Raw genomic sequence first — 128,484 nt, 5'->3', positions numbered from 1 at the left:
CTTCTTATGGTGTTTACATATCACAATTGATACGTTATTCACGTGCTTGTTCACACTATACGGACTTCATATACAGGAGTGTGCTCCTTACGCAGAAACTGCTCCAACAAAGTTATGAGGAGGACAGATTAAAATTGACACTCCGTAAATTTTATGGACACCATCACGAATTGGTTGATCCATATAATGTCTCTTTAACCAAACTAGCTAAGGACATTTTTACCACATGGTAGATTGTGGTTTGTCATTATGTCGTCTAATCTTTTAATTACCAAACGTGACTTATTCCCGATTGTGACCGTTTTGCTGAATGTGAATTCGCATTACTATAAGACGTGTTTCTGTACTTGTTTATCCCAAATTCATGTATTTAGTTTACATGTTTAATGTTATATTTGTAATTCTCATCAGATTTTGTCAAATGTGTTGACGTCTTCTTATTATATATTTAGGTATGACGTATAGAAAAATTAACCACCTCCTCTTTATTAATTATATTAAATTTTGTACGATTATTTACGTTTGAAGTTGGATTCATAACAAACTGGACATATATATATTACAGTTAATTGCTATTAATAAGTATTGCAATATGCATTTTGTTTAAATGAATTATCAGTATTTAGTTCTAAATCAATCCTAATTCTATCTCATTTTTGAATGATAGTTTTTCATATGTGACGTCATGCTGTTTCTAAATTTCATAAATTCAAATGTGGCATAACGTTTCTGCCTTTTCGCCATCGTATGTGACGTCACAATTTTTTTAATTACGTTGACGCTTGGACTGATTCGGATGTGTGTCTATTTTGTGATAAACTTGGGTTTAGTTTTCTGTAATTAGTTAATATTTCAGTTTCATTATGTATATCTCTTTCATATTCATGTGTTAACATTTACTGTTTGCAATAGCATTAAGTATTCTATATAATAAGGATGTTCTTATCCCGTGCATAAAAACAATGCCGTATTTGTCAAAACCTTTTCAACTTTTAATCTTCAGTGCTGTACAACTTTGTACCTTTTTCACGTTCGATCTTTTATATCTAGGCGTTATGTATTCAGGTTTAGTTTTCTGTAATTAGTTAATACTTTAGTTTCTTTGTGTATATCTCTTTCATATTCATTTGATAAAATTTACTGTTTGCAATAGCATGAATTGTTCTATATAATAAGAATGTTCTTATCCCGGGCATAAAAACAATGCCGTATTTTGCGAAACCTTTTCAACTTTTGATCTTCAGTGCTGTACAACTTTGTACTTTTTTCACTTTCGATCTTTTATATCTGGGCGTCACTGGTGAGTCTTGTGTGGGCAAGGCGCGTTTTTGGCGTATTGAATTTTAAACCTGATGCTTTTTGTTATCTATTAATCATGTTTTTCTGTGTCTAATATGTTCTCCTATTTATTTGTATTGTAGTCCTGTAATATTATGTTGTCATTTCAATGTTATATTTAACTTTGCCATTAAAGTGCGAGGTTTGGCATGCCTTAAAACCAGGTTCAACCCACCACTTTTATTCCCCTTTAAAAGTGTCCTGTACCAAGTCAGGAAGATGGTCATTGTTATATATTGTTCGTTTCTCTTTGTGTTGCATTTTAACGTTGAGTCGTTTGTGTTTTCTCTTATTTTTGAGATATTGAGATAAGACGTGGCACGGTACTTGTCTATCCCAAATTCATGTATTTGGTTTTCATGTTACATTTGTTATTCTCGTGGTGTTTTGTCTGATGATTGGTCTGTTTCTGTGTGTGTTGCGTTTCGATGTTGTGTCGTTGTTCTCCTCTTATATTTAATGCGTTTCGCTCGGTTTTGGTTTGTTACCCCGATTTTGTTTTTTGTCCATGGATTTATGAGTTTTGAACAGCGGTATACTACTGTTGCCTTTATTTATGGTAAACTGGATGTAAGCCAATCAAACTGTAACCCTTTTTTCTTCCTGTGAACAATATTTAGTGACCTCAAATTTCCAAAATATTCTATAGAGACACCAAATAAAAAAAATAATGGTGCTTTGAAACAACCAAGATATATGTCTATGACACGGATATTTTTAACTGCAATGAAATGTAGGAGAAATTTTCCTACAACTGTCAAATTCAAGGAAAATTTTTTTTCGACTCTTTTTTTGTTTGCAACCGGATGTGACGTACTATAATTTGGTGGTATAACACCATCACGCAAGCACAAAAAAAGCACCAATCCCGTTATATACATATATTGCAAGTCTCTCTTCTTGTAATCGATTTTGACATCGGAAAACTATCGTCGCCTTAATGGGTCAAATTTATTATTCCATTTATTCCAACAAAACATATTTTTTTTTAAGAAATCCAGAGCTACAAATATATTTATTTGTAAATTTCGACCTAGACTAAGTCTGCACTGTTCTGTAAATTATTTCAAAGGTGAATTAGGATACAGTTATCAGATGTGATTCATAAGAAAAAAGATAGAATAGGTTAATGCTGTAAATCAAATAAAATAAAAAGGGTCTATTTTACCAAAAAATAAATCAGTTCTATATTGATCTGTAATTTATCAACAATTGGGTAGTATAAACAGTGATTCACTTTAGACAATAAGCAAATTTATATGATTTTAGTTTTTTAACTACTTGGTTTAAACACACCAAAACGCAGTACAATGTATGTGTTTAATCCCCATTGTATTGTCATTTAAACATGCATACTGTATTCAGTTTGTATATTTATCCAATGCATGTTTTTTGTCTAAAGCATGAGCCCCATTTCAGTAAAAAAAAACACAACTTATAGGATTATCCTGATTATATGTGCTTTTCTTGGAGAAGGCGATTGGCATATTTAAAACCATTATTTCGTTCTTAAATTGAATCTTGAAGACTGTATTTTTTCTTAACCTTTGAAACTATATTCACACTAAGGAAAAGTATATCAACCAATATAACATGTATCTTCATCTTTTACATTATATTGAAAGACAATATATCGTAAAAAGACAGAAATGAAACGGAACTGTCGCAAGTTTCTTTTAAAAAGAATTAATATGGATTAGCAACTTTTAAATCAGTATTGAAATACACATTATACATGTACCAAGTCAGGAATATGATAGTTGTTATCCATTCGTTTGAAGTGTTTGAGTTTTTGATTTTGCCCTATGATTAGGGACTTTCCTTTTTGGATTTTCCTCGGAAATCAGTATTTTGGTGATTTTTTTTAACAAGTATGTATTTGTTTTTTTATTCTAATAAGTTATCAAGATAAATTCAAACTTCGATTGTTTGCTCAATAAAGCCTTTCATTTCCGTATACTGACCAAGTCATTTAGCCCTTGTTGAATGTCTCTGGCATGGTTAAAGGAATATACAAGTCCAGTAACAGATTCTTAAGGAACGCCACAGCTATCTTATATAGAACTTTGATATAACGTTATGTTGGTTTATTATTACTTGATGATAGTTTGTCTTTACATAATATGCTTTGACATTACGTAATGATGTTTTGATATAACTCAATACGGAATAGTCATTACTTAATGATATTTCGATATTACATGATATAGTTTCGTATTGACGTGATATAGTTTTGTCATTAATAATTATGATTTTGTCATTACTCAATGTAGTTTCACCATTATTTAATGTGGTTGTGTCAGTAGGCAATGTGGTTTTAACATTGCTTGATGTATATGTGACTAAACGTAATGCAGTTGTTTCATAACATGATGTGGTTTTGTTATTTCGTAATAATGATTTGCCAATTCTTTATATGGCTTTAACATTTCGTTATGATGTTTCAAAATTTGACGACTTTACACTACACGATGTGTTTGTTTCAGTATTTCATGTGATCCTGTCATTCTCTAATGTGGTTATCCCATTACTTGATGAGGTAAAACTACGTGACCATTTCGGAAAAAAATATGTTGTATTTTTAGACCGATTTCCATATGTCGTTTGTGCAATGCGCTTTGAGTACCGCTATCCATTACGTTAAAGTTCAAATTAAAGTTCAAGTTGATGTTCAGAGTAATTTGAAATGAAAAAGGGGACCGCCAGACAAAATGAAGAAAATTGTTAAAAACATTTACAGTAATTCATACATTTCAAAGGCAGATTTCTCCAAACAACTTGGTCCTGCCGTTTTTTCCTTACTTCTCAAATAGAAGCAGTATTATAATAAATTCGTTAAAGATTCTTAAGAAACATGTGTCTCGCCTGATAATCCTGCTGTCAGTGTAAAAGCGTATTATTGACTGTAAAATTGAGAAAGGAAATGGGGAATGTGTCAAAGCGACAATAACCCGACCAAAGAGCAGACAACAGCCGAAGGCCACCAATGGGTCTTCAATGTAGCGAGAAACTCCGCACCCGTAGGCGTCCTTCAGCTGGCCCCTAAAAAAATATGTATACTAGTACAGTGATAATGGACGTCATACTAAACTCCGAATTATACACAAGAAACTAAAATTAAAAATCATACAAGACTAACAAAGGAAAGAGTCTCCTGACTTGGGACAGGCGCACAATTGCGGCGGTGTTAAACATGTTTATGAGGTCTCAACCCCCCCCCCCCCCCCCAAATACCTCTAGCCAATGTAGAAAAGTAAACGCATAACAATACGCACATTAAAATTCAGTTCAAGAGAAGTCCGAGTCTGATGTCAGAAGATGTAACAAAAGAAAATAAATAAAATGACAATAATACAAAAACAACAACGGACTACTAGCAGTTAACTGACATGCCAGCTCCAGACCTCAATTAAACTGATTGAAAGATTATGTCTTCATCATATGAATATCAGGCACAATCCCTCCCGTTAGGGGTTTAGTATCATACTTTCATAAAATATAAGAGAAAAACATAACCCGTGTCATGCCAATAACTGATTTAGTAAATGTGTTTAGTTCCGATGCAATGACCCTATAAGTAAATCAATATTAAAACCAAAAAATGCAATCTTTAATGACCTGACAACAGTATCGTAACTATATCCCTTTTTAATAAGTCTGTTTAAAGGTTTTGTAAGCTTTTGAGGTGAATACTGACATTTTGTGCTTTGTAAAGAATATTACCATTAAGATTGGATGTGAAATACCTGAACGTATAAGATGTCTGCATGTTGAGTTATATTTACGAATTATTTACATATTTGTTACATAGACGAGCGAATCGTACAAGTTGAGATATATAAACACCATAAGATGGTGACAAGGGAACGTCACCATCTAAAAATGGATAATTAACTATAGGAAATGAAAAATCATCTCTTTTATCATAAATTTTTGTATTAAGCTTCCCGTTAATGATATAGATATCAAGATCGAGGAAAGGGCAGTGGTTATTGTTAGTATTAGGTTTATTTAAAGTAAGTTCAACAGGATAAATTTCTTTAGTATACATACTGAAGTCCTCATTATTGAGAGCCAATATATCATCCAAATATCTAAAAGTATTGTTAAATTTTTGTATCAAATGTCGTTTAGAAGGGTCTTTGCTAATTTTAGTCATAAATTGTAACTCATAACAATACAAAACAGGTCCGCAGTAAGTGGTGCACAGTTATTCCCCATTGGAATTCAAATAACATGACGATAAACGGAATGTCCAAAGCGAAGAAAGATGTTATCAAGTAAAAATTCAAGCGCTTATATAGTATCAAAACATGTCCAATTGACATAGTTCTTTTGTTTATTGCTACTAAAAAATGACCTAAAAGAGTTTGAACATATGTACTCGCATTCAGACTTTTTAAATGCCCACTTAATTAGGGATGTGAATTTTTTCTTATTAAGAATATGAGGCAAAGTGGTATATGGGATAGAAAAATCAAAACTTTGAACAGATTCAAAATCACCAATATATGCATGTGATTTATCAAGTACTTCCAACGAGTTTTTGACACTCCAAAAGTAATTAATTCCACTATTTTCAAAGGCCTTATTTGAACAATTTATTATCAGGTTTTTTTATTGTATCAAGTGTACTAGTAAGTAGAATAGACAATTTAGTAATGGAACAATGGCTTGAAGATGAAATAAATCTATATTTGTAAGGTTTTTTGTGTAGCTTCGGAATCCAGTTCATAGTTGGGACTTTCATTGTATTTGGTTCTGCTTGTAAAGAAGTAGCTAAAAGTTTGTGTTTGTTACAAATGTCGTTATCTGAAAATGAAGTCAGCTGGAATGATGGTGAATTCGGGATTTCCTTTTGCAGAACCTCAATATGAAATTTACGTCAAACAATAATGATATTATTAGCAGCTTTATCAGCCGGGACAAAAACAAATTCCTTGGCTAGTTCTTTTAGTTTATGTTTGATACGCGAAATAGGGTTTTTATGGATGTTGTTAAGAGTAAAATGTTCTTTAAAATGTTGTATTCGAATATCAACTATTTTCATTACTAAATTAAAAAAAGGGTCCAAACATTTTTTTTGTCAGCTTTTTCCCGTTTTACCCATTTCAAACAGTAGTACGGAGTGAGTCGTGGATGATATTACGACACTCATTCCAATTAATAATCGACGGGGACGATATTTAGGTTCTTTACTGAGGAATGATTTTAACTCTCGGTCGCAAACGATGTTAAGGTCTCCTATTATGGCATGGGAAATGTACATTAATCGGTAAATTTATTTGTAATTATTTCTTTAAAAAAATGGTTTTCTGTATATGCTTTTATCTTGATCTTGAAGAAGAACTCCTATACAATTATATGAAAATTATATTATAGGATACCAAACGCCGACTAGGAGAAAGGTCTGGTATACATTCAAAGTCCCTACGATAGTTATCAAAGGTACCAGGATTATAATTTAGTACGCCAGACGCGCGTTTCGTCTACATAAGACTCATCAGTGACGCTCATATCAAAATATTTATAAAGCCAAACAAGTACAAAGTTGAGGAGCATTGAGGGTCCTAAATTCCAAAAAGAACGTGTGTCACGTTTAGACTTATATGATACAAGTAGAAAATTGATGTAAAGACAAGAAAAGACAATTTTATTCGTTTACGACTAAAAGAAGAGCATTGGGGGGTCCAAAATTCAAAAAAGTTGCGCCAAATACGGCTAAGGTAATTTATGCATGGAGTAATTAAATCCTTAGTTTTTCGAAAAATTCAGTTTTGTTGAATAAAATAAAAACATTGATATTTATGTCAAAACTGAAGTGTTGACTTCTGGGCTGTTCTACGATGGCTGTGTCACGGTATTTTTCTATCCCAAATTCATGTATTTGGTTTTGATGTTATAATGGTTCTTCTCATCATCTCATGTCTAATGCTTATTCCGTTGCTGTGTGTGTTACATTTTAATGTTGTGTCGTTGTTCTCCTCTGATATTTAATGCGTTTCCCTCAGTTTTAGTTTGTATCCCCGATTTTGTTTTTGTCCATAGATTTATGAGTTTTGAACAGCGGTATACTACTGTTGCCTTTATTTACACAGTAGGAGATACAATTGGCCATTCAAGTTAATTTCTGACAGGTGGCGATGGATGGGGAGATTTTTTTTATACGTATCAGAAAAAAAATCATGAAAATCTACCTATCAGATCTTTTATTTAAGACCTATCAGATGTTTAGTTTCCTTAGATGTAATTACTTTTACCTTGAAAACTTTACTGCTGCAAGATCATTTGAAGTTTTTTGCGTATAATTGTACGTGTCAGATGAAACAAAAATTACACCCCTAAGATGTATAAATTTTACACCCTCAGAAAGGACCATCTATCCCCCTTTAGCAGACATTAACTGGAATGGTCCAATGTATGTGTTGTCTTGCAAGTAAATGTAAAATTTTGGTGAACTTCGTTCCAGTGAATATAAATAAGAAGATGTGATATGATTGCCAAACAGACAACTGTCCACAAGAGATCAAATTGACACAGACATTAACAACTATAGGTCGCCGTACTACCATAAACAATGAACAAAGCCCATACCTGTTAATAGTTTTTGTACTCAGTATTTGCTCGCAAGACATTGTTTGTTCTTACAACCCTTATGTGTTAAAGGCTTTTGAGAAGTCGAAAAGCCAGTAAAGTTGGCTCTTAGTAGATACTATATTGTTTAGAATATTGTTCTATATCTTTCAATATTTCGTGAACTTGAATAAGGTGTAATTTTGTATTATTAAAAACGGAAAGCAAGCACAAACAAGGCATTATTGTTGACCTTTATCTCTTATACTATATACAGCTTTTCTTTTAACTATGGTATGTGTCTATTGTTGACAACTGATAAAAAAATGAGTTTACGATATCTTTCTATCTCACCTGGCCTAAAAGGACTAGTGAACTTTTCTCATTACTTGGCGTCCGTCGTCCGTCGTCGTCTTCGTCGTCCATCGTCGTTAACAAAAATGTTCTCCTCTGAAACTACTGGGCCAAATTTGACCAAACTTGACCACAATCATCAATAGGGTATCTAGTTTTAAAAAAGTGTCCGATGACCCGGTCGCCATGGCTAAAAATAGAACATAGGGTGCAATGTAGATTTTGGCTTATATCTCTGAAACCAAAGCATTTAGAGCAAATCTGACATGGGGTAAAATGTTTATCAGGTTGAGATCTATCTGCCTTGAAATTTGCAGACAAATCAGGCAACCCGTTGTTTGGTTGCTGTCCGTAAATTGGTAATTGTAAGAAAATTTTGCAGTTTTTGGTCTTTATCTTCAATATCATTTCATCCAAAGATGAAGAACTGGATCTTCCATCACTGTAATGAATACCTAAACTACATAATTGTTCTTACAAACAACGGTATATTGCTGGGTCTTCCAAGGGCTCCACAAAACCTCTTTCTAAATGATTAACATCTATTTTATCAGCAATCAAAGCCAATCAAAGTTATTGTGAAATGTCCTATTCTAGAGTAGAGGTGGTGTGAATCAGATGTGGATACTAAAAAAATCCAAAGATCTTTAAGAGTACAATTTAACTCTCTTTCATCTTGCAATAGTATTACAACATTTGACTTTTCTACACTCTACACAAGTATTCCACATTCCAAACTAAATTGTATTGCTTTGTTTCATAAAAAAGAATGGCCAACGTATCTTGTCTTAGGGAAGGATAAATCCTACTTTGTAAAGGATCACTCGATTCAAACAAAAAATTCTCTGAATCTGACATTATCAAGATGCTTGATTTCTTGATTGACAATATATTTGTTACGTTCGGAGGACGTGTTTTTCAATAGACTGTCGGCATTCCAATTGGAACCAATTGTGCCCATCTTGTTGCCGACTCGTTTCTTTATTATTATCAGGCTGACTTCATACAGGAACTTCTTAGAAAGAAAGATAAGAAGTTATCAATATCCTTTAACTTTACTTTCCGCTATATAGATTATGTTCTCTCACTAAATAATTCCAAATTTGGTGACTACGTTGAACTCATCTATCCAATCGAATTAGAGATAAAGGATACAACATATACAGTTTAGTCGGTCTCATATCTTGACTTACATCTAGAAATTGACAATGAGGGTCGGTTGAAAACAAAACTTTACGACAAAAGAGATTATTTCAGCTTTCCAATTGTGAACTTTCCATTTCTAAGTAGCAACATTCCAGCAGCACCTGTTTACGGGGTATATATCTCCCAAATGATACGATATTCCCGTGCTTGTATTTCCTATTATGATTTTCTTGAAAGGGTTGATGCTCACAAGGAAGCTATTTAACTAAGAGTTCCAAATGGTGAAGTTTAAATCATCCCTTCGTAAATTTTATGGATGCCATCACGAATTGGTTGACCTTTATGCATTTACCGTTTCACATATTATTATATCGGATATGTTCCTCACGTCGTAACCACAATCACCTTTCCTTTCATGAATGTAACCTACCGAATTAGACTATTTACCGGATTTGTTGTAACATGAGCAACACGAAGGGAACCACATGTGGGGCAGAATCTGCTTACCTTTCCACAGCACCTGAGATCACCCCCAGTTTTTGGCGCGGTTCGTGTTGCTTATTCTTTAGTTATATATGTTGTGTCATGTGTACTATTGTTTGTCTGTTTGTCCTTTTCATTTTTAGCCATGGCGTTGTGAGTTTATTTTCGATTTATGAGCTTGACTGCCCCTATGGTATCTTTCGTCCCTCTTTTAGATCTACAAACACATCACCATCACAAAAACACAATTTTGTCATGAATTCTATTCTTGTCTATAATGTGTGTCCAGCGACACAGGCTCTTTAGGTTTTTTTAGTTAGTTGTAATCTAGCTCATCAATGTTTAGCCGTTAAATCTCCATTATCTGTATGCATCATACATTCGTTATTCTATTGAGACAAGTTTTCTTTTAAAGATTAGAAAAATGTAACGTACAGCCTAATAAGCTTATAATCTTGTTTATAATAAAGTTAATGCAAATTTACTGAAAAGATATTCTAACTTCAGCTTTCAACATAACACTACTTTGTGTGACATTATATTCCTGTTGATGCCAAGCAGGAACATATATATTAACTGCCAAGCTAGTCTTGTCGGTTTGTTCTTTTCCCTGTAAAACGATTTAAATTACTTCCTTTTAATAAAATAAATTATGCTAGTTTTAATTCACAAGATGGGTATTTCGACAACTAACGTCTATTCAGTGATACAAAGGGTAAACACATTTATATATCACAAATATAAAACAAATTTGTTAAGTGATTCAAACGAAAAAGATCCAAAGTGAAACCAAACCAGAGATTTGAATGGGTGAGATATATTTTTTTAATTGAAGATAATTTCAAAAACAGTTCAAATAACAGCAAATTCTAATAAAACAACATCCGTGTTTTCATGTCTGTATTGAAGTACTTGCTACTACGCTGGAAATACCCTCGGAATCTAACAGCTTACTAGTAGAGGTATCAAACCAGTAGTTGTAATATCACAAGAAGAAAAAGCCTGTTGAGTACAGACAACAGCAATTTAAGGGAGTTCGCTTCTCAGTTTCAAAATAATTAACTTTTCAAAGCACTAGTTTATATTGATAGGTATTGATAAAGGAATCCAAAGAGCAAAAAAAAAAAAAAAAAAATATTTAGGTCACCGTGCATGTTTTCGAGATATGAGCCATTGAAATTTTGGCGGGAAAAAAATCTCTCTTGACTTTTCATAGTTTTATCATTGACAAGTTGAAGTTCTCAAAAACTGTTAAAAAGTAATTAAAATTTTATAAGACTTTTACAGATGGCTTATCATTATACATGTAAAAGATTTTCAAATAGAAAAATGGGGGTCACCAGGCAATTTTTTTCAAGGCATTCAAATGGATAAAACCAGAGGATTCTGAAAATCTGACAAAAAATTCAAAACATGACAAGCCAGCTTCCTTAAAGATTAGTTTGCCGCTCATAAATACTATAAGAATATACAATGAGCATGCGTGACCGTCTCCTTTTTACGTGTAAGGCAGAAAAACACACAGTTCAAAAATACAATCAGTAAGTTTTAAGATCAGACGATTTGCCTTGTATATAAAGATATAATACAATAAACCCAAATCCTTTTAAACTAAAAAACATCGTTATGAGTAACCTATTCTTGATGGTGACGGTGAATCTTGTTAATAGAAATAATTGAAGTATGAGTACAAATGACACAACTCTCCATCCAAGTGAGAATTTGTAAAAGAAAACCCATTATAGGTCACAATACGGTCTTCAACACGGAGCAATGTTTGATTTCATTCATTCTTTCTTATTATGCTGCTCAAACGTTTTTTGTATTGTCAAGAACCCAGTCAATTGATATTGTCTATGTAAACATTTACGTTACCTATGTAGAGATCATTTGATGGCATAAAATATATTAATGCTAAAAATGGAATCAAACTGTTAACGGTAATGTTGTTTATAGAGTCCACAATTCATGTAAACTTATTGATTCTTTAATAGACTTAGTCTTGAAGGTTATCAGTTCAACACTGAAGAAGGAACTTTGAAAAGTGTCTTTATCGGTACTAACATTCATATGGACATTCATAAATTCATTTTTATAAATGCTCTACAATTATATGCCAATACCATAGTTATTTTCGGGCATCAGACAATGTCAAGTTATTACAGGCTATTATTGACGTCCTTTGACTAATCTGTTGAAAGGGTATTGATTGACATTTTATTGTAAGAAAACAGGACCAGGTACTTTCTATACTGGTAGGACTATCTATGTCTTCGAATTGGCTTTGAACTAATTTTTTCAGTAAATGTGAGTACTCTTAGAACGGTAATTTGTGTCCTTTGTCTTTTTGTGAGTTGATTTTTCTGTCAAGTCTAGCTTTTTACAAATGTTACACAATTGTTGCAGATGAGGGGCACTTACAAAGAAGTTAAAACCCACTTCATTCCTGTCCAAAGTCAGAAGCCTGCAATTAGGTTGATGTAGTTGGCTACCGTCAGTCGTATTTAAATTTTAGCTTACCGCTATTGTTGGAAGTTACAGGCCGCACATGCTATATATTGTTGCTAATATCAGGGACTTTATATACTAAGTACTACTAGTTAGTATATAAAGATTTGAGGATAACCGCCTCATTGGCAAACAACGAAATCTCCATATTTGTATAACGAACATGGTAATGGGAAAGCTAAAATTGACCAATCTAGGATAGATCCTAGTTTAAGGAAGTTCATTTGCGACAATATACAGAAAACGAATCTAAATATGAAGCAGACATTATTGTTTTAGTAATATCGATTACCTTAGTCAATCTTTCTGGCTAATATGAGACACAAGCTCAGAAATATTGGCTTGTGCGTGACATTACATCTTCAATATTTCTGAAAGTGAAATTAAAGAACTAGGCAAAATGTATTTAAAAGTATAAACTATCCACTGTCTGAACTGATAGGTAAAAGGAGTGTTTGTTTCGAAGGTGTCAACAACCAGATTGGTGTAATATGAGGTGAGTGTACAGGTGTTATATTTAAATTTTGTCTGGCAAATTACTCAATTTTACTAAAAATTTCAATATAACAGGTTTGAGCATGCATGTCTTCTACCTCATGACATAATACAGCTTTATATAGATTAGACCATTGACTTTCCCATATGAATGGTTTTACAATAGTAATTTCTTGGGACCCTTTATAGCTTGCTGTTTGATGTGAGCCAAGGCTCTGTGTTGAAAGCCGTACCTTGATCTACCTTGACCTATAATGGTTTACTGTTATAAATTGTTACTTGGAAGGAGAGTTGTGTCATTGGCACTCATACCACATCTTCCTATACCTAATTAAAAGGCAATTCATATTAAGGTCTTTGCTGCCAACTGATTGTAGTTACATTTTTGTACTACTACTAATGTACTACTTATCTAAGTAAAATTTGACTACACATCATTTTCAAATAATTCTATCACATCCCACCAACTAAATCTGGTGTGTTATTGCAACAAACCCAACAGTTAAACGTTAAGTTTTTAAAATCTTCACCTTTAAATTTGAAACAAATGTAAAGGTCTCCTGAGGAGAAATATTTGATCACATTCAATGAAGTGGTTAATATTACAAGATGGCTCAAGACTTGCTGAAAGTTAAGTTATATTCTTGTTAAAATACCACCTTTTTGTAACATTTAAGTGAACTTCCAATAAATATGAAGAAAGACTAGTCATATATTTTTAATGAACAAAACTGGTAACATATGTATAAAGTTGGAAATAACATAATTGTAAGAAAGTATAAATCATTGCATACATAACATAAATATTCCAAAAAATTAAATGGTAATTTTGAACCAAAAGTAATCTTTAATGCCTATATACATACTGAGGTAAAAAAAAAACAAACATGCACTGACCTCTAGATGTCATTGTTCATCATTAATTTTGCTTGAACCACAGAATTCTGTATTTCACGACACAATTTACAAATCAACCTATAAACTTCCCCATACAGGTATAAAACAATTTGATGCAATTTAATGTTGGACAGTAAACCTATATAGAAAAAAATATATAAAAGTTAAGACACATTATTGGAAAGAAGGAAAAAAACTGAAATTAAAATGTGTTTTTTTTTATTATCAGATGTTCTTTCATAAAAATTTGTGAATTTTTGAATTTATTTATTTCATTTTTAACTAACATAAATTCTCCTTATAAATTATATGATCAGATTTGTTTACTTTTGATCTTGACAGGTATAATAAAGTAAACATATCATCTAATACAATTAATTGGAAGTGCTAATAACTTATCAGAATTGGTTTGGTCCAATTTCTATTTTAAGTACTATGGGTCCGTTTTTGAAAGTGGTTACATACATCAGTCTTGAAAAGAATCATATAAAAATTTCATTTCACTTAAGTTGCTCTATCATTGCCCTTTCACACAACTTAAGATTTTTTGGCAAAATCTATTTTGCTTACTTTTATGGACACAATTATGACGAATTAAGGAGCATCTTGGTTTCTTAAACAATCTTAAATGTATCATTTTTTTTCAAAATAAGCTGATATATTATATGATTTTATGGTCTTTCATTTCTTTTTTGGGGATTGTATCCATATGATCTAATCTTAGAAATATAAGACAAAAAGTGATAATAGCATTGTTCTTTTTTGTTTACAATTGTAATCAATTAAAATCAAAATTGCCATTTCATTTCACAATTTATCAAGTAAATTTATGCACAATACATATAAGTAAATTGATTTTAGAACATACATTTTAGTTTACCTGAGATTATTTTATTTCCTGTTTGTCATACTAGTATTACTACTATTGATGAAAGACAAAAAGCACTAGTCTAAAGAGTATTTCATGGTTTTATTATGGCATATTGAACAATGATTGAATAATAAAATATAGGAAAATGTTGCAATCGAAATTTTCATTTATGAAATAGCAAATAAATTTAATTCAACAACATAAATTAACACATTTCTTTCTTTCTGAAAAAAAAACCCCAATAGTCTGGTAATTTCATGATCATTTTAATCATAATGTTTAGAAGACAAGACAAATTAGATGCATCCTGACTCAATGTATAACATGAGAACAATTTCTGTGCATTTTATTCATTTGATTAACAATACAAGATAAAGAAACATAATTCTACTAAACAACAATTCAAATATCATTCACTAACGTCTTATTCAATTCAGAATCATCTGATTGAATCCATGTTTCATTTAATTCTTGATTTACATTTGTAACTCAGGCACACTGTACAACAAATGTCTAAAAAAATATTTCTAAACTCTACATGGACTTCAACCATGATTGTAACTTTTGTCTTTGAAATATAATGTACTTTTAAGAGCATTTATAATTTTTGTATTATATAAGGACAGTGAAATTTGAAAATCAATGAAACAGACCCATAGCATCATCTTGATAACACTCACATTTCATTGATCTAACAAATTTGAAACTAGTATAAGAGCACAATTGGTCTGTTTATCATTCATATTGTATATGATACCTATTTCTTAAAAGTAAAGAATGACCACTCTTCAACACAACAGTCTGGTAAGCCCATATAGCAGTCAATCATTTTCATTAAAATAAAATTTTCTATTCTAAGTAAAGTCAGCATCTACATGTGATAATTTGGATTAAAGAGAATTTAGATACATAGTTACAGTGTCAATTTTCAATGCTGTTTAATGCTGCTGCATCTTTCCACAAGTAACTGTTTGACAGTGTAGAACGATAAGGTTGAATTTTCATGACAAGAACTCTTCTTTGATGTGGTTTGGCTACATCTATCATCCTCTGTACAATAGAACTGGCATATCTATCAGTCAATATTGTTCTGAATGCACTGAAAAAGAAGAAAATATTATATATAGCACACATATTTCATGCCAGTTATTATGTTTCTGTTCAATTTTTTCATTTTTTCACTGGTAAAGGCCTTGTTGAGGTTAACAGCTGAAAAGAATGTTGAAAGGGGATCACAAATGCATCAATTTATCAAAATTTTGTTGTAAATTTTAAAGTCACACAATTTGTTGAAAAGCTGGTTTAAATGTCTGAGTGGATTGGACCATCACCAAAAAATTATCTCCTAACTTTGGAAGCAATAAGTCCTTCAAATAGATTTTCCCACATTTTACTGTATTTTTGGTCCAATTTTCTTATTCTAAACTTACATATCATTCATAAGGCAGACTTCTTTGATGAGTACAGCCTTCTGATCTGGCTGTAAACAGGTCAAACACGTCTCGACTAAATAACTGTAATAAAAACAAGTATAGTATTTTTAGATGTTATACGTTTTGATGTCAACGTATCATACAGTAGGTTATTTTCATGGGTGTAAAATTTCACGATTTTTATTGAATAAGGTATACTAGATATTTTGGCGGTTATTATTTTGGCGGATTCAAAACTTTTATCAATACCTTTGCGTGTGCCGTTTTAAAGTTGCGTAATTTATTTTTGCAATTTACTTCTATTCACGAAAATAGCGAAAATTTGCACCCCACGAAAATAACCTGCTATAAGTTAATATTTCAAAGTGATGTTATTGTTTTAAAGATTATATATGAGTTCAATATTTATTCAAACCGATATTCTAATTATAAGACATGGTGATTTCTCATCTAGTTTTATAGCTTCATAAAAGTTCATCAAATACTCTGATAGAGGTTGACACTGAAATCCAGCATCCTATACAACACACAATATTTTATAGCTTGATGATGGTAAAATTTCACCACAATGAACTATAATCATATTCTAGAACAATAAAGGCTATTCCAGAAAGTGCCTTGGGTATGCTGATATAACGTATAAGGAGGGTTCTGGCCCAACCATTGAGCTCATTAATGAACACATGTGGATGAAAAACAATTTAGTTCTTTCTAAATAATACATTTAAACAAGAATGTTTCCATAGTAAACGGATGCCTCTCTCCCATGTTCAGTGGACCGTGAAATTGGGCCCAAACTCTAATTTGACATTACAATTAGAACAATCATATCATAGGAAACATGTGTACTAAGTTTCAAGTTTATTGAGCTTCAACTTCATCAAAATTTACCTTGACCAAAAATTATAAATGTATTATGTAGAAAGAACTAAATTGTTTTTCATCCACATGTGTTCATTAATGAGCTGAATGGTTGGGCATGAACCCTCCTTATACATTATATCAGCATACCCAAGGCACTCACAGTCTATTTCTGGAATAGCCTTTATTGTTCTAGAATATGATTATAGTGCATCGTGGTGAAATTTTACTAACTAAACTTGAAGCCAGCTAGACAGACAGACAAAACCAATGGATGGAAAAACACAGACAGAACAACATAATGGCCCTAGGTAAGGTATAAAAAGGATAACATAAATTGCTAAAATTTGGACAGTACACCATACTACAATAACCATCTATACCAAAAAATGAAATAAGTACTTACAAAGAAATAAAATGGGGAATGTGACAATGGGAAACAGAGGATGACTCTGGTTGCATATTAACATTATTAAGGGACATAACTTCAGAACAGTAAAAGTGATGTTACCCACATTTGTACTTACATGTATTCAGAGTTTTGTAGTCATAAGCGTTGTGTATATGTTTCATAAAATTTGGTTTAACAACATTGAGTTATTGAGTTAGCGATGGTGAACGATAATTCAGCAATTTTTCCATTTATAACTCGGGAATGGTAAAGCTGAAGCCACAAAAATTACACTTGATCTGTGTTTTGAGGTAATAAGCATTGTGCATGAGATTCATAACATTTGGTAGAGACAAACTAAAAGTTGAGAAAGTACACCAATGTAAGGAACAACAAGGGTAAAACTTAATGCCCCCTCTGCTACAGCAGGGGCAAAACAAAACAATAAACAATGCATAGTCCAAATAACTTGACTTGGTTTATGCACTTAACCTGATGGGGTTAACTTTAACATACATGTTAACAATAATAGGTCTTCCAAGACTGGATATTACTTTCAAACTTGATATCTAATTTCAATTAACCAAGTGGATTCAGAATTATGTTTGAAAACGTTTGCAGATTTATTACAGTTGTCAATTTCAAGTTATTGCAAAGGTCTACACTGTTTGGCAGTATATCACCAAATAAATAACCGATATTTTCCTTTGGAAATGCATTTAAAAATGATATAATCAAGGGCATATCCGACTAAAGATAAGTGTAAGAAGATTAAAATCATAAAATTAATTCTAATCTATGGACCAAGGGCACCTTCCACTTTTTACAGTAAATTCTTACAATTCTATGCTAACAAAAGTTTACCTATTGAACCGCTGAACACAGTGTGAAAGTAGGTCTCCTTTCAGCCAGTTTAAAATTCTATTTTTATCTTCGGGAGTTCCCTTCTGTAATACACACATGATGACCTCTACACCATTGGGATCTTGTACTAACTCATCTGACTGATCAAGAATAGATTCACGTATAGGTTTGGTCCTCCACAGAACACAATGTGTTATTAGTTTCTGCAACACTTTACAACCATGAATATCAGTACAAAGAGTTGTTAGCTACAAATAAGGAGTCAAATGTATGATTATCATCTGAAAACTTCTCTCCTAATATGATATGGAAAAAAAATGTTGCACAGATTTATGTCTCCAGCTACCTTTATGCTATTTCAAAAGTGTAATGCAACTGTTGAAATTGAAATGGCAATATTTAAACATGTTTACTATGAAAAACATTAAAAGTCAATGAACCATGACTGGAAGTGCAGGGCCAAATATCCTCCATGGAAAAAATGTTAATGGGGGTAAAACTGCATACCAAATACAATTGACCTTTAAACTTGAATTTATAATATATATATGCACAACATCCAATGTGAAAAGACCAATGTTGCCAAAGGAATTGATGTTAAAGATGTCTATTAAAGTACACTAAAATTATGTGATGTGGAAAGTTTCTGAAGACATACCTGATCTTTACAAGTTTCTATAACAGTTCTTAGGCATTGTGGAGAGAATATCTCTATACATTTCTGTATAACATGGTTCCCTATGCTGTCTGTCATACAACGGAGGACACTTCTTTCTAATTCCTTCAGAATTCCCTTTTGTATCTGTACAGTTGATGTACTCAATGCTTGTAGTATGACCTTTGAACCATAAGGATGTAGTGTTAACTGGACAATATTTCCAAATAACTTCATAGCTAGACAATGGGACTGCTCACTTAAAGTCTTTATTAATAATATCTGTAGGACATGGTGACCAGAAGGACTCTTACACAGAGTAATGAACTGACCCGACGTTAATATTTCATTGACAATAATTGAAGTTTCTTCTCTTGCAGCTCTTGGTAACTTAGAGAGAACGAACCTGTAATATCATATAACATTATAATATTATATATAAAAATTAACTTTTGACACAGACAAATGACTCACCTGTTGGCATAAAATTATTATAGGCAGCAACATGGTTAATTGTTTTAAAGATTTAAATCATTCCTTGTTCCTACATAGATATAGGAAGATGTGGTATGAGTGCCAATGAGACAACTCTCCATCCAAGTAACAATTTTTAATTAACAGCTGCGCTCATAGCTGCACCATGAGTGCATGATACGCCTGTTTTCATAACATATTGCGTTTTGCACAAATGAAAAAACAAATCAATAATGACAATATAAAATCATTTTATAATATATATTTCTTACTTATGAGTAAAATTCATTTTATTTCATTAATTATGTAACAATGATTACAATATGTTTTCCACATTTATGGTGTTAATCAACCTGACCATATGAGTATTACGCATATGGTGACGACCATACATGTATGGTCCAAATACTCATATCTTGAGGAACATTTATTTAGTTCAGTTGTTTTTGTGCCTCTAACCTATCTTTTGAGTTCAGCCAATTGCAACTGATTTTCTTAATAAATTAGGTTGTTTTATTTTCAATTGTATTGTTTCACATAAATGATTTTCATGTATATCCCTTTTATAGACACTTTTAAGTATGGGTTTTTCTCATTGTTGAAGGGTTAACACTTGCCTATACATTTGTAATTGCTTACACCCACTTCATTTGTACTTTAATTTAATCAATGAACCATACCCATGAAAATCGGTACAGGATCATAAGAGATAAGCCACAAATACAGTTTAGGTTATAAATATAAAAATGAAGATGTGGTATGATTGCCAATGAGACAACTGTCCACAAGAGACCAAAATGCCACAGACATTAACAACTATAAGTCACGGTACGGCCTTCAACAATTAGCAAAGCCCATACCGCATAGTCAGCTATAAAAAGCCCCGATATGACAATGTAAAACAATTCAAATGAGAAAACTAACTTCCTTATTTATATAAAAAAATGAACGAAAATCAAATATGTAACACATAAACAAACAACAACCACAGAATTGCAGGCTCCTGACTTGGGACAGGCACATACATGAACAATGTGGCGGGGTTAAACATGTATATTTATATAAGTTTTTTTTATAAAAATTTGATGTGAGACTTACTGTGATCCTACACTGTCTAATAGAAACTCCACAACATGACCAATTATATCTTGAAGTTGTAGATTTGGTAATTTATTGTGTTTTAAATGTTCCAACATGTTATCATTTGTTCTCTGTTTTCTTCTGAAAAAAAAATTTGAAAAATAAAAATTCATAATATGACATAAAAGCAGATAAACCATACATTATTCTTAAATTTTTATTTCGACTTGCCACGCCTCCCTCTTCCATTCCAATATTGACATGTCCTTTCTCTTTGATGAACTTGTCACATTATTGTCTCATTTCATTTTTTGAAAAAAATAGAATTAAATTACACATAAAAACCATATATAAACAATCTTTTGTTTTAACTCTTGGTATTTTCTGTTGTATGCAAGTATCAGAAGGGGAATAAAAGTACTAGGGACAGGGGCTTGTTATGAGTTTTGAAAAATGAAAATTACCTTTCACACAGCCCAACATGGTTTCGGTCTTCTGAGAATGCTTTGTCAGCTGAAAAACAAAGAATTAAACATAGCAAGAATATGTTTCCATCTGACACTATGCCCCCCCATTTCAACTTTGAATAGTTAAATATCATAAATTTTTATACTGAACATTTGTACTAGCTAATTATATAAGCTTCTGGTTGATGTGACAACAACCCCATGGTAAACTATATACGTGTTTCTCGTTTCTCGTTTTGTTTATATAGATTAGACCGTTGGTTTTCCCATTTGAATGGTTTTATACTAGTAATTTTGGGGCCCTTTATAGCTTGTTGTTCGGTGTGAGCCAAGGCTCCGTGTTGAAGGCCGTACTTTAACCTATAATGGTTTACTTTTTTAAATCGGAGTGTCTATTCGTCTGGCTAGCCGGACGAATAGTTTAAAATCTCTATTCGTCCGGCCATCCGTCTGCGGATGCGCAAATATTCAATATCAATAAAAGTGTCATGTGACGTGGAAAGTGTCCCGGATGAGGTGTCGGATAACACACGCGGTGTCGGATAACACAAGCGCGTATGCAATGGACGTGTTGAGAATTGGAGATCGTGATTCATATTTAAAGATGTCACAGAGAAAACCAGAGAGAATGTGATTGCTTTAAACAAATGTCTATAGAAGTGATATATGTTAACTGTGAAGAATAAGCCTGAAATTAAAGTGAAATTGATGATTTACCCCCATTTACCTTATGGAGGCAAAACGCATTCGGAAAAAAAATACTATATCAAACTTGATTGGATGCATTATTTTTTAGTTATACTACAACGCAGATCTATAAACATACTGATACGCCTGGACTGGGAATAAGACACCAGGGTTTTGGTATCCCCCCTTTTTCTGTTGTATCTAATATACATTTTTTTCTAAAAAAATCTTATCGAAAACATAATCTTACTTTTGGGTACAGGTTACACGTGCCTGCCCTTCTCAAATTTCATATGAATTAAAAATCGCCGAACAATTTAAATGAAGAATCGTGCATAATCATATGGGGACCTTACTTTAACCAAACTTCACAGAAACTATAAATTCAGGATCTTTTGAAATTATAGATGAAGCCAATAATGATTGGCCCGACTATATACCTTACAGGAAATTCATAGGCAGAACAACAAAAGAGAGAATCATTTTTGCCCCCCCCCCCCACCCAATACCCAAGTTCCTTTAGAATATTAGAATAAAAAAATCTGAATCAAATGTATAGTTTTTTTTGTTTTTTTTTTAAAGAATGATGTTTTTTTTGCATAATCCGAGGTTAGACAATATATTATAAAACAAAAGAACCCGTGCTTCATTCAAAACCTTCAAAACACGATGTTATATCTTCATCATTATATATTTGGCCGGACAAATAGCGAAAAACCGTAAAAATGCTATTTGTCCGGCTTGCCGGATGAATAGACATTTTTGACTATTTGTCCGGCTAGCCGGACGAATAGCCACTGCCTTTTTAAATTGTTATTTGGATGGAGAGTTGTCTCATTGGCACTCACACCACATCTGCCTTTATCTAATTTGATTAAAAAACTTTTATCTAATATCGGATGGATAGGTGAATTAATAGACAAATAGACAGAGGGAGTCACAGACATGAAAATATAGTCCTTCTAGCATATTATCATAGATGGGACATAATAATCTATCATGACTCCATGGTCAAAAGTGCTTCCTTGGGTTGTTAGAACTCTACATGATGTAAAACTATTGATGGATTTCAATGCCCAAATATCAATCTTTAACCACATATCAAGTTGTTTAGTCTTTAAACAAACTATCACAAGCTTTAACAAATTGGAGACACCACTACCACAGTACTTGTGACATCATTGAAAATAGCAGGTGTTATTCTCATATATTAGAATGTGTAATAAGCTGGCTGAACTAGTGTGTATACATGAACAAATGTTAAAGTCAATTTGAAACTGACACTATATATATATGTTAACATCTAAAAGTGTGTTTTTTTTTTAATTTGGTTGATGTCTCATTGATCAATATACATGATATATATATGTCGTGTACAAGTTGCAATTTTGTACAGGTTATAACATGTACAAAAATATTGTACATGTTATAATTTGTACAATACTAAAATACAAGTTATAACATGTACAAAAGTACCTCGTACATGTTATAACATGTACAAAATATTGCTTAAAAACGGGTTTAACCTTTACAAAATTTAAAAATAATAATAAAACAGAATTAATATACATTCACGATTGAACTTAAATAATAAAGAACAATAATCAAATGCAAAAGAAGGTGCATTATTTACTGCATGCATAAAATACTTCATTTTCATACATTTTAGAAACAAGTTTTTTATTACTTTTTGCTACAAGACAGAGACATGTGACACCTTTGAGTTGCATAAAACTTTCACTCTTCTACATTTTCACCTACCAGACTTACAACTGTATTTTTTACACTAACAATGCACAAATTTTTGCCCCCCACTGAAGGATATCTTACGGACCATCTCTCTAACACTCATATCACTCATTGGGACTTCAGACACATTTAAAGTTGCATTTGCAAGAAATTGAACCGGGTCTATACTCATGTATCCCTTTATTTGTCCAACTAATTTTGTAGCCGCCATATGTTCATTCACATTCATCACCAAGCCTGTCATGTTTTTCACATATATGCAGGGCCCATATCAATGGACTGAAATGTGAATGATAACGTTATCGTCTTAGGAGAGAACAGTTTATCTAGTTTTTGAGTTTTTCGTCAAGGCATGGGCTTGTACCTGCCGGCCAGAAAGGGTCACCTTTCGTGCACGCTTGATGTCAGTATTTTCGAGGAAGTATACCAGTAGATGTCATTCTGATACTTCCTCACTAACCATGTTCGCATCACTTCATTACCATGGTTTCTGTTTCTAACTCATTTGTTCATTCATTGGTGTCTGCTGAATCATGACCAGTCAATTAATCATCAGTTTCAAGGTTTGTGTCAGTAATAATGTCCGTCTCTGAAATTGTTTTTCGATTTCAGTGTCTGTATTATTTTCTGTCTCGGTAAAAAAGGGTTTTCACTGTCAGTGTCAGATACAGAAGTTGCTTCAAATATTGCTTCTAAGTCTTCTTCTGTTTGTATACCAGGTAAGAATACCGAATAATCTTAATTAACTACATGTAAATTTAAAAAGTCTTTAAGGTATTATGTAATCATAAAAACTATTTATCTGGTAAATAACTAACTGTATCAAAAAGGTATCACACTAACATGAATGAACAATAACAAAAACATGATTAAAATATCATTGAGGTTAGTGGCATGTGTTGTTATAATAGAAACATATCTTTATTTTCAAATTTTGTATGTAAGTAAAAACCATTTTAAAGCAATATTTTGTACATGTTATAACATGTATGAGGTACTTTTGTACATGTTATAACTTGTATTTTTGCATTGTACGCATTATAACATGTACAACATTTTTGTACATGTTATAACCTGTACAAAATCGGAACTTGTACACGACATATACATACAATCTCCTTTTACAAATCTTATCCATAACCAGTACAAAAATGAATAAAAGACGATGCGGCATGGAGTCAATCAAAATTGTTGTATTCAGATCTAAAAATTTTCAGAACCTCCAAAATTCAATTTCAGAACCTTTTTATGCCTTTTCAGTATCACTATTTGTATACTACTCAATTTCAGAACCTACACAACTCATATTTCTCAAAATTCTAAAGTTAATTAAAGAATATCCTGAAATTGAATCATATAGGTCCTGAAATTTCAGAATCCCTTAAATAAACACAACTCTTTAGACTCAATCTTTGCCTCATAAAAGAAACAATACATTTACCATAAATCTCTACTGATGATGCCTGTTGACTGAGATTTGCATCACAAAATGACTGCTGTTGTTGTCTGGAGAAATTAAAATTAGCTGGATCAACCTGTGTAGAAAATCCTGGCTGCACATAATAACTAACTGTATAATCTGATAGTTGCACATTGTTCGGATAAAGTGGAATGTGTGGATAACATACATGTCGTTGGCTTGTAAGATCAATGACCTCTAATGCAGTGTCATTATCTTTCTGTAGTTGATGACAGTGATTAGACTTGGAAGAAAACCCTGGACCTGGTTCTTTATCTTGTTCCTGGACCAATATAGAAGCAGGCTGGTTATTGGTTTCTTCTGTAAACAAAGTAAATTGTTTAAAATGTATTGCAAGCATGTACAATGATGTGTAAAACAGTTATTTTGACTAGTGAACTGCCCAAGGTCTAGAGCCTGTAATTCAGTGGTTGTCTTTTGTTGCTGTATATCATATTTGTTTTTCGTTCTTTGTTGTGTACATAAATCAGGTTGCTGGTTGTCTCATTTGAATTATTTTAAACATGTCATTTCAGGACCTCTTATAAGTTATATGGTTCGCTACTGACCCCGTACGGATCCATAGAGGCTTAGTAAAATTCATAGGGTGTGAGGCCGGAGGCCGAATCCCCTATGGATTTTATTCACCCTCTATGGTCCGTAGGGGGTCAGTAGTTAACCGTATAACGAATTTATCGCACGCTGGACTTTTTCTGCTGCGTTATGTTGAAAAATAAACAATGAAACACAACAACATCGATAGATGAGGTCACCATTAACGCGTCATGAACCCCCTATGAAATCTACTAACCCCATACGGTCTCATAGGGGGTCACCACGTGACGGCGTTAAACCAATCACAACGTGATATTTTACCCGCGGTGTGATAAAGCTGACTATGCAGCATTGGTTTTCCTCATTGGTCAAGGAAGTTGGGTGACATATAAGTTATTAACCTCTGTGTCATTTGGTCTAAAGTTGAGAGTTGCCTAATTGGCAATCATAACACATCTTCTTATTTGTATATTGCAAAATGGTTAGAAAGCAATAATAAATAATTTGAGTATTACTTTCATAAAATCATAAACTAGAGGCTCTTAAGAGCCTGTGTCGCTCACCTTGGTCTATGTGCATACATGTATTAAACAAAGGACACAGATGGATTCATGACAAAACTGTGTTTTGATGATGGTGATGTGTTTGTAGATCTTACTTTACTGAACATTCTGGCTACTTACAATTTTCTCTATCTATAATAAACTTGGCCCTTTAGTTACACAGAGGAAAATATATTGTAAAAATTTACAAAAATTTATAAAATTAATGAAAATTGTTAAAAATTTACTATAAAGGGCAATAACTCTTTGAGGGGGTCAACTGACCATTTAGGTCATGTTTGACTTGTTTGTAGATCTTACTTTGCTGAACATTATTGCTGTTGACAGTTTATCTATACTAATATTCAAGATAATAACCAAAAACAGCAAAATTTCTTTAAAAATTACCAATTGTGGGGCAGCAACCCAACAACCCATTGTCCAATTCATCTGAAAATGTCAGAGCAGATAAATATTGACTAGATAAACAATTTAACCCCTTTCCAGATTTGCTTTAAATGCTTTGGTTTCAGAGTTATAAGCCAAAATCTACATTTTACGCCTATGTTCTATTTTTAGCCATGGTAGCCATCTTGGTTGGTTGGCTGGGTCACCGGACACATTTTTTAAACTACATACTCCAATGATGATTGTGGCTAAGTTTGGTAAAATTTGGCCTAATAGTTTCAGAGGAGAAGATTTTTGTAAAAACTACAAAATTTATGAAAAATTGGTAAAAAATGACTATAAAGGGCAATAACTCCACCATTTTGATCATGCTGACTTATTTGTAGATCTTACTTTGCTGAACATTATTGCTGTTTACAGTTTATCTCTATCTATAATAGTATTCAAGATAATAACCAAAAACGGCAAAATTTCCTTAAAATTACCAATTCATGGGCAGCAACCCAACAACGGGTTGTCCAATTCATCTGAAAATTTCAGGGCAGATAGATCTTAACCTGATAAACAATTTATCTATGTCAGATTTGTTCTTAATGCTTTGGTTTCAGAGTTATAAGCCAAAATCTACATTTTACCCATATGTTCTATTTTTAGCCATGGCGGCCATCTTGGTTGGTTGGCTGGGTCATCGGACACATTTTTAAAACTAGATACTCCAATGATGATTGTGGCTAAGTTTGGTAAAATTTGGCCTAGTACTTTCAGAGGAGAAGATTTTTGTAAAAGTTAACAGACGACGATTACGACGACGGACAACGGACGCAAAGTGATGAGAAAAGCTCACTTGGCCCTTCGGGCCAGGTGAGCTAAAAACACCAAAAAATATGCAATCAATAATTTTCTAGTTTTGACCCAAATGATCCACTGCCATATTGTTCTTTAAGGTGGTACCTAACACCTTGACTAAAATTGATTTGGCTGGTTTAATTTTCATTAAATTTTTACAAAATATTTACTTTGACCCTTTGATAACAATATTAAAACTTCAAAAAACTTGAACCAATCACTTTCTCGTAAAAAATTTCATAGGATACATAGCAGTTTGGTAAACAGTTATTTTGATCTTTAAGAAGCTTAATATTTTCAACAAGACAACTTGATTAAAACATTTAGATGATGTTACAGAGTTATCTCCCAGTAGTATTAGGTACCACCTTAAGATTTTGTTGGGTAAATTATGAAAAGAAAAAAAGGTTCTTAAAATTAAAAGTATCTTATCTATACATACCATCTGCAGTTTCCCATGATTCCAAATCTTTACCATTTCTGCTGTAATCGTTGTCAACAGTAACTCTTAGGTTAAGGTATTCTTTATTAAAATTTAAATTTTCTTTATTGTTATTTTCATCATTAACTACCACCATTTCTTGATCTTCTATCAACTGCTCTATATTTTCATCATCCATTTTATTCACTTCTTGACCCTGCGAACCCAGATTGAGGTCATTTAGGCCTCCCACATCTTTCATAACTTGGTCAGATGAAAGCATCTCAACCGTTTCATCAACAATTTCATCTAATACGTTCCATTTATCATCTTCATTTAAAACAAATTCATCAGCACAGTTTTTACTACTGGTCTTGTCTGTAATATCATCAACCAAACTTTCAACAAAACTTTCATTTGTCTCATTATCATTAACAGTAGCATCTTTAATCTGTAAACTCTGGTTTTCATTCAAATCATTTGTTTCTTTATTCTCCTTCTCATTATTTTCTTCTGCAGCTTGTATGTCATCTTCAAGTTTATCTGTAATTTATATTAATATTTCATAATTTAAACAACAATAGACATACAGGTCTGTTGAAATGTTTGCTTTGCTTTATTAATTATGACTAAATAATATATTAAGACATGTAAGAGCTAACTTCAAACATCACAATAACTTCATTTTTACCACTGGACCATATAAATAAAGTCCATTCAGTTTGTCCATCAGCGCCTTTTACTTTGATTCTGGCAAGAAAATATCTATAAAGTTTAAATCAAATTTTCTTTTTTACCTAAAAAAAACATCACATGTATGTAGTAGATACTTTCCAAATACTGTATACTTTTAACTGTATAGAAATTCTCCTACAGTCCATTTAGTTTTTCATCATTTTTAAATGTTTCTAATAATAAAAGAGAAAGAATACCTTACTTCATTTTGAACATTGGTTGACTTCTTAAATCACAATTCATAACTACTTACCAAAATAATCATCTGTTGGCTCAACTTTTATTTCTGCAGATCCTACTTGAGTTATTTGTTGTTGTTCATAGCTAGTGTCAATTGGTTCAGTCTTTACAACAGGTGATGTTTCATCACAAGTGACTGTTACTTGACCTGGTTCTGTGTCAATTGGTTCAGCCTTTACAACTGGTGATGTCTTATTACAACTGATTGGTAGTTGACCTGGTTCTGTCTTTATACCAGACGCAGAGCTCTGTACTGATAATTGGTTAGACTGTACTGTTGTTTGGTTAGACTGTGCAGCAATTGTTTTAGTCTGTTCTGCAGACTTGTAAGACTGTACTGTGAATTGATATGACTGTACTATAGATTGGTTAGACTGTACAGTGGATTGCTTTAGCTGTATTTCTTTTGGTTTAGTTTGTACTGCAGATACCTTAGCATGTACTGTTGATTGTTTAGTCTTTACTGTGGATTGGTTTGTTTGTATTGCAGATAGGTTAGCCTGTATTGTGGATTGATTACACTGTACTTCTGATTTGATAGTCTGTATTGTGGATAGGTTAGCCTGTACTTCCGATAGGTTAGACTGTACTGTTGATTGTTTAGACTGTACTGTGGGTTGCTTAGTCTGTACTGCCGATAGGTTTGACTGTACTGTTGATTGCTTAGTCTGTACTGCCGATAGGTTAGACTGTACTGTTGGTTGTTTTGCCTGTTCATTGGATTGTCTAGACTGTACAGTTGATTGTTTAGGCTGTACTGTGGATTGCTTAGGCTGAACTGTTGATTGTTTAGACTGTACTGTGGATTGCTTAGGCTGTTCTGTGAATTGCTTAGTCTGTACTGCTGACTGGTTAGACTGTACTGTGGATTGCTTAGTCTGTACTGCCAATAGGTTAGACTGTACTGTTGGTTGTTTGGCCTGTTCATTGGATTGTCTAGACTGTACAGTTGATTGTTTAGGCTGTACTGTGGATTGCTTAGGCTGAACGGTTGATTGTTTAGACTGTACTGTGGATTGCTTAGTCTGTACTGCTGACTGGTTAGACTGTACTGTGGATTGCTTAGTCTGTACTGCCGATAGGTTTAAATGTACTGTGGATTGCTTAGTCTGTACTGCCGATAGGTTTGACTGTACTGTGGATTGCTTAGTCTGTACTGCCGATAGGTTAGACTGTACTGTTGGTTGATTAGACTGTACTGATGATTGTTTGGCCTGTTCATTGGATTGGCTAGACTGTACAGTTGATTGTTTAGCCTGTACATCGGTATGGTTAGTCTGTATTGTGGATTGGTAAGCCTGTACTGCTGAGGGGTTAGCCTGTACTGCTGAGGGGATAGCCTGTACTGTGGATTGCTTAGGCTGTACTCCTAATTTGATAGTGTGCTCTGCTGATTGGATGTTATAACCAGTTTTGACAGAGCTGCAAGTTTTATTTTCTATATATTTATCAGATGATTTAATTTCAACATCTTGGTTTTTCTCAAGATCACTTTTCTCTACTATCTTAAATTGAGACCCTAGATCTGATTTGTCATTGAGACAAACCTTACTTTTCTGGAGAGACAACTTTGCAGAAACATTGAGCTTTTGTTGATTATCTTTTCTTCTTTCACTCTGATTTGTCTTGTTTATTGTATCTTGACTGAGTTGGTTTCCTTTATTCACTTTTACATTCTTTCTATTATCATTGTTCTTATTCTTAAAGTTTTTATATACCTTAGAGTAAGAAAAGTCCTGTTCTTTTGATATAATATCACTACAAGCAAAACTATCAGCAAACATTTCAATGTCATCATAAAGCACAGTTGGACGCTGGAAAGTATAGTTAACCTGGACAGATCCTTCAGCTTTCCCATCCTTCATTCTATCATGGTCTACATAGCTTGCCTTAGTTTTGGCATTTAACAAATCTTTCTTTCTGTGTAACTGCTTAGAATTGTATAAATCCTTAGATTTAAGCCTCTTTTTATTAGATAATTTATTTTTGAGAGCAGACAACTTCTTATATTGTGAAACAAATTGTTTTTTATCATGAAATGCATCTGGACTGTAATCAGAGCTGTCCTTTTTTGCTGTTTTATTCCTGTTATTTGATTCTTTATCTAAATCTGCTCCTTCAAATTTCCTCTTCCTAAAGGTACAAAGCACAGTACAATGATATTAATTTAGGAATTTATTTTAATTGAAATATATATCAAATCCTGACAATAAATAAATAAAGATCGTGTTAAAATCATGAAAAAAAAACATGCTCAAAAACAAAACAAAATATAACCAGATAAGCAAATAATTATATGACAATACTTTTTCAAGTGGTACAAATTAAAGTCGATTTAAAAAATGAAACCAGAAAAGACAACAAACTATTTTCTTTTTTAAACTAGAGGCTCTCAAGAGCCTGTTTCGCTCACCTTGGTCTATGTGCATATTAAACAATGGACACAGATAAATTCATGACAAAATTGTGTTTTGGTAATGGTGATGTGTTTGTAGATCTTACTTTACTGAACATGCTTGTTGCTACAATTATCTCTACCTATAATGAACTTGGCCCAGTAATAACAGTGGAAAATATTTTCTAAAAATATACAAAAATTTATGAAAATTGTTAAAAATTGACTATAAAGGGCAATTACTCCTTAAGGGGACAGTTGACAATTTTGGTCATGTTGACTTCCTTGTAGATCTTATTTTGCTGAACATAATTGCTGTTTACAGTTTATCTCTTATCTATAAGAGTATTCAAGATAATAACCAAAATCTGCCAAATTTCCTTAAAATTACTAATTCGGGGGCAGCAACCCAACAACGGGTTGTCTGTTTTGTCTGAAAATATCAGGGCAGATAGATCTTGACCTTGTAAACAATTTAACCCCTCTCAGATTTGCTCTTAATGCTTTGGTTTCAAAAAAATAAAAGCCAAAATCTACATTTCACCCCTATGTACTATTTATAGTCATGGCTGCCATCTTTATTATTTGTCCAGGTCATCGTACACATTTCTAAAACTAGATACCCCAATAATGATTGTGGCCTAGTTTGGTTAAATTTGGCCCAGTAGTTTCAGAGGACAAGATTTGTCTGAAAATTTCAGGGCAGATAGATCTCGACATAATAGACAATGTTACCCTATGTCAGATTTGCTCTAAATGCTTTGGTTTCAGATTTATAAGCCAAAATCTACATTTTACCCCCATGTTCTATTTTTAGCCATGGTGGCCATCTTGGTTGGTTGGCAGGGTCACGCCACACATTTTTAAACTAGATTCCCCAATGATGATTGTGGCCAAGTTTGGTTAAATTTTGCCCAGTAGTTTCAGAGGATAAGATTTTTGTAAAGGTTTAAGGACGACGGACGACACAGGACAGACGCCAAGTGATGAGAAAAGCTTACTTGACCTTTCAGGTCAGGTGAGTTAAAAAAGGGATTATTATAAAATCATTTTTAAAATTTTACAAGTGATAAATACATGATTATTGATTGATTGATGTTTATTGCCACTTTTAGCACAATTGTACTATTTTGCAGTCATCAGTTTTTTTAAATGGAGGAAGCTTTAGAGACTTTAGAAAACCATGACATTCTGTAGGATAATAGACAATCTTGGTCGAAAACAGGTGGGTTGGCAGGTGTGTATCAAATAGAATATGACATGTATAGATTGAAGCCTTTATAAATTACAATCTAGTCTTGAGCATACATTTACCTTGAAGTGTTGACTCGACTCTTTTTTCCTGAAAAATATACGGAAGATCAAAAATATAAATCTTGTGATTGCAAAAGTGAAACTTGTGATAAGAAAAAAAAACATATGAATTCAAGAATGCATTATTATAAGTAACAGAGTTTTGGACCATTTGGTATATAAATAGGAAGTGAACTTATTTTATTACTAGTTATATTGTAAAAGTACACATATGGTCAACTACACACAATGGAAACCAATCCAGTATAAGAGCTCTCTGTCAAACAGTGTCATAAAGTATAAAAGTGTTGAGCCATATGTTGACAGAATATTGTTGTGATTCTATTTATGTGTCCTCTGAGGTCATGGAGGTACCTGATTGTATTAATGTGTCTTCTGAGGTCATGGAGGTACCTGATTGTATTAATGTGTCCTCTGAGGTCATGGAGGTACCTGATTGTATTAATGTGTCCTCTGAGGTCATGGAGGTACCTGATTGTATTAATGTGTCCTCTGAGGTCATGGAGGTACCTGATTGTATTAATGTGTCCTCTGTGGTCATGGAGGTACCTGATTGTATTAATGTGTCCTCTGAGGTCATGGAGGTACCTGATTGTATTAATGTGTCCTCTGAGGTCACGGAGGTACCTGATTGTATTAATGTGTCCTCTGAGGTCACGGAGGTACCTGATTGTATTAATGTGTCCTCTGAGGTCACGGAGGTACCTGATTGTATTAATGTGTCCTCTGAGGTCACGGAGGTACCTGATTGTATTAATGTGTCCTCTGAGGTCACGGAGGTACCTGATTGTATTAATGTGTCCTCTGAGGTCACGGAGGTACCTGATTGTATTAATGTGTCCTCTGAGGTCATGAAGGTACATGATTCTATTAATGTGTCCTCTGAGGTCATGGAGGTACCTGATTGTATTAATGTGTCCTCTGAGGTCATGGAGGTACCTAATTGTATTACAAAAAGAGATTTGATTTTCAGATTATATTATTCCCATTTTTGTCAGTAAGGAGAGTATCTTACTTTTCTCCTCTTCAGTTTGTCTGTGTTTATTATCATGCTGACCCTCCTCCTTTCTCTCCCTCAGATTTAGATTATCCACAGCTTTCAGTATCTCTTCAATGTTAACAATTTGATATTCACATAATTGATCTTTCAAGGATGACTTTTTGTTTTGAAGACATTTCAGAATTTCTTCATCAACAGACATTAAATTCATTTTTAAATCCTTGTATCCCTAAAATTAAAACAAATCAATCACTCATCTTATAAAAATAGTGACACCTCATATCTATAAATAATATATTTATAATTGTACGAATAAGATGTTTCACATTCAACGATAAAGATTGTGAAGGAATCAATCTGTAACAGTTTTTGGTTTCTCAATATCTCATAAAGGTTAGTGTAGACTTTTTAATCAATCTCAACATTGAATACTGTATTTTCAGATAATAATCATGTTAAATATGTGCATTTGTTATTGCAAATCATACACAACAAATTAAATGTTGACTGCTCTTTGGTCGGTTGTTGTCTTGGACATTTTCCCCATTTCCATTCTCAAATTTAGTGATGAAGAGTGTAAATATAAAAAGAAGATGTAGTATGATTGCCAATGAGACAACTGTCCACAAGAGACCAAAATGAAACAGACATTAACAACTATAGGTCACTGTATGGCCTTCAACAATGAGCAAAGCCAATACCGCAAAGTCTACTGATAAATTATGATATATGAAAAATAGGTAATGGTACCTTGACCTTTGACATACTACTCTTATTCATCTCATGCATGCTATGGGGGTATTATCAATCAAGCTGTGATGAAAATTTTGTAAAAATGGCAGACAAGATTTTGTCAAGAACTGAAATGGTGATTCTGAGACAATCAAAATTATTACATTTTCTCCCTCCATTATTATACCTTTTGATGCCTGTATAGCACCTCAGTTAAAACAATTTGACTAAAAAAGTCTGCACCAGACTTAATGAAATTTAATCCAATATGAAAAGGATATTCATAAGAATATCTGACTTAAATTTATTTGATGAAATATTTGTTTTTCGGCAATGCATGCAGATTTTTAGCATTTTATTGAAAAATCTTATGCAAATCAAGTATGCAAAAGTAAAAACCAATTAAGGAAAGTTAATTACCAAAACAGATGAAGAAGTTCCTGAGTAAGCAATATTGTATGCATCAAGTTTTAAATCTTCCAAGTTGTTTTTAAGTTTATTGGCATGGCTTATCTCTTTTTCACATTGGCTTATAGCTTTGGATCTTGATTCCTTCATCATAGCCATTAATGTTTTTTCTTTCCTACTCAGAGCTAGAATTATGGAGTTGAACTGCTTGCTCAATCCTTTTTGGAAACTGTCAATGCTTTTCTGAAATTTAACAGAGAATACTTTCCATAAATAAACATCTCAGTGGCTGCTCTGGCTCCATAAAAGTTGAAAACAAAACATTACCAGCTAACTACTATATAAATTTTGTTGCCAGTTTTAAAAACTTGGAGCCAACTTTTGAGCCAGAGCCTTAATTTCCCGGACCCAAATTGAAACCATAATTTCTCTGCACTGAAAATCATTTAACTCAAAGCAAATGTGTAACTATTAATTTATATTTCTTTCTTACTTTCTGTATATTAGAACGAAACAAAATAGAAAGATGAATGAGTACTGTAAGCATTTTGTTTCATTAAGCAGAATTCAGTTCAGCCTATTTGCTATTCATAACAACAATTTATTTCCCCCAACAAAGGGAAATGAAAAGGCAGTGATGGTTCCTAAATTGTATACATTATTTTATTTACTGTGAACAATATTACCTCAACAGAATGTTTAGAAGTTTCCCAGCAACTATGGACATTTTCCAGCTCTCTAGTGTCTCTGTATATTTTTGGTAGTATTTCATTCATAGCTATAGCCTGAAAATAAACAAAAGTGCACATGCTGCAATGTCTTGCCTGATTTACTTATCAATATTCAATTTATACTTACAAGTTTGTATTATGAAGGTTAAACCACAAGTATCACATATGAACTGGTCAGGTTGTTCTCTTCGACACATAACATATTTCCATTCTCCATTTTATTAACATGTTGATGGTCTATGGAAATGTGGTCAAGGCCAGATCAACCTAGCCAGACAGACATATATATATTCACTTTACAAATATACCACAATTACACCAAATATAGTTTAAGCCTATTGTTTTGAAAAAGACCAACCAGGGTAATTTCAAAAACTAAACATTGACCAATGAACCATGAAAATTAGGTTGAAGTCAGATGAACCCTGCAAGGTAACATGCACACATTCTATCAACTACTATGTTGACCCATTGTTCAATATAATATATATGACAAACAGATATCCCCACGAAAATCTAATATTGAACAACATGATCATTCTTTCAAATTCAACTTTCCTGCAGTCAGGATAAAATTCGTGTTTGGCAGTCTGACACTTGAATTTTTACTGAAATCTTTGAACAGCAACTACAGTACAATTGGATCCTTTCTTGACCTGTATTATTAATATAATTTATACCTACCTGATATTTTGGGAAGATGTACTGTAATGCATAAACTTTGTGTCCTTTGTGAAGTTTAAAACATTTCCAGCAAATCCCATCCTTGCAACTCTCACAATAAGATGTGATATGTATCTGGTGTACCTGACAAAACACAGAGTCAAAAGCCATGATTGCAAATAAATTCTTCTGTTACAACTTTGGTACAGCTTCATTTATCACACTCTCTCTTTCATTCCATTTCTGAAAAGAGAATTTAAACAATAAAGTAATGAAGATTTATTCATATACTGGATCATAATTATATATGAAGGCAAAACCAAAGGAAATGCGTTTCTGGACATCAATAAATTTGTCAAACCTTTATGGAATTTTTACGAAACTTAGACAGAATCTTTTAATGACCAAAAGACATAACTCAGAGCTAAAAAAAAGAGTTTTGTTCATTTTCTGTAGGTATCTGAAAGCATAAAGAGAATGAAAATAATTGAAAGACAGTAGTTAAACATGTAAACTGTAAGTCAATGCACAATGATGATGATGACTTGTGCTACAGAGCTATATAACCTGCCTGAAAGTAAGAAATGACAATTCTGATACATCTTTATATCAATTTACCATTGACTTATAATTATCATCAGTGGTTCTGTTACAACTAAGCTAAAGTTTAAAACAAAAACTTAACATATAAACAGATGCAAAATTTCAAAGTCTATGATCCATGAGGAAGAGGCTGGGTCATATTATAGCTTTCGAAAAGAAACAAATTCTGAATAAATTACATTATGATTGACATGTCTAACTAAATTATAAATAAATTATTTTATCATACATGTTGATGTGTGATGTTACACTATTGTTTCTGGTAAGGGTAAAGGTTGGTACCTATTAAAATGTTTAAACCTGCTAAATTTGTTTGCACCTGTCCTTAGTCAGGAACCTGATGTTCAGTTGTTGTTGTTTTTTAATGTGGTTCATTAGAGTTTCTTGTTTCTTGTTTTTACATACATTAGACCATTATTTTTTTCTTGTTTGAATGGTTTTACACTAGTAATTTTTTGGGCCCTTTATAGATTACTGTTCAGTGTTAGCCAAGGTTCCTGGTTGAAGACCGTTGAAGCGTTCTTATGACGAATGATTCTTAGTTTATTTTATGTAGAATGAAGTTTGTGTTTTATTTTCTGTTTCCTCAGAAAACATGGCCACCATGGCTAAAAAAAGAACAAAAAGCAAGATGCAGTTTCCCATTTAAATGTAAAAAAATTAGGCATTTAATTTAGAGCAAATCAGACAAGATGTTAGACGTTTTCAATAGGTCAAGGTCTACCTGTTGTGAAATTTTCAGCCAAATCAGGTATCTGGTTTTTAAGTTATTGCCCCTGAATCGATGATTTAAAAGAAATTTTGCAGTATTCAATTATTTTCTTGAATATTTAAAATTATTATTATAAGATCAAGATATTAACATGATAAACTGTAAACAGTATATATATCATGTATATATTGAGATTAAGCAAAAATAATCATTGATCAGGTCCGAGATTAAGGCTTTTGAGAGCCTCTTGTTATGTATATGGACACTATTTTCTTCCCATTGCCCATATCTTAATACTATTAACAGAGCATCTAGTGCCTGTGGACCCCCTTTTTCAGGCCCAAGCCATGCATGGTAAAATACTAATTTGGTTTCGTTTAGATTTTATCAAGGATTTGTATAGTAAGACTTTTTTCTTACTATACAAATCCTTGATTTTATGAGACTAGTTTTATGACTATAAAACATTGTAGGAAATAGATTGTATGGGGGCCCGAAATAAATACATGTATCTGTGGCTGAGTCTGTGCTACAAAAATTGAAAAAGGATATTTTCATAATTTTTTTCATAAGATTGGCTATGTTGAAATGGTATGCTAGAAGGTGAGCTTACATTACTGCACATGGATTTCACTCACAGCTCGTGATTATGTATCACAGTATATGTAGAATCATGTAGATGTATAATTATAACACATGTGGTCAGTGGTGTAAACTTCTTAAATTACCCGCGGAAATGTCAGTAAGAAATATGTTGCAAAAATTAAGTGTTTCAAAACGTATAAATTTCAAAAAAAAAAATTAAATGATACTTATACATGTTATTGTAATTCAAGTATATAAAAGACTTATATGCTTTAAAAACGAGAAGAAATCAAGAAATTTTTTTACGACATTCATAAACTATAGGGCGGCATTTTCAAGTTAACAGAAGAACATTGCGACATTCACAAGTCTCACCACTTTATAAAAAAAAAGAAAGGTTAGATCACCAGGGTTATAAGCATATATTGTGTTGATTCTGTCAATCACTATAAAAACAAGTTTTCATCCAGCAATACATGAATAGACTCTAAAAGCATGTATCGTGTATATTGTTGAGGGTGGTAAAGGGGGGTGCTTGCACGGAAAAAACGTGGAATAAGACATAATTTCACGTTGAACGTGAAATAATTTCTGTAATGAACGTTGCACGAAAAATAAATACTTTTATGTGAACCTTTTGTGACTGAATCACTGTCTTTTTGTATATATTAACTCTTTGTTTTACTTGATATTCCCGATTTAGTATACTCATTTATGATTTAATTTGTTTACGGCTTTTAAAAAAGTATTTCTTGACGATCCCTGCCAAGTGTTTGAATTTTATTTGAAAATACCGAGCACGCAGAATAAGACTTCGAAAATCACGATGCACGTTAAATTAAATAAGCAGAACACGTTGTACGAGGCACCCGTCTTGCACGACTGAACGTCAAATAAAAAAGTAAAAACACGTTGAACGTGAAATAAAAAACAGCGATCACGTTGCACGAAAATAACCCTTTACCACCCTCATTGTTGTTTTCTAAATGCAAATATCCCTATCTTTGAAGTTTGAACAATATGTCAATAAAAAATCAACCTTGTTGGGAAAATACCAAAAAAATATTATATATTTATTACATTTTAAATCCTAAAATTAATACTTGATTCAGTGATTTTGTAAAATCTGTCTTTTTTTGAAAATTTTTGTATTCTGCTTTTTCAAAGCCTAAAACATGCTAAATCACTAATATGAGGCAGGCTTTACCTGTGAAAGGGGATGAAGTCTGTATGAATTTTTTTTTTTTGTAACTTCAAAATCTGTTCAAACAAGAAACGGAAATACTGTACCCTTTTTTCCCCTTGATTTTTCTTTTTTTTTAAATTATTTTTTCTACAGTAATTGGGGACTTCGTCCCCATAATAATAGTATGGTGACCGTGCAGTCCAGTGTATCCCGCACCTATTAGACTTATGACTTCACTTCATTCAACTGAGAAAACCAATAATTGGACAATATTGTGTGAACACATTTATAACATACTTTTTTTTCATAAAATCTTCTGTTCGTATGGTTTCACCCTGAAGATTTTGTGTAATGTGTGTCCAAAATTAGGGAAACCCCTGCTCTGAGCGTTCCTCGAATGTCCGGTGATTTCGTGCATGCCGTCCAAAAATAGCTTTTTTTGAAAAAAGGAAAGAGTTTCTAACATCATGAACATGTCTAATCCGAAATATAGCCGAATTTGAAACAAGCACATTACCAAGGATTATTTCAATCTGATATAAATTTGACCTAAGTAAAACAAATTTTATCTGATGATGTGATTTTTTAATGGAAATTGGCGAAATATTGTAAATCACAGGATTGCAGTTATTACAAAATGTATTTAACTCTTGAACTTATCAATTTTATTCTTTTTTTATCCCTTCGGAAGGCTAAAACAATAAACAGCAACGATTTCATTTGTGTTACTTTGTTGATGTGACTAATTCAGCTAATGAGCGGACACCAGGGACTCCATTGTAGTTTTAAATTTTAATATCAGCAGATGGCAAAAGAGTTATTTCGTAGTGCATTTCTTTTCGACAACAAATTTAAATTGAAAAAAATTCAACCTGCTATATCTCAAAAAGATTTTTACTGTGGAGTGTACTACTATATATTGGGACAAATACTACATGTATCAAAATTATAGAAACTTCTACCATGTCTACCAGCTTTATTCCGAGATTACTCTGACGTCCAACAGCTGTTTTGCTAGACAAGCTGGGGCTGTGGAACATCAGAGCTTGTCCTGTAACAAAAAGTGGATATTTGCCTGTCCAAAATAGATGTGCTGCTAAGCTCATCACTTCTGGTGCCAACTAATGGCCTTGGAATTATATTAATTGGGTATCAAATTGTTCCATATTTGCAACGTTTGCCGTAGTTCCATGACAAAATCGTAAATAACTGAAAGATGAGAACTGTCAATGTAGTACATTTCTTTTTGACAACAAATTTAAATTGAAAAAAATTCAACCTGCTATATCTCAAAAAGATTTTTACTGTGGAGTGTACTTCTATATATTGGGACGAATACTACATATATAAAAATTATAGAAACTTCTACCATGTCTACCAGCTTTATTCCGAGATTACTCTGACGTCCAACAGCTGTTTTGCTAGACAAGCTGGGTCCGTGGAACATCAGAGCTTGTCCTGTAACAAAAAGTGGATATTTGCCCGTCCAAAATAGATGTGCTGCTAAGCTCATCACTTCTGGTGCCAACTAATGGCCTTGGAATTATATTAATTGGGTATCAAATTGTTCCATATTTGCAATGTTTGCAGTAGTTCCATGACAAAATCGTAAATAACTGAAAGATGAGAACTGTAATGAACTCTAAACATGCTTAAGAAAACATCATTTGTCTTGAAATCTGTTTAATTTTTAATTTGAAATCAGACATGTGTCTGTTGATTTAAAATCAATGCCATTTTGTATTCACTTCATTGATGCTCAATGCATTTAAATGGAGACATATAGTTGAAACCCTGCCAGTGGTCCTTGGACCATATATGATTTTGAAATCACTTGTATTTATAAGTAGCCCCCCTGCATGATTAACGTGTACATACATGACATAAAAGTTTTATTTTTTTCAGACAAAAATGGCAGAAGTTGACAATTCTAAAAACATTACAATGCTACAAGAGGAACTGATATGTCCCATATGTTTGGATTTGTTTGAAAGACCTATCTCGTTGCCGTGCCTACACAGCTTCTGTTTTAAATGTATTGAACAGAAAACAGCTCGGGATGCTACACAGCAGGTCTTTCCAAGAGGCTATGTCATTTGTACCTGTCCAACTTGTCGCAAGAGAAATATGATACCTAATGTTGAAAACTTGCCCAAAAATTTCAGCTTGGCTAATATAGTTGAAAAGTTTAAACAGGTGATGGGATTGAAAAAAGTCATGTGCACCATTCATAATCAAGATGTAGGTTTATTTTGTGAGGACTGTTTGTCACTAATGTGTTTTACTTGTTTTGGAGACCACAAAGGACATAAGATAGATGATGTAAAGAAAGTGTGTGAAAGATACAAGGTTTGTTGTTTTTAGATGAACTTTGAACTCACTGGATCATTTCTGATCATCAGAAGTGAATATTATCCACTTCTGCATGTTCTGTGTTGTTCAACCTGACAAATATTTTGTAGTTAAGTGTGTTACTAGAAAGCATACATTCATTTTGTGTATTTATATCAATGATAAATTTTCACCTATTTCAATGTATTTTAAAAGAACACAAAACATGCAAAACGAAGAAGCATTCTACAACATTTACAATATTAAATACAAATCTACTAGAAAAAAATATGAACATTAGGAGATGTATAGAACAGCAACCTAGGCTGAAAAAAAATGTTCATAATGTTTAGAAGTTGCAGATCACATAAATTTGTATTAATTTGTTTTCTGGTTTCACTAATTATGTAATGTAGAATATAAGTATTAGGAATTGTGCACTGTTATACATCTATTTAGTCATTGTTTAAAGGTTTAAAGTTTATTCTATCTTATTTTTGTGACAGAGTAAAATGGAGTTGACTTTATTACCAGGACTGCATATGAAACAAAGACAGTTAGAAGGTGCTGTTGAACATTGGAATGGAATTATGAATACTGAACAGGTACATGTACAGTCATGACAGTAGAATTATACTGTATAATACAAGTACACTGAACCGGTACAATGTAGTGTACAATCAATCTGATCATGTTGTTATATTAACAATAACTGACACTGTTACAGTCTTCACACTTCAACACTAGTCCTAATGCATTGGCTTGTAAAATTGCTTTAGATTTATATGCAACTTGAACAGTCAAGGACGTCAGTAAAAGAATATATAACGCAAATACATGTACAAAAATCAGAAGATGTGGTATGATGATAATGATATAACTTCACCAGAGACCAAATGACAGAGAAATTAAAACTATAGATGACCCCACAACCTTCAACAATGAGTAAAACCTATAGTCAGCTTTAAAGGCCCAGCAATTGACCAATTTAAAATGATTTATACAATGTATATAAAACAACCCAAGCAAGAAATCTAAGGACCTGATTTATGTAAATAAAATCCATATTTTTAATATTATAAATGATTTTTAGAGTTTAAAAGAAAAGCACAATATATAAAATAAATTTATTGAATACTTGATTTTTGTATACACAGAGATATGGAACCAGTCTATATGTATAGTTGAATCATATTGTTAATAAAAAAAAAAGCACACTAAAAATCTGACAGTTATCTACATGTACACAGGCAAATCTCACTCTCACATATTTTTGAAACCCTAGCTATATGAACAGTGACATTTTTATCATCCTCTCTGAAACTTCTAGGTTCAATTTTATGCAAACATAACATTATGTATGGAAGGTATGTATACCCTACAAAAGTTCCTCATTCGGTTTCAATCAAATGAAAAACATCGTTGCCAAAGCCCCGTTTTTTGGGATACGATTGCTTTCAAGCAATCTGTAGACTTATACCATTGACTCAGGGCAATGCCCTCACATCAACCATTTTATTCTAAACATTAAGGAACATCTCAGATTCTTATGATTGTCTTGCTTTAAAAGGTAAAAACAAACAAAGGGATTGAACTTAAACAATTTTCCTATAATGTTCTTCTCATAATCTTCATGTTTGATATTTCCCTTGACATATATATGCGTGTTTTTAACAACATGAAAAATCTGAATTTTAAAAGCAGTATTTATATTTAGTGTTTTTAAAAATTTAGAAACACATCAGAGGGAATTCCCCAGTTTTGATAAAATGCGAGAGTAAATTGCGAGTCTGAATTCCCATAAATCTATTTCTGTCATATATCATGTATATTAAGAACTAAAGTGGAGTTTTTCTTAATATGTCACCTTTATTAAACTGATATTTGATATTGTACTCTCATAAAGAAACGGAGAACCATCTAGGTTGTTTAATTTATATACGTTCTTGCTCCAAATCACAAGTCTAGGGTTCGTTAATGTTATTATGCGCATGCATATAGTTTCTCGACTTCAAGGGGTATCAGATTGAATGGTTGCTCTGGATTCCCCACTCCATTGATCAATTTGAAACTCATGGGATCCTTTCTATGTCTGTCTGCTATTGAGGCTTATTGTTGTTGCATTTTAAATCATATGCATCATTTAAATTAAAATAAATGTAGTCCACATCGTAAAGATGTAACTACAACACCCCTTCAGCTGAAATGGAGTCTTCCATATTATCGTTTCGAGTTGTCTCCCTACGTCTACGATACGGTTACGGATACGACAAGTTGAGAAAAATTAACTCGTTAGATGTCGTATTATATTAAAAACGATCGCAATTCAAACAGAGGAGTGTGTATGTTTTAAAAGCACACACATATCATGGACTGATGGAGAACACATCCAAATTTAACATTGAACTGTGTGAAAGGACTTTAAAAAAAAAATCCTATAAGGCTGTAATTCATTTATTACATTTGTACATGGGCATAAATTTGTGCATGGCGAAACCAACTGTAAAAAGTTTATAAAATAGGGATTTTAGGCCTTGTCTTTTTTAACAGACAAAGATTTGCGAATGACGTCTGACATGATTGAAAACTAATTTAAAAATAGGACACAGATTTGAGGCAGTATCTTTTTTAAGGGACATAGATAAGCGATTGACGCCACAATGGGGCACAGGTTTGAGGCTGTACACAGATCTGAGGTTATATTGATTCTGTAAAACCATTGTAACCTTTATATCTATATGTTATCATTGTTTTATAGGCAGGGAGACAAATGAGAAATGATCATATTTCTAAAGAGATAAAATTACTGAAAAACATGTTGAATGAGTATATGGTGGACAGAATAAGTGGAATGATTGCCTACAATTGTAAAATGACCAATCAGCTGATCTCACAGTGTGAAAATAAAAAGAAAATAGTAGAGAAAGATCTTATAAATGTGAAAAAGCTGATCTCTGATATTATATCCGACACTGATCCTGCTAGGACATTATTGGTAGGTTATCTTGATGAACAATCAATCAATCTTGATGAATAAATGTATTTATAACTCTTATTGTACAATGCTGTATGATGGTAACCCTGTGTTTCTCATTTTACCTTAAAAATTCTAATTAAATTTAAATGTCACATTCATTTTGTTTGTTGTCCTTTTTGTGTAAACTTTCACAACAAAGCTATTAGTAATTTGTAATGAACATCTATTTACCCTTTACAAGCATTAGGTTGTGACAATTCAGTCTAAGCAGAAGAAATCTGCTTTAGATAAGAATATATATATATATATACAGCATGCAAATACATATATAAAAGTATAAATTGCAGCTTCTGAGAAAGAAATGACTTAAAGATACAAATTTCAGACAAACACAGTAATAGCAATATACACTTATTTTGTATGCACATCAATTAGTATTTAAAAAATGAAAATGCAATTTAAAAGAAAAAAAATTATTTATCTTGAATTTATTTATTAAAACATAATTAACATTATCAATGATTATACTTTTTCATTTCAGACATTTACAGAAATAACCAAAAGGTATTTTAGAATTAATGTACATGCAAGTGAATGATTAAAAATCTTATCTATGTATTTAAGAGCAGATAAAAAAAACCAAGGAAGACAATTTTTGAAATCTTTCTTTACACATCACTACCGGTAATTGTTTTTTTCCAATGTTGTATTTTAACATGTTTAAAGAATTTTATTGCTACCACAAAAACAGTATTGTTTATTCAGTATGTCCAAAGGCTTTATACATACAAAGAGAGGCGAGAAAGATACAAAAATCTCAAAGGGACATTCTGACTCATGACTTGAAAATAAACTGACAAACATCATGGCTAAAAAGGAAAAAAAGACCAACATACAAACAATAGTAAAATAAACACAACAAAGAAAACATGATTCCCAACAAAAACTGGGGGTTACCCATGTGCTCTGGAGGTGTAAGCAGATCCTGTTCCATTTGTGGCACCTGATGTGTTGCTCATGTTAGTACAGACTTGGTATACAGTCTAATTCAGTAGGTCAAATTCAGTGAAAATGGGACGGGATTGTAGTTATGACATTTGGAACCTATTTACTGTCATCTGTGAAATAGATATTCAATAACTGTCACCCAACTGGTGATGGCTTCCGTAAAATTAACGAAGGAATTATTTCAATTTCACCACTTGGAACTTAAAGTTTGATAGCTTCCATGTGAGCAGCAACCCTCCATTATTACAGGAAATACAATATTTATAATTATAATAGTCTACAGTTTTATAACCAGTGCATTAAAACAAGCATCAATATAACATAAGAAGGCCTAGAAAATATTTAGAGTATAAATATTTAGAAAAATATATACATGAGTGACATGACATCCCAAGGAACAAGTTATAAATTTATTTAATAGACCATTATAAAAATTAATAAAAACCAAAGATCTGAAATGCTGTTTTTTTAAGGGGAGACCATAATATAGAAAAACTATCAGATTATGCAATGGACCTTCCAAAGAAGGCAATTCACATGACATTAGATCCTATATGGAGGAAAACATTAGAAGAATTTAGTAACAGTTTTAAAATGACAATATCTGGTGTTGAGGAAGATAATATAGAGCTACCAGTAGAAATTTTAGATGAGAGTAAGTACTTTGGACACGTGTATATTTTTAAATTAATTGTTAGAAATAAACTTAAAACAGTCATAAATTGTCAGGGGTTGATATATAGTAGCAGGAAATGTACCATGGTTCAAGAAATGTTTTGCTTAATATTACTTTTTTTTTATTACAAATTATTTAATTTTTGAGGTACCACATGTTTTCTGATTGGCTGAATATTTTTTATCTATTAGCTCATAGACTTAATTTTGTCATGTGACCATCAATGTTTTTTCATGATTTACTCATTAAAACAGAATCTAGAATTAAATATTAAGGAAAGACTGTAATATTTGTTCTGTCTATTCCAAATCACCTAAAAAAATGTGGTGCACACCTTAAAAATAACCTACTATAGTCGCCGTCAGCTGAAATTCGTAGCGGTTATCGGTAAAAATAATCTAAACTATCAATCGCGTTCACTCGAGATATGGTTTTTCACATTCCATTCATAAATCGCAAAAAGAAAAACCACTACTGACCTACCTTTTAAGTGATCACACTGTAATAATCCTGACCTTCACATTTTCCAGAATATTTTCCATTGTAATTCCGCCATCTTCGTTTCTATGAGGATCATTTGTTTACATATGACATTCGTCACTACGCAGTTTCCTGAAATGTTCCTTTCATTGATGTGATAAGGTTTCCCGCGCTTTATGCAAATTTTATGAAATTGAACTCCACGGAAACACTTCCGGTCAAAACAATGGCTGATTCCACCATTCAAAATAGTCTATGAAAAAGTGAAGGTCAGGATTATTACAGTGCGATCACTTAAAAGGTAGGTCAGTAGTGGTTTTTCTTTTTGCGATTTATGAATGGAATGTGAAAAACCATATCTCGAGTGAACGCGATTGATAGTTTAGATTATTTTTACTGATAACCGCTACGAATTTCAGCTGACGGCGACTATAAGCAGGTTATTCAGTGGGCACCACATTTTTGATGTTATTTCTTCATAGAAATATTACAGTTATTCCTTACCTAGCATGACTAGGTATCAAAGCTGAACTATGTATTTGTCTTCCAATATATGGACCATAATTTGGTATTCGGCCATTGGTTTCTTTTTGTATCCTTTTTTATAAGTTCTAAAACTTTAACTTTTATTCTGTGGGTTGTGTTGGTGTTGGAATAGTATTAATGGAACAATTGAGTTTTTCAAGAAAAAATTAATACATTTTGATTCACTGTTTACGTGACAGGAAACCAAACAGGAAACCAATCTTTATTTTCTTTATTTTGCACAATATATTTCAAAAGACATAAATGAACACCATTACTAGTGTTACTTGCTTCATGTTAATATTTAAAATCTATTTTCAATGTTAAATTAAAGTTTTTTTTAAACGCGACAGGAAACCATAAGAAACCGAAAGCATTTTTATAGTTTTATTTTATTGCAAAATCTGCTTAAAATAATCTGAACAGTATACTTTTTCTTAAAATCCATCTTAAATGTAACAGTATTATAAAACTCCTAAATATGTGCTTGTTTTGAAAACAATTAGTACAATTTATTCAGAAATTTCCATATTTTCTTCATTGATACAGGATACCATAATCGTTGTATCTTGATGTTTTAGCCAAAAAAATGTATTTATATTTGGTTTTGAAATTCCAGTTATATACAATTTATTCCAAATCATTGGCAATGTAAAATTCTTTAAATCCAGTTAAGAAAAAAACTTTTAACTTGTAATTAAAATCTTTAAAATAGGCACCATGTGATATTTGTAACCTGTACACCATCTACATGGTTTCCACATTTTAACCCACTTTAGTGGGCTAAAATCAATAAAGTACTTCCTTTCAAGTCATGCATGGTAAAAGTTTACTTCTCCTTTGACAAGTTTATTGCGTTTCTGAAAAGTGTTTGCAGAACATGAATAAAAAAAAATAATTAAAAATTGTGACAAAGATACCAACTGTGTACATTCCAAGTGTAACGGTATATTAACATGTATTTTTTATTCAATTATCTTTATTCACCTAAAATATCCAGTAATATTTACTGCTGAAGCAAAATCAATCCAACGAGCATCGGCACAATGATAAGAGATGTAATGTCGATTGAATTTTCCAAGGACCCTTTACATCGTTATCCGGAAACGAAGTGTGTTATAACGTCTGTCAAATCTGAAATCGATTTTGTCAAGTCATTGGGCATTTATTTTCACACAAGATCGTATGTAACATTATGCACATAGGAAAAATAATAGACCCCCGGCACAATCTCTTTGAAAATTGTATTTTTCTTTTTTAAACAAGACGAAACAAGTCTACAGATTATGTTTGCTAACATCCCGTTGGAAACAAAAACAATGTTTAGACCTAGTATTTCATATATCCGGCCGTAAGGGCGTGATCACATGTTAGTCACATGTTTCACGTATGACCGGAAATGATTAGAACTTAACGACAAAAACAATTTTAATAAAAAAAAGGAAATAACTGGACTTCTGTTTCTTGTGAAATGTAACACATAACGATAACGTCATTTTCTAACTTAATTATTACGAAGAACAACTCTAGAATGTAAATCATCTCTGATTTACCTGTTTGAACATAACGCTAGAGTTCATATTTGCATATTGTTATAAAGAATTCTATTACAACAAAGCAGATTACATCATCTAAAATTTGCGTTACGAAATAGGAAACCAAAGTAACGCTAGTGTTCTTACACCTGCTACAGAAATACTTATAGTTCTCGGCATTTTCTTCTGACTATTCTTATTGGTCGATGTTCTTTATTATTTGAAAGCAAAAGTTACGAATTTGCCCGTGACGATTATCTATAAATGAGTCAGCGTTATGCACTTCGGAAGCGAAAAGTAACGCGAGAAACGACACAAAAATACGGTCGTATAATCTTTGAAATTTGTTAACTTCAATTTTTTTTCTAGGGAAGAGTACCATACACTTGTATGTTGATAAAAATAAAGGCATCTTTGGATGTAGTTACAACTTTTCTTACAGTAATACACATTTTTATCACTTTTCTATCGTTATAGGAAACGAGCCCAATAGCAAATTATGGTCCATATGCATAATTCTGCTATTGTAACATTGGTATAAGGATGTTATATATATACACAATGAGATATTGTTCTAGAAATTATCATACAGGTAATGAAAGCCACACAATTAGACTTCATTTGTAGGTTAAGGAGGCCTGCGAGCAAATATTTAAACATTTTTTTTTCAATGCAAATTTTATTTATTACACTATAATATGTTGTTACTTAATGATATGGTACAAACATTAACCAAAAAAATCAATTAGTTTTAGCCCAAGATGACTTTTGAAAAAGCTCCAAATTATCTCCCTTTGGTGAAAAAAATCCCAATTTTATATCTTTTATAACTCATCGGTGACCTAAAATTTTTATTATTATTTTCAAATAAGCTGTACTTAAACTAAACTATTATAAAATTTAAACAACTTCTGTAATTTAGTTCTTTTTTTATTTCGATATTACCTTTTTTTCTCCTATTAGTTCAACAGAAAAAAAATACCTAAACAAAAATGCATGTTTCTTTTGAAGGCAGATTGTGAGCTCAAATGAACAGTGACCCCATATTTTAATTTTATTTTTCTATTAGGTATAGGAAAAAGTTTATTTATAGAAAAAAACAGCGAAATCCTGAATTAGAAAAAAAATCGATTTTTATACCGCGAGCCCCCTTAAACACTTTCCTTATTTATTAAGAGATAACAGTGTAATTAGTTTAATAGTTATTATTTATAATTTTTTATTTATTTCAGAAAAGATATTTAGTCTGAATAATTTACCCTACAGCATCAAAATAACTGAAATGGTAAGTTCAAAGCTCAAGAGCAACACAGTGGTTTTAATTTTTATGCAAATAACTTAACTTAGCGATTTTCAAAATATTAAGAAATGGCCATGGTTTTCTAATATCTGATTTGTATATTAATATACAGCTTTTCTAAAATCAAATTAATTAAAATTTATAAATTTGGTAGATCATGTGAAAATCGCAATAATAATTGCTCACAGTAATTTCTGAATAACAGTACATTTCATTGTATGTTAACTGTTATGGTTTGGTGAATCACAAACTTCTTTTAACTTAAATAATTAAATCAAAACAGACTATGGATGCTAGATCTATTCAATAATTTTTTCTCATAGCCGTTATTAACTTTTTTTTGCAGGAGGAGCAGATTAAAGCTGTAATTCCATTGAAGAATGTTATGTCACTAGACTGTATGTTTGATAGACAGAAGGTCATGGTTCACTTTAGCACATTGTAAGATAGTCTTTGGACAATTGAACAATATTTAAGGTCATCACACATTTTAACATATTGTAACATGTATAAGTTATTTTTGGAAAATGACGCAGTCATTGTTCCATTACTGCCGACCTGAACTTCATTACATTTCTCTGCCTACCGCGCTTGGTTTCGTATTTACTATTTTCCATACAAACTGGAATCTGCTTATGTTATCATTATGCATGATCATTGTGTAGTAATCAGCCAGGAACCAGTTTACACTCGGTTTCATATTTACTATTTTACAAACTAACTGGTTTCTGCTTGTATTCCACTACACTCGAACAAAGTGTTGTAGTTTGACGGGAACTAGTTTAGAATTTGTAAACTACAAAACGTAATCGGTTATTGTTCATTCCGTTTTGGTGTTTCGTACCGACTTATATGGTTTGAATAAGGTTAAGACCCTTCAAACATTAATGTGATAGGTATATTAAAGACTGTTTTACAAAAGGATTGAACTGTTTTACTTTCAAAGTCGTACTATAGTGATAACTGTCATGTACGGATTTCCTCTCTCACCGGTTAATTTCTTCTTTTACACGTGCTTTTGAAACTTCCTGTTTAAACATCGCAAGTTTTAAAATTGTTGTTTGAGTGAATTAAACTTATTTTAACAATCATGAAGCGTTCCAGAATCATTTTAAAGCAGTTTCTTCTTCTCTTTGATGATGGAAAATAGGTTTTCTCAAGAAAATACCGCAAACGATCGCAGAGGAATTGAAACGTACAAGTCAAGTCGGCACCTGGTTAAATTGGCATCTAGTCAAATCGGCACCTATTTGACGTCAATTCGGCATCCAATAATATTTGTTATAATATTTTCTATTCAATTAATTAATTACTGTTACCAAGTACATAGTGAATATGTTGTTGTGTATTTAGGTAAACAACGAAACGAAAGTGAATATGTTGTTGTGTATAAAGGTAAACAACGAAGCCCTTACCAAAGCTGTTGTTTTAACAATTAGACAATTATTAAAATAAAATGGAAAACTATGAGTCCCTTTCAATAAATCAAACTTTCATGCCAAATAATTAGCAAATTAAAGGTGTTTTTTTGAGTAAAGTTTAAACAGCATTAAACCAACAATCCTGTAAAATGCTCAACTGGTTAAAATAATGCAGAAAAATATCCAATATCTCATGTATTAGTCCAAATAATTATGACGTCTGGCAAGGCTATTTATTTTTTTTGTCTGGGACGCCTTCCTACGACGTTCGTAGGAAGGCGTCCCAGAAAAAAATTAACATAGCCTTGCGGTCATAGGAAGGTGTTCCAGAATAAAATTAAAAAAGCCTTGCCAGATGTAATAATTATTTGGACTACTCATATATATATATATCATTAAAAATACACCAAAAAAGTCATTTAGTTGAGAAAAATAAATATATACAAAATGTACATGAACACCCAAAAATGTGAAAATTAGTATTTAACACTTTTTGCTTAAATACTGAAAAAAATCTGGCAACCCCTTTCTTATTTTTACTCTTTTTGCTTAAAATACTGTTAAAAATATATATTTAACATGGTGACGAATTGACTATATCAGGTGTGGATTTTAACCAGGTGCTGATTTGTCCAGGTGCCAATTTAACAAGGTGCCGGTTTGACTAGAATTCTTTGACAAATGTTTGAAATTATCTGAGTTTCATTAGACCTTTGATAACAGTAACAAAAAGATTATTTACTTAATATTTTGTGGGAGAAGGGGGTTCAGACTATGTGGTATCAGGTCTGTTTGCGCCCAATACATTTTCGCACCCTACACGTTCGCACATTCGCAACCAAGGTCTGTTCGCACTCTACTCATTCGCGCCCAATTTTAATTCAAATTCAAGTTGAATAATTGGAAAATCATGGTTGTTGTTTTAAATTGCTTTGGTGTAAATACTGAATGTATTTATAGCTTGGTATGAGTAAAACATTGAAGATTTTAAAGGAAAAACACAAAAGATAATTGTTTTTAACAGCTTGGTCCCTTTGATCTGAAACAACGAAACAATAAAACATAGAAACCAAAATATAGCAATCCACTAATATAACCAAAACATGATAAAATTTATTCAACACACAGAAAAAAACATAGTCAGAATCTCACTTCATTTTGAAACAAGTCAATGAAACAAAGTTATAGCAATACACTTACCAAAACATGATTAAGAGTTATTCAACACAAAATAAAACGTTGACAAAATACCACTTTATTTAGAAAGGATTATTATTATTTTTAACAATACGCTATGCAAAACATGATTAAGATTTATTCAACACAAAAAAAAATGCTGTCTCACTTTATTTTGAGACAATGACAACAATTATACTTATAAGAAAACACTTGCTTACAGAGTTATTAAACACAAAACCAATTAAGATTGGATGCGAACATGTAGGGTGTGAAAGTGAAAGGGGGTGAACATGAGTGGGCGCAAACGTGAATGGAAGCGAACGGACCCGGATTCAGACTATGTACCAGTGAGAAATATACAAGCCTTTCTACGGTATTTATTTGTACAATTCAGGTAGTCTTGACCTATTCATTTGTCTTAAAAAACCAGCCAGTTGTCACCTTCACTTCACACACACACACACATATACGAATATCAATTATATGCTTACGATACATGTTGCATTGTTAAACTAATTCCGGTATGTGAAAATCAAGACTTGCATAAAAACTATCCCAATATTAGAGACAGTGGCGTCATTTTTCTTCAGAGCTTTCAGCTCTTTGATTCATCTCAATAATATTATCATGATTATGTAGGAAATGCATTTCAAAAATGAGAAAGCAATCAGTTGCCTTTTCTTAAAGGTGATAGATATGGAGATTTGATTGACAACAAGACAACTATCCCCGAGAAACCAAAGGACAAGGATGTAGAAACTAATGGTTGTCATACATGTGATTAGAACATTTTTATAAAATTATTTTATGGAGAGTAAGTTTAAGTAACACTACATTTTATATTCTGAATGTTGATATAAACATAATGGTAAATCAAAAGTTAGATTTATGCCATGTTTAAAGACTGTATTTTGTGCACAGAAATGCTGAGATGTTAGTTCGAGGTGAAGAAGTGCTATAAAGCTAGATCAATACATGTTTTTGATGTTAATGTATCTATAGGAAAACCTTCAGTATCTTACTTGTTGTCTTTCAGAAATGTAGAGTTCTTAAACCTCCATAAGGATACAACTCCTGAAACAGTGTTTGGCTGGGAGATCAAATTGCAGTAAGTAATAAAAACACATGTTCATGATTGATAATGGCTTTTAATGTCACACTGTAGATGTGTCTGGCATATACATCTTGATTAATATTCTTTTTCTGTATGTATTTTCATTTAGTTTCATGCTGACAGTTTTTCTTTTTAATTAATTCTTGCATTATGGTGTTTTCAATAATTTTCAGATGATTTTTTGGGGTGTGGTTTTTCAATTGCTGTAAAAGAGGGACGATTGATACCAGAGGGACAGTAAAACTCATAAATCGAAAATAAACTGACCACGCCATGGCTAAAAATGAAAAAGACAAACAGAGAAACAATAGTACACATGACACAACATAGAAAACTAAGGAATAAGCAACACGAACCCCACCAAAAACTAGGGGTGATCTCATGTGCTCTGAAAGGGTGAGCAGATTCTGCTCCACATGTGGCACCCTTCGTGTTGTTCATGTTATAACAAATCCTGTAAAATTGTATAATTTGGTAGGTCACACATGTATGAAAGGAAAGGGGATTGTAGTTACGACGTAAGAAACATGTTCGATATAATTTGAGAAACGGTTATTCCAGAACGGTCAACCAGCTGTAATATAGTGCATATTTGTGTTCTGCACACAGATAATAATAGACAACCTTTCTTAGAAGGTCAGTGTGTGGCACTAGATTGCATGTACCTTGTCTGTTTTCCTGTTGAAACAGTTTTTGCCGCATATTATATTCCTCCTCCATTATAGTCCTATAGATCAATCAAGTAAAGTATTATTATTCATGAGAGAAATAAATTTGAAAGAAAATATTCTATTCTATTAAAATTGATGTGGAGGATAGGCTTCCTCAGCATCTAACATACTTACTTGGATCAATTTTTATAGGCCTGTCAAAATTTTGACGGGACGTATTATGGTATACAAATGTCCGGTGTGCTTCCGTCTGTCCGTCTGTCTGTCCGGCGTAAACATGTCGCACCGTAACTTGAGAACGACTTATCTAAATTTCATGAAACTTCATATAGTTTTTTTTATGATGGTCAAATGATTTGTATACTTTTTGGTGAAAATAAGATTTAAACTTTTTGAGTTACGGCATTTTGTAACTAAAACAGGGGTGTGGTTTTTTTCACATGTCGCACCGTATCTCAAAAACGATTCTTGATTATTGCTTAAAACTTTACACACTTCTTACTTATATTAATCTTTATATCTGTATACTTTTTGGTGATGATTCAAAATTTCATTTTTAAGTTATTGAGTATTTTGTAAAAAAGGTGGAAGGGTTTTTTACATGTCGCGCCGTATTTCAAAAATGATTTATGATTATTGCTTAAAACTTTACACACTTCTTTGTTATATTAATCTAAAGATCTGTATACTTTTTGGTGATGATTTAAAATTTCATTTTTGAGTTATTGAGTATTTTGTAAAAAAGGGGGAGGGGGTTTTTACATGTCGTGCCGTATCTCAAAAACGATTTATGATTATTGCTTAAAACTTTACACACTTCTTTGTTATATTAATCTAAAGATCTGTATACTTTTTGGTGATGACTCAAAATTTTATTTTTGAGTTATTGAGTATTTTGTAAAAAAGGGGAGGTTTTTTTTTACATGTCGCGCCGTATCGCAAAAACAATTTATGATTACTGCTTGAAACTGTACACACTTCTTTGTTATATTAATCTAAAGATCTGTATACTTTTTGGTTTGATTCAAAATTTTATTTTAGTGATATTTGTAAAAAAAAAAACAGGGTGGGGGGGTTTCACATGTCCCGCCGTGTCTCAAAAGCAATAAATGGTAATTGCTTAAAACTTTCTCCGTAACTATTTATGATTATTGCATAAAACTTCCACACAAGACGTCGGGCGTATCATGCGCTCATGGCGCAGCTGTTTATTGCACATATCAAATGGAAATCTAACCATAAATTAGGCATGTCCAGAAAATAAAACTTACTTTGCTACCCCTCCAAATCAATTTAAATGCAATAACAATCATCTATGTTGTGCTTGAAATTGAATGAATAATTTTTTTGGGTTATTTTCAGACGTGAAATTCAACCGGTCAAGTCATCATCTAAAGTAACTGAGGAAGGGATAGAAATAAATTTGATTAAAGCCAAAAAAGAACAGTGGGAAATACTTGAAAGGGCAGGTAAGATAAAATATCTTGCTTAAATATATTTTGAAAAAAACATGAAAATAAGGAACATAGCTTATTTTACGTAAAAAGAAGAATCAATTATGTGGTTGTTATTTTCCCTGCAGTCTATATTAGAGAAAAAAGATTGCCTTTAATTTTGAAAATAAAAAAAAAAATCATGACTGTCCTGAAGGAGAAAGGACATTAAGGCAGGTTTATAAGAATGCCTTCAAAACTTTTGCCTGAAATCAAGAAATATATATATATGAATAAGACAAAACTTAAACTTTTATTTTGTCATACATGTGTCATAATATATCTGCACATTTAACAAAAATGAAGAAAAATACTGGTTTTGTGCACTTAGGAAAGTCCATATATTCTTTGCCGAGATATTGTCTCAACAAAAAAAAATTCAAGACTCTTTCTTGCAACTTTTTATATAATTCAACAAAATATTAAGTTGTTGTTTTAATGTGTCCATACCTTTCCCATGCAAAATATACTCCGAATTCGATACAAACTAGAAAAATCAAGAAATTTTACAAAATATTGAATTCATTTCTGCTATTCCTTCCAACGAATTGTTGTTCCATATTTCACTATTTGAAGACGTCATTATGCTATTTGATATGTATTACTTGATTGTCATTCATCAATGCAATACACAAATAAACAGGGAAAATAATTGTGAAGAAATGTGCCTTGTAAACAGCTTATTCCCTCGCATACTTGCTTAAATGAATTTACAACCCTTTTCAACATTTATTATGAACAAAACAAACTGATATTAATTATGAAATGATATTCTTATTTTCAACATAGCAAGCCCAATTATCTCAAAGAGTAGTGAATTGGCACAAAAAGATTCAAGTTCTGTTGAGAATACTACTCAGTCATTACAACCATGTCAGTCTCCAAAACCATCCACTAGTTATGGATCATGTGTCACAGCAACCTCAAAGAAAAGACCTTCAATGGGTGGTTTGTATATGTCACAAATCTTATAAAACAATGTAGATGTATTCTGTCATTTCTTTTTTATGCCCCACCTACGATAGTAGAGGGGCATTATGTTTTCTGGTCTGTGCGTCCGTTCGTCCGTCCGTTCGTTCGTTCGTCCATCCGTTCGTTCGTTCGTCCGTCTGTCCCGCTTCAGGTTAAAGTTTTTGGTCAAGGTAGTTTTTTATGAAGTTGAAGTCCAATCAACTTCAAACTTAGTATACATGTTCCCTATGATATGATCTTTTTAATTTTAATGCCAAATTAGAGGGTTTACCCCAATTTCACGGTCCACTGAACATAGAAAATGATAGTGCGAGTGGGGCATTCGTGTACTGGGGACACATTCTTGTCAGACATGAGTTTACATATATTTCATGGTTATACATATAGTATAAAATAATTAGAACCTTAAATTAACTAAATGAATTAAATCATTTTTACTCCATACATCATGTACATTGTTCTAGATCTTATACTAGGGGCATGGTGGCCGAGTGGTCCAAGTAGTTACTACTGTAATCACTAGCCAGTCAACACTGAGGTTGTAGACTTCGATCCCCACTCTACAGGTGCACTCAACTCCAATTTTAATTGACTAGGATTGTCAGTTTTCCTATCAAAGGTCGGTGGTTTTCCCCGAGCACTCCTGCTTCCTCCACCAATAAAACACACTAAGCCAGGGCTTAAAAATGGTGTTGAAGCATCAAAAATGAAAACAATTAGATCTTATACTAAGTCCAATTAGCAAAAACTGATTATATCATTGTTGTACAGGATGACACCTTGTTTGCTAGCACAGTAAATATGTCTGTCTCTGTCTGGTAGTCTATTTCCATGCAGGGTTTATTAATGTATGCCATTAACTTGATATGCTAAACAATAGACATTAACATATGATTTATACTACTGGAATCTTGAGCACACACCATTAGTCACACAAGCAAGACAATACAAAAATATTTTCCTGTAACAAGTTGAGTTTCAAGAGATCTATGCATTTTTTTGTCATCTTCTATTATTTTCTTTGCAAGTAATCTTATAAAATCACCTGGCCCACAGAGCAAAGTTAGCTTTTCTCATCACTTGATTTCTGTTGTCCATCGTTACGTTGTTGTCTTTTGAAAGATTTAAATCTTCTCTTCTGAAACTACTGAACTAAATTTAACAAAATTTGGCCGCAATCATCATTAGGGTATGTTGTTATAAAACATGTGTCCCAAGATCTGGCCTGTAAAGCAAGATGGAAGACATGGCTAAAAAAGAAAGAAGGGATAAAATGCAAGTTTGTTTATAATTTTGAAAACCTTTATCAGATAATAGAGAAGATCTGACACGGTAAAAATGTTCAGAATGTTGAGCTCTAACATTTTACATCAAAACTGTCAGACCAAATTTTATAGGAGTTCTTGTCCTGAAATGATAATTTTACCTTTTTCTTTCATTTATTATTTTAAGATTTACAATTGAACAAATTGAGGAAATCATCCTACGATACCTTATTAAAGCATGTATAATTATTGCCCTTTAATAAAAATGAATTGTACACAAAATTAGATGATTTACAGTACCATGGATACTCCATTATATTTTAGTACATTCATATGAACTTTTCAAAGGCAGTAAACTTAGTATTATTAAGGTGGCTCGTGGGTACAAAAAATTCAGCAAAAAATTAAACCATTATTTTTTCATTACAAATTGTATTCATTACACTATTAGTTATTACTATATGATATATGTCGTAATTTCTGCTTCTCGCTATGTTTTGGTATAGTTATAAAGCCAGCAAATACGAATATCTGATAAAACTAGTAAATGCATGGGGTAATAAATAAATACGGACGTCAAATCTGTTTTTGTTCTCTCTTGGTAGCGTGAATAAATAATCAATAGTAAAAATGATACGTTTATTAATAAACATCTAGAACTGCCGATATATCTCCATACAAGTACAATATTCCAACAATAATATATAATAAACATATACGGGGCGAAGATACTTAAATAATATTCTTACTTGTATTTTCGTACGGGTCAAACGGGATTAGCTTAAACAGTTAAATATAACAATGACAATATAAATAAAATGCAAGGCATACAGCTATCTGCGCTGCTTCTTACCTCTTAATTATAACCCTTACTTGTAATATAAAATGCGAGGCATACAGCTAATGCGCTGCTTCTTACCTCTAGGAACCCCCGGGATGAGCCTTGCTGCAAGCCAAATCTAAACACAGCAAAGACTGACGAACGTGACGTTGCACTGGTATTTATTTCAAATTACCGGAAGTAAATATTCTAAGCAGGAAGAAAAACAACGTAAAACGCTTACATAAAATATAGGAGTCCTCGACTCAAAATGCTTATAATAATACAACCTTATAAATAAACAAATCTAGACATATCAATTCTTCCAGTTAAGAACTCATAAATGTACACTTTTGGGTTCACGCTTAAAATATTGACCCAACGGTAACGTTCTGAACAATACATGACAAAGTTGCGCCATATACGACGTTATCGATACAGCTAATAACATAAAGTAAAACGTACGTTAATTACTCATTCAATATACTAAATACTAGAAATAACTTCTGACAACTTATATAAACTCTCTTAATACAATAATAACAATATTCCTTTACTTGGAAATAACAAATATACACATTTACAACACTGCCCCTCCCCCAGAATACATTTCGTCCTCGAAATATGGTCTTGTCAACTCTGACAACTGATACATTTTAAAATATTCTGTTCACAATATTCATACGTACATAATCCTCTTATCATACAAATAAAATAAAATGAAACATACATGAACAAACTACTGCGCCTGTTAATGTCATAGAAACTAATGTCTGTGTTAACAAACTAATGCGCCTGTTTATACTTTAAAAGGCAAAATACATTTTTCTAAAATTTTCTTCCAAGTATGGATATCTTCTCTTATACCTATATAACAGTAAAGTGTCACGAAAAAACAAAGTTCTATTTTTATTCATCCAGTTACAGCACTAATATACTTCATTAAAATTTCAATCCAAGATTCTCTATTCTATCAGACGCTGGAATTCATGAAGCTCAACTTCTTTTAAACACCCGGCTAACTATAAGCCAAAAAATGTCCTATAAATTTCTATACCACAAGGGTACCCCGCATATAAATATATACACTATCTTCGATACTGATGCACCATACAAACATAAGCATAAAAATAGGTACAAAGTACAACTAATAAAAAAAAAATAGTCATCAGTATTCCCCGAGAAATATCTAAAATGGTGTAGACTATAGCTCAGCATACCCATGGTGTAACCAAAATGTATATTACAATCTAGACTAATCATTAGCCTTTACTTATTCTCGCACCAAAACAAAAATGGCACCTAAAGTATCCCAACTGTCAATATACACCCACCGAAAGCAGCTTCCCACCAAAATAGTATTAAACAATCTTTATTGCATAAAAACAACAACGCCAATTCAATAGGACCATCAAATTCCAGATTCTGATAAAAAATCACCTGTTTCCAAAAAATCTCAAAACAATTTCAATACCATAATATATTTCAAAAGTGCAAAAATCTATAATACTGTATACTCTAAATATTTGTGCTTAATGTACTTAGTGTATACACTAATATTACAAGTCCTCTCAATAAACAAATAAATCACACAAGTTTCATATGTACATTATAAAAAATCAGAATCTACACAAAAATACTCTGATATTTGGCCAGTGTAGGCTTATCTGATATATAGTCCTAACTATTTCTGATAATCCTGACTTGTAAATCCAAACTGCGGGTTTCCTCCGAAAGTATTCATATTTTCTGGTTTCCCTCTTTTTCCTCTTGAGAAAGGACAATCTCTGCTGTAATGTCCCTCTTGGTGGCACGAGTAACATGTATTTACTCTGTTGCTGTTGTTGGCATTAAATTGGTCTTTCTTCCTAACATTATGTCTATTTAACGGACCAACATTTTCTCTTTCTTGCGTCACTGTTTTAAACAGATCTTTTATCTCATTTAAATCGTGTTTGATGTCTTCAACATCCATTTTGAACTCCTTTTTCAAATTGTCTATGCCCATTTTAAATTCTGCATGAGTGACATATTGGGTTGGATTCTCCATCCGATATACCTCGAAGTCTTCTGTTTTCTCTTGTTCTATACAGTTTGCATCGGTATTTACTTGTCTGACATTAACGTTTTTATTTACATATTTTCGACAACACTCGTGCCATGTGACTATATTTATTGCATCCTGCAATGTTGCTGGCTTCTGTATGAGGACCTCATAAGCTAGTGACTGGTCTGGCAGACCTTTGATAAAGTGTTCTGTTTTGAATCGGTCCAGCAAACGCAAGTCATTTACTTCAGGGTATGCCTTGCTTACTTGTCTCTCCACACGAGATGCATATTCTTGTATGCTTTCTTTGTGGTCCTGTTTGATAAATTGCAAATTGGTCCTATAAGTCTCTGGTAATATATGGTCCCCAAATCTCTGTGACATAGCCTTATGAATACATTTGATATCTTTATGGAATGGCATAGGAAGCTCATTTACATATACTAGGGCTTCATCTCTCAGACAATTTAAAATTAATTCCTCTATTTTTCTGTCATTGGACCATCTAAACCTATTGCTCAGTAAACTAAACTGTGTCCAGAAGGCCTTGAAATCCCCTTTACCATCAAAGAATGGACTTCTAGGTTTTGGTTCTTCCCTTTGTAGTTGCTGAATACGACTATTTTCTCTTACATAATTTGTACTAACTGGACGTGGTGTATAAATGTTGTTAGTACTTGGACCAGCTGCTAATTGTTGGGTCACTGATACCTGGTTATTTTGTTCAGTTGTGGTCCTGCTATTTTGACTGAAATTCCGCGTTTTGGTGTTGTTTTCAGCCACGTGGTTACCCCTTGCTAATTGAGCTATATTTTCCTGATTTAGCTTAACTTGCGTGCTCATCTCTGATACTTGCGTGCTCATCTCAGAAACTTTCGTCTTAAGCTCAGAAAATCTATTATTTTGATTTTTTAATTGTCTCTGAATGTCCGTTAGAATAGCAATAATATTGTTATCATTCAAATTCGTCTTACTTTCCTCAATCGTCCTAGTATTCTGCACAGACGAGTTTATCGGGCTTACTATGGGGCTGTAGGTAGATAAATTAACATCATCTTCTATACCCAAATCTATCAAATTACAGGGCTGAACAGTTCTGCTCTGTGAAATAATCATATTCTCCATACTTTCTCCCCTTCCAAAATTTGGAGCTGGAATTTTTCTATTCCTAAGATCCATGTTTAAAACAAACAGTAATATGCCAATAGAAGCTAACTGCACCTCTATTCCCCTAATAAATAATTATTTGGAAGCTAAATGCACCTCCTTTATATATTTTTTCTCTAGGAAGCTAAATGCACCTCCTTCATATATTTATTTTTTTTTTATTTCTAGGAAGCTAAATGTACCTCCTTAATATTATTTTTCTTGCTAGGAAGCTAAATGTACTTCCCTAATATTTTTTTTTTCTCTAGGAAGCTAAATGCACCTCCTTAAAAAATATTTAAAAAATTTAGGAGCTAAATGCACTCCTGTATTTTCCAAAATAATCCATTTAACACAGAATAATGTATAGAGCTAAATGCACTCCATACACAATATATGTCACTTAGTGTGTTCCATACAAATTAATATTTCTAAAAATAGACGTGCCAAATTCCTTGAAACGTGAGAACTAAACCGCTGCCACCATTGTCGTAATTTCTGCTTCTCGCTATGTTTTGGTATAGTTATAAAGCCAGCAAATACGAATATCTGATAAAACTAGTAAATGCACGGGGTAATAAATAAATACGGACGTCAAATCTGTTTTTGTTCTCTCTTGGTAGCGTGAATAAATAATCAATAGTAAAAATGATACGTTTATTAATAAACATCTAGAACTGCCGATATATCTCCATACAAGTACAATATTCCAACAATAATATATAATAAACATATACGGGGCGAAGATACTTAAATAATATTCTTACTTGTATTTTCGTACGGGTCAAACGGGATTAGCTTAAACAGTTAAATATAACAATGACAATATAAATAAAATGCAAGGCATACAGCTATCTGCGCTGCTTCTTACCTCTTAATTATAACCCTTACTTGTAATATAAAATGCGAGGCATACAGCTAATGCGCTGCTTCTTACCTCTAGGAACCCCCGGGATGAGCCTTGCTGCAAGCCAAATCTAAACACAGCAAAGACTGACGAACGTGACGTTGCACTGGTATTTATTTCAAATTACCGGAAGTAAATATTCTAAGCAGGAAGAAAAACAACGTAAAACGCTTACATAAAATATAGGAGTCCTCGACTCAAAATGCTTATAATAATACAACCTTATAAATAAACAAATCTAGACATATCAATTCTTCCAGTTAAGAACTCGTAAATGTACACTTTTGGGTTCACGCTTAAAATATTGACCCAACGGTAACGTTCTGAACAATACATGACAAAGTTGCGCCATATACGACGTTATCGATACAGCTAATAACATAAAGTAAAACGTACATTAATTACTCATTCAATATACTAAATACTAGAAATAACTTCTGACAACTTATATAAACTCTCTTAATACAATAATAACAATATTCCTTTACTTGGAAATAACAAATATACACATTTACAACACTATATATGGTATAAAAATCAACCCAAAAAATTGATTCGGTTTGGCTCCAGATGACTTTTAAAATGTGTATATCATTAAAAAAGCTCCAAATTATCTCCCTTTGGTGCAAAAATGCCATTGTTTGGCATTAAATTTGAAATATCTTTTCATCGGTGACCTATATTTTTAGCTCACCTGGCCCGAAGGGCCAAGTGAGCTTTTCTCATCACTTGGCGTCCGGCGTCCGTCGTCGTCGTCGTCCGTCGTCGTCCTGCGTCCGGCGTTAACTTTTACAAAAATCTTCTCCTCTGAAACTACTGGGCCAAATTTAACCAAACTTGGCCACAATCATCATTGGGGTATCTAGTTTAAAAATTGTGTCCGGTGACCCCGCCAACTAACCAAGATGGCCGCCATGGCTATAAATAGAACATAGGGGTAAAATGCAGTTTTTGGCTTATAACTCAAAAACCAAAGCATTTAGGGCAAATCTGACATGGGGTAATATTGTTAATCAGGTGAAGATCTATCTGCCCTGAAATTTTCAGATGAATCTGACATTCCGTTGTTAGGTTGCTGCCCCTGAATTGGTAATTTTAAGGAAATTTTGTTGTTTTTGGTTATTATCTTGAATATTATTTCAGATAGAGATAAACTGTAAAAAGCAATAATGTTCAGCAAATAAGATCTACAAATAAGTCAACATGACCAAAATGATCAGTTGACCACTTTAGGAGTTATTGCCCTTTATAGTCAATTTTTAACCATTTTTCGTAAATCTTAGTAATCTTTTAGAAAAATCTTCTCCTCTGAAACTGCTGGGCCAAATTATTTGAAACTTGGCCACAATCATCATTGGGGTATCTAGTTTAAAAATTGTGTCCGGTGACCCCGCCAACTAACCAAGATGACCGCCATGGCTATAAATAGAACATAGGGGTAAAATGCAGTTTTTGGCTTATAACTCAAAAACCAAAGCATTTAGAGCAAATCTGACATGGGTAAAATTGTTAATCAGGTGAAGATCTATCTGCCCTGAAATTTTCAGATGAATTGGACAACCTGTTTTTGGGTTGCGGCCCCTGAATTGGTAATTTTAAGGAAATTTTGCTGTTTTTGGTTATTATATTGAATATTATTATAGATATAGGTAAACTGTAAACAGCAATAATGTTCAGCAAGGTCAGATTTACAAATAAGTCAACATGACCAAAATGGTCAGTTGACCTCTTTAGGAGTTATTGCCCTTTATAGTCAATTTTTAACCATTTTTCGTAAATTTTATATATCTTTTACTAAAATCTTCTTCTCTGAAACTGCTGTGCCAAATTGATCCAAACTTGGCCACAATCATCTTTGGGGTTTCTTGTTTAAAAAATGTGTCCGGTGACCTGGCCATCAAACCAAGATGGCCGCCACGGCTAAAAATAGAACATAGGGGTAAAATGCAGTTTTTGGCTTATAACTCAAAAACCAAATAATTTAGAGAAAATCTGACATGAAGTAAAATTGTTAATCAGGTCAAGATCTATCTGCCCTGAAATTTTCAGATGAATTGGACAACCTGTTTTTGGGTTGCAGCCCCTGAATTGGTAATTTTAAGGAAATTTTGCTGTTTTATATTGAATATTATTATAGATATAGGTAAACTGTAAACAGCAATAATGTTCAGCAAAGTAAGATCTACAAATAAGTCAACATGAACGAAATGGTCAATTGACCCCTGTAGGAGTTATTGACCTTTGTAGTCAATTTTCAATCTGCTTCCTTTGTTTAATATTCACATAGACCAAGGTGAGCGACACAGGCTCTTTAGAGCCTCTAGTTTATTATTGTTTTCAAATAAGCTGTACATAAACTAAATAATTGTAAAATTTAAGTGATTTCTGTAATTAGGTTATTTTTTTATTTCGATATTACCTTTATTTCTCCTATTAGTTCAACAGAAAAAAAGGACATTAAAAAAAATGTATGCTTCTTCTGGAAGCAGATCGTGAGCTTTTAAAATGAACGGTGACCCCATTTTTTTATTTCACTATTTTTCAAGTATATGATAAAGTTCAGTTATAAAAAAATATAGCGAAATCCTATATTAAAAAAAAAAAAAGATTTATACCGGAGCCCCCTTAATAGCACTTGGTTCTTATACCTTCATTGCTCTTAATGCTAACTTGGTCCAAAGAATGCTGCACTTGGTGTCTGTATTTACTATTTTATTTATGATTCCCTGGGACTTTTTTTATTTCCTAGATTGTGTTATTCTCATTTACAACCTCTGTATCTTGGCAATTTGTATGGGAAATCTTTATGACATAAAACAAAGTCAAATATATCTTCTTATAGGAAATGATTGTCCCTCAAACACTAATTCAGGAAGAAAGAAAAGAAAGAGTTTTCATAACTCGGTAAGTGGCAAATTGTACATGTTGTACTGATAAATGGTTCTAAAATTTTGAAGTTACTCAGCACTGCCAGACTATGAATTTATTGATCTTATTTGGCATTTTCTACGGTCAAGTTCTTTGAAATGGACTGACACGGGGATTCAAAATGAGTAAAATTTATATTGTCTAATATACAGAGACTTTGAATTAATAACTAATGCTGCTGTCCATGGGTGGTCTTTTTCTGAATTTTCTGCCTACTGAGAGACATATCTTGGTGTCAAAAGTTTATGATTTTAATCAATTCCATTAGGGTTATGCTATTAAAACACAAGGCACACAAGGAAGGCACTTTGAAATAAGGGTAACCATTTACAGAGGCAATTTCTCTAACAATTTCAATACACAAAAAACACATCTATCTATGAGATTTCTAAGTTCTTTTACAGGGTCCTATATGTGTAGTCTCTTTTGAGAGTTGTCTTGTGACATTGGCAATCATACCACATCTTCTTTTTTTATGCCCCATTTATGGGCATTATGTTTTCTGGTCTGTCCGTTCGTTCGTCCATCTGTCCCGGTTCAGGTTAATGTTTAAGGTTGAGGTAGTTTTTGATGAATTTGAAGTCCAATCAACTTGAAACTTAGTACACATGTTCCCTATGATATGATATTTCTAAATAGAGTTTTTACCCAATATTACGGTTCACTGGACATAGAAAATGATAGTGCGGATGGGGCATCCGTTTTCTATGAGCACATTCTTGTTTTTATATATTATGTAACAGTCCGGTTCAGAAATATTTGTTAGGGCTCTTGTTTCCTTTTTCCTAGTATTTTGTTTTTATTTGTAGGATGAACAAGTTGAAGACCTATTAAAGGAAATAGTAGACAAAAAAGAAATAGAACATTTCATAACCACAAAGGTATGTTGTCGGTTCTATTATAAGGAGGTTTGCAACTCTGTAACAAAATTATAAGCTTTGAAAAAACGACAGTTTAAGACTAACAGTAAAATAAATAAAAGATCTAAAAAGCAGAAAAAATTAACATCTATTTCCTTTATTTTGAGATATAAGACGTTGAAAATTTGACTGGAAATGAATCTCTCTAGATTTTTCAGTCATTCATTTAACAGTGGTACCTATTTGCTTTGACAAAGGTAAAGATGGCGGTATATAGTGATGGATATACTATATATATATATGTTATATGTGTTATATGTTTTTATGCCCAACCTAGGTGCATTATTTTTTTTGTCTGTGACTCTGTGTGTTCTTTGTTCTTTAGTTCCTCCATCTGTACTTAAGGTTAAAAGTTTTTGGTCAAGGTAGTTTTTGATGCAGTCCAATCAACTTGAAACTTAGTACACATGTTACCTATGATATATGATCTTTCTAATTTTAAGGCTACATTTTGATCCCAATTTCATGGTCCACTGAACATAAAAAATGATAGTGCTAGTCAGGCATCCCTGTACTATGGACACATTCTTGTTTATTACCTATTGTCCTACTTATGTATCATCTACTGCTACTGAGTTGCTTGACAGGATCTTGTGAAACTTTCACAGCACCTATCACGAAACGAATATCACTGTAGAATTTTGTACATAATTTTGTATTTATCTTTATAGATTCTGATGGCCTACCCAGAGTATGATGTGGCAAACAATACACAATTGATTAAGGAAACTTTACAAAAGGTAAGACAGCTCAAAAGTGTTACTAAATATCAAATTTTGTGAAAGAAGCATGTTTTATGTGACTTACTCAAACAAGCAAATATAGCAAATAAACTCGTCAGGATTAAATTTTGTATTTTTCATCTCCAAAAGACTCATCAGTGACACTCGAATCCCAAAAAGTTAAGAAGACCAAATAAAGTACGAAGTTGGAGAGCATTGAGGACCAAAACCCATCAGCAAGGAAGGCCCAACATAACAAATGTAAAACAGTATAAATGAGAAAGCTAACAGCCATGGATTTATGTACTGAACATTGAATGAAAAAAAAATATGAAAAACAGCAACAAACTACATTACTGATTAATATTTGTATATAACGTGTGGTTAAACATGTTTGTTGGCACACAACCCTCCCCTAACTCGGGACAGTGAAACAGCCATACTAAAAAACAAAAATCAGTTGAAAATGAATATTTTCTCCCTGTGTTGAAGACCCATTAGTGGCCTTTAGCTGTTTTTTGCCCTTTGGTCAGGTTGTTGTCTCTTTGACAAATTACTGGTTTCCATTCGCAATTTAATACTATTTGAATTTCATAACACATTTTTTGAGAATACATGAACGATGAATTTACATTACAAACCCAATTAAAATTCCTTGAAGCCTCCAGTTATTTGATAATAAAATACAATGTATATTTATTTTTCTTTTCATTTTTTTCAATAGCTATGGACATGATATACAAATTGTTGAAATCTTGAATAACCAAGAACTTGGCCACAATGAAACAAGTAGTGCCAGAATAAGGACCTGTTATACATAAATTAAAGAAGTTGATTGAATGTTATAAAGGACATGAAAGTTTAAGACCAGTTGTTCTAAACAGCAGGCACTGTTTACATTTATTTATTTCATGTTATTAACTGGTATTATCTGTTGTTCAATTCATTTATCATTAAAGATTAATGTTTTAATGTTATCTTTTTATGAAGAAGCCGTAGTACAATAATATTTCTCTTTACTAATGTTCAGGTGTTAGGTGTCCCAATGGTGATTGCAAAACAAGCATTCTTCATGTACATGATGTAAGATACTTCAAGTGAAGTTGAAATTGCACACTTTTAAATCAATATGCGTTTCAAGTTTTGCAAACATATGTTGATTAAAAAGTGTGCAATTTCCAATTTTCATCAGTTTTAGTTGTTGAAAGTGATGATTGTATAACAAAGCTACATAACTGCAACCTAAAAACATGTAGGTAAACACTATATGATTTTACTTCTAGGCTTTGTTGTAATCTTTGTAACAGGCAACCAAAAGAAAAAGTTGAAAAAATGGAAGATATTTGAATTTAACTGGTCCTTTATTTTAACCTTGCATGTTTTTAGTATTGCTCCGTAAAAAAATATTTTCGGAACAATTATATGTCGCTTTTCAGTCGTGTCTGTAATTCTGTCTGATATAAAAGCATGAGTAACAGTGTAGTTTGGTAACTTTTTTAAATTATTTTCTACAAATAGTTGCAAATAGAGTTTTATAAGATATGCACCCATCAGGAGAACATGTCATGAGAACATATAACTGTCAATTTGTGAAACTCATATTTTCCCAAGGAAGTCTTCCTTTCTCTTAATCTTAATTGCGGATATACTATGGGTATACAACTGATTGATTTTTGGGTTCAATTGGTCAAAGGTCAAGGTGACTGTTCAAGTAAAAAGAAGGTTTTTTTTCACAAATGGTTTTCCAATTAGATTTTTTCCACAAATGGTTTTCCAATTAAATTGAGATTCAATTTCTCTACTGGAACAAAACTTGCCTTGGTTGAAGATAAAGAGAAGTTAAAGAAAAGATTGTTGTAGTGGTCAAAGTTCAATTTGTCGATTTATTTTAAAGGTATTTTGTTTTAAAAAAAATTACCAAGTGTTAAATTAAGTTTTCTTTGTTGGATTACAAAGGATGCTTGTATAGATGAAAGATTGAAAGATATCAGGATGATTGAAGAACTATTTTGATTTTAAAGTAAAAGATCAAGGTCACAATTTTTCAATAAAAAGAAAGTATTAGAATATTAAGTGCAATTTACTGTTTTTAGTAGACAACTTGAAATACACTTGTTGATTTGAATAAAAAGTTGAATCAAAGCAAACATGGTAAACTCTGAAGTTACTTTAAGATGGGGAAACACCTCTTTAGGCAAATTTAGAAATTCACTAACATTTTGACTGCTCTTGTATTTTCAAAGCACCTTCCCTTTGTCCCATGTTTGTTTAAATGGGAAAGCCTTTAGACTACTTCATGCTTTCCCAGTATTTCTTAATTTACTTATCTTTTTTCCCTGTTATTTCTATGGTAAGAATTTTGTTAGTCTCAGTGGAAAAGGCAAAATAAAAGTTGTATTAAAATAAGTTAATAGCAAGAAAGGGAGACAAAGTCAGAAGATTTTGGTATCAAAATATTATAGAGGAATATACATATTGGAAATTAGTATGGCGTTCATTATCACTGAACTGGTATATATTTGTTTAGGGGCCAGGTGAAGGACGCCTCCGGGTGCGAGAATTTCTCGCTACATTGAAGACCTGTTGGTGACCTTCTGCTGTTGTTTTTTATTTGGTCGGGTTGTTGTCTCTTTGACACATTCCCCATTTCCATTCTCAATTTTATATGAATTAAAAAAATGTGGGCTGCATGAAATATCTTATCAATGGCTTTGGTATATAAAAAGATATGCAGATTAATAGAAAATGAGACAACTATCCATGAAAGGCCAAAATAATGTTGGTGTAAGTAACTGTACAATACAAGAAAGGATGTAAAAAAATTCAAACTTAAAAATCAACAGCTTTATTTATTATACAAGAATAAATAGAAAATAAATATGAAAGATAGCAACGAACAACCACTGCATTAGAAGGCTTTTGACTTGGGATTGAGGCTTATATAATCTGACAGGATTTTACATGTGTGTGAATTCTAAACTAGGACAGCATTTTCTGGATTATTTTCTATTGGCCATTGTCCATATGACCTGATAGTTAGTTTGGAAGAACATGTGGTCTCTGATGGATAGTTTCCACATTGGCAATCATGCATACCACATCTACTTATTTTAATATGTTAATGACTTGTGTCAAGTTTAACCTGCCACCGTTAAAAATAGCAAGATAGTTCAGAAATTTTTACTTTTAGAAATAAATTTAAACTATTTTTTAAGGGGTTACATTCAGCTGTCTGCTGATCAATTGTATTGACATTAGTCGTTTGCTAATTGCTATCTTTTCCTTTTCAACTTGACTCACCGTGATAACTGACCATACTCTTCTACCAACACATTAGGAGTTTAGGCACAGAAATTAAAATGTAATAAAGTCAACAGTTAATTCAGGGTTTAATTAAATAAAAGTTTTATCCTGAAATTGAAATGTAGTAGTTTTAATTTAATAGAGGCATTTGTGTTTGAAATAGCTTTCGGTCAAATCAAATATTTTGGTTGCGACCACATCAAAATTAATGAGATGGAATTTAGTTTAAAACTAAAAGAGAAAACACTTTTCTAACTTGGGCAATAAGAGATTGCATAAAGATATTTTAGTTAAGTTTACTAATTAGTAGGGAAAAAGATACAGCAGATACCAAGGCGACAACTAAGATAATAAGTCAATGAAAACAGACTTAATGAAAAGTAATTTTTGCACCTGCCCTAAGTCAGGAGCCTGTTGTGCAGTGGGTGTCGTTTGTTGAAATGGTTCATCTTGTTTTTGTCGAAAAGGCGTCGACAAATATTCACTTTGTGGTTAAAGTTTTTGAAATTTTAATAACTTTCTTAAACTATCCTTGCTTTCTACCAAACTTGGACAGAAGCTTGGTTATGATCAAAAGCTAATATTTTAATTATGTACGTAGTTTTCTTCCGGTTAACATTACATACAATCTGCAGTAAAAGTTCCTAAAACAATTATTAGGTTCATTAAGTAGGCCATACACTGTGTTCCGCGGAACCCTTACACATTTGTATATATAGATTTACCTGTTGGTTTTCCTGTTTAGTTACATTTACCCCTCGACACTCACAAAAGAGGAAGTTCTAAATGACAATTAGAGATGAAGTACTTCAAATACACTCATTATAGATACCAGTATTACATATATAAAGTACCTAAATTATATAAGTGTTCTTATTTTCGGATCTTCCAACTACTCTCCGATTATCCTGGTAAATTATTAACGTCAATTTGATCAGCAATCAAAGTCGTGTTTCACAGTTATTGTGACTATTTACACTACGGGCATTTTGATACAGATATGGATGCATTGAAGACCTGTTTGTGACCTTTAGCTGTTGTCTGCTCTATGGTCGGGTTATTGTCTCTTTGGCACATTCCCCATTTCCATTCTCAATTTTATTAAAATTTATCAATGATCTGTTTGACAACTTACAATAATTGATCTTTCTTCTTGCAGTTACATAAAACGTTAGACCTGACTACCCTTTACACACGTATTTCCCATTCCAATCTTTTAAGATAAATTTGAACTTAATTGGTCCTAGGGATTATCACCGTCGATACACTTAATTTGTTTATGAGAGGGATAAATTATATCGATTTTATTCAAATATGAAATTAACATTAAGATGCTGCGGGGTTCCTAATCATAATATTTCTGAGTTTCTATTCATGTGAGGCATATTTCATACATGGTATTCTTAGTAAGAAAATAAGCTAGCATACCGTTGTCGCTCATTTATTATGTCTTGTTACTTAATAATCCAGTCTGTTTTCCTAGTTCAGTAATTCCTTAATCTGTAATATTAGAAAAAAGTAAAATCACAAAAATACTGAACTCTGAGGAAAATTTAAAAAGGAAATTCCATAATCAAAGGGCAAAATCAACAGCACAAACACAAAAAAAAAATTGGATAACAACTGTCATATATAAAGGCAACGGTAGTATATATACCGTTGTTAGAAAGTCACAAATCTTGGTTTCAAACTTAAACCGAGTGAAACACATCAACTGTAAGAGGAAAACAATGAAACAACAGAAACACTGAAGTGCAATAAAAACAAAGAACAATGCAACACACACAGAAACGAAATATAAGATAACAGCTGCCATTTTCCTGACATGGCACAGGACATTTAAAGAAAAAAAGTAGATTGAACCTGGTTATGTGGCTAGCAAAACCCTGCGCTTTTAAGGCAATGTTAAACATAACATTATATGACAGGAATACAGTACAATTAAATGTAAGAACATTCAGGACAGAGAAATACACAATAAACAATACAATTGTACCTTACGATATGATAATCACAGAATAAAAACAACCTAGGACAACTCACAGAACCACGAACAATGTGAAGGTGCTAATAAAAGTGCAGAGAACAGATAGAAGATTATTTGTTCCAATTTGATTTGTCTGTTACCCATAATTTTACAAATGCTATATATATACAGCACCCTCCAGTAATTTTGTCTACTCTATATAAAGAAAAATATGTAAGTTTTTGCTGTCACATAATTATTCTGAAGAAAAACATAAAAGGGGACACAAGTCTCAATTTTTTAGTGCATTAAACCTGTTAAATTTAAAAGGATCCATGATTTTAATTTTCAGAAAATTCAGCATGCAGTGCTTCCTTAATACGAAAGATTATTTTATTTTGTCAAACCTAGAGTTAAATGTGTCACACGTACAGTTGTTAATCTTAATTAAGATATGTGATTGTAAATTCTCACATTCTTTATGGATAATTTAAAATTTTCACATTCTTTATGGATAATAAACGTGATCCAGAGTGGTTAACTTAACTAAGAGATTAGGCGTCTGGTGGGTGATGTCTCTATCAACGATTTGATAATAATAGATTGAAGTTATTTATTTGATAATTGATTGAACTCTCATTTAAACATCACCAATTGAATAATGTTTATACTTTTCAGACATAAAAAAAAATCACTTTTTTTTGTGTGACGCCCTCCCCCTAAATAAAATAAAAAATGTGATGGCAATACCTTCTCACTATAAGTTGGGTTTTTAATTTTGAAATGACACTTCAAAAAGGCACAGACCCCAACGCTAATAAATAATGACTTTTTCCCTTAATAATAACGTTCTCATTTGTGTAATGGGGAAGATTAGTTGTTTTTTGTTGTTGTTAAATATTACAATGAATTAATCTGAGGAATTCATGCATGATGATTATACAATATTTTTTGTGTTCTTCAGTCTACATATAAACGGTTCGATCTTGAGGGTTCGATACACCTTCTTTTTATTTAAATGGCCTAAATATTGTATCTTTTGTTCCTGATTAAATGTCACTATCTATTTCTATTTTTATCTTATTTATCGCATCTTTAATGCACCTTTTGATTAGTTCTTAAGTGTCTATCGTAATTTTTCAAAAATTGAAATTTTAAATTTTCGGAATCATCTTCGGAAAAACCGGTATAAAAGTGAAAGCATCAGTTCAATAATCTATTTATATAGTGTAAAATGTTCTGACGAAGAAGCACGGTTTTATGAATACGGTAAGTGTATTTTCATTGCGTTAGAAATAAACGCTAATTGAGTACTAGTATAAAGGTCTGGACAGGATTTAAAGTTCATAATTATTTTATTGTTCATAAATAGTCAATAATGCAAGACAGAATCCTTTAAAAGATCTGCTTTGTCTCGAGCAAATTGCATAATACTAACTTCCACTATTGACATTTCTTGTGTACAGTCAAGGGATGGAATATAGGTGATACATTAGTCATCAATAGAAAACATGTTTTTACAGGTATTATTCATTCTTACAAAAAATAAATTTAAAGAGTAACAAAACCAAGGTGTTAGCATCATCTTACATTTTACCATGTTTACGATGTACATGCTTTCAAAGTTTTAATGTACTTATTTTGATATACACTAATACAGTGAAGTGACATTATGTGTGTTTATAATTTACTGTAAACACACTTACATACTATTTAACACACCATTCAAAAGCATATCATGTACTTTTTGTTAGTATAATTCTGTTATATTAGTCATCGAAATTCATTAAATGTCTGTGAAATAAAGTAATCTGGTTTTCAATAAATAAGACAATGAACAGTTAAACGCCTTCAATATTACGAGAACAGGATACAACAGTTATAACTATCAAGTAATCGTATATCAAGATAATTTTTTGTATTTATGTGTTTATTGTATTATTGATGGTGAGACGTTAATAAATTATTATTTCATATTATAGTATTGTATTGTATTCCTATAATAATGCATGTCAATTTCATGAATATCGTTTATGTTATGAATTTTGAAAAATATTTTTCTGTGATTGTCAACATGAACACTGGTTTATAAATATCCAAATAGTACAGCATTCATTACTTCCATGGTCAGTTTCGTAGATCGCGGAATAAATATAATTTTATTCATTCAACACTGCAAAACACAAAGGATCCCTTTTTCGTATATGGGATACTTTGGAAAAATAAACGGGACTTTATTTTAAATGAGATAAAGCTTAAAATGGAATTATTTGATAGCTTATTGTTCTTAAAGGATGCTACAACATGTGTAATTGTCAGAATCAGAATGACTATTTTACCAATAAATATAAAAACGATATAATTGAATTCACTAATTCAGCTAAATCAAAATAAATGAAAGGTTTAATTTATTAAAAAAAAATCTGACATTTGACAAGTTTTGTCCTAGATTTAGTTACAGCATTTGTACTTGTACCAACATTATTTACATATTCATCATTTTAGCCATACTCAAACTTTTAAACAATAAATTTTATAGTAACGCATTAACTCTTCCCAAAAGTAAGATAAGACTGTCACTTATCTCCAATAAATGGCTATTAAAATCATGTAGTGAGCTTCAGATGTTTTATTTTATTCTATATGTTGTGGATGAAGCCTTATTCAAAAAGCCTTCATACATACTAGTTATAAACCAAAGATCGCTTTTCTTCGTACCTTTTATGTCTTCCTTTTCTGATCTGCACGTTCAATTTTCGAATTCCTTTTCCTTCCACATTCAGTCTTGTTTTTCATGCTTCCGTTTCCTTTCACATTCAGTCTTGTTTTTCATGCTTCATTTTCCTTTCACATTCAGTCTTGTTTTTCATGCTTCATTTTCCTTTTACATTCAGTCTTGTTTTTCATGCTTCATTTTTATGTTTTTATCTCGATGTTCATTATTGACTTCTTTTCCCGCAATATCACGAATAATGCAAGAGGACAATTTCGTCAGCAATGTCCAAAATATAATGTTCAAAGTCTCAATGCGGAAAATAAGAGAAAGACATGTCTTACTTCTTTAAAACTCTAAATTAAAGAAATTCACATTAAATAACATCATACAATTTTCATATATACTTCCATTTTAGAAATAATATTTGAAGCAGTTTACTATTTGAAATGAAGAGAAGCGAGCAAAAACCGTCTCCAAAATGTGAAGGTAATGATGGCTAACACGGTTTTTTTTTGTATATACATATTATTAGTTACTCAAACTACTATAAAAATGACGAATAATACCATTATCGATCAAAACAGCCATAAAAAGATATTCAAACAATTCTAGTATATAACTATACATATCAGTATATTAAAGAATTGGCAATTTAACATCAAAAGGGGGTTATGGCTTGTTCTTAGAATATATTCTGATCCTCAATTTTATAAGAAATAATAAACTGTGGTCAAGCAGATGACAAAAAGGTTTATGGAATGTTCTAATTCCTGATTTTTCGAATACCGTATTAGAAAGTGTTTATTTCGAAAAGATATATGGTTTTAAATATCAAGCCTTTTTTTAAATTATATTTCGTTTATTGACTTAATACTACCGAATAGAAAGCTCTTATGTATTCATTTGACACGCATACAAGTTATAAGTTCATAACAGTTTACTATGATTCATGCATTCATTGTGGTTAATATAACGTTTTTTTAAAACCAAAACCTCAAACCCACTCATGTTTATATAATTATAAACCACAACCTAAAACAAGATTAAACAGAAACCACTTCATACAATTGTTTGTAATAGTTACTACCCTTATTTCCTGGCATAAATTGGATTGCGAAATGAAAGCAGATATTAGATTTAGGTTTAGATTTAGACAAATATCGTAACCTTGCTGACACTGACAGCTATGGGTTTAATGTAATCTTGTTTTAGTTCACACTAACAAAGTAATACTGCCCCCAAAATGAATGATCCAGAAAAATAACTTATATCTAAAAGTAAGATATAGGTACTAAGTGACATAAAATCAAATAATTCGGCATACATATTCATCAAGGGGAATTTCGTAGAATAAGCATTGTACCATAAACAACTAGGTAGTCTGACCTACATGTAAGGCTTCACGGAATAACCTGACGTTAAGTGGTGGAATTTAGAACACAGAAAACACGTGACCTATTGTTAATCTGACTAAAGACTTATCTTGGACCAATACATATCCTCTAACGGATGCTTCATTAGCTAATGTCCCTGAACAGATGAACGGTATTATATCAAATACTACTTGATATTGAATCATTTGTTGTAATATTAATCCATTACAACTTTTTTCAATATGGTAAACATGTATATGTTTTGAATTGTATTGTATTGTAAATTCCTCGTTCCAACAACCGATTTGGTACTTCTCTATTGGCACGGTCTTCTTTCAACTATCTGTTCTTGCAAATGTGAAATTTTCAATACCTTAAAATTATAGTCTTGTCTCATTTATGAAGAAAGAATTAAAAGACTTTAAAAAGGGATTCTAGTGACATTTGTAATAAAATGTTAATTTTAATTTTGCAAACCACTCTTCAAACTCGCGTCAAAGAATTTTAACATGCATCTCCTGAGTTCAGGGTCGGAAATTCATTAAACTGAACATAAATTAATTGAAAATGAAACAACTATTGATCAAATGTGTATTAACAAAAAAAAAAATTCATGAACATAAATAAATGGTTCGCTAAATAGTTCGGTATTTTGAAAAGCTGATATATGTAACGAATACATGAAAAAAAATTCATAGTTCCATCGTTTTCTTCCTAAGCAATAAACTAGAACATAACAATTAAAACATTTTTGAAAAAGAAACGGTGTTACTTATTTAGCAAATGGAACGGAATTAAAAGTCGGAAAAAATGTTACTTTACTACATATGAATATTATCGTTATGTACTTACAGTAAAATACATTATTGAACAAATATTAAATAAAAAAAAAAAATGCCAATTATTTTTCTCAACCAAAATCTGCATGCTATAGTATATGTCACTTTCCTGAGTATTTACTGTAAGTGCATTGTATTAGATAACAAGAGTCTCTTTCCCTGAAATGCACCTACTATTTCTACTTTTGAAGTTCATGCCTATGGAAGCGCATATAGTACACCCCTTGTAAAGTTATTTTGCCATACATGCCAGTCCCTCAGTTTTTGTTTCTTATCTCAACTTCTATCTTCTATATCGATTTATGAGATTGGTCGTCGCTTTACTTCTGTTTCTTCAAATTTAAAGACAACTTGTAAAATAGAAACATTAGCGAGATTGCTTAATTAAAAGCACTTACATAATGTTAATCAACATGTCAAATATATTTTAGATGAAATTTGTTATTGAAAAAGGATGACAATACAAAACAAAAATAAAATCTATCATTTAGTAATAATATTTGTTTGGTACTCAAGTACCATTGTTTTATAAATATCACATCGTCATATCATTAAGTAATAATCTTCAACCTGTCGCTCTTTTAATTGCTGACAATTTCGTTTGTTTACTTTGTCGAGTATGCCATTGATTTTTTACATAGTTTATTTTTTAAAATGGATTGAGTAAAGTTGAACATTAACTTCTCTAGGTTCTAAAAGTAATGGCCCAAATCGCAAACAAGATGCCCAAGAAAACAAGAGGAGACCTGCATCAGCAAAAAGCAAACCAGAGACAAAGAAAACGCATGAACCATCTACTAGTAAACAAGGTAACAACAAAATGTAAATAAATTGACGAGAAATTACAAATAACTACTTTACGATAACGCAGGATACATTGGCAAGTTACTTTGTAAATGGATACAGTATTTCCTGAAGGCAACAGTAGTATACCGCTGTTAGAAATTCATAAATCGATAGAGAAAAAAACTAATCCGGGTTACAAACTAAAACTGAAGGAAACGCATCAAATATAAGAGAGCTACGACACAACAGAAACACAACATTAAAACGTATCGCACACAGAAACGAACTATAATATAACAATGGCCATTTTCCTGACTTGGTAGAGGGCATTTTAAGAAAAAATGGTGGAGTGAACCTGGTTTTATGGCATGACAAACCTCCCGCTTAAATGGCAATGTTAATTATAACATTAAAATGACAACATTACATGACAGGAATAAAATACAAATAAATTGGAGAAATACAAACGAATAATAGCCAACAAAAGGTACTAGGTTAAAAAAAAAATTGAAAAAAATAATGCGCCAGACGCGCGCCACGTCCACACAAGACCAACCAGTGACGCCAAGATGAAAAAGTTTGACCGCAAAAACAAGTACAAATGTGAAGAGCACCGAGGACCAAAAGTTCCAAAAAGTTGTGACCAATACGACCAAGGTCATCCTGCCTGGGACAAGAACATCCTTATTATTTTGAATAATTCATACTTTTGCAAACAGTTAATTTTATAAAATGACTATATAATAGACATACATGATTAATCTGAAGTAGTTACTAGCTACAGAATAAAATGGATACATTACAAAAATACATAGCCGTGTTAGTCAAAGCCAGTGCAACGCACAAAGTGACGTCACATTTGAATTTCTAAAACGAGTTCCCAAAATTAAGACAGAATTTAGATGGAATTCAAGTTTAGATTTGTATGACTTATCTAACATTTATTAATAACAGTGAAAATTACAATTAATATCAAAACAATACTAGTCAATACCAAAACAATACTAGTCAATACCAAAACAATACTAGTCAATACCAAAACAATACTAATTAATCAAAACAATACTAATTGATACCAAAACGTCCACATTGCGAAAATATTAAAAAAAAAACAAAGTAGACATGCAACTTTAAAGAAAATTCAAAACGGAAGTCCTTTATCAAATGGCAAAATCAAAAGTACAACCACGTCAATGGAACGGAAAGCAACTGTTAAATTCCTGACTTGGTACAGACTGAAGTGTTAATTGTATTTTATGCTCAGTTTTTATCAATATGTCGATAATACTTCAAATACGTTTGAACCCAAACCAGTCCGGCATTGATTGTGTTTGTAGTGTTGTTTTGGATTTAAATATACTGCTAGTATATTATCAAATTAGGGAGTTTGTTACCACAAATAAGTAAAAACCTTTACTAAACCATCCGTAGATTCAACGATTTGTTTTGCATGTAAAGGCTGTACCTGTGGAAAACTAATTTAATATATAGACAAATTTGTATTGTGACTTAAATTATTAAATAATAAAATAGATATAGGAAGATGTGGTATGAGTGCCAATGAGACAACTCTCCATTCCAATAACAATCTACAAAAGTAAACCATTATAGGTCAATGTACGACCTTCAGATTCCTGACTTAGGACAGGTGCAAAGACTATAAATATTGTAATACTGGTAAAGCGCTTTCATATCATAACATCACTAATTCGGGGCTTCATCATGAACTTAAGCTTTAAATTATTTGTTGAAATCATCAAAGTGCGATAATAAACGAAAAGTAGTTTAGAATGTTTTGTTTCAAGCCCACTCAGTAGAATTATCGAAATATTATTGTTCTTGATAGCACAATTAATATATTTTCATGCTGAATTACCAAGGCCAATCAAGTCCCAATTTGTTTATTCTCTTTCTGATTTCAATGTTATCGTTCATGTTAATTTTATACACGAAATCGATCATAAATCTTGATATATGAAACCATTTTTTAAAATTATTCTAATGATATCATAACAAATCATTAGATGAACAATCGTTAAAAATAAGATGTAATAAGGTGCAACTATCAGATGTCTAAATGTATAATATATGTTAATTAAAACAGGTAAACCAACAGATAAAAGCGAAAAACAGAGGTCTCCAGTCACACCTTTGATCAGTGATTTATCTTTCAATCACCATTTCATTTAGTTAAAACGTGACAATGTTTTTCATGAATAGTGAATTCATCTTTGATCTAAGATGAATTTTAAACACTATTTACTATTGAAAAATAATAATGATAAATGGACTAAGGTCCCTAAAGCAAAAAAAAAAACCTCATCAAAAAGACCAGAATTCATTTTTGTACGACAGACGCGCGTGTAGCAAGATTTTCTCACTATTCCGGTGCACCCGTTTTTGACGGTGTTTGTGTTACTCTTTCTATAGGTTGCACTTTGTAAATACAGCTGTTTCTCAAAACACGCCTCTTTTGGGGAGTAATTGAATATTCATAGAAAATTCATTTTGTTTACATACTGGTTCCCAGTTATGCTCTCTGTGTTCCATATCGCAGAGACAGAACTTGGGAATGTTACCAGTAAATAAACACGTGCATATTGTTTACATTGAAATCTGTGGTAACCTTTCATTCGAGGTAGGGGTAGTTAAGAAAATTAGTGTAAGTTTAAACTCTGAGAAGTTCAGGGCATATAAACGTTGAAAATATGCCGCACAGCCCTATATTTTGACCTTTGAAAACAATTGTGGTGCATATGAACTTTCAATTCTAGGATAAGATTTTTTTCAAAACTTCATAGTAAAAGTGGTACAGTTTTAGCCGTAAAAGGAGTTCCTATGGGAAATAGCATTGTCAATATTTACAGAAATACAACCTATAGGCTTTAATGTTATGTTTTGTGTACTATTGTTTGTCTGATGTGTTTGTTGCTTTCTTATTCATGGCGCTGTCATGAGTTCGGATGTCCCTCTGGTATCTTTCACCTATCTTTGTCTAAGAATAATGACCTCAGAAGTAACTTTTAGATCTATTATGTCATGAAGCACATAATGGTTCTGCATACCGTGGATTCATTTATTTTCTTGTGAACTATTTTTAATGGATTGGGAAAACTTGCATTTTCGTGGATATTTTATTTTGTGATTTTGCCAAAGTCTACATATCTTCTTAATGAAAATGTGTTATTCCTTTTACATTTGAATTCATAGATCCATGACAATTAATATCCAAAAAATAGCAATTAATTCACAGTCTTTCTACATCACTGGTTTTTCAAATGTTGTTTTGGTTCTAGCTTTCCTTTGAAAGGCACAACCAAAAAAGTGCTCAAATGCACACAATTTATAAAAGGTTATTTTTATTAACAATGCTATAAAGTTTATACTAACTTACTATTCATCAAAGAACAAATAGGGGGAATCATTAGTTAGACATCAGCCCAGAAACAATTGAGTACTTACTGCAGTATAAAATATAAACTTGTAAGACTAACTGTAACAGAAAAAAAGTTTAGATTTTTGACAACTGAAGTTGTCTTTGTCATAATACGATAGCACTACAAAGCGTTGATTTAATTAAGGCTGGACATTAAATTAGCAATTAGTTTAAAATAATTTCATATCATAAAAGTGTAACATGATATTATTTATCTCATTATTACAGAAAAGCAACCAGTTGAATGTGAAAAAAAGAAGTCTCCAGCCCAAACAGCGAACAGTGAGTTTAGCTTTCAGCCATGATTTCATAGCACGAATAATATAAAGAGTGTTCACGTTGTATAGTTGGGGAACGCACGTATTCATCTTTTGTGCATTGATATGTAATCGATTTATAAAATTTGAACATCAGTTAACTACAGATGTCTCACATAAACCAGGTCAAAGCTATACCAAAATGTTTAGGGTATGCAAATAACTGATAAAGCAGTAAAATTTCAAACCGAAGGCATTAATGTTATTGTGATATCAATGATTCTAAACCAACCAACCACTTGTTGTATTAATTGTGTTACTATATGTTACTAAACAATTTTCATTACAGAGAAGCAAGCAGACAAATGCGAAAAAGAGAAGTCTTCATCTACACCAGTGGAAAGTGAGTTTATCTTTTATTTTTCACGTATTTTCTTGAAAACAAATGATAACTTTAACAACGAGGAATGAATAAGTCTTTCAGCTAAGAATAATGTCGTTACAAATTTAACAGAACAAAAAAAAATTGATATTACTTACAATTTTTGTGATTTTACTTTTTACAAAGTTCCCTCTTTCAAATTTGATCTCAGATGAATTTCTTTTTTTCTTTTTTGTGTGCCGATATCTGAAGTTGCTATTAACGTTTCTTTTTAAACATTAAAAACTATTTAAACATCACTGACATTCTAACGTTTGGTTTGAGCATTCATGATGGAGATAACACCAGAAAAAGTGTTAAGGATGCACACAATTTATAGAATGTTTTTTTCTCCTTTTTAAATTTAAAGCTGTAAACAAATCTTCAGACTAAATAGTTCTTTTTCTTTTATCACTAATGTTTATGTGACTTTTTATAAAATAAAGACTTTTAATATCAGGATAGGAAAGATCTTACTATCTCACACATTCATAGAAGTGTACAGAGTAACATCCGTTAGACATCCGTCAGGTAGCATTATAGTGCGAATTGTACTTTATGGTTACTTTTAGAACTTTGCGTATGTTTTAATGTTTTTTTGAGAAAGCGAAAAAAATGCAACATCTTAATTATGGCTAAACAATAATGTGCAATAAATTGAAAACTTTTCATGTTGTACATGTATAGCTGATATATAATAATGCCATACATATTACAGAAAAGCACACCGATAAAAATGAAAAACAGAAGCCTGCAGCCAAAAAATCGGACAGTGAGTTTACTTTTTAGTCATGTGTTCCTTCAATGAATAAGGATAATTTTGTCTCAGAAAAGTTTACAAGTTTTGTAACATCCGTTTTCCCTCATATCAATAGAATATGATATGCCTTTCATAGAATTGAAGACCTAACATGTACATATTTTAGCTATTTCAAGGGAACGATACCAACCGTTTTATTAAGAAAAAAAAGATAACATAATCAAATGAACGAAATAGTATAACAGTCCAAACTGTAACCACTAAAAATCCCCATTACTGATAAATGCATCTTGTTAATAATTGAAATTTCAGTTTCAACAAATCAATACTTTTTTTTTAAATTGAATTAGGAATACACAGACGTTATCACGCAAAACGCAATGCTTCATGATTCCAACAACACTTTAATGATCGATGCATCTACCAAAGTAATACAAATGTATCACATGACAAAGAAAATCACCATTGTGGTACTTACTGTGATGTAAGATAATGTCTAAGAGAACTACAGATACTTTTGCCGTATCAATCAATATAAAAGCATATTTAATTTAAAGCATCGTCTGCAATATGACTCAAAAACCGTCTGTAGTAAGTGGAATGTGACAGTTGTTATTCATTCGTTTGATGTCTTTGAGATTTTGTAATTTGCTTAGAGATTTTCCGTTTGGAATTTTGGAATTTTTGTTTTTGAAATGATCCCTTGTCTAAGATTTTTGTTCTTCGTTACAGAAAAACAAACGGAAAAAAGCGAAAAACAGAAATTTCCAGTCACTTCACTGGACAGTGAGTTAACCTTTTTATCATCAGTTCAAATCGTGAAAAAAAAAAGAAAACTGTTTTCTTTATAAGTCGAATTAGTGTTATTGTAAGAAGAAATGCTAAACTTATTAAATAGATCAAAATACACTATGATGACACTAAAATTCCTGAAACAAAGTAAACTTCAGATTTTATGTAGATCTTTAACGGTTTCTGAATATTAATTCGTACATCACGGTCTTTCAAATGTTTTGGTTCGAGCATTCCTACTGTCGCCCGTAAAACAACAGTCCAGTAAAACTCTGATTCTAACTCTGATATAATATAACTTTTTTTTTATTTTGGACAAATGCCGTTGCCATTGTTATAATATTTGATTAGATTGCATCAAAATTAAATTGCCTAATTATTAATGAATCACCAATTGTTTGCCATAAGTCGACAACTAGTATCTATTATATCATCTATATCATATATATATATATATTACAGGAAAATACACCGATAAAAGTGAAAAACAGAAGCCTCCATTCAAAACATTGGACAGTGAGTTTAGCTTTTATTAATGATATCACTGTATGAATTAAAACAATTTTGTTCATGAAGAGTGTTCAAGTTTCTTAGTTTTAACGTGTGTTTTGCCTTGATCTGTAATTGTTTAAAAACAAATTAAACAGGTTGGCACTATTCAAAACCGTTAGGGTATATCGACTAAGCTGTTTATCAATAGAACCTGATGTATCCTTCACAGAATTAAAGACCGTACATAGTCATGCGATTCAGGGATCAGATAATTACTGTTATTAACCAATCCCTTTCTCAAAATAAAAAGGAACATTAAATGTTACGCACTAAAATTCCCTATTAATGATAAATGCATATTACTAATTGGATTTTAGTTTTGATACAGTCAAATAATAGTACAGAAAACACAACATAGAAAACTAGAGACTAAGCAATACGAACCGCAACACAAACTGGGGATCTCAGTAGCTCCGGAAGGGTGAGCAGATCCTGATTCATATTAAGGTTTTAATTTTGGGCAACTGCTTTTGATCAAGCCCTTTAAAGTGTGTTATCACCAATTTAGTTATGACTCAGCAATAATTGTCAGTAAGTAAGGAATGTCCCATGCCTAAACTTTGTTAATATTAACTATATACATTTGTTTATAACAGAGAAGCCTACAGATAAATGTGTAAAAGAGAAGTCTCAATCAACATCATTGGACAGTGAGTTTAGCTTTCAATCATAATATATGACAAAGTCATAAAGAACGTACATTGAAGTTTATCTGTTAGTTATGTTTAATTTCTTGACTCTATGTTATCTAGGTATGAGGTGCATTATTTTATTATCAGGAAATTTACAGATAATTAGAAACATTAACTTTTTTCAAGACTCGTGTGTTGTGCATATAGAAAGCAAAATCATGATGAAGATAACAAATTTAATAACCAAATGCCAATAATCATGCTAATATGAAAACAGTTTAAAAGTGTAATTGTATATGCCTGCGTCACACTGTCCCGATTTTTACGCCGATGGCAACACGATTATGGAAATTTTCAAAATCGGGACTAATCGTATCCAGATCGGGCTATTCGTAGTGCCATCTTTAACCATCTTTAACCATCGGCCACTTTTTCTAGCCTTCGGGGACAACTTCGGGAAGGGTTCTAAATTTTTTAACATGTTAAAAAATCCCCGAAGGTGCGTCCGATGTTGATGGTTCGTATTGAGTTCGTATCACCGTCCTCACCATCGAAATGTCATCGGGAATGCATCTTTGAACATCGTATTGCATTCGTGTTTCCATCGTTTCCATCGGGCAGTTTTAACATTACGATGTCTACACGAATGAATCACGAAGCTACCCGAAGGTCTTACGATGGCAACACGACTTCGTGAAGACCTCGTAATCCCGTCTTGTGGCCATCGAATAAAAGTACGAAGTCGACAAGATGGAACTACGACGACAATAAAACCAGCTAAATGTAAGTTAATTTTAGCCCTTAAATACATTTAAAGTGCCATGCGCGATATGTACCGGTCAGTCTAATACATGTACGACAGTTAAGAAAGAGGTTCACAAAACATGGAGCTCATATCAAATGATTCTATGAGAACAAGGAAGGCGACAGCGTTGTTTCTATTAATTAAAATGGAACAAGAAGAGTAGCTATTACAGGCTCAGGATTTACTTTTACAAGTAAAATATTATTTTTTGTCAATTTTTCATATCAAGTAACATAATGAAAATCATAAACGCGCCTCGTACACCAACACTGCAGGTACATGTATATTGGTAATATAAAAAAGAAGATGTGGTATGATTGCCAATGAGACAACTATCCACAAAACACCAACATGACACAAACATTAACAACTATAGGTCACCGTACTGCCTTCAACAATGAGCAAAGCCCAGACCGCATATTCAGCTATAAAAGGCCCCGATAAGACAATCTCTAATATTTAATTAACTGTGCATTTGTATTCAGATATCGCAGATCAAATTTATTTAATTGTGTAATCATACGTTTTTTGATTGAGTTAAATCTGCCATTTGATATTTTATCGTGTGTTTTTCTATGTTGTGATGTTATGCTATTGTTTCAGAAAAAGGGAGAAGGTTTGGATCCATTAAAACGTTTAATCCCGCTGCAAATGTTTGCACCTGTCCTAAGTCAGGAATCTGATGTACAGTAGTTGTCGTTTGTTTATGTAATATATACGTGTTTCTCGTTTCTCGTTTTGTTTATATAGATTAGACCGTTGGTTTTCCCGTTTGAATGGTTTTACACTAGTAATTTTGGGGCCCTTTATAGCTTGTTGTTCGGTGTGAGCCAAGGCTCCGTGTTGAAGGCCGTACTTTAACCTATAATGGTTTCCTTTTAAATTGTTATTTGGATGGAGAGTTGTCTCATTGGCACTCGCACCACATCTTCCTATATCTAAAACAATTCAAACGAGACAACTAACTTTTTCTTCATTATTCTGATTGTTTATGTATCGTCTGAGTTGTTGTCACACGAATTTTTACTCCATAACCATTTTGTTTTCTATGTTATATTTTGCCGCATTTGTTGCTTTCCCCACATCCTTCCTTTTGTCTATATTATTATGATATTCTTCTGGAAAGAGCTCTTTTTGAATAAAAGGGATCAACGAACCCATTACCAAACCTTTAAGATAGATCAGTAAACATGGGCATAATTATGGGTGATTATTCAGACTAGTGCACACATTTTACAGTTCAAACAAGGCAATACGGATCGTGGCATCCCCTCGTATGTGACATATTGGGGACAAATATGGACACTTTATTTGTATATGACACATGCACAATATACTATATATTCAATATTGATCAAACAATTTAAAACGCGTGATGCCTTCGGCATATAATTTAAATACATCGTAAGCTGTACACGACGTCTTTTAGACATCGTATGGCCATCACGCCATCATCGTAATCCATCGTGTAGCCTTCGTTATCCATCGTGTAGCCTTCATGATCCATCGTGTAGGCTTCGGCTGAGATATGAAGCTTAAATATCCGTCTTCGGTTAACCTTCGTATGTCCATCTTTTGCTATCGTATATAATTTCGGCACCATCGTATAGACTTCGTTATTCATCGTACTTGCTTCGGTCACTTTTTGGTATTTTAACGAGATCGGAACCAACTTCGTACGAACTTACAATTTTCGCATTCGGTTGTCCATCGTATATAAAAATCGGGACATTGTGACGCGGGCAATATAAAAGACATTTAGGAATCCAAAGTTGTGATATATTATTAGTCTGTTGCAATTATTTATAGCTACATTCAATACTCAACATATATTACAAGCATAATCGTCAACTTAATTTCCCATTTAAGGTAGATAGGGTGTATTCCTCCACCAGAAAACAATCGGTTTAGATCTTTAATAAAATATGTGCTTTTTAGAGTAGAAGGTAATTCATGTGCAAGAATTTACATTTCAATATAGAAAATGACAAGTTTTATGATATTTATATCTATGAACTTTGCCATATAAGGGGAGTCAACTCAATTGTTAGGACAGTTAATTCAGATAAAGTTACTTTCACAGTAAAATGTGTTAGGAATTTACCTATGTTATAATGTGTCAAGAAAACGGGTCCCTTGACCGATTTTGTTTCCTTTTCTTATCTGAAAGCATAATATAAGAACTATCGTCTCATATTTTATCTCAAAATTCCATGGTGTACTTTTTATTTTATGGTAGAAAACTGGGTTTTTCCATGCATAATATATACAAAATCTGTCAATTTTGCACAACCTGTAGCGTGAAAATAAGCACCGTGACCCATTCTTTTTACTAGTATTATTTTTTTTGTAAAAAGCATGATATATAAAGGCAACAGTAGTATACCGCTGTTCAAAACTCATAAATCCAGGGACAAAAAACAAAATCGGGGTAACAAACTGAAACCGAGGGAAACGCATTAAATATAAGAGGAGAACAACGACATAACACCGAAACGTAGCACACACAGAAACGGACCAAGCATCAGACTAAACACCACGAGAATAACAAATATAACATGAAAACCACGTTTTTCTATTGATTATAACTTAGAAGCCCCGTCTACCTTAAGGCATTTTTGAAATCTTTCCCCCCTTCCTTATCCAGCAAATATGAAAGCAAGATTTTTAAACTTATCTTAAAAAACACACAATTTAGTAAGCTGATACTACAGAGAAATACAATCCATTGCTTATTCTTGACATTTGAATTCTCGGAACACATTTTGACTTTATATTATTGACATTATATTGCTATACAAATATCTCTTTAACAAATGAAACTCGAGCTTTGATATAAGTTTGAAACGCATTATACAGTTAACTATCTATTGATATTACAACTTCCTTAAAACGATTTATAGAGTCAATATACAGTATCAATGTCAATGCAATATATCTACATTTTGATAAAATATGTTATTTTTAGCTTACCCTTTTTCAGAAGAAACTGCCAAAGACACAGCCCCTGTCAATACAATTCTTAAAGAAAGGTTGAGCGGACATCAAGACAAATGCAAACTTTCCATGGAAGAAGTCTCTCCGGCTGCAAGAGCTATAAATAGCTTCATTAACGAATTTATCAAAGAACTGAAAGAAATATCTAGTCTTAATTGGAGCAGTTTCAAATCTGGATCATATTATGACAAAACAAAGGCAATAATTAAAAAAAAAATCATTATGGTTACAAATACAAAAAAAATGTTATTTTGGCCTAATTTGTATCAACAATCTAGTAATCTGCACTTTTGTGTTGACATGAATTAAAATGGTCCTAACGATAAATTACAGCACCTGCATACGGAGTATATATCTCCCAATTGATACGATATTCCCATGCTTGCATTTCCTATCACGATTTTCTTGATAGAGGGTTGCTGCTCACAAGGAAGCAAATGGTGAAGTTGAAATCATCCCTTCGTAAATTCTACGGACGCCATAACGAGTTGGTTGACTGTTATGGAATAACCGTTTCACAAATGATATCGGATATGTTTCTTACGTCGTAACTACAATCCCCTTCCCTTTCATGAATGTGACCTGCGGAATAAGACTATTTACCGGATTTGTTATAACATGAACAACACGACGGGTGCCACATGTGGAGCAGGATCTGTTTACCCTTCCGGAGCCCCTGAGATCACCCCTAGTTTATGGTGGGTTCGTGTTGCTTATTCTTTAGTTTTCTATGTTGTGTCATGTGTTCTATTGTTTGTCTGTTTGTCTTCTTTCATTTTTAGCCAGGCGTGGTCAGTTTATTTTCGATTTCTGAGTTTGACTGTCCCTCTGGTATCTTTCGTCCCTCTTTTACATATTTTTATAACTATCAATTTTCAAAAAAACACTATAGATCTACTGCCCCAGGAATAGATTACCTTAGTTGCAATAGGCAAAATATTTCGGAAATATGTGGACTCAATGCTACTCAACGTTTTAATGTATTTGGAATTTGTTATTTCTGATTCAAGCGTCACTGGTAAACTTCTGTAAACAAAACGGAGCGATTGACCAAAATTGCGATCCTGGTATATCTCAGTATTAACTAATGGAATAAAAGAGCAGTTCTTTGATGTGTTTGTCGATTTTGATATACAAACCAAAAAGAAAAAAATCCTGAGGTAATAACATGATCTTATTTCGGAGCATGAACGAGTATCAGAATTTTTGTATAAACTGTAAATTGTAAAAGATTTACGCCATTATAATAGTATTGTTGTTCATTTGTAAGAAACATCAAGCATCAGAAAATAAGTGTTTTTCTTTTTCTTTTTTTAGAACTGCCATCCAGATGAATTTGATATAATGTTTTATCCTATTCTGTCTGTTGAAGTGAATTTCGATGATATGAAAATCCCTGGCTTTTACAAGGTTAAGATGGTGTCCCCACGAGTGCCGGAATTAGAACATGTGTTGGACAAGGATCGGTATATTCTGCCTGACAAATTCAAAAAGTATGTGTTTGGATTGTTTGATCGGGTATTAGGGCCAGACGGGATTCGACAAGGACGAAGAACAAAAAGTAAGTGATAAAAATATAATATGAACATATAAAGATATGACAGATATGGTAAAGTGGAAAGGATATCTGGAGTGAACATTCATTTTTTAAAGAAGTACAGTAGAAACCCAACTAAATCTTCGGTCACAATTCGAATGTATATTTCCAACTGAACTGATTTTTATAGTTTGAAGAGAAAACATTGTTTGTAAAGTTCATATTTCAAATCAATTGTCCACACATTCGAAAATTTGGTTTTGAACGTTTTTTTTCTATTACTCCTGTTTGTGTAAACATAGAAATGAATTTGTTTGCAATATAAGAATTGTATACTAGTAATTGACTAGCCAGTGTGATAATAACGAGATTAAGCCTTAGAGTGGAAAGTTCAAATTTGAAGTATTTTATGCTTGGAAAAGCATTATCCTATTAAGGTTGTACCCAACATCTTCACCTAAATTAATTTGGCTCTTTTAATTTTCATAAAATGTTTACAAAGTATTTACTTTAACCTTTTGACAAAAATATAAAAATTTTAAAATATTTGAACCAACCGTTTTGTCAGAAAAATTACACTGGTTATATAGCAGTTTAACATACACTAATTTTGATCATTGAGAAGCTTAATATTCCCTTAACAATACAGCGTTATTAAAACGTTTAGCTGATTTTACAGAGTTATCTCCCTGTAGTGTTATGTACCACCTTAAATGGCATTTGTTAAAATATAATAACAATTTCACAATCATGTTTGTTCGAGGGCAATTTTTTAATGTGTTTTTAATAATCTCTTTATTTTTAATATCATCTATGTAAGTATTAAAGGGGAAAAATGATTTTGTGAAAATGCGTACGGAGCGCTTTTAATGAGTTTACCTTCATCACGAAAACTCAAATCTAAACATCGAAAGCCTTGATGGTGTAACAATATGTAGCCACTTCAGAAGCTTAATGGCAAAAGGAACACAAAAATAATTTACCTGATGGAGTTGAAATCTTCGAACTAAGTAACAACAAGACTCGATTAGTGTAGCATGTATACATTTACATACAACTTTCAGTAGGACATTGTCTTTCAGCGTACAAAACTTCAATTGGCTCAGTTCAAAAGATGTGAAAACTTTTATCTTTTTTTAATGATATAAAACATATCTAAATAAGATATGTCCGATGACTTTATCATCTCATTGAAAGATAGTTAACTACATAGTTTTTATGAATTTGAAAATATTTGTATAATTCCTATTGTTAATGTGCATTTTAATATTTCAACTATAATCTAATTTTTATATTATAGGAAAGCCAACACTAAACCCATGTAGTCCAGCTTACACAGTTTATTATTATGCATTTCCAGGAAAAAGTCCGATCGATATTGATCTGGTTCCTAGCTTTTATATTGATGGATGGCCACCTGGGAAAATAGCTAGAAAGATAAATCCATCATGGATATCAATCGATGATGTCGTCAACAAAGCAATGATATCATATGATGTTGTTTGCAAAACTTGTCCAGAAGGTACGAAATATGATTTGTGGCATTCACACAATATTGAAATGCCACTCCTTCTCATAAATATTTTGATGGTATTCCGAAAAAATGTTATGTATGTTTAAATATTGGGTTGAAAAGTTGATAATAATATCCCTCATAACCCCAATATGTATGAAAACAAGATGTGCCATGTTTGCCATATTAAACAACTTTAACAGATACCATATGATCTGGAACTTAGTAACTTTATGAACTTTTTGATTTAAAAGATATATTGAGTTAATTATATTCTCAATTATCATATTATTGTCTTGTTGTATGGAGAAAAGGTGTTAGTGCAATAAGGCCTTTTCTTAAAGCTGATTTTATTATTTAATATGGAAAACGTTAATTTAAGATAAAAAGCAGTTAACTTTATAGAAAACAATTGTTGCAAGCTTTAACGTAAAGTTCCAAACGCATTTCGCACTTGTGGTACGCAAATATTAAATCAATACAAGCAACCCAGATACTACTTCTTGACAAAATATTTGATTTATGAACAACATTTCCGATAAACTTTCTCCTTTATTTTAATTTTTAGGGTGCAATTCTTGTTTTTTCTTATTTTACATTACAAAACAAAGGGACTATGCCTGATAATGTATCGAAGTAGAGCTCAATTTTTGTAAGATAGTGAAATGAACTTTAAAATCGTAAACCGTACCAATTTTTCTGCTCCTGATACATGTTTTGACAATTCATTAATCGTAAATGATGCTCGAGGACAAGACATTTGAAAATCCAAAACCATAACTAATGTCTGATACCAGAAAGCCCCTAAAGACATCAAAATAAAACCACACCTTGACATGTAATCAGTGCTAATAGCACATTTAGTCACTGTTTTCTATATTCAACTCTATCAACTAGGTGATATACGATTTGAAGTTGTATAATACTTATACATTTTTCATTTCAGGTGGGGCTGACAAAGACCTACTATTTCGCTTATCTTTTTCGAGAACAGAAAAAATGCTCGTCAAACATGCAAACAGTGCAGACAAACTTAATTTTAAAAAGAATGCTTTTCGATTTATAAAATTGTGTGTTCAAGATTTAAAAGACAAGCATCCTAGAAAAGTTAAAAAGTTTTGTTCATATCATATAAAGCAATTCATGTTCACTCAGTATGACACATGGCCAACAAGGGAAAGTGAAGAAGTTCGTATCCAGAGATGTCTTATAGGAGAGCTGATAAAAACGTTAAGCCTTGAAACGCCCACAATCCTGAACTATATTATTATAAATGACAATGTTATCAGATATGTACCAAGCGATGAAATTGCAGTTATTGTAAAAGGATTGCAGGAAAAAGTCAAGTTACTTCATTGACAGAATTATTAATCTTACTTTGAAAGCACTGCTCTTTTAATATGATTAATATCTACTAAATTAGATGAAAATTCAGTCTGATCTATGTTAATTCCGTGTTTATTCATTTCCATCACTAGCATGTGCATGGTTTTTTTTATATATATAAATAGTAATATAATAAATATTTCAAAACCGTAACTTTGCATATAGGTTGCATTTCTGTAAATATTGACACTGCAACTTCCAATAGGAACTCCTCTTACTGCTAAAATTGTACCACTTTTACTATGAAGTTTTGAAAAAAATCTTATCCTAGAATTGAAAGTTCATATGCACCACAATTTTTTTCAAAGGGCAAAATAAAGGGCTGTACGGCATATTTTCAACGTTTATATGCCCTGAACTTCTCAAAGTTTAAACTAACTCTAATTTTCTTAACTACCCCTACCTCGAATGACAGGTTACTACAGATTTCAATGTGAACAATATGCACCTGTATATTTTCTGGTAACATTCCCAAATTATGTCTCTGTGAGCTGGAACTGCTGATTGAATGCAGTCACGTCAAATTGATTATTTGTACACCAGTTCTTTATGATGTGAAAGTCTTAAATATAACAATAAATGCATAAATACAGTTTTGGAATGTTCACATATTGTAAACCAACTTATTTTTGCGAGTGATTTATTTTTGATTTTATGCGAAAAGAAAAATACCACGAACATGAATCGTCGCGTAAATTCAAAACTATGATCTGTCATTTTCTAACTACATCAATTGAATTTGAGTATTGCAAATTAAATCACAGCGAAGAGGGTTGAAAGGATTAAAAGCAAAATAAATTATTGACGGAAATAAGTTGGTTTACAGTATATTCCGGAAACTAAACGTTGATTTATTAAGAATTTTCAAAGAAACTAATTCTGTCAGTCAAATGAACTATTTATTATTTTATATCGGTGTTGCTAACCTGAGCAATACGAGGGATGCCACTTGTGGCGCAGGATCTGCTTACCCTTCTGGAGCACCTAATATTACCCCAAGTTTTTGGTTGGGTTCGTGTGGCTTAGTCTTTATTTTTCTGTGTTGTGTTTTGAGTACTATCATGACTATTGTTTGTTTGTTTGTCTATCTTTTTTTTAGACATGGCGTTGTCAGTTTAATTTTTAAGTTTTGAATGTCCCTCTAGTATTTTTTACCCCTTTCTTATAAGAAACGCTGTGATGATTTGTAGATTAGATATGCCATATGTCAAGACGTAGAACAAACAGACATGATGGGAGTAAAAACTGAAAAATTACATAATCTCTTATTGAAGTTAAAAATACACTGTTATAACCTAACATCTGGATTTACGTTCTGGTTTTATTTAAATGACCTTAATAATAGTTTTTCACTATCTTTTTCTGTTTTTATCTTTTTTATCGCTCCTTAAACATACCGTATATTAGTAGATAATGTAATTATTAAGTGTCAATCGTAGTTTCAAGAAAAGGTTGATTTGAAAATATGAGTTACATTTTCCGGTTAATCACGTAAAAACCGCCAAAGAAGTGAAAGTAGATTTCATCTATTTGTAAAGTTTCAAGTAACGGTGTCTTATGAATACGGTAAGTGTATTTTCCTGTTCGTTAGCAAAACACATAATATTTAGTCTACTACAGCTAATTAATTACTGGAATGAAAATATGGACTGGTTTTTTAATTGCATAATCTCTTATTGAAGTTAAAAAGACACTGTTATAATCTAACATCTGGATTTACGTTCTGGTTTTATTTAAATGACCTAAATATTTTATTTATGGCCCTGTTTTTCACTATCTTTTTCTGTTTTTATCTTTTTTATCGCTCCTTAAACATACCGTATATTAGTAGATAATGTAATTATTAAGTGTCAATCGTAGTTTCAAGAAAAGGTTGATTTGAAAATATGAGTTACATTTTCCGGTTAATCACGTAAAAACCGCCAAAGAAGTGAAAGTAGATTTCATCTATTTGTAAAGTTTCAAGTAACGGTGTCTTAAGAATACGGTAAGTGTATTTTCCTGTTCGTTAGCAAAACACATAATATTAAGTCTACTACAGGTAATTAATTACTGGAATGAAAATATGGACAGGGTTTTTAATTTTATATTTTCCATTTCATGCATAGTCAATAACACAAGATGCGCTTCTATCAAGAATTGCATTTCTCGGAGAAATAACATAATACACATAATACTGACTTTAAATATTGATATTGTTTGTATACAGTCAAGAGATTGAATCCAGGTGAAACATTAGTTATCATTTGAATAAATCTTATTTGAACAGCGGTATACTATTGTTGCCTTTATAGATATCAAACATTCCTACAAATGTGTTCAATGGCACGTGTACATAACGTATTAACAATCAAATTGAGAATGGAAATGGGGAATGTGTCAAAGAGAACAACCTGACTATAGAACAGACAACAGCAGAAGGTCACAAATAGGTATTCAATGCAGCAAGAAACTCCCACAACCGGAGGCGTTCTTCAGCTGGCCCCTAAACAAATATATATACTAGTTCAGTGATAATGGACGTCATACTAAACTCCAAATCACACACAAGAAACTAAACTTAAAAATCATATAAGACCAACAAAGGCCAGAGGCTCCTGACTTGGGACAGGCGCAAAAGTGCGGCGGGGTTAAACATAGGTTGATGTTATATCTAATTATGTTACCTGTTGAAATCAATCAAGGTTGAAGTTTTCAGTTTGTATGTTTCATTGACATTTACCTGTACAGGTTACTCAGGTTTCTTTTTAAAAATGAATTTCACCATTTTTTGAAAATGTAGAATAAAATATTGTTTTTTTCTTTGTTAATTTATATTATTTATTGATTTATCTGTCTTTAAATTTATTCAAATCTTATTTTTTTATTTATTTATTTTTTTTATATTCATTTTTGTATGTTTTTTTTGTTTCTTATTCTTTTAATTTCATCTTGGTAAGAATTTTGAATAGCAAAAAAACAAAAAACAGTCCAAGATTAAGTTATTGACTAGCATTTGAAAGACAACAGATTTTAAATAATTATATTTTAAGTAAAAAAATAATAAATGTACATGATGTTCTTCATTCAATTGTTTGTTTGCATTATTTAATGAATTATTATTAATAATAACTAATAATCAAGCAAATGAGATTTTTAAAGAAACCATGAGGCAGGTAATTTTTAACAAGCCGGTTTCTTAACAAAATAAACTGATCAGTATCAATCCTTTTACAATAAATTTTGATAACATCTATAATCATTCAGGAGAACTACAAATATCATTATATGGTTTAGAAAAAAAACTATTTTTGGTCTATCTTTATTTTTTTTCAAATCTGAAAACAGGAGTTGTGCATGAACACTTATTGTTGTAGAGACTTATTTTCCAAATGCCAACCTAGTTATCATCAAATTTTGATAAAAACTCAGTAAAAATGCTCATCATAATGAAAAATGTTCCTATCTCTGAATAAAGTGAATCTAATGGAAAAAAATGTCTTGCTTTTTTAAACACCTATGAACTAATTACATATGTTATCTTTGGTTTGGCCAATTTCTGTCAGTTAAAGGCTACAATTTGACAAAAGTACACTTATATAGAGGGTGACACTTTTATGGTCTATTAAGTAAATCATTTTGTTTGTGTGTACATTATATTGTTGAAAGTGCTGGACTGGCATGATACATGTACATATTCTTGGTATACATTTGCAAAGAATATTTACCTCAACCCAGACCTTTGAGATAAAGTTAATAATTGCAGAGTCTTGAATGAACTAAACCTTTTTAAGGACCTTGATGAAAAATTAATTTAAAGAAAAATATAAGAATATTTTTGAAAATAGATTTAAAAATAAAAACTTTGATTAAAACTATACATACTCAAATGTGTCACTAAAGTAGAGAGTTAGTGGTCATAATTTAGAAATAGAAAATAATGGACAATATATAATTCCTAGAAAGGATAGAATATGTAAAACTGTGCCACTTGCTGGACAATGAAGAACACTCCTTCCTTAATGGTAAAATTAACAAAATAACTTGAGATAATCTTTTTGAAAATTGATTACCTTCTCATAATAAAGTCTCTTAAGAACAAAAAATGATAGAATTGCTTTACCTCAATATATGAACATGTTTAAAATATTGACTCCTTTATAAAATAGTCATAAATTAGGACTGAGGGCAGAAACCTAAAAAAAAAATTCCATGTGTTGATTCTTATAGAATTGTTATTTCTTTGCATTATAATGTTTGTTTTGTTACAAACTAAATACAATATGTTTATATGACAATAAAAATATTATGAAATTTGAGAAATAATGAATTGCCTTAATTTTATTTAGAATAAGTACTAAAAACATTTTTTAACATTTGTTAAACAGTGTTGAATGCAGATCAGTCTATCTACAATAATCTAATTATAAACTATTTTGAATTAAGAAAATTAATTTGAGTAACACCTTTTCGATAGACAAAAGCAGGCATTGGGATAGTTTGCATTATATTGGAAGATGATATTCATTTATTCTTCTTAACATAAAGTACATGTAAAAAATAACTTTTACAATTGATTAATTAAAAACTATTTAAAAGGTATATTGTCAAACAAATAGTAATGAGTCAATTAAAAAAAAATATATAGCTATTTGTTCAAATAGTTTTATTATTTCATTTTGTTTTTGAATTTTCTTGACATAATCACAGTTAAATTTGACAAACACATATATGTTTATTTTACCTTAGACATATGACCTGTATGTTATATCATTTTAACACTTCAATGCACCCAAGATTTCCCTTTATCCTTGACTAGTTTATGATTAATACCTTGTGTTTTGATTAAGTAATAGGGGGTATAATGATGGACATAATGGGCCACCATGGTGGACATAATGTTAAGGGCCACCATGAATAAGATAATGTCACAGATAGTACTGTACCATCATAAAAATAAATGAGAAGAACATTACCCGTGTCATGCCAACAACTGGTTTTTAATGAAATGTGTTTAATTCCGATGCAAAGACCCTATAAGTCAATCAATATTAAAGCCAAAATATGCAATCTTTAATGGCCTGACAACAGTATCGTATGAAAATATCCCTTCTTAACAAGTCTGTATACAATAGTATACTGTACACAATGTATTATAATTTCAATGTACTACATTTGATTTTACACGCACACAGTGCAGTGACATTTTGGATACCTAATTTCATTTCAATACAATCACACACTAAACTATTTTACATACGATCCAAAAGCATATCCTGTATTTATTTGGTAGGGGAAAGGGGTGGGGTAAGAATTCGTACAGTACAATTTCTGTAATATTAATCATTTTAAATTCATCAAATGTCAGTAAAAGTACACATTCTGATTTGAATTTAAAAATATATTTCTTTAATGTGTATTAATGGTTTTTATATCTACCGTTTGTCAAAAGAAAAAAGGTTTGTCCTTCCCTTTTTCCCGTGCCCGTTCCCTATTCCCTTAATGGGATAAATCCAACTATAAATTCTCACTGATGAATCTTTTGTAGACGAAACGCACCGATGGAAAATTAATATTTTCAAATAGTATCAAATATGGATCAAATGTGACAGCTAAAAAAGAAGAAAAAAATTAGAACGTCATTATAACTATTCAATGCAAATATGATTATTTGTTAGTCTACAAATGATATCGAATATGTTCGTCACGTCGTAACAACAAAAGTGACCTATCGAATAAGACTATTTACCGGATTTGTTATTACATGAGCAACATGACGGGTGCCACATGAGAAGCAGTATTTGCTTACCCTTCCGGAGCACCTGAGATCACCCCTATTTTTTTGGTGGAGTGTGTGTTGCTTATTCTTTAGTTTTCTATGTTGTGTTATGTGCACTATTATTTGTCTGTTTGTCCATTTCATTTTTGGCCATGTCGTTGTCAGTTTACTTTCGATTTATGAGTTTGATTGTCCCTCTGGTATCTTTCGTCCTTCTTCTTTCACATATTTTTTTTCATTCCTAAACATTGCATCAAGTTAAAAGTATAGTGCTGGGATCACGACTGTTGACATTTATTTTTCTTTATCTGCATTATAAAAACGTGTTCTGTACTACTTTATCAGTAACATTCCATCAACTTAAATATTTTGATATGCAAAAGGGTTAATGTCTTTTTGGATATAATTGCATTCATTCACCTAAAACTGTTTAACCAAACTACATTACGATACATGCCAAATAGTTGATTTGATTATGCATAAGGAGTTTATTATGTCAGGTTTAGGAATTTTGTTAAATGTTTTTTTCCAACGATACAAGGTAAAATATTTTGCCCAATAACACTTTTTTTTCCTTTTCATATAAGACTTTAATAGCTCATTAAAGGTCGTTTGCCAAAGTTAAAGCAAATTCTAGACTTACGATAATTTTATAAACATGAACTATGTCCAAAGTTACATTGCACAAAATAAGAGCATACTTATGTTAAGAGTATATTCCTAAAGATTTTTTTACAAAAATTCTCTTGTGTTTAAGTAAATAAAAAAAGTTTTGTATATCCAAAGGATATAAAAGACACAGAAATCGATTTTGTGAGTAATGGACTAAAATGGACAATATTTATCTCTAAAAACACATGAAGTTATGTTTTTTTCTTCTGAATTACATTTCGAATTAATTGGCTTAAAAATATATAATTCGTCAAATTGTTGTATGTGAAAGTATGCATAACGCATAAAACAACGTGTCAAAAACATTGCCGTAGTTATTTTTCATTGCGTTTTTGAGTTATTACTTGTGTTAGATAATTTTGTATCTTTGTCAGAATAGTCTTATTAAAGCTTTTATTAAGGATTTGGTTAATGATTTAAACCATTAAGTGGAGAAAGACAATGCACATAATATATATATTTTTTTAATTTCAATACAGAAAAAATAAATAATAAACATTTTATATTTTGTTCAAACTATACATCAAAGGAATTTAAATTCAATAACACCAGATATTTAATATAACCATCCATTTCAGAATAAATGTCTAAAGATGTTTTCACTTTGAAATGAAGAGAAGCGAAGAAAGAAGATACAACAATTATGATTATCCTAGATGTGAAGGTAATGCTGTTATTTTAAGTTCCCTACCGAGAAGTCGAAGGGGACTTTAAGTTTGCACTCTGTCTGTCTGTCTGTCTGTCAATCCGGCAAACAAGTTTTCGACTCTTGTTTTTGTCATGCTTAAAGATTATTATTTGATACTGGGTGTATTGTTTTATTATGACATGTTACAGATCAAGTTCGAATTTGTTCCGGCCTGATGATTTTGTGCAGAGTTATGGTCTTTGGACTTACAAAATTCACTCAAATAGGCATTTTTCCACACTTTTTTTTGTCACGCTTCAGGAAATTTGTTTGAAAATTGGTATAAAGTTTTAGCATGCTAAGTTACAGATCAAGGTCGTAGTTTGTTCCAGTATGAAGATTTTGTGCAGAGTTAGAGTCCTTTGACTTAGAAATTCACTTAAATAATCAGTTTTGAACACGTGTTTTTCGTTATGTTTGAAGATATTGACTTGATATTTATTATATCGATTACACCATGACAATTTATAGATCTAATGAGAATTTGGTTCCAAAACAATGAATCTTTAACAGGTAAGGGAATATGTATTACCATGCAATACTCACAGAATGCTTGTTTTTCTGTCTATTTTCTTAACTCAGTTTACGGTTAAAAATAAAAATATGCTAATTCTCTATAAAAAAACAAACCTTGAACGACTATATATACATGTAGTTCAGAGGAATAACATATTTTTCTTTATATATGTAACATTCAGGAGTATGTCTCTTCTAGAAAGGTATTCAATCCCTCAAACGTGTCCAGTCGACTGTTTGTCCAATCATTTATGTATGATGTTGAACGCTTTAACGAGGTTTTTTCACTTACATCAAAATGGACTTCATTTTTAAAACACCAAAACTTTTACCTAACTATTAATGAGGATTCCGCTTTTATAACAGAGGTTTGAAAACATATGAACTCAAGAATACTAATTTGTATTGGCTTGTCTTGTAATTCAATATACAATATTTTTTACATAAGAAAATGCCTTTACACCGTCAGGAATATGACAGTTGTTATCCATTCGTTTGATGTGTTTGAGCTTTTGATTTTGCCATTTGATTAAGGAATTTTCGTTCTGAATTTTACTCGGAGTGCAGTGTTTGTTGATAATTTACATTTAAGACACGCTTTGACGGCAGAATATAATTATTCATAAATAAGTCGACGCACCTCATGTAAACAGTGTGAGTGGTTGTTTGAAGTGTCATCAAGTTTAAATTCAAAACAGGAAAGAGTCCCTCAAACTACATGATCGGAAAGATGAAGTGATAGGTTCAGTCGGTATACCTTTTTCTTCCTGTGACAAAATAGCAAGATACAGTCATATCAAGATTACATGATATTGCTGTAATTTTTTTTAGATTTATAGGTGACAGTAAACGTCCTCATATGCAACCATGCCTACTTAAAATGATACATTCAAACTGTAGGTGCACTATATCCCTCTCCGTGTGGAGTTCATCCAATTTCCAAATACTTATTCTTCATTGTCATTTTGTACACTACAATTAGAAACCAAAGTATAGTTGCTGATGTTGATTAAAACATCATTCAAACTGAGCTAATTGGTCGAAGTAATGTTAACAATTGGATTGACAAATGAGTATTAAGGTAGATTTATGGTATACCACAATCTTGGATTTTACAATTGCAGTACAAAATCGGTCTAGTTATTTATCCAAGTCTGCAATTGTGGAGACAGATTTAATGTTTTATGGTTAGACTGTTTATTTATATAAAAAAAAAATTGGTGATTTATTGTATTATTCAAAATATTTAAACAAATGTCATTTTGTTTTCGTTTTTAAAATCATTTTTCAAATGAGTCATTTATGGGGAAATAACTCTTTTGGTAAAAATTTTATACTGGACTAATAGGATTTTTTTTCACTTGTAGCAAGAAAACAAGTTCGGTGACACCATTTGTTCTTTTTATTTTCTTAAAACATATAATAAAACCTATCTTGTCACAATTTATTTCAAAATTCTACCTCATAGAATTTTTTTTATGCACACAAATGTATTTTTTTTTCATGAACAATTCAACCAAATGTAGGCAATGATCAACGACTAATAGCTTGAAAAATAGCGCGGTGACCTATAATTTTTGAAAAAAGCATAGTCAAATCTTCAATTTGGCTAATTATAAGAAAATTCTGTCTAAAAAAATATATACTTATGATCTATTTTAACAACAATATCTCACTATACAGATAAATTCAAAAAGGGGAAGTTCATAAAAACTTGCAAAATCTACCAATGAAACACATGGCAAACAACTGCCATATTCCTGACTTGGCAAAGGTGTTTTTGTATCCTGTATTTGTTGCAATCAAAGGTCCAAAATCTGAAAGTTGGTAAAAACTTACTCACATTGGCTTTCGTATATTAAATAGTATATGAAATATACTCACTTTCCGCATATACACCACAATAAAAAAAAATCAATCAAAAATTTGACAAATTCGTACCAAATTGATATGTTATAATTCTGAACTATAAATCGCTGTTGAAGCCAATATTGAGAAATATATATACCTTTGTAAAATATCGCTTAGAATAACAGTGATATTCACATGATTTGTGTCTGAATGACAATATAGAATTGCTACCAACTGACTTTTTGGCATGGACAAAAACGTCTTTCTTATACGTCCTTTGCTAGTATCTGTCTAAAATCTATGTTATTATCAGGCTAATACACTTGGTTAACCTTTCGGAAATACGGCAAATTGTCATCGAAACCTTAAAGCGCTCATATAAAGAATACTATCAATTTTAGTACATCCCAGCTCCTTTGTTCTACCAGGAATGATCTGAGCGGATAACCACTAACAGATCACCCTGGCTTGAGTTTCTCTGTTTGTTATGCTTTCCTTTGTTTTGTAATATTTTGGCAAAATCCATGATAAAACTTAGTAATATTCATACGGAGAAGACTAAAATAGTATGTAGACAAAATCCAGTGTATATGCAAGAAATCGAACTCAAGACTTTTACAATATAGACCCACGACTCATACCCCTACACCATGACGACTAGACATGAGCTACCTGTTGAAATAAGCTTTTAAGACATTTTGCCCGGGGCTTATAAAGGATATATACTATATAGTAATATGTAAAGTATATTATAATGATTGTGTGGTGTTCTGAACTAGATGTTATGAAGCTTAAATGATATCGGATATGTTCCTTACGTCGTAACTACAATCCCCTTCCCTTTCATGAATGTGACCTACCGAATTAGACTATTTACCGGATTTGTAATCACATAAGCAACACGACGGGTGCCACATGTGGAGCAGGATATGCTTACCCTTCCGGAGCACCTGAGATCACCCCTAGTTTTTGGTGGGATTCGTGTTGTTTATTCTTTAGTTTTCTATGTTGTGTCATGTGTTCTATTGTTTTTCTGTTTGTCTTTTTCATTTTTAGCCATGGCGTTGTCAGTTTGTTTTAGATTTATGAGTTTGACCGTCCCTTTGGTATCTTTCGTCCCTCTTTTAAATGTTGTTTTTGTCCTCTCATCTGGGATGTAAAATAATTATCCCATTCGGACTTTGTTTTTCAGTGTACATCTGGATGATCTTACACTAGCACACCGTGCCCTCTTGGGATAACTATTACGTACCGATAAACGATCTTTCAGAAAACGTATCAGACAAAAAAACACGAGAAAGGGACCAACATCTGTATGTCTGTCTATTTAACAATGTATCAATCCATGTTATAATTATTATTGTATCATATGAAATGTAATCGTTTAAAAAGTCAAAGTTTTAATTTGAAATGATTAATAAATCAAATTTCTAATTTTCCGTTAAATGACTTAACACTTCCGGATATTAAGCTTGAAAACCCGATACTCCTGTATCTTATTGATCTACATAAATGTGTCAAGGTCATACCTATGATTCATGTATTAGTTGTGTAGGAAACAACTTTTACTAAAAATTGTAGATAATTTATCGAAAACCTCAAACCCATTTAAACTCATGACGTAATAATTGTATGATCATAAACCTGCATGGCCAACAATTTCAACAATAGCCACTTTTGATAACTGACTCTTTTTTTCTACTGAAGTTATCTAACAAACATTTAAAAGCAGGTAAGAGGTTAATAATGCGTAATAAACGGTACATCATCACATTTGTTTTTTTTTTCTCATAAATTGCGGTATTACGTAATTGATTTATATAGTATTTAGATCAACTGAAATTTTAATGTTTAAATATTGAAAATATCGGAACCACACTGACAAAAAGGTTTAATGTATTCTAATTTAAAGTTCGCATGAGCAAAGTAGGCGTGGCTCCGGTGTCAATCCCTCGCGTTCTCAGTCAGTAAAGTACAACAAAATGTATTTTGGGTACCGTTAATTGATTTTTTTAAAAATTAATAACTTTATATTTAAAATTTATGTTGCCGATATTTAGCCTTTTTGTGCAGATGCAGTGTTTTAAAAGTAATCATCAATCAATCAATCATAGTATAATACAGTAAAAGTTTGTTACCTGACAAAAATTAAATGCTTAACTATATATTTGGAAATACAATAACAGTTGCCATGTGACTACATGCATCTTGGAGTAAGAATGTGTCTTGGAGATACATTACTCAGACTCTCCTTTCATAAAAGAGATAACTTGAACGTTTAATTGACTTATATAAAGTACTTATACACATTTAAGTTATGATATCAGATACTACTTGACATCTATCAATACGAAACTGGAAGAATACGTTATAATAAGTCATTGACCTTCATGATATGTTGTATATATTCCGTGACACACAATCCTACAACTGTGTGTTAACATCCAATAAGGCGTAGTGACCTTTGAGAAAAGGAAGCATCTACATTCTGCATTGCATTGATGAATATTCATTTCAGAACGTCAAGGAGCATCCTACATCTCACAAGATTATGTCAATCTGACTTGCATCTTAAGCGGCATTCACTGTAAACAATAGGTTGGCATACCTATGTTCAGACAATTTTTGATAACAGTAGAAACATTACAAAATAATAAAGTCTTTGAAAATTTGAACATTACACATATTTCCCCAGATTTGGTTTTCAAAATGACACTTTATGAAATGCATGATAATTTCCTCGCTTCATAAAACCATTTACATACTATCAACATAATCACTTCAGTTGTGTCCATGTGTACATCAATCTATTCTTTAGAATACGAAGTTTGAACCAATAATCCACAATCTAGTCTCATTTTTGGAAACTCATTTAGAAACGACCTGTGCTTTGATTTGATCAATATTGTTTATTGTACATAAACCAATGTATCATAATTATATAATGAAATGATTAACATCCTGTCCCGCCTTTTAATGCAAACAGTAACTTTGTCTGTTATGGCACTGCTTTACAACAATAAGACGTGTAGTTTGTTAAAGATAAGAGAAGAATTGAGTCAAATTGTACATTGATCTTTTTTAGGTTTTAAAAGCCCTATCACCATACGCGATGACCAAGAGAATAAGGGAAAGCTTGCATCAGCAACAAGCAATCAAGCCACAACGGAAACGCATGATCCAATAACTAGTAACAACAATGAACAAAGACAACCTTTTGCACCTAGACACAAGGGTATGTATTCAAACGAGTAAATACTTATTACAGGTAATTATAGTTATTAATTCAAAATTGAAGGAGAACAACACTACTTTGTGATAATCATGGATATATTCTCGTAAATGTAGTCAAAACCCATTAATTCCGAATATACAAAACATTGAACGTTTATTTTATTTTTATGCCAAGGTTTTTTTTATCTATTGTCTACTCTGAAACCCAAACCAATATGGCATGTCCATTTTACAACTACAACAATATTTTCCAATATCTTTTCAGTAAATACAGAAATCCAATTTGAAAACCATGAGGATGGCCAAGAAAGTCACATACGAGTACACACACCAAGACGTAACAAACACGAGCAATATGGGCATAGACGATCGTATACACCAAGGGATTATGGTAATCCAAATACTTTTGTAAAAATCAATCCAACCGGCTTTTTAAAAAATTATATAATTATTAAAGCTTTTCAATATTTCCAAAATTTTAATTAAACATAGAGAAGCATTTGAAATACTGAAAATCGTTTAATTTGATATGTAAAGATAACTATAATGTTTTGAATTGTAAGGCATTACATTAATTAAAACTGTTATGTAAGATTTATACAATTATAAAGTTGTCATTCAGTTGTTTTACACATACTGTTGATTCATTAATATTCGTTGGATACCAATTTTTCGTGGATTTTGTGGGTACAGGTGAACTACGAAATTAAATCTTCAAAAATGACAAATTTTTATAGGCTTCTTTGCTGACTTCACCAAAACCACAAAATTAAGTATCGACGAACATGCAAGTTTTCCATATTCCATGAAAATTGGTACCCACGAAAATAAATGAATATACAGAACTAGGTCCATCCATACAATGTTCGGTTTAAGTAAGATTAAAAGTGTAGTGTTCCAGCGGTCTTGTCTGTTTATATAGTTTTTTGTGTGCAAGATATTCATTCGGATCTTTGTATATATGAATATTTTGATATCAGGCGGGTTTGGTTACTATGCTATATAAAAAAGAAGATGTGGTATGCTTGCCAATGAGACAAAAGACCAAAATGACACAGAAATTAACAACTATAGGTCACCGTATGGCTGAATGAAGTATCTTTAACCATGAATGTATGTTGAAAATTAAATTCCATGTTCGATGTTAATAGCAACTGTTAGATTTGGTTTAAATGCATGCTGTTAACTTTGTCTGCTTTAGATAAGTAATACGTGTAATGTCCCATTTTTCCAGTTTGTTAATTATAGTTTCCTTGTGCACATTATATATGTTTTATTTGAGTCTTTGGACACTAGAAAATATGGATATCAGGAGTTTGATATTTTTTAATGCTATAATTCAACGTATCGTTTGTCAACAATGATGTATATTTGTAGTTTCAGTTCCTGTTTAAAAATATTTATACTCACACTAACTGGTCGAACAATGAAGTAAAACAGTTGAAAAAAAAAAATCACATATCATCATGTGATTTTCGCTGTTGAGTTTTTATTCAGTTGTTTACTCAAATTTGAAAAGCATGTCCTACCGAATGATTTTAGGTATCTAGTTTTTTGTGAAGGCTTTCTACGATTTTTAACCGTTTCCGATAACTTTGCGATTTTCGTTTGTCAAAAAAACGGCGTCATATGTTTTCGTATGAATTAAAAATTGGATCAGTTCACGGACAGGAAATGACTATATAATCCGGAAATTAGTATTTTCTAAAGTCGTGGTTCTGGTGATCGCTGGAATCATAATGAAGGTTATTCAATACTTTTCAGTAATAGAAATAAATAGTAATGATGATACGAAAACATATGACATACGAAAACACATGACACGACGATACTTTGAAAAAAACACACATAAATGATTATGCTTTACATTTTGATGTTTTTCTATTCCACTATCATGAACAGGAATTCTCTCTGATGCGCTTTAATTGTATTCGGTATAAGCATGATTCCATAACTGCATATATATTAGCTAACATATAACCAACCATTAACATCAAACATAAAAACAATTTTATTTTTTAAACAGCAGATTCAGAACCCAATAGGTTTTACAACGAGAATGGCAACCTCTACCACAGAAGGATACACAAACACAGACCAAATAAACACGAGCAACATGGACAAGGAAGATTCTATACTCCAAGGGATAATGGTAGTAAGTTTTACATTTGCAATTATGAGTCAAAAATCGTTTTTCAACAATAAAACGATTTTATTTCATTCAACTTGTAGGGATTACTCGATAAAAAAAAACACCACAAACTTATATAAAACATAAATGTGAAACAGCTTGGTGTTGTTTTTGGAAGACGGAATGAAACGGGGAATGTGTTAAAGAGACAACATACCGAACAAAGAGAACAAAAAAGTTAAGCTCGTGTATTTACTAATCAGCGAAACAGATGGCACACAAAACACCTAAGCATACACATGATTGAAAATATAAAAAAGGAAAGACAACAAAAGAACAAAGGCTACAGACTGTAATAATGAAAACATCGAGTTCTCCACTTCACAATCTTAGTTATACAAGATCTGTTTCTATCTTTTTACTCTGTTTTTGAAATAGGAAAAAGAAGATTTCAACACTGCAACATTAGAATAATAACAAAAAACGTACGACAAAAGGGTGTGAAACAATTCATATGGAGTTTGTTATGTTTGTGGAACGATTGAGATCCATCAGCATTAACTAGATCAAACCTGTAACAAAAGGGTTCATTAAAAGATATGAACAATTACCGTTTAGCAATTAATAATTTATTTATTAATCCTTTATAGTAGAAAGTCAATGCTCTTCCAGTGAGGGTAACCATCATGACTACAGAAGAGCTAGATATAAAGATCAATGTGGTTATAGACAATGCTCTTCCAGTGAAGGTAACCATCATGACTACAGAAGAGCTAGATATAAAGATCAATGTGGTTATAGACAATGCTCTTCCAGTGAAGGTAACCATCATGACTACAGAAGAGCTAGATATACAGAGCAATGTGGTTATAGACAATGCTATGTTCAAAGGGATGCAGGTATGTGTGAATAAAAGGCAAAATATGGTAACATCTATGAGATAGCATCTTAACACATATCAGCGTATTTCTTGAATACAGTGATTTTAGATGTTTAATTTCGATAACAATCGTCTATCGTCAAAATAAACACAAAATGTATTGAACAAAATAACCTGAGTTCTTCAGTCCAACTTGAGTCGACTTGGGTCTTATCAATGGCACTCAAAATAAAAAAAGTTATAATACCAAATCAACCATGATGTCTTAAATAATGTTTGTGTTTGTTTTGTGTTTTTTAATAACTATGAGATTTAATCACTATACCATTTACTAATGATACGTTGTATTAGAATGTATATTTTAAGATTACGAATAGCTTGCTCTTTAGCACTTACAAAATGATCATTATATAATGATCAAACACAAATGAAATCCTGCTTTTACAGAATACAAGTGACAATGTCTGTTTCAATAACTACAGTATAAAATTGTGTATGTCAGACACGCCTTTCGATACTTTAAACTTCAAACTTGATACGAGATTATAAAAACAAAACATACATAATTTCAAATGAGACAAACTTTGAGATTTTATATTTTAAAGAATCTGAAGAACAAGAAACCACACATTGTCCCAGAGCAACAGATCTGCCTGAATGTTACGATGGTTAGTAGATACACTAACTTATATAATTAGGAGCACTAATTTAAACCTTTAATTTGACTTTACAAAAAAAGATCATTTTTAAAGCCTAAACTAATTTTGTAAATTCAATTTATAATATAAGAAGAATTCTAAAATTCGGAACACTATTCCTACAACTATTATTTGGTATCTTTTTAAATGCAGAGATTATCATATGACATCATAGGACCTCGATTGCGATTGGTGTACATGGTCCAAAAATGAGGTTGTGAGTTTGAATCTCACACTTGCAAGGTGCACTCTACTTTAATCTTAATGGACTGGGATTTTCAATTTTCCATACCAAGGTCGGTGGTTCTCTCAGAGCATTCCGGCTTCCTCCACCAGAAACTCTGAGCGTCACGACATAGCACAATAGTGTTGAAAATGGGATAAAACACCAGCCAAGCGATTTATATGACATCTTAGTCATAAAGTAATACGGAATGAAACGGGGAATGTGTTAAAGAGACAACAACCCGAACTAAGGAAAAAAAAAAGGTTAAGCCCGTGTATTTACTAGTCAGCGAAACAGATGGCACACAAAACACCTAAGCATACACACGAATCAAAATATAAAAAAGGAAAGAAAAAAATCCAAGAATAACAAAGGCTACAGACTGTAATAATGAAACATTTTTTTTACATTATGTAAAATTGACAATATTGAGAGATCATTTTAAAATATGTGATTTTTTCATTAGCATTTTAAAACATGATAACATGGGAAAAAAACAGTAAAAAATCACAATATTTATATAATCCTGCAAATGCAAATGAATTAGTTCTTCATCACATTTTTTAATCACCGTAATTATGAAATTTCGAAGTTTTTATTTATGAATCATCTTACATATACAGGAATATTTACGGTAATAGTTATTGAATATTTAGTAGATACAGAGCACCCAATGTCCAACCTCGAGGATGGCTATCATGGCACACCAAGACCAAATAAACACGACCAATATCGGCATAGACGATCATATACTTCAAAGGATGATGGTAACATATATTATATAACATTTATTTCGTAATTTACAGTGCAGATTTTTGTAAACATGATATGAAATAAGAAAAAGAAGATTTCAACACTACAATATTAGAATAATAACAAAAAGGTACGACAAAAGGGTGTGAAACAATTCATATGGAGTTTGTTATGTTTGTGGAACTATTGAGATCCATCAGCATTAACTTAATCAAAACTGTAACAAAAGGGGTTCATTAAAAGTAATGAACAGTTACCGTTTAGCAATTAATAATTTATTTATCAATACTTTACAGTAGAACGTGAATGCTCTTCCAGTGAGGGTAACCATCATGACTACAGAAGAGCTAGATATAAAGATCAATATGGTTATAGACAATGCTATGTTCAAAGGGATGCAGGTATGTGTGAATAAAAGGAAAAAATATGTTAACATCTTTGAGATAGCATCTTAATACATATCAGCGGAATTTTCTTGAATACAGTGATTTTAGATGTTTAATTTCGATCAAAATCGTCTATCGTCAAAATACACTCACAATGTATTGAACAAAATAACTTGAGTCTTATCAAAGATAATTCTTCTGTCCATCCAGCATTTTCATCTACTTGGGTCTTATCAATGGCACTCAAAATAAAAAATGTTATAATACCAAATCAACCATGAAGTCTTAGATAATGTTTGTGTTTGTTTTGAATTTTTTAATGACTATGAGATTTAATCACTAGACCATTTGCTAATGATACGTTGTATTAGAATGTATATTTTAACATCACGAATAGCTTGCTTTTAAGCAGTTACAAAATGATTATAATATAATGATAAAACAAAAATGAAAACCTGCTTTTACAGAATACAAGTGACAATGTCTGTTTCAATAACTACAATATAAAATTGTGTACGTCAGAAGCGCCTTTCGATACTTTAAACCTCAAACATGATATGAAATTATACAAACAAAAACATACAAAATTCCAAATGAGACAAACTTTTAGATTTTATATTTAAAAGAATCTGAAGAGCAAGCAACCAAACATTGTCCTAGAACAACAGATTTGCATGAATGTTACAATGGTTAGTAGATAAACTAACTTATATATTTAGCAGCACTAATTTAAATCTTTAATTTGACCAAACAAAAAAAGATCATTTTCAAAGCCTAAACTAATTTTCTAAATACCATTTATAATATAAGAAGAATTCTAAAATTCTGGACACTATTCCTACAACTATTATTTGGTATCTTTTTAAATGCAGAGCATTATCATATGACATCATAGGACCTCGATTGCCGATTGGTGTACATGGTCCAAAAGTGAGGTTGTGAGTTTGAATCCCACACTTAAAAGATGCACTCTACTTCGATTTTAATGGACTAGGATTTTAAATTTTCCATACCAATGTCGGTGGTTCTCTCAGAGCATTCCGGCTTCCTCCACCAGCAACAGTGAGCGTCACGACATAGCACAATAGTGTTGAAAGTGGCGTTAAAACATCAGCCAATCGATTTATATGACATTTTAGTCATAAAATAATTTAAAATTTAAAGAAAATAACTTTCTTCTGTGCTGTTTTAGAAAAAAAGGTTTGAACTCTATATTAGCCTTATCATCACCAACATATAATTGAACTTCAATGGCTCACAAGAAACTTAACCCTTGTGTGACTTGGTTACAATATATATTCATGTTTCCGTTGTGTCGTTTGTTTTCTCTTAATTTTGAGTGTGAATTTACATTACTATATGACGTGTCACGGTACTTATCTATCCCAAATTTATGTATTTGGTTTCGATGTTATATTTGTTATTCTCATAGGATTTTGTCTAATGCTTAGTCCGTTTCTGTGTGTGTTACATTTAAATGTTGTGTCGTTGTTCTTCTCTTATATTTAATGCGTTTCCCTCAGTTTTAGTTTGTTACCCCGATTTAGTTTTTTGTCCATGAATTTATGAGTTTTGAAAAGCGGTATACTACTGTTGCCTAATTTATCATGAGCAAGATGATGAAAACAGACCAGAAGACCTTTCTTAAAATGATATATGTTAAAAAAAAAGTAACTTAATTTTGTTGTTTTATCAAGTGTATTTAATGATTTTGAAACTCACGGTTATGTGCCTTTATAGTTGATAATACTGAATCACTGTTCCTATCGTTCAATTACAAAAGTCTGGAAGTTCTTTTTATCGAACATCTATTATTACTGACGATAAAATTGACCTAACCAATGCATTTGCTCGATACTGAGATGATATGAGGTTTATAGAATATCTTTGTGGCCATGTTGTTAGATTGCGTATCGTACCGCAAAATTTGGACCACTTATCTAGCAAACTGTTTAACAAATATCGATTTTTTTCTTTTGTTTATGTGGGACGTGTTGGGTAGCTTTTATGTGCTGTTTTGTTTACTTCAATGGCATTTCGTCGGTGTGGGGTTTTATTCAAAGCTATATCCAAATGTTACATGCGTGATAACACCAGTGTGAGGTATCAGTAGTATAGTTTGATACAAGCTTTATTATTAGAGAGTTGCTTTTGTCATTTTTTGTATTGTGCTTTTAGTCATGATTTCATTGTACGAATAAGGAAAGTTATTTTGTAAATGAAAAGTATAGCTTTGTAATTAAAGAGGAGCGAAAGATACCTGAGGGGCAGTCAAACTCAAAGAACGAAAACAAACTGACAGCACCATGGCTAAAATTAAAATAGACAAACAGACAAATAATAGTACAAATGACACAATATAGAAAACTAAAAACTAAGCAACATGAATCCCACCAAAAACTGGGGGTCATCTCAGGTGCTCTGGAAGGGTAAGCAGTTCCTGCCCCACATGTGACACCCGTCGTGTTGCTCATGTTATAAAAAACCCGGTAAATAGTCTAATTCGGTAGGTCACATTCATGAAAAAGGAAGGGGATTGTAGTTACGACGAAATATCCGATAACATCTGTGAAACAGTTATTCCATAACTGTCAACCATTTCGTGATTACTGCCGTAAAATTTACGAAGGGATGGTTTCAACTTCATCATTTGGAACTCTTGGTTTAATAGCTTTCTTGTGATCAGCAATCTTTTACCAAAGAGATCCTGATAGGAATATAACAAGCACGGGAATATCTAATCATTTCGATATATAATCCGTATGCAGGTGCTGCTGGAACGTTGTAAAAAGTAAAATCACAAAAATACTGAACTCAGAGGAAAATCAAATCGAAAAGTCCATAATCACCTGGCAAAATCAAATGACAAACACAGCAAAAACGAATTGACAAGAACTGTCATTTTCCTGACTTGGTACAGGCATTTTCAAATGTAGAAAATAGTGGATTAAACATGGTTTTAAAAAAAGTGGTTTTCTCGTATTTTTCACATAGATATGCTATGGATTTATTACATTTGAGCCTTGTTGTCGAAAATCAAACAGGTTAAAGCTATAAAATAAAAGTGTTTATGATGTATCAAGTAGTACCATTAACAAGATTAAAGCCTTAAATATCTTTGCAATTTAAGGGATCGGATAACTACTGTAATTAAGAAACACCTTTATGTCTATATTGTGTTAATATATATTATATACATTTGTTCATAACAGAGAAACGTACAGATAAATGTGGAAAAGAGAAGTCTCCATCAACACCATTGGAGAGTGAGTTAAGTTTTCAATCATTATTGTATTAAAAATAAGAAGCTGTGGTATGTTTGCAAGTAGATGTTTATTACTTTGGAACAGAAGCTAAACATATTGTGCACTACTGATACATTTTAATACATTTACTAATAAAATAAAAATAAAAATATCTTATTTGCTGACATATATTGTAATCAAAACATCTTAAAAGCAAATGCATAGACTTTGTTTTAAGTTTTAAACACATTGTATCATTATGTCATTTATATGATATTAACATTTATTTGAAATCATATAAAACGAGTGACTGGTGAAAAAAAAATGTTTATCCAATTTTTGAACTAATGCATGTATTTATCATACACTTAGTCTTCTGTGCACAATTTTATCATTTTTTTACGCAAACATTTCGTATAATCGTAATTTTTTGTTCTCTCTGTCTGTTATTGTGTGAAAATATGGCAGCTACTTAATTATCGTGTTTTGAAGCCGAAGTTTACCGATTGTCAACTTATAGTAAACAACCAACAAGAAGCATGGTTGATAAACATGTGTATAACTTTTACAATCAGATAATAGTATATTTAAATGACAAACCCATGCGAATTGCGATCACCGGATTTTTACGAGAGAAAAAAATGGAAAACAACACGTTTGATAATTTCATGCGTCCGACGCGCTTTTCTGGATTAACCTTCATCAGGAACGCTCAAAGCCAAACATTTGAAATCCGAAGATGTATAATAGAAGGGTCACGCTGATGTCACTTGCATACAGAAAATATGTCGGCGAATTGCTTCCTGGAAGCAGGCAATTAAAGAAATTTCACCAGAAAAAAGTATATGTACATAGGTTTTATATTGAAAACTATCCATTTAATTGTAAAAAAAAAAGACATATGCATCATTATTTTTTATTTGAGGTTTCATTTGACTTTAAAACGATTCGTTGAGGTTAAAACTAATTTAAAGTCCATTTTTCTAAGCTTTTGGCATATATTCTTTTTAACGTATTTTTTCAAGAAGTTAAAGCCCAAGACCAAGCCCCTGTCAGTCCAATTTCTAAAGAAAGGTTGATTGATCATCAAGGCAAATGCAAACTTGCCATGGAAGAAGTCTCACCGGCTGCAAAAGCTATAAATAGCTTCACTAACGAATTTATCAAAAAACTGAAAGAAATATCTACTCTTAATTGGAGCAGTTTTAATATTGGATCATATTATGACAAAACAAAGGCAAGTATTAGATGTATGATTTCACAAAGTAGACGGGAAAAACTGAAGATTATTGTAACAGATTTTGTTATTTGTATCACAGGCACAGTAATTATAACTTTTGTGTTGAAATGAATTATCATTATATGGTAAAAGTTACAAAATAACTTTCATATTTTGGGTCATCAATGCTCGTTAATTTCGTACGTTATTTCTTGGCATTTCAATTCCAACTTTTTTTATTTGCCTGTCACTGATAAAACTTCTGTAGACAAACCGCGCGTCTGATGACCAACATTTTAATGTTGGTATCTCTGATGAATGTATACATTAATAAATTGATTAAGATAGGCAGCAGTGGTTTGCTGTTTTCCAACATGTTTGTCCATTTAAATATACAAATGAAGGGAAAATCCCTATGTAAAAACATGAACTTTTCTTTTGGAGCGAGAACGGGTGTGTCATATTTTTTGTGTGTAAAAGTCAATTTTGAAAGATTGCCTTTATACGTTATTATACAAGTATTGTTGTATATTTGTTAGAACTAATAACGGAACAGAAAATAATTTGGTTTTCTTTTTTTAGAATTGTCATCCGGATGAATTTGATATAATGATTTATCCTAATCTGTCTGTTGAAGTTAATTTCGATGTCATAAAAATCCCTGGCTTCTACAAGGTTAAACTGGTGTCACCACGAGTACAGGAATTAGAACACGTGTTGGACAATGATCGATATATTATTCCTGGCAAATTCAAAAACTATGCTTTTGAAATGTTTGATCGGGTGTTGGGGACAGATGGGATTCGACAAGGAAGAAGAACAAAAAGTGAGAAAGGAATTCATATAATGTGTTTATTTAGTGTTTTGAATAATTTAAGATCGAAAAAAAGTTTTACAGGGCGATAACACAAATCTTATAACAAAAGTATCGTTATGTTCTTAAGAATTTGTTTAAGTTGAATAGTCAATTTATTGATGCTATAAATATAGGATAAAATGTATTTACAATTGATTAATCATATAGCTCAGCTAAACCCCAACAAAGACCAATTTCGAGAATTGGACGTGTTTATGACGATGTTTCTAACTGAAGCAGATTTTTGTACGTGACCTTATCGTTATAGTTTGGAAAGTAAACTAATTGATCTTCATCCTTTACATTTCTTTTTTCTAGAAAATCTATTTTTTAGTAGTTTTTCTGATATTTTAGCTTTTATTGGCCTATGTAACGCATTCAACTCACGAAATGACGACTGGAATAAAAGTTGAAAGTTTTATTTTGATAAATAACATAATTTTCTGCCTTGTTTATGAAATTTGTTCTATGATAATTAAAAATGAATTGGCGAGAGCGATTATTATGTGATCAAACCTTGAAGTCCATATAATAAAAGTATAAACGTTTCCCATGCTTGAGAAACCATTATCATATTGAATAATAGTTAGTAGAAATTTTATATCAATTTCTTAGTTTTAAGACATAGTAATTTTAAATGATATTTATATTCTCTTTATTTCTAATGCCATCAATGCAGGTATTAAATGTAAAAAAACGATTTATGAAAATATGTTTGAAGAATTTTGCCTATTTCTTGAAATCGCGAAATGAACGCCTTATGATGTAAAAATACGCAGCCTCTTTAGAATCTTAATGGCCAAACGGAATCTTACAATAAAAGCCAATTTCATCTAAGGTCAACTTTGTCCGTTTGAGTTGCAATCTCATAAACTAAGTAACAACAAGACTAGCAGACCGTACTGTCACCTATAATGGTTAACATTTTCAAATTATGACTTAGATGTAGAGTTGTCTCATTGGCACTTATACAACATCTTATATCTATTGTTATAATATATTCCTATAAAGGATGTCATGCTTGCCTGTACATGTATCTCTTACAGGGGTAATTTTTGCTGGAATTAAACAATGATATCATACCAAACATCGACTAGTTCAATTTGGAAAAAAGTATGAACATCAGTAACTTTTTCATTGATATGATTATTAAAATGATTTATCTTATTATGTTTTGTCAAATCATTGACAGATAATTTACTATATAGTTTTATTACATATAGAATGTTTTAAATTGTTAATGCCGAACTTCCTATATTTCTTTATATTCCTTTTTTAGAAATGCCAAAACCAGGCGGATGTAGTCCAGCTTACACAGTTTTTTATGATGCATTTCCAGGAAAAAAGTCGATCGATATTGATCTCGTTCCATGCTTTAATATTGATGGATGGCCACCAGATAAAATAGCTAGAAAAATTAATCCATCGTGGATAGCAATTGATGATGTTGTGAACAGAGCAATGAAATATTATGATGTTGTTTGCAAAACCTGCCCTGAAGGTAGGAAATATGAAATATTATTCGTGAAATTTGAAACTGAAACATAATTCCTACTTCTATATTCTGATATAATTCTGAAGCAATATAATGTATATAGATATAAAAAGTTGGGGTATGAGTGCCAATAAGGCAAGTTTTCATTCAAGTCACAATTTGTAAAAAGTAAAGCATTATAGGTCAATGTGCGGCCTTCATCATATTTGAGTTATGGGCGGAAATGCTTAAAATGTATCTTTATCACCTGGAAATGTTAAACATCAGAGACCACTTAACGTGAAAGTAAGTCACTGAATAACCTGTTTTATTCAATAAAGATAAAATGAAATTACAAATCAATTTGTATAGTCAAAACACAATTATATACATTTTAGATATCTTGTTGTATGTATTTAGGGAAAAGAGAAGGTGCAATAAGGCATTATTTCCATAGATATTGCACTGTTTATGCATTCGATTTTGCCTGCTTTTTAACTGACCACATTATCAAAAATTGAAAGTGTTACCGCTAGAGACAAAGCAAATACCCATGACACTATATCACATTTTTTTGCAAGCGTTATCGTAAAAGTCCAAAACACATTTTACACTTTCGGTTCGCAAATTTTGAATTACTAGAGAGCAAGCCAGATACAAGTAATCGATCTATGAACAACATATTTTTATTTCTTAACTTTTCAATTATGAAAACGGCGAATATGCCTGATAATGTCTGGACGATGAAGATTTTTTTATAAGATATTGAAATGAACATTTACCCCGTTGGTGGTACCATTTGGTCTCAACCAGAGGCACATTTCGACAAGTAATGAATCTTCAGTTAAGCTCAAGGTAAAAATATTTGAAAATCCAAAACCAAATACAATCGTTTGAGAATTGAAAAAAACCAAAAGCTGTAAAATAAAAACATTGGCTAATTATATAAATACGAAACTAGTCATACTCAAAACTAATTGCTTTTCTTAGTGTAATACTTTGTTTTTCATTTTAGATGCAACTGACAAAAACCTACTTTTTCGCTTATCTTTTTCGAGAACTGAAAAAATGCTGATTAAACATGCAAACAGTGCAGACAAACTGAATTTAAAAAAAAATGCTTTTCGGTTTATTAAACTGTGTATTCAAGATTTAAAAGACAAGCATCCTGGAGAAATTAAAAAGTTTTGTTCTTATCATATCAAGCAATTCATGTTGACTCAGTATGATACATGGCCAACGAGGGAAAGGGAAGGAGTTCGTATCCAGAGATATCTAATAGGAGAGCTAATAAAAACGTTAAGTCTAGCTAATCCTACAATTGCGAACTATTTCATAACAAATGACAATGTTATCAGATATGTGCCGAGCGAAGAAATTGCAGTGATTGTAAAAGGATTACAGGAAAAAGACAAGTTACTACACTGACATAAAAGTTTTTTTTTATAAATTGAAAATGCTTTTCTTTGAGTATTATTGATGTTTACTTATGTTTAATTGAAATTTCGTCTGATCTACATAGCTATCAAAGGTATCAGGATTATAATTCAATACGCCAGACGCGCGTTTCGTCTACATAACACTCATCAGTGACGCTCATATCAAAATATTTATAAAGCCAAACAAACACAAAGTTGAAGAGCATTGAGGACCCAAAATTATAGACCAGAGGATTGAAGACCCGTAATTTCAAAAAGTTGTGCCATATACGGCTTAAGTAATCTATTCCTGGGATAAGAAAATCCTTAGTTTTTCGAATAATTTAAATTTTTGTCAACAGAAAATTTATTAAAATGACCATATAATTGATATGCATGTCAACACCTAAATGTTGACTACTGGGCTGGTGATACCTTCGGGGACAAAACATTCACCAGCAGTGGCATCGACCCAGTGGTGTAAATAGTTATCAATAGATTAATTTCCAATAAATGCAGGGTGTTGATTTGCTACCCTAACAATCCAAAAGTTTCATAAATAATGACAATGCTATAATATATATGCCGTGAATATATATGTAAACCTCAGATCTGTGTACGACCTCAAATCTGTGTCCGTTTTTCAAATCTATGCCCCATCGTGACGTCAATCGCTAATCTAGGTCCGTAAAAAATGATTCTACCTCAAATCTGTGTCCGATTTTTAATCGCGACGTCATTCGCAAATCTGTGTCCGTAATAAGAAAGATAAGGTCTCAAACCAGTGTTATGTTTTAAATTTTTTTGCAATTTGTTTCGCCATGCGCAAATTTATGCCCGTCTAATAAGTTCGGCTTTATAGGTTTTTTATTTTATTAAGTAATTTCTCATAATTCAATATTAAGTTGGTATGTGTTATCCATGTATGTGCAAGAGCCGAAGTATAGTATACGTTTAAGAAAATCCAGCTAAATTATTTAGCTGGTATTTATGATATTGTTTCAAGATCAGTCGTATATGCTTTTGTTTTATTAAGTCTTTCTTCATGTATGTGGTTAAAATCTTTACATATGATGCGTGTGTTATTATTGTATATAAAAAAGAAGATGTGGTATGTATTCCGTCTTTAAGAATGAAACCACAAAACCATATTAATTTTACTCAAAAAGACAGTAAAGAATGAATATGTGTTTGCAACATCAACTTACTTCGTTTTGTCTTTGAATTTGTTCATATCGCTGTTTCATTGACATTTATACCACTTTATCTATGTTTTTTCTTGAATACTAGTATCAAAAAATCATTTTAAATTGCTAAAAATAAAACGTTTTTTATATTTTTAATTGAAATATTTGTGGATCACAAAAGAACATATTTCAATTGTTTGGTCTTAGCTGATATCTATTTAGTTTAAATGTAAAACTTGTAATAATGTCTTTAATAACGAAAATATTTCCCCGAGAAGAATCATTCTTTATGTTTTGACATATCCCTTCTCTCCAGTCCCTTTGTTCATGGCTGGATTTGTTTTGAATTGTAAATATTCCACAATAGTAGGAGTAAAGATATCCTGATAATTGTCAGAAAACATTTCAAGAGGATAAATCTCTATAGTTGACGTTTTTGAAAATATTCCATCAGTCCACTATTCATAACAGATTTTCCTCCAGTTTTAAAGACAATTTTTTGAAAATTTCCCATCAGTCCACTATTCATAACAGATTTTCCTCCAGTTTTAAAGACAAATCATAAAGCAATTTTAAATCATGTGTAGTAATAGTTAAAATGTTAACGTTGCTTTTGTCATATAAACCACTTGTACTATGTGTGTTCGGTGTGAGTTAATGCTCCGTGTTGAAGGCCGTACTTACACCTGTTATTGTTAACTTTTCATTGTTTACTTGATGACGTTTTGTTGTATTTTACGTCGATGAAAGGACATAGATTTGAGCCAAAAATGGCCATAGATTTGAGACAATAAAGGACATAGATGTGAGACTATGTACAGGACATAGATTTGAGACAATAAAGGACATAGATTTGGAACGTCTATGACGCAATATTAAAAAGGACATAGTTTTGCGGAAAGGACATAGATTTGAGGCCGGACATAGATTTGAGGCTTACATATATGCGCTATGAAATTAGTTCTTTCAAACTATCCAAAAAAATTTCAACCTTGCATACCACTATTCCTCATGTGAATTTGAAAAATCGTCTATAAGAAATAATCCACAATTTTTTTCAACATAAAACTTGTACCGTACGGGTATTTTGTTAATAGTGAAAAAACAAAGTGAAAAATTCTGCACAAAGGAAGAAGTGATTAGTTTTCTGGAGTTTCTAACTGACAACTTATGTGTTGATTTCGGAAGGAAAATGTCGGTATTCCTATGGGAACTTTCCTGGTCGACCTCTTTTTATATCATATAAGTCAATGTTTTTTCAGACACTTGTAAAAAAAAACCCAAGAATACCAAAGACTGCAGATATTTTAATTTAACATTCAGATATATTAATAATGTTCTTTCAATTAACAATTCAAACTTTTCCGATTGGGTTTCATTATACTCCAGAACTAGAAATAAAAGACACAAAAGAAACCGTTTCCTCATTTCAAGACTTATATCTATAATTTGACCTGAGCGATTATTTCAGTACCAACTAGACTATTTTAATTTCAAAATTATCATTATACACTCATCTAATATACCAACTTAACCTGCATGTGAAATATACATTTTCCAACTCATTCGGTATTCAAGAACATTTGTTATGATGATACTAACACATTGTTTATAATATTCCGTATCAACTACACAAATAACAAATGATGGTCTTGAAGTTTAGATTCTATATACTGGAGTTCCTTATCATCATAAAAGCATGTTATATAGATTATACCGTTGGTTTCACCGTTTGAATGGCTTTACATTAGTAATTTTTGGTTCCCTTTATAGCCTTTTCTCTTCGGTGTTAGCCAAGGCTCCGTGTCTTATGCCGTACCTTGATCTATAATGGTTTACGTATATAAATTGCTACTTGGATGGACAGTTGTCTCATTGGAACTCATACCACATCTTCCTATATCTATATAGTATTTTTTTACTTGTCTTTGTAAATTATTACTTTTACTGTTTTTTAACTAGTAGTCAGTATGTCAGTGTTGACATGCATATCAATTATATGTTCATTTTTTAATTTTTCAATTAACTGTTTGCAAATGTATGAATTATTCGAAATACTAAGTATTTTCTTATCCCAGGCATAGATTACCTTTACCATATTTGGCACAACTTTTTGGAATTTTGTGTCCCCAATGCTCTTCAACTCTACTTTTTTGGCTTTCAAACTTGTTTGATTTGAGCGTCACTGACGAGTCTTATGTAAAGCAACCAAGTATCAATCAATCGACGGTAACTTTAATTTTATTTTGGTGAGTCAAATGATTTCAGTCTTTTTTGGCAGTCAATGTCTCACCTTGATTAATAAACATCAATGCCAACAGGAAGTGGACAGTTAATTTAAAAATATGAATCGCAAAATAGGTGTAGGTGACCATTCTCCTGATAGGTTACACACTGGCAAAAAGATCATGTCAATGAAAAACTCAGATTTTTGTAACGTTATCACGGAATATTTCTAGTGCACATTAAACTAATATATTTAAATTATTTTTTTTTAAAACCTGCTCGTTATAGGTTTAATTATCAGTATCCAGTTACAGCAGGTCCTGATTAAAACAAACATTATTCACAGAATTATATGAATGACTTCCTCTTAAATACTTTTGTACAAATTTAGGGATGTTATGGTTAAGACCCACTATTTCTTTTAACTTTATACGTTAAGCTTCTGTTAAAATGTAAGAATAATAATAATTGAATGAACTACAAGTATAAAGTCTTGTTTATATTAACCAATGTAGAAAAACAATACATAAAATTCGGGATGTCAAGTGTCTGTTAAAAACTTTGTCCAACAAATGTAACAAGTTCGTTGTTAAATAAATAAAGCATCATATCAGTTTCACAGTTATTACAACTTGTTTGAATCAGTTTTTTTATTGCGAAGTATACATTTTTTGTTATCTCTTTATCTGTCTTTTAAATGCTAAAACATATTGGAAAGGCGGTTGCTTCATTGCGTCAATGAAAGAGAACCGAAAGATACCAGAGGGAGAGTCAAACTCACAGATAGAAAATAATCTGACAACGACATGGCTAAAATAAAAAGACAAACAGACAAATAATAGTACAGAAGACACAACATAGAAAACTATAGACTAAGCAACACGAACCCCACCAGAAACTTGGAGTGTTCCGGAAGGTTAAGCATATCCTGCTCTACTTGTCACACCCTCGTGTTGCTTATGTTATAACAAATCCTTTAAATAGTCTAATTCGGTAGGGCACATTCGTGAAAAGGGAAAGGATATTGTAGTTACGACATAAGGAATATATCCGATATCATCTGTGAAACCATAACGTTCAACCAACTCGTGATGGCGTCTGTAAAATTTACGAAGGGATGATTTCAACTTCTCCATTTGGAACTCTTGGTTTTATAGCTTCCTTGTGAGTAGCAATCCTCTATCATGGAAATTATGATAAGAAATACAAGCCCGGGAATACCGTATCAATTGGGTGATATATACTCCATATGTAGGCGCTGCTGGAATGTTGCTACATAGAAATGGAAAGTTCACAATTGGGAAGCTGAACTCAACTCTTTTGTCGTAAAGTTTTGTTTTCAACCAACCCTCATTGTCAATTTCTAGATGTAAGTCAAGATATGAGGCAGACTTAGCTGTATCTGTAGTATCCTTTATCTCCAGTTCTATGGGATAGATTCGTTCAACATAGTCACCAAATTTTGTATTATTTAGTGAAAGAACATCATCTATATAGCGGAAGGTAAAATTAAAGGATGTTGCTAACTTCTTATCTTTCTTGCTAAGAAGTTCCTGCATGAAGTCAGCCTCATAATAATAAAGAAACAAGTCGGCAAGAAGAGGGGCACAATTGGTTTCCATTGGAATTCCGACAGTCTGTTGAAAAACAGGTCTTCCACACGTAACAAATATGTTGTCAATCAAGAAATCAAGCATCTTAATAATGTCATTTTCAGAGAATTTTTGGTTTGAATCAAGGTGATTCTTTACGTTCGCCATTCTTTTATAAAATAATACCAACTCTTTCAATTGGTCTTTTAGTTTGGAATGGGGAATACTTATGTTAAGTGTAGAAAAGTCAAATATTTTAATACTTTTGCAAGATAAGAGAGTCTTAGATTGTATGTACTCTTAAAGATCTTTTGATTTTTTTAGTATCCACATCTGATTCACGCCACCTCTAGAAAAGGCAGTTTCACAATAACTTTGGAGGCCAGCTTTAATTGTTGATAAAAAAATGTTAATAATTTATAAAGAGGTTTCGTGGAGCACTTTGAAGACCCAGCAATATACCGTTGGTTGTAAGGACACTTATGTAGTTTATATATCCAATACAGTGATTGAAGATCCAGTTCTTCATCTTTGGTTGAAATTCCAAAGGAACATAGAAAAGACCTATGATTATACATGATTTCCTCTTTGGTAAGTGTCGGGAGGGTATTTGTTGAGTTTCCGAGTGAATTGTCAATACCTAATTTATTTATCAAGCAGTTTATGTAACGATATTTCCACACGAAAAACGATATTGTTTGGGGTTTTATCTGCGGGGACAACAATATGTTTGTTTTGAAGGTAGGACAAGTTTTTTTGGAACATTTGGGTCTTTAAGAATTGACGTAGCGTGGGTATTGATAGACCCATTAATTTTCTTAATTCGGATTTGTATTAACGACCTGACAGCCTTAATCCATTTGGGAAGAGAATCTACGTCTTCGTTTTCGCGTTTATAAAAAAAAGAAGATGTGGTATGATTGCCAATGAGACAACTATCCACAAAAGACGAAAATGACACAGACATTAACAACTATAGGTCACCGTACGGCCTTCAACAATGAGCAAAGCCCATACCGCATAGTCAGCTATAAAAGGCCCCGATAAGACACTGTAAAACAATTCAAACGAGAAAACTAACGGTCTTATTTATGTAAAAAAAAAATGAACGAAAAACAAATATGTAACACATAAACAAACGACAACCACTGAATTACAGGCTCCTGACTTGGGACAGGCACATACATAAATATTGTGGCGGGGTTAAACATGTTAGCGGGATCCCAACTCTCCTCCTAACCTGGGACAGTGGTATAACAGTACAACATAAGAACGAACTATAAAAATCAGTTGAAAAAGGCTTAACTCATCAGATGGACAAAAATACAAGTAGACGTGGCCCGGTACTTATACATCCGACATAAAAAGACACTTTGCCTGGTATAAAATCTGCACCACTGTACGAGAGAGTGTATTCTAGTGATCGATGCTTGTCCCGTTTCAAATCGGCAATTTTAAGCAGTTATAGCAAACGTTTGATTCATACCCATCTTCTCGTCCTAAATATTCATAAGTATGTTAAATACAACGAGATGATGTTGTTAAATGTTCTTTCTTATCTTATACATTTCCGTGAATGATTTGTTCAGAAGATAAATTTTAATTATTATCAATAAAATTATTTTAGGGGATATAAAAAAAATAGCATGGAAATATCTTTTGTATAAATTTTGGACTCCGAAAGCATTCTCGTTAAACAAATTAATACAGGACAATCCTTAGTCGAACACACTTTAATAAAAAAAAAAAAAAATCATCAAAACATTTTATCTTAATTTCTAACTTTTTATAGAGTCAGATTATGACAAACTCGGGCTTCGATATATCTAAAACTGTCCGAAAGGTTTCTCTTAATATTTTCCCAGCAACAAATTTCATAAAAAAGGAGAAACACTTTAAAGAAATACAGACAAAAAGTGTAATGGAACGTTCGTCTGCTAATTATATTGAACAATGATTGTCTTAATCAAAACTATGAAAGATAACTAAAATCTTACGTATTAGATAGGTAAGGAATGAGTGAGTTTATAAGTGATCTTATGTCAGTAAAAAAATAAAGGTGGGAGTCTGGAATTAGTTAGTTAGAACTAAAAATGGAAGATTTCTACTTTTCGTCATAATAAAATTAGTTTATGTGGACGAAAATTCCAGTGTGTGATTCTAAAAGTCTCGGAATTTTTATTTAAACTTGAGCAACTTATTCTATCAAATACAATGGTTAGCAATAACTAGTCCCATAAGGTTCGTGCGTCGAGTTACGTACGTACAATGTATGTCATTTTATTGGAAACCTATATTAAATGTTAACGATAAAATACTGAATAAGAATAAATAAATTGTTATTAGGATACATTAGTCATGCTGTTGTACATTGTAAGGGTTCACAAGTCAACACCACAAAAGTCGAAAAGTCTGAAAAGACCAATTTTTGTCTTGATTTGCACGAACTTTTACTCGACATCCTCCAAAAGTATGACTTGTGTCTTAATTTCTTTTGACAAATTCTCATTTATACCAAATTTGTATGAAATTTACTCGACACATTCTCGACATTCTGAATATGGTCTTTAAATTTCTCGACATATTCTTGACATTCTTATTTTTCTCAGTATGGCTTGACGTATTCGGAACATTTTGAATTGTTTCTTAAATTTACTTGACAGTTCTGAGTTTTACAAATCATGACCAATATTCATAATAAAATTTAATCTTTATTTCTCTTTACATAATATACTGTTGTTTTAAGTTACACTTCTTACAACAACCAAAGTCGGGCAAATATGAAAGTTAGGCATGTAATATAATTGAAAATTTGGGTATCTAAATATTTTTACAAATGCAAATATGGCTTTAAAATCTAATGTATAAAATAATTTAAATGTGGGTGTGTTGATATAAAACAATTTAAATGTAGGTTTTTAAAAAATTACAAAATTTTGATTCCTAAATCTTATTAATTAAATGATTAAAACCAATCATACTGTAGACATATTTCATTGTACATTCATAATATTCAATGTTAATATGGTAAATAATTATTGTACAAAAATGTGGTTTATATTAATAGCAAATCAGGATGATATACAAATCATTCATTTAACAGAAGAAAAACATTTGTAATGGCATCTGTTAGAATATATATTAAGTATTACACTTGGACAGGATGTTCCCCATAAAATTAAGGTATTCCACACCCCAGAATACACGCAACTGTCAAATAGAAATTACTGATTTACCTGTAAGCAGCCATACAACTTATCAGTTGACCATTCCAAAGATTAAAAGAAAATTATTATCTACTCTAGGAATAATAAAAAAAAATGTATTCATAATGGGTCCCATCAATGATTTCTATAAAAATCATTGGTCTTATGAAATGGATCTCAAACAGACCTGCATAAATCTCATAAACATGTTTAACCCCGCGGCATTTTTGCGCCTGTCCCAAGTCAGAAGCCTCTGGCCTTTGTTAGTCTTGTATTATTTTAATTTTAGTTTCTTGTGTACAATTTGGAGTTCAGTATGGCGTTTATTATCACTGAACTAGTCTATATATTTGTTTAGGGGCCAGCTGAAGGACGCCGCCGGGTGCGGGAATATCTCGCTGCATTGAAGACCTGTTGGTGACCTTCTGCTGTAGTCTTCTCTATGGTCGGGTTGTTGTCTATTTGACATATTCTCCATTATCATTCTCAATTTTATGCATAATATAGATATAAACATTTTTTTTTACTTTTCAGGAAGGAGTTATCACAAAAAAAAATTAATAAAAAATTATAAAATTGGGTTGTTCTAAAAAATGAATAAGGTTTTTGAATCAAGATGAGAACGATTTCTTTGACCTACACAAAGGCCCCCCCCTTATTTTCCTCTTATTTTAGCAGATGAATTGTGGGGTCCAAAAGAGACACATGGTCACATTTTAAAACTGCCTTCAAAACACTTGTTCTAAATATTTTACTAAAAGTAATTTTTACACAGGAAACGGGGCATAGGTTAAGTTTTAAATTTCAGGTAGAGATAATAAAAGCAAAACTGTGATAAGATTGTTTCATTCAGCGTAGGGTGTCTCGTTTTAATCAATTAACATTTTTCATTTCGGAGC

At 31.9% G+C, this 128,484-nt stretch overlaps 4 protein-coding genes across 19 annotated transcripts; 3 read left to right on the top strand and 1 right to left on the bottom strand.

The window, feature by feature from the left end:
- Positions 1-13,602: 13,602 nt before the first annotated feature.
- LOC143048308 (uncharacterized) lies at positions 13,603-37,814 on the bottom strand. 2 transcript variants are annotated; one of them, XM_076221931.1, is made up of 15 exons: positions 37,704-37,814; positions 35,797-36,018; positions 35,068-35,166; positions 34,394-34,624; positions 33,257-33,470; positions 32,242-32,269; positions 28,546-30,665; positions 27,579-28,100; positions 24,768-25,106; positions 20,888-20,936; positions 20,442-20,564; positions 18,873-19,275; positions 18,215-18,462; positions 16,096-16,179; positions 13,603-15,764 (listed from the first exon to the last, which is right to left on the bottom strand). In XM_076221931.1, exons 2-15 carry the CDS (start codon positions 35,944-35,946, stop codon positions 15,587-15,589), a joined length of 4,788 nt encoding a protein of 1,595 aa, XP_076078046.1. In that variant the 5' UTR covers positions 35,947-36,018; positions 37,704-37,814; the 3' UTR covers positions 13,603-15,586. The 2 variants fall into 2 exon arrangements, with proteins under 2 accessions (XP_076078046.1, XP_076078047.1); XM_076221932.1 differs by having other exon boundaries at positions 37,729-37,807.
- Positions 37,815-38,000: 186 nt separating this feature from the next.
- On the top strand, positions 38,001-68,270 carry LOC143048307 (tripartite motif containing 13-like). 2 transcript variants are annotated; one of them, XM_076221930.1, is made up of 15 exons: positions 38,001-38,072; positions 40,767-41,210; positions 41,699-41,797; positions 43,951-44,187; positions 44,711-44,733; positions 45,651-45,832; positions 49,626-49,678; positions 50,040-50,134; positions 53,330-53,401; positions 55,441-55,547; positions 56,361-56,519; positions 65,571-65,632; positions 66,466-66,537; positions 67,248-67,316; positions 68,023-68,270. In XM_076221930.1, exons 2-15 carry the CDS (start codon positions 40,773-40,775, stop codon positions 68,032-68,034), a joined length of 1,680 nt encoding a protein of 559 aa, XP_076078045.1. In that variant the 5' UTR covers positions 38,001-38,072; positions 40,767-40,772; the 3' UTR covers positions 68,035-68,270. The 2 variants fall into 2 exon arrangements, 1 of the variants encoding a protein (XP_076078045.1); XR_012969788.1 differs by lacking the exons at positions 65,571-65,632; positions 68,023-68,270 and having other exon boundaries at positions 67,248-67,285.
- A 5,410-nt stretch (positions 68,271-73,680) lies between these two features.
- On the top strand, positions 73,681-93,962 carry LOC143048306 (cyclic GMP-AMP synthase-like receptor). Of its 4 annotated transcripts, XM_076221925.1 has the most exons (14): positions 73,682-73,836; positions 75,699-75,769; positions 78,185-78,304; positions 80,386-80,439; positions 81,946-81,999; positions 82,324-82,377; positions 83,114-83,167; positions 83,888-83,941; positions 84,410-84,463; positions 85,096-85,149; positions 88,920-89,131; positions 90,251-90,494; positions 91,771-91,992; positions 92,930-93,962. In XM_076221925.1, exons 2-14 carry the CDS (start codon positions 75,730-75,732, stop codon positions 93,340-93,342), a joined length of 1,629 nt encoding a protein of 542 aa, XP_076078040.1. In that variant the 5' UTR covers positions 73,682-73,836; positions 75,699-75,729; the 3' UTR covers positions 93,343-93,962. The 4 variants fall into 4 exon arrangements, with proteins under 4 accessions (XP_076078044.1, XP_076078043.1, XP_076078040.1 ...); XM_076221929.1 differs by lacking the exon at positions 80,386-80,439 and having other exon boundaries at positions 73,681-73,836; XM_076221928.1 differs by lacking the exon at positions 84,410-84,463 and having other exon boundaries at positions 73,681-73,836.
- A 152-nt stretch (positions 93,963-94,114) lies between these two features.
- On the top strand, positions 94,115-123,045 carry LOC143048305 (cyclic GMP-AMP synthase-like receptor). Of its 11 annotated transcripts, none has more exons than XM_076221916.1 (15): positions 94,115-94,935; positions 100,378-100,463; positions 105,940-106,089; positions 106,354-106,479; positions 108,118-108,243; positions 108,870-109,118; positions 109,705-109,767; positions 110,680-110,790; positions 111,073-111,177; positions 111,789-111,851; positions 114,375-114,428; positions 115,433-115,644; positions 116,209-116,452; positions 117,762-117,983; positions 118,972-123,045. In XM_076221916.1, exons 2-15 carry the CDS (start codon positions 100,409-100,411, stop codon positions 119,382-119,384), a joined length of 2,193 nt encoding a protein of 730 aa, XP_076078031.1. In that variant the 5' UTR covers positions 94,115-94,935; positions 100,378-100,408; the 3' UTR covers positions 119,385-123,045. The 11 variants fall into 11 exon arrangements, with proteins under 11 accessions (XP_076078031.1, XP_076078033.1, XP_076078032.1 ...); XM_076221918.1 differs by having other exon boundaries at positions 108,115-108,243; positions 110,683-110,790; XM_076221917.1 differs by having other exon boundaries at positions 108,115-108,243; positions 115,436-115,644.
- Positions 123,046-128,484: the final 5,439 nt, after the last annotated feature.

This window comes from Mytilus galloprovincialis, chromosome 10 (genome assembly GCF_965363235.1).
Source record: "Mytilus galloprovincialis chromosome 10, xbMytGall1.hap1.1, whole genome shotgun sequence".
In the NCBI taxonomy this organism is placed as follows: domain Eukaryota; kingdom Metazoa; phylum Mollusca; class Bivalvia; order Mytilida; family Mytilidae; genus Mytilus; species Mytilus galloprovincialis.
This window is presented reverse-complemented; position numbering and strand designations above follow the sequence as displayed.

Excerpts from the sequence above, each read along its gene's own strand:
- LOC143048308 (XM_076221931.1), bottom strand. The coding sequence starts at position 35,946 with ATGGCTTTTGACTCTGTGTTTTGTCAGGTACACCAGATACATATCACA. Across the intron at positions 20,565-20,887 it reads CATGTTGGGCTGTGTGAAAG|AAGAAAACAGAGAACAAATG; the intron begins GTAATTTTCATT and ends TTTTTTTTTCAG. Across the intron at positions 18,463-18,872 it reads TAGAAACTTGTAAAGATCAG|CTAACAACTCTTTGTACTGA; the intron begins GTATGTCTTCAG and ends CCTTATTTGTAG.
- LOC143048307 (XM_076221930.1), top strand. The coding sequence starts at position 40,773 with ATGGCAGAAGTTGACAATTCTAAAAACATTACAATGCTACAAGAGGAA. Across the intron at positions 45,833-49,625 it reads AGTAGAAATTTTAGATGAGA|AAAAGATATTTAGTCTGAAT; the intron begins GTAAGTACTTTG and ends TATTTATTTCAG. Across the intron at positions 56,520-65,570 it reads GAAAAGACCTTCAATGGGTG|GAAATGATTGTCCCTCAAAC; the intron begins GTTTGTATATGT and ends ATCTTCTTATAG.
- LOC143048306 (XM_076221925.1), top strand. The coding sequence starts at position 75,730 with ATGAAGAGAAGCGAGCAAAAACCGTCTCCAAAATGTGAAG. Across the intron at positions 82,378-83,113 it reads TTCATCTACACCAGTGGAAA|AAAAGCACACCGATAAAAAT; the intron begins GTGAGTTTATCT and ends TACATATTACAG. Across the intron at positions 85,150-88,919 it reads TCAATCAACATCATTGGACA|AAGAAACTGCCAAAGACACA; the intron begins GTGAGTTTAGCT and ends ACCCTTTTTCAG.
- LOC143048305 (XM_076221913.1), top strand. The coding sequence starts at position 100,409 with ATGAAGAGAAGCGAAGAAAGAAGATACAACAATTATGATTATCCTAGA. Across the intron at positions 100,464-105,939 it reads TGATTATCCTAGATGTGAAG|GTTTTAAAAGCCCTATCACC; the intron begins GTAATGCTGTTA and ends GATCTTTTTTAG. Across the intron at positions 109,119-109,704 it reads CTATGTTCAAAGGGATGCAG|AATCTGAAGAACAAGAAACC; the intron begins GTATGTGTGAAT and ends TATATTTTAAAG.